Genomic DNA, 111,728 nt, shown 5'->3' with positions numbered 1-111,728 from the left:
CTCATATGACTTCTTGAGATTTTTACGTCAAGAAGCTTTTACGATCGTTGCAGTCAAACGAACCTCCATCTGTGATCATAAATTTTTGATTGGCGCGATCGTAAGGGAGCGCGGATTCGGATGATGTGACGACATTTGTGTTGTTCGCATACATACGTATTTCATTTTTTATCGATGATATTCATTTTACCAAAAGAAGTGGTCCCTGGTAAAAGAAGCGATTTTTATTTTTGACGTTGATCAATATTAGAAGTGAAAACTAAGTATACAAAGTTTTAAGATATGTACAGATAAATGAAAACAAAAACAAGTTGTTGGGTAAAAAAGTGCAATAGGATAAGGGAAAACGTAAGTTAGTACTACCAAAGATGCAGGACGGAATAACGACTAAAGAAGACTTAACTGATTGATGAGAAAGGAAATTTAAAGTTGTGCTTGCAGTAGCGCTTATATGTATTTAAAAGAGTTATTTTAGCAAAGTAATTTCTTCATAATAAAATACATGCACAGGGTTATTTTTCAAAAGTTTTGGAAAAAGTAGACTTCTTTTGCGCGAAAGCAAAAATGTTGATAAACGTTCAAAGAGTCTTCGTCATAAAGCTCCAAATATAAGGGTATGATTTTATATCTGCATTACTGAAGCTCATAATTAAACTAATGTTTCGAACAATATAGTTCAAAAACTTTTTTAATCTAAACTTGAGTTTCCGATGTAAGTTTAATAATGTTTGTGGAAAACTTTATAACATATTTTTTCGACGATGCATGCACACACAATTGCAGCTACCAGTCATGGTCAATCGCGTATAGCATCAAGTATTTGACAACTACATCTCGAGAATGTGATTCACAGTCTTTCGTTAGAAACTAATTATTTGTCATTTGGAAAAACCAAGGTACACACACAGTGAGAGAGCAGTAGAGCAGCAACAGCTGTCTGAGCGTGGGACACGTCCGGACCGTGAGAGAGGCGCAACAGTTTGGAGACGTATATAGGTATAGATGCAGGCGGGTGTACACGTAGATGGTTGGGAGCGGAGGGAGGGAGAACGGGAAAGAGACAGAGAGAGAGAGAGAGAGAGAGAGAGAGAGAGAGAGACAGACAGAGAGAGAGAGAGAGAGAGAGAGAGAGAGAGAGAGAGAGAGAGAGAGAGAGAGCGCAGCCGTGGCATGCGTCGCCCTACAGGTTGAGGGGGTGTCACTCTCGGTGCCGAAGGTAGAGCTTGTGGGTGGCAGTAAGCAGGAGAGACTATATAAAGCTTTTGCGGTTCACGGGACCCCACAGTCTCTCTTCTACGCGGAGCGAGTCCGCGGTGTTGTTAGCGTGCTGCAGCCGGTTTGCCCTCCCTTCATTCACTCGTGAAACGCGCGCTCTGCCATCGAGTATCGAGAGCTTGCACTTCTCTCCTGAGTATACTGGCTAGTTTGTGCTTTTTCGTCCTTCGTTCTTTCGATTCTGTGGACTCTAGTGCAATCGCATCTGTTCAAAAGCTCGGAAGTTTGCTTGGAAGGAGAAAGGATTTCACTGCTGACTTGTATTTTGGTTAGTAACGTAGTATTTTTTGCTTTATTTATTTATTTATTTATTTTTAACGAGACTAAATTACGTTTGAATCGGTGTTCGTATCTTGTATTTTCAAATTATATTGAAAAAGCCACTCGGTTGTGCGTTGGAAACTTTTGGCTCACATCAATGCCTATCGTCTGTCGGATCTTCAAATTATAATATGGAGTTTCAAAAATAATTGACACGAATGATTATGTGAAATAAGAAAATAGTCGCAACGGTTCCCTTTTGGGTGTTTGCTGAAGTAAAGTTCAATGTTATCACGATTAGACGTAACGGCGATATGTAAATCGATTTTAGGAGCTTTTGTTTACGCTCTTCTTCATGTCTCCCCTAAGGCTATCACGAAAATCTCAGGGAGCCGATAACGATCGTTTAATATTGTCTTTTAATTCTCGTATATCTTTGGCAAATAAAATCTTATTTTCACGGTAAACAGTAGCAAAACACCCTCGCTTACCGATCTCTTTTGTTTTCACGTAGACTTGCATTGCTAATTGCTTAAGTCAACGGCGATGGGACAAGTAAGGCTGTGAATAAAAGTAGATATTACATATTTGAAATCAGGTGATCCGACTACTCGGAACCTACCTATTAATCGTGCGTTTTAAGATTATAAAATAAGGTGAGTGGTAATCAGTGGAAAATAATTTCATGCATCTAATTTTAATTCTATAAAGGATTTCAAGCTGTTAATATTTTTTGAGTGTTCGCGTAATCGATATAATTTTAGATGCAATAACTACTAAAGCTCTAGAGGTATCAATTTAAGTAGCAAAGCTTTCATTTATACAATATAAGGATGGTTCAACATTCATCACAGTATTATGACGTATAAGTTGAAAGCATTGTTTAACGTCACGTTTCGCTTTTAAGCCGATACCGTATACTACAACGTGCTAATAATTTTCTGTTTCATAAATAATTTTTTCGAGGATCAAAACATCTACTTACGTTGACAGATATAGTGAATCACCAAATAAAATTATGAAGCATTTGACTACATTGTTTTAGAGATATAAGAAATCAAAAAATTTTCAAAAAAAATTGAAACCTTGATATCGTACGAACCATAGGGGTTTGAAAGCTGTGCAATAAACTTAGCCAAAACACATAAAATATCTACTTTTTCCCGAAATCTCAAGTGCAATAAGGCCTTTTTGCGTCCGTAATCGAGGCACAAAAAAAAAATCATTTTTTTCAGTTTTCGATTTATTACTGAAAAAATAAGTAGTCAAATCACTTGTAATTTTAATGGGGTATAGTTTGATACGTGATCCATTGACATAATTTTTCGCGAGGTTATGACGTTTAGTTTCAGAGATATGAATTTTTTAAAAAAAATCGCATTTTTCATTTTATCTGCCGAACAAAGCGGTCAATCCCAAGCACCAAACGAGGAAAAGTAGGTAATTTTATTCTCTTTCAAATGCATTATAGCTGAATTGTTTGTAACAATGGGATGATTGAAAAAAAAAAATGCAAAATAGTGTTTTTTAAAAATCAAAAAATGGTCATAAAAAAATATAGTTAAGAAATTAAAAAATAACTGTTTATCCCGAATTCAGAATACAAAAATATATATGCATGTCAAATTTTATTGGTATTGACAAAGTAGTTCCAGAAATATTACGGTATACATACACAAACACACACACATCCATACGGACATTTTCCAAAAACACTTGATTTGAACACACTAAAAAGTATTTTCTAAAAGTTTTGAAGAAACTCAAAATTTTACTATCACAAAGCTTCCTCTAGGAGGAAGCAATATCTTCATATACTTTTCAAATTAAAGTATGCCAACGTATCGGTTATTGATTGGCGAAAAATATTTACCGGGGTGTATCAATGTAATAGGTGTTGAACCGCGTTGAATAAAACTAGCGAGTCAATAATACTATATCCATTAAATGAATCATGCAGCTTTGTAGGCACATTTTAATTTTATTATTGCAGGCTATGGCTGCAAATTTTTTTTCTTTGTAACCGAAATAAGATCAGATTCGAAGTTTAAAGGCTGCGCTTCACTATTCTATAAAAAGCCTTTTAGAAACTTAGTCTAACAAATGCAGACATTATATCTCTGAATTGAACTATTTTTTTGAAGCAAAATGTATTCATCGATTAATTAGTTGCACAACGAAAGGGAACGAACTAATTTTAACTCGCAATAGCATCCGAGTTGAAAAGTAATTTTGCTCTAAACTGACCGTTGGAGACTTTACCCAAGGGTGCTATATTTTCATTATGATAGCAGTTACGCTTTCATTGACGCAAAACTTACATGAATTAGCTGATGAAAAAAATATGATCCTGAGTAGTTTCAGAGTGAATGCACAAACATGTATTGTATTTTTGTTCCTTTTTTAATTTTTTATACTCTGAAGGTTCAAAATGTAACAGATAAAAAAAAAAAAAATAAATAAAAAAGTTTTGAATTAGAAACTAGTTGCAGAATAATCAATAATTACCATATCAACTGGTACAGTGTAAACAAGAATTTTTACTGGTTTGATTTTAGCACGAACTATGATTTCCAGCAGTAGAAAAATCCGACGTGTGTCGGACTATTTGAAACTCGACAAACTCATCGTCTGGCTGTGGATAAGTGGCATATTCTTGACTTTGGTATCATCACAAGACAACTTTTACGCAAGTGGGCGTTTTGGCAAACGAAAATATGCTCTTTCAAGTGAGTACAAGTATCTGAAAACTGATGCATTCGAAGAATTTCATTTTACTTTTACAGCAGTGTGTGTAGGTTGATTTTCATTTGAATAATAGTTGAAAATTAAATATGTTTGTTACTTATTCTTCTGTAAATCTGTTATAGAATTCTGACAAGTTTTGCTATTTTGCAATTAAATTTTTAATATATGTACGCACGTCACTTCATCAATCTTACGTGTATTCGCAATGCATGAATGAGAGTTCCTATTTAAGTTAATTGAAAATTAAATATTTCTATGAGTTTTTATGAATTTCTATGAATTCTTTATTAAATTCTGTCAGATCGTAACTATCTATAATTAAATTTTTAACAGAGTTCGCTTAATTGAATCTTAATTATAAACTGTAAATTTTACGTTAACGTCATTGAACTGAAAAAAGCTCCAAGACATACGATATCGCATCCTTCCAAACACGAAGGTAAATCCAGTGCAAGTAAAGTTCGAATTTCTCAATCGGACGACGTATTAACTCTTCATTAGACACATCTCTTTCTCAGCTCTATACTGGCGCAAATCCGCACACAGTTCCATTCCTCGTCGTGCATCTTTCTCTCGCACCGGTCAGTAATCTAAGCAGCTATTTTTTCCCCGTTCACGAGTCCCGTTACCATAATGACAGGGCGCTCTCTCGGGCAAAGCCTCCCTTTTCACGCGCGCAATCGCGACGCTGCGGCCGCAATTAAAATGTCTGCGAGCGCGCATGGCATATCGTAGCGTAAAACGCGGACTTCGTTCGACGAATCAGCTGTAGCTGTGACCCAGCGGAAACCGAATCTAGCTGAGTGGGTATTGTATAATTTGTAGTGAGTGCCTACCAGCGGTAATTAACGGAGCTCGGGTGCACCTACGTGTACACGCTTGGACCCGTCGCCTGTTTTTTTGCGCTTCTTCCCTTTAAGGTACTTTTTCCTTCTTTTATTCCAATGGCTATTTTTAGCAGCCAGTACAGTAGTAGTTGCTGTAAAACAAAACAGTTTTGGTCTGGCTTCACCCCTCCCCCTGATCCGATTGAACTTTTCGGATAGTCTCTGGCTAGCGCAGATAGGCGGCGCATGGACACTTTTTCTGTAGGAAATATATTTTCCTCATCACTTATCTGAGCGCACTGCATAATATAACGTCGCGGCTTGCAAACTTTGCAAAAACTTTCTTCTTGGACCTTCTGCTTGGGCCGCTCAGACTATAACTGCCATATTAGGACTACTCCCTGGTATAGTATTCGATCATAGAGTTATTGGTTGATGATTTTGAATTTGTCATTTCATCTACATTTCTGCAGATAGTAAATTATGCAGCTAGGAAATTGCAATTTGATATGCACAGCAGAATCGCATGATAGACTGCTTTTTTTGTAAACCATAAATTTTTTTACCATCGATTCTGACGCAATCCTGCTGCACGTTTAAAATTACTATTTATAGAGTTCGTAATTTTTGAGTGCAATTCTGCTGGAAACTAAATTGCACTTTCAACTTATTATATCCATGCTTGATTACTCAATAGATAATTATTATACTAACAAAAGAAATGACCTTCAATACTGCTACAATTCTGCTGCATGTGTCTGTGCACTTGTCTGACTGTGAAAATAGCACTGCAAGTGCGAAGTAGACCACGTATACCCTGCGCAATCGAAATAACTACAAGCATGGTTACCAGGATATTCAAAATGTCCAGTCTAACCGTTTTTTAATTGTGTCATACTCTACCCTATAGAGTACTGCGTGATATGCCTAGATGATATTTGATTGTCAACAGTTGTGCACCTTAGAGAATAATAAATATTGAAACACTTGAAATGGAAAGGTAGATTTGCCAAAGAGACATAAACCGCGAATGAGCTTGTATTATAATCGTAATTATAGTCGGACAGTGATTTTCTATCATTTAATTAATTTTTCACTTGAAAATGGTTTTCAAATGGGGGATTTGCCAATGAAGTAAAGCTACTTTTTGTGACAATTCATTCAATACAACCATTAAGAATTCACGCGTAGGCAAACCTCTCGAATCATTGTGCATTTATTTTGATATTTCTTAAATAATACACAATACGCTCTTAAAACTACAAATGTATAATCTACTCGGAATTGTTTAAAACAAGTCACATAATAATATAATATACGGTGGGAGTTACGCTCGCAATTTCTGCATTTTCTGGAGGGTCCAGCAAAGTGCTTTGTCTCCCTTATGCATTAAAATGTAACGACTCGTATATTTAACACATTTACAATGTTTACGAACCTTTCCTTCGTAATATAATCGAGAAAAAAATTATTAAAATCATTATCTCTCCTCAACAGTGTCGCAGATCCCTTTGTGCAGCAAATTCGACCGCAGCGAGGATCGCAGTGCTGGCAACAGTCTGAAGGATTCGTCGCTTTTCTCGTCGGCCAGATTTGGCCGCAGCGAGGATCGCAATACTGGCAACAGCCTCAGAGATTCCTCATCCTTTTTCCCAGCCAGATATGGCCGCAGCGAGGATCGCAGTACTGGCAACAGCCTCAGGGATTCCTCATCCTTTTTCCCAGCCAGATTCGGCCGCAGCGAGGATCGCAGTACCGGCAACAGCCTCAAGGATTCCTCATCCTTCTCCCCAGCCAGATACGGCCGCAGCGAGGATCGAAGTTCCGGCAACAGTCTGAAGGAATCGTCGTTCTTCTCACCGGGTAGATACGGACGCAGCGAAGGCCATAAGAACCCGAAGGAGTTGCCAAAGTTCTTCGAGATCAAGCCGCGAGTCGATCAATTTTTCATAGGCAGCCGATACGGCAAACGATCCTTGTCAATGCTGGAACCGCAACCACCTCTGGAAGCGCTGCACAACCAACGCTTCGAGGCCGCGATCGATTATCTTGATCGGATCAAGCAGAATCTCGCGGAGGCCGAGGAGATCGAGGACGAGACGAGGGACGCTTCTCGGGATGACGAGCTCGTCGAGGCGATCTATCCTAATGACTACACCGGACTTAGTAAGATTTAAATTTCGGCAATTGAGCGATGTCTTCTTATTCCCTTTTGTTCGACGCGATCGAGCGACGGATTTTGTTTTAGCTTCTACTCGTAGGTATATAAGCAGGCTGTACCCAAAATGGATATGTGGTGTTAAGGCTGGGCTATTACCTCGGTTATGATTTTGTGTGGCATCGTTAGATTTTGTTTCTCGCTTTAGTTCCGTGTGTTGCAGCCCAGCGAATTTTTCTCTAATGTATACTTCTAGTCTCGGTATCGTTCCGTAAAGTTATGCGTGGTTTTGACTGTGTTACACAGTTACATAACAATATATTAAAATATTGATTTACAAACTTCGGTCAATTGAGTCTATTATTACCCGTGTCACACCGCGTTGTTACGATCAGACTGAAGTTTTATACGTCGTAAATACAATCATTTTATTTGACGAAACTTATTTCTTGTGTAAGTTATATATTTTAAATAAATAAACATTAATTGCATAGTTTTATAAATTAATACGCTTTATCTTCACACACTACACACAGGAATCCTTGCTGTTTTTTTTCCTTCAATTACTTACGGCTTAGCTTTAGCTAATTTTATGATAACAGTGATAATGAATAGCTGAACGAATGTATCACACAATATATTATAACTAAAGTAAAGAAGTTGCACGTGTAAAAAATCTATAGTTTTAGTTTCAATTTTTTGCTCGCTGCACTGCGCAAACGTATAATCCTCTTACGCGCACGTCTCTCTATTTTAAAATGCGTATTGAGTTTCCCAAAAAGAGAATATTCGGTGGTCCTAAAGGCTACACCGGATTTTATGGGATAACAACAAATCTACTCATGGAAAGTGTTATTCGGAGTATACTATAGTACAGAGCGTTATTGCTCCAATCCTCAATTATTTTACTCTCTTTGTTTTATCACCGATCGTTTCAAAGCACCTGGACTATTGATTTTTATTGCAACTATCGCTTCCTTTATAAAAATGAACGAATACTTCCATAGATTGCGCATTTTACATGTAGGCATTACAGACGCGTGCATTTATACGTATAGAAAGCGAGTGTATCTACGGGCGTAAAGAGAACAATGGGAGATGCTGACCGATTTTCTAAGCACGAGTCGTTGCCTACTTGCAGGCGCTGAGATTTGTGAAATTGATTTTTTTTCGGACCGAGTCAAGTCGAATCGTTGAATTGGCTTTAAAACTAATAACGGATAGTTTAAAAACTATCTAAAAAGCATCTAGTAAAACAATAATCTCTAGTTTTATTGGCTTTGATTGCCTTTCTCGGTCTTGAAATGTCGTTCACGCATCGGTTCAACACGCACGTATACGACAAGTTTTCGTCAGTTGCACAATATTTTATTTCCTTGTAATTTAACGGTGCGCGAAATTACTTCCGCCGTGTTTGTATTATAACTGACGCATTATTCGTCGCAGCAGTAAAAAGTTGTGGACGCCGTGGTCATGGTTTAAATAAGTTAAGGACGAGGTTGATGAGCATATCTTTTATATAACTGCATAGACAGTTAAACAATTAGGAGAAAGTTTGTTTTGCTTGACTTTGCTTCGGAGAAACGTTCGAGTAGTTATTTGTATTGATCTGTCTAAACTTTTTTTTTTCATTTTAAAAATATTTTTGTGAATACACTGAGGCTCGTTGATGTATAATCTTAAAATTTTATCTGGCATAAATTGTTTTTATTAAAAAATTTTGCTCAATATATAAAACTGACGCGATGTAGGCCGAAATGAATGATCATTGTGCGAATGTTTTTTCAAAATATCTTCGATCTCAATCTAGGAACTGCATTGGTACCAATACAGCATCATAATCCAATTAGTCTTTCTTTTCCTGCTGTATAGTAACAGCAGGCAGTTATGGAAGTTAATCGTTGTTCATACATTCTTTGTGCAGTTTCTGATAAGGGAAATTTGAAAGGAACCATGCGATACCTATCTTTGTTAGCCGGAAACTAGAGCTGGCTAGAGAAGTGGAAAGTCAAAGCAGTGGTGGGAATGGCTAATCCAATTCCATTGTTGGTACTAATTTTAATGCACAGAATATTAGGTACAGGCAGAAAGTAACAAACCTTTGAATTACGTGGTCAGCCCTATGCGTTTTGGCAGCATTGGCATATATGGTGAAATTTTTAAAACTGTTTTCAAAAAGCTGTTATTTAGATTCCTTGAAAATTTACTTGTTAAAATTTATTCTGTCTTAATAATATTTATAATTGCTTCACAAAAATATTCGACTGTTATATAATTTAAAATAAACTAATAAATAATTTTCATTGTATAACTTTCTACACTTAAACAAACGTATTGCGATCACCGACCGTGAAGTTCCAGTGCACTGTGTGCTAGTTTCCATTTACTTCAACAATAAGTGTAGATGTCTATTTTTCTTTCTTTAACTTATTGATACTCTCAATATCTACAATATCAGATACATTTCAACTTTACGACCAATTAAAAAGACTTGATATAGAAGCGAAAGTAAACATAACGCAATAAAATATAATCGATAATTCAGCTTCCATGTTTAACTTGTAATTCCGATGTGTCGCGACGTATATCTCATACCACATTCCAACTGCAATGCGATAAACAAAAGTACAAGTCTAGCATCGACTTCGACACAGAGCGATTCTAGATTTCGTTTTGTACGTCGCGCAGAATCGATAAATTAGAATCCCGCTCATGAATGTCTCGGTTTCTTTCGCCATACACAGAGAAGAAACTTATTCGCGCGACTCGCTTACCGACTTTTGCCGTGATCGTCGCTCGCGAACTTGGCTCGCTCACGAGCACGCAGGGACGTTATATTGGAAATTTCACTTAGATTTTGTGCTAATGTTCGGCATTTCAACCTTTCGAAATCGAAAGTTCCCAGTTGGGCAATTTTACTTTTAAAATACTCGTGCTCAGATGTAAGGTGGGCGCGAGCGTGCATCGGCCGAGGAACAATAGGAGAATGAATATGATAACGCACGTCGAACGTGACGGAAAGAGAAAACAATTTTCGAACTTTTTTCATCACTATAACGGTCGCTAACTTGCACGCTGCAGTTTCAGATACTTCAATCGAAAAGTTACGAATATGCTGGGACTTATTTTTCCTTAACGAATCGCGCTCCATTAAAATACTTTTACTCCCGCTTTTTTCATCAAAAAGTTCACCGATTCGAAATAGATTTTAACGAGCATAATACCACAGCTGCTGCTGCGACACGCGCCTTTTTTTTCTACCCAACGAGAATCAATTAAATTTTTTAATTTGTCCTTTCATCACCCGCCAGGGGGAAGTAATAAACGTTTAATTGGCAAATTACTCATTGAACGGAGGTGGAAAAGGAAGCGACCGAACTTTCCTCGGCTAACTCGTCGATTATAAAAACTGCGTAACACCTGTACCGCACACCAGTTGTTTGAGTTGAAAAAAATCACGCTCTTCTAATAATCCTCTCGCAGTTCCGTGACAATAATTCATCAGCCTCTCGTACACATACGCGCGCGATCAAGGAGCATAAATCCATCGTTGAAAAGCCTTCTCCGGCTCTACAATGCATCCAGTGACATTCCAAGCGGGTCATCAATGCTCACCTTTTCTTACGTTATATACTGCATCTAGCTGCCAAGCAAGGTATACATGCACAAGTAATTGCAGCCCGTGGCCAATTAGAAACTCCCGTCACGTATCATTCACTTTCGCTAATGAAAACGAGGAGAAGCCGCGGCGCGATCGTAAAATCAAAAGGCGGTCGGAGCGCGCGCATCTGCGCGTATTGCTAACATTGTAATATCGACTGATGTTTTCGTCCGTCGCAGCTATATTCCCGATCAAAAATCGAGCTGTTACGTGATCGTCGCGGATGTCGTGTAGTAGATGTTTAGCGGAGCCGCGCAACGTATGAAAATTTCTGGAAGAAAGCTATCGGGTGCCGATGAGAAAGCGAGAGTGAAGCGACCGCGCGGCTTGTCCATGTGTGGCGGAATCACGGCGCGTAACGCGTGACTTCTTTCTCTCTTTTCCCTCGCGCACTGATTTATGGACGAGGTGAGGAGCGATTCCTATTTCGAGGTGAAGGTCAATTTGTCTGGGCTGCGCTGAAATTTTCGTGTGTATTTATATGGAACTGGATTAGAGCGCGGGACGTAAATCAAAATAGAAATTTCAAACTGTTTTTCGGCTGATTAATTTGAATAACGTTTTGTTTTTCTATGTATAATGCTTGTAATAATTGTAAGCTGAATTTCGGACAGTGATTTAAAAGTAGGTTTATGCCGGGCTGCGAAGCTTCGGCTTTACCTTTACGTAACACTCATTTGAATTTTTCGAAGAAAGTTTCACGCTATTTTGCCATGCCTGATTGTATCGAATCTTATCAATAAGCCGTTAAATTATAAATTTACTAGTAAAACTTCGGCTCATTCAACGGAAAGCCTTACGATCTCTTCTCGCTCCTGATAAACTTTAAACGCAGAAACGTACAAGCATTTGTAACGCGTCGCACTCGTCCTAAAATTTATTATGCCGTCAGCGCATGGGGGGAACATCAAGTGGAGAAAAGAATAATCTCCTCATTGAATTTTCAAAACCGGCGAATCAGCTTTTCCTTTTCGTGCGTGTATAGAGCATTACTCCCGATAGTAAATCAGAAATCATTTGAAAGCCTGTATACCGCAGTCAAAGTCAATCTAATATTTACGCACTTTGAATAAAAATCAATATTTTATACCGCGCGAGATATTCATATTCACGCGAGCCGCACTCAGTTATGACGACGTACATGATCCCCCAGCACATGAAACTCGCTGCTCGTAAATAAAATTCCGATGAACGTTCGGAGATAAAACACCACCGCGTATCAAATGAAACTCTCGGAGCTGATTTTTTTGGTAAAGAAACAATTATTTTTTCATCGTCACAAAGCTTTCTCTTTGAGAAAGCAATACACGCGCCGGCACATAACGCGTATCATATACGTATACGAAGCTGCCGGTTTACGCATATACACACAATATATTACATTCGCATCGCAAAACTTCTTCTTCGTTCCTCACGCGTTTGACGGATAAATTATATCGAAGGAGGAAATCGAAAGTCCGAGTTGCTCTGCGGCGAGTTCGTCAACTTTCCTCTGAAATTTTTTCCACAGCCTCGACGAGACGCGGAGAAAAAACTGTACACAGCGTCAACAACAAAACCGCACGTACAAACTCGACCTGCGGCGACGACGACCCGAAGCCAAAGCTCCTTTCTTCCTCGTTCTTGGAAAATCTTCGGTTAAACGCTCCGCGTTATCCAATCGATGCTCAGAGATGAGCGAGCATCTTGAGGTAATTCACACGCTGCTTTTTCGGAATCAGATTTAGCGCGAGCCGAGTCCCGGGAAAAATTTTAGACGAGTGCAGAGATCACGATCGCATTGCCAAGGTCTCTCTCTTTCTTCTCTCGCGCTCCGGAGCCGGGGGCTCAGATCCATTTGGGACCTACTTTTGAGCCGAGCAGCAGCAGCGGAGAAAGTAACGCGCGGAGACGCTCGGCGACCGCTCGAGAAAGTAAAGTCGCCTTCACACGTATGGCAATACTATATAGGGCGACGTAAGAGCAAGACGGAGAGAGAAGTCCAATTGCGAGACGCATGTACGCGATATACGAGTAACGAGGTGTCGCTGGGAATGTAGTCTGCTCTTTTTTTTCAATTCTCATTTTCGGGGCGACGAGTAGCCGAAGTTCTAGGAGTTCAGAGGAACAAAGAGCTCGTTAGAGATGCGATGTGCGCAGCGGTCGCTTTTACTTTTCTGCGGATGCTGCTGCTGCAGCTTCTCCTTTGTTCTTGTAGACGTATACACTTAGCAGAAGTGCGTTTGGATGTTGCCGATCGCTCGATTTTCGATATACTGGAGGCGGCTGGGATCGCTAATGACGCGGTGGCTTCGGTTTTTCTCCGGATTCCTCGGCGCCACTTTCATTTCTATAGAGCATTTTTTTTCTCGAGTTCATTGCGTTCGGTATACTTGCACTTGATTTACAACACTGCGAGGTATACGTATAGAGAGCTGGTCTTGCGTGTATTCTTCTCTTTTATATTATCAGTCGAGTCGGAGTGAAGATCCTAGATTCTTTTTTCCGCTCGAAAGACATTATTATATAGGATAATGGATTCTGCTCAATTGGCCGTTGTTTTGCTCGAGAGCGCGCGCGCGGGGGGATATATAGACGCGATGTGAAAGTGTATGATACAATCTTCGAAACGTGAACAGTGGAAGCGAACAAATGAATAATTTATCGCGCGCGCGGCGCCGCGCTCAAAATACAGAGGAGAGCGCGGCGCGGTTATGAAAAATTAGTTCTCGAAATCGGTTTCAATAATATTTACTATTTTCGCCGATCGCTTATGTCCCGCCGCGCACGTATTTCACTTTTGATCGATTTCCCTCTTCATTATAGTGCAAAGTCGCGTACCGCTGCACATAGAGGATCACAGCCCCCAACGCGTGATGCATATTTTAGAGCGAAACATATTTCATCCCTCCCATAATCCTATGCGGTCGTCAATGTTTAATCGTGGCTCAGGGTAAGTTTCACGGCAGGTATACACAGGAAAGATAAAGGAAGCGCTGCCGTGGCAGGGGGAAAAGTTAAAACGAAAAGCGAAACGCATAGCTACTCCCCTCGAAGAATCGGTAATCCCTCGCGCGCGAGCGACTAACGAAGTTACGACAGCGGAAGCTTTCGCGCGGCGCGACCAGCCCATTAGCTATGCGCGACACGGGAGCCAATCGACGCTTATGCATTTTCTTATCCGCGACTCTCTCGTGTACACGCTTATTATATACCTTCGAGCTTTGGACGATGAACTTTCGCGTGTGTAACGATGTAATTGTAGCCGCTGCTGATGTACAATGATGGGAAACCAGGTGAGGAATTTCTCGCGCGAAGGCCCGTAGGTTTCAATGTCATTGTTAGGTATGATTGCTTTATATACATCGCTGGCGCGTGCGCGAGGATTTTGCTGTTCGTAGGCGTAAAAGCGTGAAAGAGTTGTTGATTTTACGCTGTTCTGCGGGAATTGGCTTCTTTTTTTTCATTGGCGGATGCGGTTTTTAGTTTTCGGACGGTGCGGTTGGCGCGAGACGATAGTCGGCTGTTACTACTTAGAGTTAGACATTGTGATGGTGCGGGCGCACTTGTTGGCTTGTTTATGATCAGTTTATTGCAAATAACGCAGGCGACTCTGCTTCATAAAGAAATCATAAACCTGGCTTTTCGTATGGATTTAGGTCGAAAAGTATAAATTTTTGATAAAAGTGTTTCGAACACTGATATAAATGTGTCAATATGCTCATCTTTGACCGGAGCCATTTGAACACCAACATAATGAGTATCAGGTATATAAAATCACTAATTAAAATTCGTGAAAAGCCAGATTTATAATTTATTTAAGGGATTAGCGCGTTTTAGGGATTTTCGGCGAATTTTACGATATTATCGCAATATTCCTTTTGATGCCTAGCTTTCGATAGCAGCGCTTGCGTTTCGCTTGACTCATTTTCAAATAATAGAACCCCAAAATAGATTTTATTTTCTGATAAAAACGTACATGATTCTTGACGTTTGATTTCTATACTAGAATAATTAATTTAAAAATAGCTTTTTCATGTCTTGATGAAAAAGCACAGTTCAATAATCAATCCATTTATGAGATCGAAGAAAAACCTTTACTTTTCCCGAAACGACGAAAAAAAAGCCTTGAGGAATACGATTATCATCCAGCAAACAAAAAAAATCACTCTCTCCAGCAGCAAATATTCAGGTTAATCATCGAAAAGTACCTACACATCCAGTACAGATTCCAAATCCCTACTCGCGTAAAAAGCAACCGTGAACTAATCAAGCGCAAAAATAGCCGCGCGCTCGCGCGTTACGTCAGAGGAGACACCAGGGAAGGTAGCAATTAACAACGCACACACAGCTAGCATCAGATGCAAAAATATCGATCGCGCTTTAAAACTTTCTCCGCGGCGAGCGAGCATTTGTAAAATTCTCGTCACACACGTACATACACATCAGTTCGCGCGGCGTTCCCTCTCCGCTAATTACACCGCATGCAAATTATTGTACGCTCGTCGCATCCCAATAACGGCTACATCGATCTTACCATATCTCGCGCGCTCATCGCGAATTTATGCGCGACCATTCGGAAGAGGAAGTGTACGTATACGTTTAGGAACTGGCACTTGCGTTTTCGAATACAAGCTTTGACGCAACTCGGATGCGCGAATCAGCTGCGCACGAAGAGCCGGCGAGCATTTAGCGGCCCGATCGAGTCCTGGCACTTTCGAGTAGGCGGAGAAAGTCTCGTGCGGGTATGTGTGTGTGTGTGTAGACTGTAAGAGACGTTGTACACATCGGAGTGAATATAGACTTAAATGCTATAGGAACATTAGCTGCGCGATCGCGATTCCTCTCGTCGGCGCGACTGACCTCGATTTTTGTATACACCAACGAGAGAGAGGGACATGCTACGCGTATTAGTGGGAGCCGCTCGTTATAATCGCGTTAAATCGGCCATTATTTTAATAGCTGTACACAACGCCGCTCTGAACGAGATGAGATGAGCAGTAGTTGGGTATTTGCTTTTAAGGGACGGTAAGTGCTTCGATTTCTCAGGCAGATTGAGCCAGGCGTTTTTTTCGAAATAATTGTGCGCTCGTTAATTAGACTCGCGGAGTGTTGTTTCGATTCTCGGTTTGAATTTTTTTGTTGAAAGTATATTTAAAATTCGTATTCAGCTTATCTGCAGTGATTTAATTCAGGACTTCACAGGCTCCTCCGACTAATAGGACAAATATTGGAAAATCCGGGGAAAATTCGATTGCACAACATTTTTATCCATGTGCAAATGGATTACAAACGGTTACGGGTAGGATGAAGGTCTACGTGTGATTATCTGTGCAAACTTGATTATCTCAATTTCACGTTGACTTATCTTGCCGCCTACTCGCTGTTTGAAAATGCGGGCGGAATGTTTCAACTGTTTATATTGAACTTTGCTGCATCCATATAAAGAGTTTATACTTCGTAGTAGCGTAAAAAAATATTGTATCATTTTCAAATAAATTTTACGAATCACGGCACTGCAGCGAACGAAGCAAAACTGGAACCATAAGACTCGAGAAAAGGAGCAAGCGGCGCGGACGTCATAGCAGGCCACTATGGGACAATCGACGTGAGATAATCGACGTCCTGTTGCCGTTCCAGGAATCGCGTTGGTTATAGCGCCACCGGCCATCTGCGCTTCTTTCACTTTCGTTGTTTATATTGCAGCCGGCTTTGCGTTTGCACGCTTGCTTGGGCTTTTCCTGCACTTTGCCACTTGGATTCGGATAACCCATGTAACTGCGCGGATTACAGAACGTGCGGTAAAACCCATAAATAGCATACGAGCAGTCCCGAGATCTTTGGGTGTAACGGAAAAAGGTGTGTGTGACGCACGTCACTGTATGTTGTGAATCACGGGGCGATCATAGCGGATATCTGAGAAAAGTTGGTTTTGTAACGAAATTTCATAACGATGATTCAGGGAGCACTATGAGGACACGACGATTAAAAATAATTATTACTATTTTTGGGGAGAACAGTTGTTCTCGTGTTGCTTCGATTACAAAATGAGTTCGTTGTTGCTTTTAATACATCCTAACTTTTCGTGTTGATTCGTACTGCTGTTAAGAGAAATGTGCTCGTAAAATGCATCTCCTTTTTTTACAATTTATAAAAACATGTAGCATTATCTCTATAGCTACAAGTAGGTCTTGCTGTTATGCAGGCATGAAAGATAATGTCAGTATATAAGTAATTTTTAACCTGCATGGTAGCAAAAAGTGAAGCAATCGAAACGAATATAATCAAATACCTTGGTTTGAGAATCATTTTTGCCAGATACGTTCATTGCTGAACATCCTTAAGAATAAGAGAATACGACAAAGTAGCTCAGGGCTTCGTTACAATATGTTTTCGTAGAACTAACTATCTGGATGACAGTCTGCACTGATAATACTGAGCTTGAAGAAATCCACTTGAAACAATCTCGCTTCACACCTTTTGTAGACTACAATATAACTTGTATAAATATCCTGCTAAAGTATGTGAAGGTCAAAGCAAGACAAAATATGATGACAGGGCGAAGCATGACACTGCTGATAACAATCTTGGTTTTTCATTTAGACCTTTATTCTTACATTCTGTTAATGCACAGACCGGGCATTCTTTTGATTTTCCAATAATACCTCATAATACATACAAGCAATGCGTGTCAAAAGCTCTGTGTGAAGAAATACAACGATTTATGTTGAAAACTATTGAGACTATTGCGAATCTGACCAAAACTCAAATTTGATTTATAGGTACGTTTAAATTCCGCTAGGGGCGCATAAGCACTTTCTTCCATTTCTATTCCCATCATCGTTATTCGCGTAGCTAGTGCATATATAGGGGCATTTTACCTGTGTCAATCCATCTCAATTATTAGACCTGCTTGGGCTTCTCTTACTATAACTACCGAAGTTTAAATTGATTACTACGTATTTTCTATTTTCTCCATCTTTATTTATAATTGTGCGTCTAGATGTTGGGCTTGGCAAATCTTCTGCAACCTCGCGGACAGACCCGTAATACTTTCAATACATAAAAACCCGTAATACGTAATACGTAAAGATCCTCTGTTACTTCGTTGCAAACTTGATTTTCAATTTGTTTTTATGAATGCGGAAAAGAGCCCTTATCGAGCCTCTGCGCATGTTAAACAAATTTGTTACTCATCGTCATCGTTAAAGCGTTAGACTTGCTGATATATTTGAAAAAATATCGTTTACTGGCCAGCCGATTCGTCGGAGCAAGTATTTCAGCTCCGTACGTCTATCGTGAATAAGTATGATGAGAAAGTTCTGGTGAAGCTTCAAACAGCCATATAATAAGGTGACGAAATCAATGAATGCGCGTGTTGCTGCTCGCAGAAAGTGTTTCCGAGATAATAATTGTTTATTAGCCAAAGTCTATGTTATTTCACTTTCTTGATAATTCAGCACTCCGCAGAAAAGCACGATCTATCATTAAAAGCGCTTTTCAATGATAATGCGATTCGAGGCATAATTCAAGAAAACATCGCTTTCCGAGCGATGCTCTGCTCAAAAACGAAACTCGACCACATCCTACGATTAACGAGTCAGCGTAATTACATTCGGTCTTATCCGTACGAATCTCCCATTGTATAGCCTTGCCCACAGAGCAAAAAGTTAGAAACACGCGCCAAAGGAAGAAGAATATTATCCGAGAGCGCTGAGATGTACACCTACATATCGAACAAAGAAATCGGAGGAAGAAAGGATACGCACACATCCAGAGACGGCAAAATTCGAGGGGCCAGCACTTTCGCCGGTCCCGGGCAGTGAGCTGCCGAAAACGTTCGACTTCCTTTTCGGAGAAACTTTTACTTTCTTCGCGGGCTCGCCGCGCAACGATCGGCCGCAGCTCATCCCACTAAATTACGGAAGCGTGTAATAGACTCGCGCGCGGGCTTGCGCCCGGCTATCGGATTTACATTTTTAATGGGATGTTACGCTGTCTCCCACTTGCCCGGCCGCGCGCCGACTTTTCGTTTTGACGCCAATTTTACTTTTTCTTTCTTTCTACCTTTCCTCTTCGCTCAGCGCGATTTTACGGTTTCGTAACAGGCCGGACTACGTTTGCATAAATTTACGCCTGATGATGATTTTACCTAACGTTTTACGAATTTTCATGCGGGACGTACTAGCTTATATTTTTGGAAACAATGTGTTATTATCGCTTTCTAAGCTCTACACCACTTTTACTACTGCCCGGCGAGTCACGAGGTGGAACGATCGTTGTAATTGATTCAACAGTGATTCGAAATTGAGGTACAGTATAATATATAGAGTAAGTATCGCTAATCAATTCGCTCGATATAATCTACTCTTAGAACAAGAGTTTAAAAATTTAACTGCCAGAACGACTGGTCCCCCCTGACGTACAATTTTAAAACGATCTCAGTGGCACACTATTCTCTCGAACCTCGACGAGGCGAGCGCAGATGCATCGCAGCAGGCATCACTTAGGTATTTAGTAGAAAATAAAACCCGATAGCAAAGCGCTTTTAGGTGTACGAGATGCACCAGCACAAAGGAAAATAAAAAACATGCAGCGATTATTGGTTACGGCCCGCATCTCAACGCAAACAACTGCTCGTTTAATTACAGCAGACGAAGTAAAAGTTTCCCGGTGGTAGTCAGTCCGTTAAATAATTTCGAGGCGAACAAAAGACGCGGCTGAAAATCTCAGAGTCGCGCAAAAGCGTCCAAAGAGCTTCGTATCCAAATCGTCTGATGCCGATTAGAATAATTCCGTGCGTAGGCGGGCGTACGAAAAAAAAACTATATAAATTTCGGGCGGTTGGTTCGTTTCCCAAGTGTGCCGTTGACTTTCTCCGCTGTTTAAACAATATTTCACGGTATCGCGACTTTCCGGCGGCGGTGGGGCCTCAATGTCGTAAAGTCCCTCGCTGTATAGAGGCGCGCGTTTAACTGCCTCAAATATCCTGGCACGACAATACACCTTTCCGTCGCAATTTTATTGCGAGATTACTGCGCGCTCTGCCTCTCACGAGTCACAATTATTATTTGGTAATAGGGTCTGGACGCTGCCGGGTGAGATTATGTTCTTCCGAGCATTTTTTGCCGGCAGGTTTTTTTCTAAGCAAAGCGTAGGTATACTATACAGGTAATCGAAAAAAATGTTTACTGCGATCGCGTTGTCGTTATGCGGATGGATTTTATCGACCGCTGCAATTAGGTTCGGCGATAAAAAATTTTCGGCTGTACATAGCGCTTGTGTACAGTTTTCGTATCAACTGTCGTCTTTTTAGTATACAGAATACCTAGGAGGCTGGCGTTATAAACTTTCGAAATTGTATACGCGTACAGCTATAGCCTTTAACAGTAAGTGATCGAACGAGCACCTAAAAATAGCCGTAAGTTTAAGTTCGCGCCATGGTTCAACGATTGGAAATGCAGATGCACCTCGTAGAAATCGCAAAAAGCATCAATTAACCACACTGGATTCCCGCGCAAAAAGAGCCGCGAAATTACGCTCGATTGTTAATTAGCCCGGCGCTCGTGTGTGACTCTCCTGAGGCCCATACGAAAATGGAGATATCGAACAGATGGACAGCTGCTGCAGTGAAAACGATAGCGAAAGCCTGCCCCGTTGGTCAACTTACGCTCTCGAGAGAGGTGACGACGAGAAACCCGCGAGACGAAATGCCGAGAGCGCCTCATTCCGAGAGTATAAACTGGATTTCGCACGCGATTCCCATAGTCTCCGTAACGAGACGCGAATTCCTAGGGCACTTCCTCGGTCATTGAGTTTTTCTCCGCAAGAATCTCTGGTATTTCTGGACTGTGTGTATAATTATAAACCTATGCCGAAAGCCGCTTTTGGACATTGTCATTATCAGCGTCAAGTGGAGTTTGCAGTTGAGGGTTTTTTTTTTCTTTCTTGGATTGAAGGAGAAAAATGGTTAATTTACTGGGATATAGAGTTACGGCTCTGGTAAAGAGTTTCTCTCACTTTTGTTCCTCCTCTCGGCGACTGCTCGAGACAATGGACACCTACATACGCCTCGCTGTCAAGGATCATCTTTGCTGATGTAGAGATGGGGGATATTGTTCGTGGCGACGAACGAGACGTGAAATTATCCGGAAGGGCCAGAGTCAAGGAGAAAACGATTGTTTTAATCGGTTTTCTCGTGTAAGTACGGAGTATCGATTATCTGTATCGTCGAAATCAGTAATACCTATATCATAAATAAAGAGAACAAGTTTGATAACCTCGACCCTAAACGTCGATCCCCATTAGCCGAATAACGTCTTTAAACCGTATATAGTAACGACTCGAACTGCGCTGGATAATTATAGGGACAATGGAAAACGGCAAAAAACCCACGCGTTTTTACCGCAGTTAATCATCGAGCGCACTTAGAAACTGCGCTCAACGGCTTATTCGCGTATGCAGATTCTCCATAAGGTAAGTGCATAAATCAGGTATCAGTCTCCGACCGCATTAGAAAGTCCCGGTTGAAAAAAAATCATTCAACAATTAAGACTAATTTCAAGGTAAAACTGCAATCCTTACAGGGCTCTAAGAGTTGAATGAGCTCGCTGCTATAATAGCGCGAATGTTTAAGAAAGGAGCTTAGGTTTTTTGTCGTCGTCGTCTCTTTTTTTCATCGACTATAATTTAACGGCTCTTTTACGGCATTACAAAAATAGCCATTCATAAGGTTCTTACAACATCGTGAACTTTTTGATGATGATGCGATGACTAAACTAGCGACTTTTACAATTTCACCGAATCGGCGAATAAAGAAACTTTCTACGAAACGCGTTCGATATGTCGTACTTGCAATAGTTCATCATAATTATTGTAAGGAAGGAAGAACAAACGCGCTTTGAATATGCATTAGAAGCCACATCGCGAGTCGATGTATCGAAAGGATTCGGCTTGTAATTTGTTCAGCGAATAGCAAAAGTAAATATAAATCCCAAAGCATTTTTACTTCATTCGGACTTTCGCGTGTCTCCGATTTCAGGTATGAATCATAATGTCCACGCGCGCGCGCAATGACGATGTATTTTCGAAATTACAGATTTTGAAATACGGAAACTCGATTAAGTTATGAGAGTTTTACATCAAAGATTATCGTTTCTAGAGTTGGAAAAAAAATTCACGAGGAAGGTGAAGCTTGGAACAGCTTCGTATAATTTCTCTTACGTATAAAATTTATCCTCTCCGAGTTTCCAAAACGTCCGCATGAAAAGCGGCTCACGGTCGAAATTTCACGGGCAGCGGTTTCGTCGCTTTCCAGCTCCGAAATCAACAAGGATCTACTCTCGATCTGCCGGTACTCATGCATATCGTATCGCGCGTACGAAAAAGAAGAAACGACGCACGAGTATCGGTAAGTACATCAAGAGGCTTACGGCTAGCAATCGATGGTATTATTTTCCCGTCGCAAAAAATAAACATTATTCGAGCATAGTACAGTGTATAGGTAAGTATTACACTATAGGAGAGCCTTATCTTCTTTTTTGTTTTTCAATTCCAAAGAAATGCGTCTTCTCACACACACGGCTTGCGCGAGAAAGTTGAGCGTTAACAAGGGTATCATTAAAGTCATGTCAATAATGCTCGTTAAGTCATATTTGCATAAAACGGCGATACGTACTATAAGAGGCTCTCTCGGCTTCGAGCCATAACCGGTAGCTTTTTCTCGAAGCTCTTGGTTCACCGATCTTCCTCGGAACATTATAATACATTAGAATAATTTCGCGGAGTTAAAAATAAAACCTCATCGGAATCCGCAGCTTCGAGGTGCACCACCTGTGCTCGAGACGAGAAAAAAAATTCAAGTCAATCGGCGATATCTCGTCGTGTGCCGCAGAAGGCCGCTCGCACGTACACGAGCTCTCCGTTCCGGTCTGTCCGGTGAAGCAAGTTGTCACTTTCGGTGATCCCACACGCGCATACACACACACACGCATCAGGAGACAAAGATCCTCCAGGCGGAAAAGCTCGCGCAAGGAAGACAGAAATAAAGGGAACGAGGAAGGAGAAGCGCCTCAACAAGTTATAAGACTCTCTATACCCGAGAAAGAGAGAGAGAGAGAGAGAGAGAGAGAGAGAGAGAGAGAGAGAGAGAGAGAGAGAGAGAGAGCGTAGTGGGAGTAGTCGGCGTCGAGAAGGAGGTAGTACACTCGCTCTCTCGAGAGTTTCGTGCATGTAGAAAGAGAGAGAGAGAGAGAGAGAGAGAGAGAGAGAGAGAGACAGCGAGTCGGCAGCGAAAAGCATATCCGAGCGCGGAGAAAGTGAGAGCTTCTCGAGCCGCCGTAGCAGCAGCAGCAGCAGAGAGCCGCCTCGTTGAAGAGCAGCAGCAGCACATTATAGTAGACAGACGCTGGGCGCCGCGCGGTACCGATCACAGCACGCAGAGCTGCCGGCAGCTGCACTCCGACGAGGAGAGCCGAGTGTGTGCAAGTGACGAGAGAAAGAGAGAGACCGATGCTGCTTCCCCGAGGAAAGTGACGCGTCGGGGGTGTTATGGCCGCAGATAGCTGGACCGCCAGACCGCTGCACTGTTGACGGAAGAGAGGGCATGAGTCGCGAGGGAAGTCGGCCTGTGATGCGCGAGTGCAACGAAGACACGTGATTTCTCTCCGTTATTCTCATCGATCGTCGTTCCGTAGATCGGTAACGAATCGGCAGTAAAGGCAGCGCGTAACGATCGTCACGATTCGCGCGAAAGGGGTTGGATCGGTATCGGCATAGAGAGGGGAAATCGGCTGAGGGAGAAGAGAAAATTTTCATGGTTCGTTGTGTTATGGTGCAAGAGGATCGGCGAGATCTCGATCGCGAGTGAAGAAGAAGAAGAAGAAGATCGCAGTCCCCATCCTTATCCTCCAGGAGTAGTCGGCCGGGATTTTGGCTCGAGTCGGTGAGTACGCGTCTTTCTTTTTTGCCATCCTCGCACTGTCTCCCCGAAGCGACTCGCGAGAGCGAGTTAATTAAAGAATATATAACGGCGGCTGCTCTCGCTGCGAGTAGCGAGCCATTATACCCGCGTGTAAATCCCCGACGAGCGTGAAAGCGCTGAAAAATTTCCACGCGCGCGAGAGAGCATATAGACTCGAGAGGAAAATGCACTCGGCGCACGTTCCGCGTTAACGAATCTATAAATCAGGTGCGAGAGCAGCGAGCGAGCGAGCGCTTTTACAAAATTTCTTCCCGTCGATTTCCACGCTTATGTGCCAGTATGATTTAAGAGCCGCTAACCGCGCACACTCGCGTCTCTTCCTTTCCGCTATACTCGCTTTATCGGAGACGAACCAACAATCCCGCTTATACGTATGAGTAATTGTCCTCGTGACGGCTCATGAGAGACGGAGATAATGCACATACGTGCGCGTGTTTTTCTTTTATCTGATGGCAACGTGAATCTGTCGCGCAAGCGCGGCCATACCCAGTTTCTCTTTTTCTGACCTTACGATCTTTGTCACGCGCAAATAAGAGAGCGCGCACCCGTTTTTTCTTTTATTATTATTGTATGCATGAATGAGGTCTTTCTTAGAACTCGTTAACGGCAAGCTACTTTTTTATTGGATCAAAGCTGTGCCGGCTTATTATTCCGGTGCAGTTCTAGATTCAGCGGGACTCTTTGAATTAATTTCATTTCTACAAATATTTACCTAAAACCCACAAAGTGCATCTCGCCAACGGAAAAAAATGTAAGAAGCGCCCGCGTCGCGCAGGTGACGTAATTAAAAGGCTTCGAGTTGAATTTCAAGTAAACGGATGCGATTGCTCCTCCGCATTAGCGATGTCCCGCGCGCGCTCGCGCAGTGAAAGTGCCAGCTCGCGACGGTGTATACCCACTTCCTCTCTTTCAAAATAAAATATTTGACTTTTCGTGAGGACGACTCTATGGCGCCTTACGTGACCGATTCAGTGTCACCGCGGTGACGGCGTTACCTAATCTTCCTCTCTTGTATATTTCTTCATTTCGAAGATACGTCGTTCCTGATAACGATGCGCCGTTCGTTGCAACAATCTTTTCTTCTCGCAAACATATTCTTCCCGAGTTTGGACGCTACGGTGTAATGGACATATCGTAATGAACGTGAATTAAACCGATCGAAGCACCGATGGCTGCGATTCTTGTATTATAAACCGGCGGAAAAATAACAACGATGCCCGCAGTTTCTCGTAGTAATTGCGGCAAGAAACAAACAAGGCAAAAAATTCTTTAATGAAACCGAAAAGAAACCACGGACTCGTCGGGCGATCGAGAAAGTCGGCGTCTCTCGCGCCAAGAAATCGAAGCGCGAACGCACTCGCGAGTCTCGATCGCATCCTCGCGTACCGATCCCGGCCCACACACTTGTGCTCGGACGCATTAAATCACGCGTCGGAAAAATTCAAAGGAATCGTAAGCCTCATCCAAATAATAATTGCTACATCAAATCAGCTGTAGCACAGCTTTGGAGCTCGCTCACGCGTTGGTTATAGCAATAAAGAGATAGGCAGCTCGATCGCGGCGTTTTCTCTCGCACGCGCGCTCGCCGATCGAATAAGAAAGGCGACCGAAAGACGGAAAAGCGGCGAGTATTTAAAGCGTGTATAAGTGGTGCGAAAAAATCCGTTACACAATGGAAAGTGTTCGTCATGAAAGGGTATCGGTGGAATCAGACCGCGAAGAGCGCGGCTACTCGCGCTCTGTGTTTTCAAGGCCACACGAATGAAGAATCTTGTGTACGTGTGTTTGGCTGGTGTGTATTATAGCTATATGCTAGAAAATTTCTTCGAGAGAGTCTATATACGTATATCACCTTCTCTTTCGGTGATCGGCTCTCGGTGGAAATGAGACGCGCACGCGCGCGTGTGTGTATACTTTCGATCTATAACAATGCCGGCGTCGATTAATTAATTTCACGATTGTTATATCCCCGTACTTTTATCGGATCGCCTACTTATCCGCACTGGTTCAACGTTTATTATTCTTCAATAAAGTTTCGCCTTGAGTATAGGCCGCGAAGAGTGATATTATATTCTTCGAATTTAAAATAACATGCCCAGTCGTGAGCGAATGCGATTTCGTTGTTTTCATTCCAAATACGCCCGGGATATGGCGAAGTTCTGCAAATATAACTTCACGCCGATCTGAAATTCACACCTGTACCGATCTTATCGCACTTCCCCATACATCGCCTATTAAAAACAATGATATTCGCATTCGTTCTCTGTATGAGAATCTGTGTCAAAATCACACTAAATCGGCCATACAAAACATCTTTTCCTTCAGCACCAATTTTCACCTGACTCGCATTTCCTCAACGTATCTCCATCTCTCTCTTCTGCGACTTGTTTTTCGATCGAGGCTCGAGGGCACTCAGTTTAGTTTTATAGACGCTGCGGGCTCTAACGAAAAAGGATCGTCGTGAATAGACCCATTAAAAAGGCTCTCCGTAAGGCGTAGGAGATTATAAGCCGCGCTGAGCGTTGTCGCGTGAAACTCGAAAGTGATAGATGACTATGCGCCCTATCGTCAAGGTCGATCTCGATGAGTTTCTTTTTCCTCTCAAACGCGCCCGACTGCATAGCCCGGTTTGTGATTACAAGCCTTTTTCACTTGACGGACGTAACAGTCCTCGTACACGTGTATTATTTGTCTATCATCTCGTTTCGAATCAAACACCCTTCGGCTTTCTTCAATTCAGCGTCGGTGTAATCTGTTGACCAAAGAAACGTTAAGGAAAATTACGTCATTAAGGATATTAAAATTTTTTTTTCAAAGGCGTAATGCGCGCGCGCGCTTGCAAGGCTTATTATGGGGCAGTTTTATCTGTTCTGCAGCAGCTCACTGTCAACGTCTATTGTCGCTACAAAGATACGACTCGGTGCCCGGTGTTCATAAAGTTTACGACTTCGCCGGGTCAATGATATCAAACTTTTACTAGTAGTAAAATGCAAATCGCAGAGAGAGAGAGAGAGAGAGAGAGAGAGAGAGATTCGTAAAAAATCACACTGCATAATAATGACCCAACGGCGGCGCTTGCGTGCGAATTGTAATGCATCGTAAATCGTCGTTGCGACAAATTCGAGAGCGATGTCATTGACTTTATTCCGCGACGGAAGCTGACTGAACCCGAAGAGTTTTGTTTCCACACGTTCTTGTTGTAATTGTATCCACACGAAATCAAGTTAATCATCGTATAACGCACACAAGATCAAGATTCAGGTAAACACTTAGTACGTGTCCGGAGAGTAAATGTAACGGACGGAGCCGGTAATTTTATAATTACATTTTTTCCGACAGAAAATTAGACACCAAGTTCATTAGTGCGCGCTTACGGTCTCATTACATCGATGTCGAGATAAAACCACTACAATTCTCTACTTCTTTGGCCGTCATGAAAGAGACCGTAATTAGCCCTGGCAAAAGCCCAGAAAAGAGTCTATGCTAGCGAGCATCTCATCTTTATATACCTACAACCTACTGTTTATAAATAAAAACCGTCCGACGCTCGACGAGCCTTTCTCCTCCTAATTAGCCGTTATGTCGCAGCTTTACGCAAATTTTACCATTTCTCCTAATTGAAAGTAAAAAAATAATCCAAGAGCAAAAAGAGCATTTTGTACGCACAAATCAAGCGGCGGACGGAAAAATTACACGGCGCGTCGACACCCGTCCGTATAATAATAATCACGGCAACTTCTCCGTATTTTTCTCCTCGCGGCTAATTCAGCGCGTGCTCGAAGCATTAAGCCTAAATGCGAGCGCTGTGTACACGCGGCAATTAATGTCGCGCCTCGGAAACAACTTTGCCGCCGCCGCGTGTGGAACGAAAGGGTATTATACGGTTTATCGAGTGCGCGATATGCCTTGCCGCGTTTTCTCCTCTAACAGGCTTACCGAGGCGTTTTCTAATAGTTTCATCTTTGATGGGGCTAACTTTTAGTCGATAGATCGAGCGAGCGAAGGAGTTAGAAAAAAGGATTAACACACAGTTTTATTACCAGCTGACAAGTCTGCAAAAATGGTTTTCAATATCACCAGAGACTTCGTATCGATCGTGTAGGTGCGCCGGAATGCTTTAATTGAATTGAAACTCCCGCGTGCAGATCGATACGATCGTAAATATGCCTTTTAAACTCTTTTCCTATCGCGCGCATCGTTGATGAAATGCGGCGAGGTTTCAATGGCGAAAACAACAATGTGTACTGCAAGCTGTAAAATAATCAAGCGAGAATGCAACGACACTTTTTTTTAACGGAAAAAGGAAAGTAGAAAGTTTGATTCGTCACTTATTAAATGACTGAAAATTTAATTTGTGTACCTGCATACTTGCGCGCGACGATTAATGCATGCTTAAGTGAAAAATTACGTAAAAAAAACGTGAGAACGATCGTTGTTTAATTCAGATGCGTTTCGACGCCTGTAATTTCTATTATTTTTTCAATCGTATGTAAATTTGAAGTGGATTGAGCTTTTAAAGTCTTACGGGCGTCAAATTAAAGATTAAACTTTCTACTTTCATTTTCGTTAGCTCGCTTTGAAGTCCTTTGTAGCCGTTCTTCTCCGTGTAATGCATCCACGCTTTTCACATAATTTGTTGACGTTGCAGTATAGAGCAAGATTTTCCCTTTTGGACCTCCAAAGTAGCTTTGAAAAAATGATCATGGAACTTTCAATGAAAAACCGCGCACCAACATCAAGAAACTCAATCACAACCTATAAACATGTACAATTTAAACTTTAATTTTTCATGCTCGGTCATTAGAGCTTTGCTTCAAAATACGGCTATAATCAGCTCCAATCAATTTAAAATAATAAGAAGTTGCAGACGACCCTGTTAGGAGATGCTATAGTAGAATGGCCGCTGAAATATAAAAAAAAAATTGTGGAAATGCCGGATAAGTCGCAGTTGCAATATACATCCTGTCAATGATATACGATGGAAAAAAGTCCTCGTGCGATAGGATAACCTTAGGCGTGTGTATTGCACTTTTAAACTGTAATGCCAGTGTTTAGTTTATGCCTATTCATTTTTTGCTATAATACTACTGTATTCTGGTAATGAAAACTTAATTTCTATCGGCACAAGAAGCTTCTATGTAACGCCAATTACACGTGTAATATATTACACATAAGCACGAAGCTCTTCTTCTGGATTATTTCTGCAAAAAGTAACTTATGTAAACTTTAGTACTTCCCATCAGATCATTTTTCTTCGCCATAACAATTATCCAAATGAAATACATCAAAGAAAAGCTCAGACTCTCGATACCATCATCAACCTTCGAACTATCTTTTCTTTCCCGTGAAAATTCACTCTAGCCCGTAAAAGCACAAATCGTTCGCGGAGAACACCTAAGGTGCATTTACCTCTGCATGCACCACGTGCTACAGCAACGACACGAGTTCGCGAAGCAGAAAAAAAGCAGCGACGCAGTCTCCTTACAGCCGCGCATCGCAGAGTACACACACACACACACACACACACGTACGTACTATACATATATCCGCTGCTTTCACGAGCAGCTGGAAAACGAATGCTCGCGCAACTTTCGACTCGCGCTCGTCTCTTTATAGAAACTGCTCCGCGAGAGGATAGACAACGCAGGAAGGTGAAAGTTCGCCCGAGCAGTTCCCGCTGAAAAATTCCTGCTTTGCTTCTGTATAAACCCACGATCGCTTTACTCGTCGCGTGTCTGTGTGAATGCAATGTGTACACAAGCCCGCGTCAATACATCGGGGAAGCTGCGCCGCGTATGAGTCGATCCATCGTCGGAATAATGCGCGCATCGCGCTCGCGCAAAAGAGAAAGAGGATGCGATCAAGGATTCTAATCTCGGAGAGCTGATGCGCTCGCTCGCGTACACAAGAAAGTGAATTATTTCAGCGAGCGTTTCAGCGCGATATTGCGGATGCTGCTTATTTACAAACGAATATGGCTCGCGGCTTTTTTTCGATTTGCTTCGCGCTTCCGACTTTTTCCAGGATGATTATTCGCTTTAGGTGTTGATGCGAGTGAAAGAAGCTTATATACATTTGGTTTGCACAAGAGATATTTTACAGTTTTATTAGCGAGGCCTTCCGAGCGAAGATGGAAATAAAGTAATGTATAGAGGAATAACGATTTTCCGGTGAAAATAAATGCTAATCTTAATCATGCAAATATAATAACTATGTCGGTTTCACCGTCTTAATAATATCGAGATAAATTACAATCGCTCTTTATTCAGCGGTAAAAATAAAAGAGTTTCCTATCGATGCATATCTATTACACTAAGCGTGAATACCCTTGGTTATATAAGAGAAGCCGAATAGTTTGCTTGGCAATCAACATAAGAAAAAGTTAATGAAGCGATTCGCGATTTTTTCCCTGCGAAATTCGTAATTCAGCGCACGGCGCGAACAATGACCCGTTGATTATACATCGAAGGAGAAATCTCTTGCGGCATCGTGAAACCGTGATGGAGTTCAAAGCCATCGTTTAACCTCCCACCTCGTCTCTGGCGCAGCGTCTTTCCCGTAAACGTCAATTTGCCCACGATTAAGTGTACAGAGAATGAAAGTCACATACCCACACACACACAAGCGCGCTTACAGGAAATTTGAATACAAGTGCATCCGAGTACAGCTACTATGTAGGTAATATCCCGAGCGCGATCAGTTTTTAACGAGCGAATATTAAGGCTGTTTTTATTAACGACTATCAATCATTTATGTGTATCCAAGGATTTCTCTTTCTTTTTCATTTTAGGAAGAAAGTCGATGGTGCACTGTACGTTATAAACTTTCGACGTATTTTTCAGTTTCAATTCCACGTTTTCGTACGATAATGCATGCACCGTTGTGTAATAAAACATATTCAGCGTGAAGATTCGATAATACAGAACAAACATCAAACGATTAACCCAGTCTAGTAAGCTCCGAACCACCTGCATTTCAAAACAGCCCGTGAAAATTCACGCAGACCTGGTCTTTCATCAAAATTACATGGCGCCCCTCTCTAATTGGGTAGCAGTTTTCACAAGCGCTAACGAGCGATCGCCTTATCGCGTTGAAATTTCTGGATGCATACTTGTCACAATTCATTTCGCAAGCTCTCTCGTCTTGCCGAGAAACCGGCCCAGCATATACCTGTATATGCTCGCTGATAGCTCGTCATTATAAAAAGAAACGAGATATTCGCCGTTCATCAGAGCCCCGGCTCCGCGCGGAGACGAACCCGGTAGTGAAAGGTACGACTCGAGCTAGACGACGACTAATCACACACGTCGTCGCGATCGGTCACTCCTCCCCTTATGCGTGTATGTATATAAATCAAAGCGCCGCGAGAGTGAGAGAACAAAAAAGAGGAGAAAATTTCACTCGCGATTTCCCCTACCGTCCCGTCCTCGTCATCGCGGCTAGTCTGACGTCACGATCGCGAGTGAGAGTACACGTATAATCTCTCGATGTGTGTACAATGTGGCGGGAAAAAAAGAAGCGAACGCGAACTTCACACACATGATCGGCTGTCGCGTGTATGTGTTTTTCGATAAAAAAATTCACGCGCGCTGGCGTGTTGCACTTTCACTTTAGGCTTCAGCGGCGTACAGGTATCTTTATATATACGCGTGTGAGTATATATATATATATATATATATATATATATATATATATATATATATATATATATATATATATATATATATATATATATATATATATAAAAGCGGTGGCGAATCGGCGCGACGACAGAGCCAATGACCTACTAACACATAGAGCTCCGCACAGCTGTGCACGACAAGGACGTTCGATTCGAGCGTTCGCGCCGGCGCCGTGTTTTATACATATATACCTACACACACGGGCAGCGCTGTGTGTCCGAGGCTGATTAATCGATTCCTCGGGCCAGATTCACGCCGATTGCGTAACTAGCTCGATCATTGATTTCGCGGATGAGATCGATTGGCTACCGTGGCTTTATGCTGAATTTATAACGACGCACGCCGTTCGAGGTTCCGATGTGTATATAGCGATTCATCGGCTTCGTTTTTTAGTGTTTAATTAAACAGCGGCGGACTTGCTGATGGGTATATAGGCCGACGGTCTATAACCCTTGACATTGACATTGCTGCCGTGCACCGGTATCTAGAACGTGTCAGGGTTAATTTATGCGACTTTAACAGAAATCGTTACTCCACGTGTGCGTGACCTTGCCACCATGGAATTTGAATGATTTAGTGATTGTAACTGATTCCCGCTGTATATTTCTATACTCATATCAATGCGGCGTTGGTTTCTCTAATAAGCCTACACAAGTTTTGAATTCTTTCATCGTTTATAACAAAAAATTCAAAATTTATGCGGGCCTCCTTTATTATTTCGTCTATAAACACTAGTACAGTCGTAATTATTTTGGTTTACCAATCGTTCATGCAATCTTATGTACAGCGACTTTGCTCGCAAGCATAATGTAATGAAAAAGCAGCATTTAAACTTCCCTTATATTTATATTCCAATTAAATGGCGAGGAGACGTACTTCTAGATACCGCTGAATGACTTTTCTAAAAGCTCGATCACGCGGATGAAAATCCAACTTACATGCGACTTTGTTTCCATCGTTCTTTTTTCTAATCGACAACTTGTATCGTATGTAGCAGATGCCAGCGGAGATATAAAATCAGAGACCTTTGAGAGAAAGCCGAAGATGCACTCGTGACATTCGACAACGAAAGTTCGATCTCTTGCGGCGAACGTAAAAACGATCGTGCGATAACGTCATGATGGAGAGTCGCCTTTCAAAATTCGAATCGCATTCAAAAAGAGAATATTAAAAGTATGAACAAAACATCAACCACGGAGAAAATTAGTAATGTTCGAACTCATGTCTGCTTATCCGGACACAAAGCCAGTCAGAGAAGCTCTTAGTGTTACAGCATGTCCCAGTTATAGCATGAGCGACCTAATCAAAAGACTAAGCAATGCTACACTGCTGTGGCACACTGCTATATCTAGACTCGGGACGCAGATTCAGACGAGGGGAATAGAAAAGTACCTACGCTGGACAGAAACTAGAGGGTAGGAAAGTGCGCACGAGGACCAGTCCAAAATTGATAACTGCTCCGAATGATTCCGGGTGTGCCGATGGCTTAGTAAATTGCGCAAATAGCATTAATCCGATACCTAGAGAAAGGTGCAGAAGCTATATCTAGCATAAAAACAATACACTCGATCGTCAAGATCCAGAAAAGTAGAAACAGATCGCTGACTGCGCACGCGTGTCCCGATCAAATCAGCAGCCTTGATCGTTCTGCATTATTAACTCTCTAAGCGCAATCTAAATCGCACACATCGAAGGATGAACCACTCGCGGATACTCTAATACGATCTCGGTGCATTTGAAAATCGCACGGCTGCTTGACGATCTTCGTAATTGTTCTCGCGCCTAAAGAAGCAATTAGAGCCGATGATAGCACGCTCGTTCGCGCGATAATAGAAAAGAAAGAAATACCCTTCGGCGTGTTTCGGACGAAGAAAACGACGTTCGCTTTCTCCCGCTCTGAGCGAATCGCGCAACTCGTTTCCTTCCGAGAGCTGGCGGCGATCTTCGAGAGCGGAGGAGATGGGACTCTCGCGATCGGTCGTTGCGCGAGCCGAGAGGCATCTAGCCGCATCCGCGTAATTTACGTTTTAGATGATGCTTCATGCGTGCTGCTATTATAAAAGCGCACTGAGCATTCAATCTCAGAATAAACACACCAAGTTTCAAAATATACACTGAAAAGCATTAGTCCCCGTAGAAGAAATTCAATTTCCGCTTTAATTCGACGATTAAAGAGCAGCGGCGCTGTAATTTGAAAAGTCCCGCGCCTCGGTCAATGAGAGAGCGCGTCGCCGAGGGAAAGAGCGAAAAACCTCGACGAGGAAACAAAAGTTCCGTCAATTAATCCCTGCAGCATCCCGTGCGCGTATATTCAATTAAGAACCTAACAAATTAGCACGGCGGCGTCCAATCGGGGGTGTAAGCATATCGGAGTCGTGCAGTGTTTGCGTTTCAGTTCCGGGAGAGAGAGAGCGTCTCTCTTCTCTTCTTTACTTTCACTTATTATGTAGTAAATATGACGCAAACTGGATTTCGACTGCCGGTCTTTTTTCCCCTCCCCCCGGCGTCGTCGTATTTTTCGAAGTCGTCACGGGGGCGGGGCCGGAATAAAGGATTCGCCGCACGCACGTGATTTCCGCTGCGCGCACGCGCTTTGGAGGGCGCACCTCTCCCTTTTTTCCTCTCTTCTCGCGAGCGTCCTGCAGCGCGATGCAGCCGCGCAACAAAGAAAGAAAGCGAGAATTAATGGGAGTAGCGACACAGGCTATTAATTCCGAAGCGCGCGCGTAACGGTACAGGAGCAGCAGTTTGCTCTCTCGAGCAGTTCGACGACCTCGAACTTAGAGAGAGAGAGAGAGAGAGAGAGAGAGAGAGAGAGAGAGAGAGAGAGAGAGAGAATGACGAGGTGCAGCATTGGAGAAAGAACTGACTAGCGACGCGTCTTCGCTCGATTATGCCCTCGTAGCGGCACATCTTTACGGACGGTTGCGTTACGTAAGAACGATCACCTCTCGGGCAACGAGATGTCGTGCGCGGTCTCGAGTGCGCGATGAGAAAGAGAAGATTGCTTTTTTTTGTTTGTGAGGAAATGAGGCTCGAGAGAGGAGATCCGTTTCTGTATACACTCGATGTATGCGCGCACCTTCGAGCTCGCGATGGCTTCCGCTCCGATGTTCAATTGACTATACTGTTTGGAAGGGTAACGACTTGGAAAATCTATAGGCCGAGAGTGTCTCTTCTTCTTCTTCTTCTTCTTGTGAGAGTCAATGGAGAAAGTTGAGTGTGTTTTTATGGGCCTGGATGTGTGTTTATTATTGAATGGATGCAAAGCCTTGTAGCATGTGTCCGCGCTACGAGATAGAGATTTATAGGTATTATTAAAATACAGAGGAAGACTCTGGGAGAAACATTATTGGTTACATGATTATTACACAAGTCTTACATAAAGTTTGTTTTTTGTGAAAACACTTGTGGGGACTTTTCTTAGATTAGTAATTACTTTCATCCGGGTTAGAGTAATTTCACCTACTCTTACATCCAAGCCTCTGAGATGAGGGGTATAGCTCTGACCAAATGGAAGTACGTAATCAAATTATTTTATACCGCATCATGATGACACACTGGAATTTCACTTAACGGATTCAGTGATCATCATCAAAACATTATAAAAGATTTCGTAACAACTCCGCGTGACTAATCTTCTTTCGATACATGATGAATATTCGTCATTTGATAGAAATTTTTTGATTTCTATGAGTCGAAAAACATGACAATGTCTCTAGCTTTTGCACGTGCCGGGCGTTAGTTATGATGTTTCCGACCTGAATTTTAAAGTAGTCAAATGTCAGTTTCACAATGAAACCGGAGATTCCCATAAAAAAGGATTGAATACTCTTTAACACATTTGAAATTAGCGACGCTTCAAATGGCACATAAGTTAGGTGGAAATCGTTTCATTGCATTCAAACCCTTTCATTGCACGATAAGCCGTTTTTAACAACATTAGTAATTTCTAACATTCAGATGCAAACTGTACACATGCAATGATGAATTTAACGTAATCATTTCCTTTGCAGTAATAAGATGCTGATAACGAAGCCATGCAGCTGTCTACTACTCGCTCTCGTTCTGGGCCTTCGCTCGAGCACGTGTCGCGCCGCCGCCAGCAGCAGCAGCAGCAGTACTTCCCTCGTCAGTCTCCCGACCAGCAGCAGCAGCAGCAGCAGTCCAACCTCGCCGCTCCAGCGTTTCGCGACCTCGAGCAACACCACAGCTTCAGGTCGTTCTCGTAGACGACGCTTCGTGCGCTTCCCCGCACTGCCTCCAAGCTATGTACTCGAGGGTGCGGGTCCACCTCCGCCGATCCAGCAGTCCAGGAGTCTGGGCTTCGCCAGCGTTAGGTTCGGCGGTCCCAGCGCCGGTCAGTATCCAACCTGGAGGCAGCACAAGTCCTACTGGAGACAACACTCCGGGCCACCGACCATCGGTGCTGACTACCCCGCGAGACCCTCCGCACCGGTTATGGGACACAGGACTCCCAGGCTCATCTTCAGGGATAACGACTTTCCCGTAGTTTCCGGAAGCGCCAACAATTTCTTCCAGTCCAACCAGTTGCCCGACGTCGAGGAGGACTTCAGAGGTGAGAACCGAGCAATTTAGACAGAGTGGGAAAGGGATTTTCGTTGTGCATTGTGCGATCCACTAATACCTCTGGGAAGTCGGTGCGCAAGAGTGATGAAACTGCTATAGTGTATAGCTTTAGAAGAAAGTGGAAAGCGAACGCGTGGTATTTGGAAGTGAGACACGCATTTTGACAAGCGGTAGATTTTCTCGTAGATCCAGCCGATTTTGCCTCAAGCGGTTCGCGGCTATTGATCATACAGTCAGCCGTGAATATTAACATTCGTATCTGGAAAAAAACCCAGCTTGCATCTGTTTGTGCAGAGCGCGGATAGTAATCTGAGCTATACCACTTTCGAACTGTACAATGTATACTTTGCAATTTGATTCGCTTATTTCGAGAACATTTTCCGTTGCTTTCTCTCAAACTGCAAAAGGGGTCACGCGCAGCAGAATTTGTTTCTTATTTAATAAAGGATCATTATATGTTAATAAAGAATTAGCTTGGAGCCTGCCTGCGTCATGTGAAGCTACTTGCTAATCGTCTAATAAGTGTCAATTTGAAGGCAAAATATAGGACGTGGGTAGAAAACATATCTCTTATTCTTCTGAAAGTCTATGCTTTAGAGAGATGCAATCGAATGCGAGAATCCTCAATTATGTAAATGCATTGAATCCCAGGCAATAGCAGGAGCTCGGAGAAAGCGATAGTCTTATAAAACTGCACAGCAGCGTATGCAGATTAACGATCTTTTTTAGGCTACTAACTCCCGCGCAAGTAGAAACTCATCTTTAATTGCACGTGTAAGATGAATGACGAAAAAAAGGTGATGGCTCTAAAAAGCATGTTTTCGAAACGATAGCAAGTCCTCCTATAGATAGCGTAACAATGCTACTGTTCTACTTAATCTTACGCTGTCGTTTATCATTTCAGATCATCGGAAGCAAATTTTTAATGAATATCCCAGACTGGAAACAGGTACGTAATGTCACTCTGCAATTGTACTTTTATCTTAATAAAGCCATGTTTCAGTTAGTTAGAGTCGGCGAAAGTTTCGAGTCATAGAAAACATTACGACTATACAAATATAAAACGGTCAAGTAGTTTCACGATCAGTACGGACAGTCGAATGCATTTGTTTGAGTTCCGAGACTGTATAACGTAACGCAATGTCTTGGTAACGATCTTGTCATGCTGCAACTATACTACCGTCAACTTTGCGGCGCTTCGTAATCCGTTATAATTTTATGCCCCGGTGCATCGATAAATTAATCTTTTACGCTATTTGGATGCAAATTCTGATGGCAAAATTATTGTCGCGCAGAGAAGCAAGGCGACCGATGCCCTCGAATTTCAACTGTGTAACTCTCACTTCCTCGTAGAATTTGTTCGTTTAGTGATTCCGATGATAACACTTGAGATGTGCACAGGTGCGCCTACGCCGAGTAAACGGAAGTTATTATTTAATTCGGAGAAACAGGGTAATTTAGCAGGGGCTGTTAGCTTATCAGTCGGTTCTGTTATCGATACAGCAATGATAAACTCGAAAGATACAACGCGAAAAAAGAATCGTTCACCAGACCACCTTTTGAAAACCTTCTGTGCAGAGCCGCGGAAAGAAAAAAGACCGGCGTGGAAGGGTGACGATTCGTTGTGCGCTGACGGACGGAGCTGCGAATTTTTTCTAATGTGCTGGATGTCCGCGGGTTTGCTGGACGGCAGCTGCGGCGGCATTATGTACGCCTGCTGTCACCGGACTAAAGACGCGGCTAAGGCAAGCAATGATTATAATCTCGTCGACGAGCCACGAGATCAGATACAGTCGCTAGCCACGGACTCTTACGTTGCTGAGGCCACCAGCGAGGATCGTAAGTTACACACACACACACGCATACACACACAAATGCACACCTTTGACATGACTCGACGATGAGGCCAGTTCTGTACAATCTATACTCGTATACGCATTGTAAAGCATGTACATTATTTATACACTCACGGAACGGGATGGAGGGACTGAGACTACGATAAAACCTATATTTCGACCCCACGATTATTGCCATTGTCGTCCGGGAAACCGCGAATTGTATTTTTTTATAAGAGTTCTGAATTATTCTTTGAGTAATATCACGTGAATTCTTGAATTAAATATGAATATTGATGCATACATATTACATATTTCTCAGCATAGCAATACGCGCGCGTCCTTGATTCACAGCTCCTTCATATTTTTGTTACTTTCATTCGCGTGATTCAAACCACTAAAATAGAGCAATCTTTCTCTCAAACTAGTTGATTACCCTCGAAAGTATGCGGAAAATGATTATTCGTCAATTGAAACATGATTGTTTGGCTTGGTGCTAGCATCGACTCTCTCGTGATTGTTTTCATAAAGTATAATATGGCATGAGCATGATGTGTATGGTGGTCCAATACTGTTTGGTTCCGTGACTCAACGCACGTTAACGCACGCACGCAACATAACGCACGTTTTGTTCCGCAAGGATGCACTAACAAGACCTCTTACCAACTTGTACCTGTAAAGTTATTTATGTTTCATGGGATGTTTGCGGTGATTTCCACCTTATGGGTGTTGACTGATAATGTACCGTTTAATGAACTGCAGTGTTGAAATGTGAATGAATTATTACTTGCAATGTTGAAGAGAAACAATTTATGTGTATAGTCTCTATTGTTTCGTTCATTAGATTTTTAAATGCAGGCCTTTTGTTAATTTAACGCTCTCTAGTTTCTTATGCTTGCATCTTTCCTTTGCTTAATTATATCGGTTTGAATAATTTATAAAAGGAAATATTGTTCAATTGTAAAATCGATTATTCCGAGTCAATAAAGATGTAAAAAGTTGCAAGTTATGCTTTCTAAAATTCTGAGAGTTAGTTCCTCTAGCCGAGCCGTAAACGGTTTGCTCTGTCCCCAGATTTTCTAAACAGTTAGGATCTTATCAGAAAATTAAAACGGTAAATGTGTGTTTTAGAACGTGAGATCAGATCTGTTACAATAAAGTCAACGTGTGAGTTTAACGAGCTCACTTCTCACACTTCTCTTGAGAAAAAAGAATACATTTATTTTCTCCGTTTCCTGTATACATTGCATTACGTTGCTCAATGAGGCAAGAGACTTTTTCATACTTTGAACTATAAAGAATGATGGATAGCCTTATTGCAATGAAAGTAATAATTGTATTCATATTTTTGCACGACTAGTCCGGGCTTGAAAAATTTGCATTGGATCGACTGACGGGGTGACAATTGTTCTTACATAACAACATAACGGCAGCAGGGAGTGCATTCGAGGCATGTGTTTGCCATTTCGTACTGGAAGATCGTTGATGGTTCGCACTGTATATACTTCTTGCAACAAAGCAGACATTGAACAGAGGACTGTTGTTGAATATCATCGTAATTTATTTATACTTACTACTCTATCAACTTTTCCATTTTACTCTAGATGGTCGAGGCACGTCAGTCGAGCGCACAATGTATTGTCACCTATACTGTATTATTGTAAAAATTTGACTCCTACTATATTTACGTCGCCATTTCTAATTATGTTATATAATTTTGCGAGCCTCGCGCAGTATTTTTAAGGCGGTAACCTACTTATAAGTTTATGGCGATCAGTAGAACATTAATATTTTCTTATACATCTCGTATTGTTTAATATTTTCCTTTGAAAGTCTTTGCTATATCCGTAATTATTTTCATGATATAAATGTTGAATGCTCGTTTCAGAATGCGGTATTTCGGCCTCGAAACAAACTGCGCAGAGGCGAATCGTTGGTGGAGACGAGGCAGGCTTTGGAAGTTTTCCTTGGCAGGTAATGCAATACCAAACTAATACCAATAATAATTTCGTTGAAACAAATTGATTTTTTTTTTAATTTTAAATATAATACACATATAAATCAACTTTCTTCGAAAAGTACCACCTCAATCATTAATGACTAATGCAATCCGTAATTTCTTGTTTTTCAGGCTTACATTAGAATAGGCTCGAGCAGATGCGGCGGAACGCTTGTAAATCGCTTTCACGTCGTTACGGCTGGCCACTGCGTAGCTAAGTTAGCATTACGGATCTTTCTTTACCTTTGTTTTTTTCCTCTCTCTCGAGAAACTCTTTGAATGCGTTCGCTCGCGCTTTTTGCACCCGCACTAATTCTCTCTTCTGTGTTTACTCAGGGCATCCGCTCGTCAGGTGCAGGTCACGCTCGGCGATTATGTCGTAAATTCGGCGACGGAGTCGTTGCCGGCCTACACCTTCGGCGTAAGAGAAATCCGGGTACATCCGTACTTCAAGTTTACACCGCAGGCCGACAGGTAATACGCACCTCTCATTCTTTGATTCATATCTTGCGGCCTTTGGAAAACGCTCGAGTGACGGGTTCTTACCGTAAATTGCTAATTTCTAAATAAGCGTTAACGCCTCAGACCGAGTCGAAAGATAAAGGATTGAATATACTGATACTTTGTTGGAGAAGTGACGTTGAAAGTGATCTAACAACAAAACTTGCTGGGCACACGGAATGATGCCGCATTTAGCTTGAAGAGAAATTCTTGGTAAAAGTTGTAGGGTTGCTGGAGAAATGTAGGAAATATTTTTGATCTACTGCAGAGTATTTGTTGCTATTCGTTACCAAAAATTCGGAAACTTTTGTATCCTTAATGGGCAGAATAGGTGTTGCGTTTAATTAAGGTAATTTCTAGATAATTAATCAATTATAAATCATACCATGGTAATAGCTACAAAGACAAAGGTTTTTAATCTACTTAAAAATATTAACTTCCTTAGATATTATCTTTCCTAATTTAGTGTAATTATCTCTGTAATTTTGGTGAAACCAGTGTGGTGAAACTAGACGCAAACTTTGACACAATACTGGTGTTGGAAACATCAAAATTTTTGAGTTCCTATTTCGTCAAAATTGCTGTCCAACGATTACGCTCAATGAACTTCCTTTCATTCTTTCTGAATTCTACTTAAATAACACAAGAGTTCTAAGCACACAATTGTATAGCGCAACTTATTGCATTTATTATGTTATACTAACAATTGATAAATTTAAATAAATTCATTATAATTAAAAGAGACTATAAATATAGAGGAAAATTGCTTCGATGTTGTTATTTATGTCATTCCGACAAACAGTTTTAAATATAAAGAAGGATCATAGGATAAAATCAACATCATAAATTCGAAATTTCATCGTGTATTTTATAGTTAGGCACCTATACAAAAATATAAATAAATAAATAAAAATAATGTAAATTATTAATTTCATTTTTATGAATTTAGATTTGATGTTGCTGTTCTACGGCTGGATAGACCAGTTCATTACATGCCTCACATTGCTCCAATTTGTTTGCCAGAGAAAAATGAAGACTTTTTAGGGCAATACGGTTGGGCAGCAGGTTGGGGTGCCCTTCAAGCAGGTAAATGATTATTCAATACTTTTGCAATTTTTGTATGTTATAAATTTATGATACATTTTTTTCTCTCATTAATGCTCACAATAATTAATTATACATTTCTTCAGGTTCAAGGCTTCGACCAAAAACGTTACAGGCTGTGGATGTACCCGTGATCGACAACCGAGTTTGTGAAAGGTGGCATCGTACGAATGGTATCAATGTAGTCATCTACGATGAAATGATGTGTGCTGGCTATCGGGGTGGTGGCAAAGACTCGTGTCAGGTATGGATTTTCGTTTGAGACAACTAAGAATGTTAAATAAACAGTTTGCTCTCTTTTCTTCTGAGTGGAGATAAATTTTTAAAAAATTATGAATGCGTCATAATCAACATATTATACTGATAGACAAGACTTATTAGAATTACTTTCAACTTACCTAATATTTTTCATATAATAGGGTGACAGTGGCGGTCCTTTGATGCTTGAGAAAACTGGAAAATGGTACCTTATTGGTATCGTGTCTGCTGGATATTCGTGTGCTCAACCCGGACAGCCAGGAATTTACCATCGTGTTGCGAAGACGGTGGATTGGATTACGTATGTCATTAATTCGTAGCATACGAAATATGACTAAATGATCAAAGAAAAATGACCATTTAACTGTTATAAAATTCGAGCGTTGGTATAGACAATTTGATAAACAAATGATGTAAAAAGATGTATTCATGTTCTATGCCAAAGTCAGATACATTAGTACTTGGGATGCTTCATTAACGGAAACACCAGTTCTTGAATCGATTGTAATGCGATACCAAAAATTAATGTCTCTGATTTTCATTGAGTTATGACTATTATAATTATTATTAATATTATTCAATCTATTTAATTTTTCATTGATAAAATAAGAATATTTAAAATCGCGATGAATCTAAGATTGAAAATCTGTAAGTAAAAGATAATACTGTTGAACTGTTATAATATTATAAGATTGTTATAAATTTCTTTTTTAATTACAGATTTCAATACATTATCAAAATTTAATTATTGGAAAGATTTAAGCACGCGATAAAGTATTTTAGGAATTCTCTTATATAACTGTCGAATATTTATTTTCATTTAGCATAAAATGATTGTCATTCGAAAAATAAAAATATAAAAAGTACGAATTAAAAGATGGGGAAAAAAGACACTGATGTGCATAAAACATAGGCGCGTTATTATAATTATCGTACTGTATAGTAATGTAAATGTTTAATGAACTGTCGTTTGACAACAATTTTGTGGATTTCTCGGATCCTCAATTTTTTATATAAATAGCGAAGAAAAGAAAGTATGAATGATTTTGAATGTTGCTTAAAACTGTGAATTGTATCAGATTTTCTACTGAAATGGTTATAAAATTAATTATTTTTTGTGCTACATAATGTAGAATTTTCAGTAGGGTTTTCTGTTTTCCACACAAGTGATTGTTATTTTCATGAAATAAGAGTTTGTGCTTTTTAAATTATCAAACATTTCGTTCTCTAAAATCTTTCGTCAAAAATAACAAGACATTTGTGAACTGACAAATCACCATTACGTAAAATAAGCATTATTTACATTATGTAAATGTTGATAAGAAATAAAAATGTAAATATTTTTCATATTTTTAAATAAAATTGTATAAATTGATTACAGTTTGTAATGTTTTTTTTTCAGCGATGTTGAATGAATCATTTTATCTGTACTGCCTTTCAAAGTAGATCTATAAAGAACTATTTTAAAACGCATTCAATTTACTAAGCTATTTCAAATCAGTCAATAGAAACATCGTTCATGTTCGTATAGCTAAAATGTTTAATTTCTAAGTCAAACGTGAATTTCAATAAATTGACTTGATCCTTATAATTACGCTGTAGCTTCTCAAACAGTAATAATCATTTTCAGCATAAAATCTAAAGATTCTAGTAATTATATTTTTACGACTAAAAAATTATAAATTACATCGACTATAAAATAAATATTGTTGTGTTCGCTGTAAATTGTTTTGGCACTATCACAAAAATATTTTAAATGTAATTTAAATAGCTGGAAAAATTTTATTTCTAAAACTACTATATAGTATACTTAAGATGTTAAAAACTACTTACGAAATCTGAAAAATAAATTAAAATGATGTTTTTATAAAGATAGTTGAAGAAAAGAATAAATGCAAGACCGTTTACTCGAATGTATAATGAAATGACTTTTATTCTTGTTTATTCTTGTCGTTTCTCAAAGCAGACCCTTGGTTCAAAAACAAAAGCTTAAGATATTAAGAAGAGAGGACTATTAAATAGGTATCGTACAGTATAAATTGCTTCTTGCTAATAACTTTCTACTTCCTTTGACAGTGCTGCTTCTTAGATATAAACTTATAAAATAAATTAATCCTATATTGATTCGATACAAATAAAAGATAGATTGGCAAACAACCTACTTTTCATTTTATCCAAAGTGAAACATTGTCAATCTAAGATTTGTCATTTGTGAACCTAGTCTTTGAAACTTGAAACTCTTAATAGCGAGTTCAATCTAAATATCAGGTTTGTCGATTGCAAAAGTATTTCGATCTCTTAATCTTTTCTTAAATTATTATTATCGATATGGAAAAATATATAGTGGTTAAGTTACAATTACTGAATTTAAACATTTTTTATATTTCTCATCCAGTGTGGTCAAGAGAGACTACGTAACTCTATAGAAAATGAATTTGTACATATGGAAGATCAATAAATTAGAGACAGAAAGTGCTATGTCAAGTGCTAAATAATCTGCTAACGCTTAACAATGCATAATACACTGGTTAATTATAACCAGAATCGTGACACACTTTTCTCTCGTCTTTGATGAGAGATAGGTCAATTATTGATATGGTTCTAATGCTATAAGTGTGAATAATAGTTCATACAATCGGGGGTTAGTAAATTGCAGGGCCGGATTTCGTGCAAGATATGGCTTTTATGGAGAAAGACGAGAAGCAAGAATTCTCTTTATTTTAAAAAGAAGATATTTTCACTTATTATTGTCGTTATATAATTATGTATATATATATATATATATATATATATATATATAAAATATATATGTATATATATATATATATATATATAATAATTAATATAAAAATCGAAGCTAAGTTTCGGTGTCGTAGGTTGTTCGCTAGTAAAAATTACACGATAGAAGGTAAATATAATAATTTTTTAACCGTTTATAATTACAAAGTGTTAAATACTTTCTCAATGCGTGTATCTTTGTTACTGCGAAAAACATGTTTTTTTTAGACGCGCGTTAACCCTGGCCTGTGAAATTTTCATTATTTTCAAACGTTTCTGCGAATTTCTCTAATTTCTTTCTTCTTTTAATTTATTAAACTTGCGGCCTGCTTGCAGGTAATGAGAAAAGCGAATAAATAACGGGTAACAACGCTTCATATTTTTCATTTTTACTCAGGGTGTTTTATTATATATATTTTTCATTTGCGATTCGCATTATTCAAAAAAGCCCACGCAAACGATGAACCCGCTTGACTAATGGCTCAAGGGGGCCTCGAGTCGCAGGCAATGTTTTTAATTTATTTTATTCGTTTAATTAGACAAGTTTTCAAAAAAGAACGCAAAACGACGAGGGTTTTTTCTCAATACGCACGACATGGACATTTTACCGAGACGTACTTTTAAGCCGCTCGGCCGATCGTCGGACGATCATCTCTTGATAATAAATCCAAGTCGACAGATTGTTAAAAAAGGAAACCCCTTACAAGAAACGTGTTTTGTTTAATTGGCAGAAAAATCGATATCGACTTGTTCTCGAGGACATGAAAAAACACACATTCGCTCCACTCTACGCACGTCTCTATTGCGAAGGAACATGGTTTTATGTACCTGCTTTCAGGCACTCGTGTCACAGTCACTCGCATCGAGCTTTCACCCTCCGGTTCTTACTTTTATTTCCGTATTATTTTCACTCTTCCGCACGCGATCTAGTTTCTCACTTACTTTTGTTTACGTTATTCCATATGCTTCTCTAAGAGAGGAGAAAACACAGTTGATTGAAAAAATGGCTCTGGTCTTTTTTTTTAAAGAAACAACGCATTTAGTATTAGTATTACCATTACAGGAGTCTACATTATTATTTTTATCGTGAATTTTTTTTTCATCTTATTGCTCGTTCAAAATTAGAGATTTATTTTCAATGTAAAAAATAAATTAATAGAAGAAGTCGATTCTGCATCGAGTATAAATTCTTAGACACACGTCAACGTGTGATTTTACTCTTTCTTTTATTATATTTTTCATTATTATTTTACATTTATCATTAAATTCATTCTAAGTAGAATTTCGTGCCTCGACTAAATATCCTCTGCATATTGCTTATCATCACGTTTCTGACAGCGTAAGTGTATTGCTAGTTTTTATATATTTTTTAGAAAATCCAAGTAAAAAGATATGTCAATCGTCTTTTTACCGCAAGTTTGAAAGAAGAGAATGAGCCATCTAGATATAGAGATTTCATTTTACAAAGCTTCGTTATTGCGACACCTATATTCACGACCACGTGTGGCATTTTTTCAACCAACCCTTTTTGTCCTATAACTTTTTTTTATCCTCTTTCGTCCTTTATCTAGCTGTTTCTATTTCAATGTCCTCACTTCTCGCTAAATTTGATACTTGACACTCTCTATAACTCGTGCACACCCTTTCATACGCTCTAAAGAGTTTTTTCGTTGGGGGTTAAATATTCGACGCACGCGAGAATCCTCGAGAACTTATCTCTATAAATGTGTGGCTTACGGTTACGCGCGTTTTTTTTTATCATATTCAATGCGTGACTTCGGAGAAAAACCTTAAACACGGGAACCCCTGTACATATTTATACACGTTACAATATAACTCGGCATACTCTCTCAAGTCTTTTGAGTCGTAATTGCACCTGTTTTGGAAACAATTGAGTGGCGCGAACCGAGAGGAGAATCGAACTTCGAACACGCGTGTACAGTCGCTAGAAAGACGCGTTCAAAGGGTGAAGCTTATGATTTCTATTGTTTGATCGTGATGCGTATTCGTGATACCTCGACACCTGCTCGATTACCACCACTCGATCCTTCCCCGACTAATTTCCTCTGTCCCCTGACATCACAATCCTGCATCGTCCTCTCTTCTTCTTTATTTTCCTCTTTATATACTTCCCTTAATTCGCCTAGCTTTAATTCCAATACAAGTTTGATTTTCATTGTTTTAACGAGAGACGGTATAGTACAAAAACAGCTGGACCAAAACAATACTTTTGCTCGCTTTTACTTTCGTTTCGCACAAGAACTCCGAGTTCCTCATACTATCACTTTCGTTTATGCTGCTCTTTAAGAATATAATGTAAATAATGAAATAACCCTTACATCGCTGCCCTCGCCCTTACAATTTTTTAAATTCACGTAACACTTCTCCCGGTGGAGATTCGCGCTGGCGAAACGTTGACCCTTACACTTGTAGAAAATTCGCGATAGCGAATCCGTATATTATTGTGTTCGCTGCTGCGCATCTCCGCCGGAGCTGGCTTCATGTATATATATATATATATATATATATATATATATTTTTTTCCTTTATTCGAAAGAAGCCGTGGAAGTAGTCGAAAGCCGCGAGTACTTTATTTCAGTAATTAATAGTAGATTCAAGTAGATTTCTCCTTTCAATATCTCTTAATACTTTTCTGGCATCGCTTTTTATACAGAGAATAGTAGTTTAGATAGGCCTACATCGGATGATTCTCTTTCAAACACAATCCATGAGCTGTGATAAAGGCGTCGGTACTTTTATTCGAATATCTCGTTTCTCCGGAAAAAATCAACGCTCTTGCAGCGATTCGTACAAATTTTAACTATCATCGCTTGTCAATCCCGCATTCCGGCTCTCTTTTCTATTTGTTCCATTCCGCACAGTGACGTCCGTTTTTCGAAGAAACGAAAAAAAAGAAAGATTCTTAACAGTATAATTACGCGGTTACGCTAGAGTTACGCAAGTCTTTTCATTCTTTACTTGGACGCAATAGTTTTCTTGTTTTATTTATTTTGGCTAGTAGCTGAAAAATGGCAAAACTTTTGTTGAATCCTATGGCTTTCTGTCTCGCCTTTTCGAGCTTAACATTGAGCTTTTCACCTCTTTGTCCCTCGTAATTCTCACACGTTGACCGTCCGTCTTTCAAATTACGTTTACACGAAACTGTCTTCAGAAAAAATGTTTGACCGATGGCTACAACGCCTTTCATCGTCAGTAGTTTTACTTTATTATTATTATTTTTTTCATTAAGTTTACCTGCATGGGGGATATTGGAAATAGCGTAAATATCGTTATTCTTTTTTTTTATTTTATAGTAATTTAGTAGTAATGCGATAATATCTTAATAAGGCCCAGTAAGGCTGCGTGGGGTCAACGGACTATCCCACAAAATTTAATATACCTTTAAAAACGCTTTTATTTTCCTCTGCTCGTCGTCTATTCTCTGCTTCCGACTCTAGTCTCCGTGTTCTCGTGTGAATTTTCCCGCTCGCGATCTTAATACTCGCCCCTTTGTGTACACGTGTGTTTCGAGTCTGCGTATCTGTATTGGAGGTGTCAGTTTTGAATGTATATGTTGTGTGCGGGTATGTGTTTTCCTTTTCAGTCATCTATGATGCGTCAACACTAAACAATGTCTATACCACTAAATTTTTAAAGCTTCAAGCTCTTGTGTGTGATCATCAATCGTAATCCTAATAATATTCCGTACAGCTTTCCTGCTCTCGTTTACTGACTTCTTTTATTTCTGTTTTCCTTTGGTACGAGTGTGTATGTTTTATAAAGTTAAAAAATGAAATTGTAATTTCGCAAAACGATTACAATGGCGTATTCCGATCCCGAAAAACGAGAAAATCAAAATCAGTCAGCCCTATCGTGTAACTCTCGGCAAACGAGCATTGTCTTATTACATTTTCATTATTGTCATTAACTTTTTGTTTCGCTTTTTTTATTGTTAACGTCACCATCCCGTCCATCGTGCTTTGTTCAATAATCCATATAGGATCGTTCTGACCGCGTAAATTTTAAGTTTGCCTATTTTTGAAATTCTCATTCCTCGTCTTCGCCGCCCGTCTCCCCTTTTTAATTATTTTTTATTGTTATTTTTTTTCATTATTAAATTTAATATATTATTAGCTTTCTTGCCTTTGTATGTATAAGTTTAACTAACTTACGGAATGCCCTAAGATCATTTAAAGTGTACAGACTCGGTCTTTGAGATATCGGGTAATTCAACATGCTTTGTAAAATTTTCAAAACTTACATATTACACCTCTTACCCCTTAGGTTCCTCATTTGTTTTCTTTTTATTTTTTTTTTATTCATCATCAATAATATAATTAATAGTATTTTTCTCTTAGCTTTTGAACTCTTAATTATCTTCCGCCCAACCCTTATCGCGCTCGGATTTCTTTTTGTCGCCATCGCGCGCGCGCGCATATATATAATATATATAAGATTTATATATATATAGACTTTTTTTTAATAGTGCTCCGACTTTGTTTTAAATCGTTACTCGATACTTTCATAGGTTTTGCATAAAAAACAAGGCAATTAGATTGAGTTTCATTGTTTACACTTAAACCTTAATCGCTTTTTTTCTTTCATATATATATTTATATATAATATATAATATTCGGATAAACCACCTCGTATATACATATACTCGTAAAGTACATTCGCAACTAATAAAAAAGGACTAAGCTCTCGGTAAGAATGTTCGCAGACCAACATTTTCCTAGCGTCTCTTAAATTCTCTCTCTCTCTCTCTCTCTCTCTCTCTCTCTCTCTCTCGCTCTCGCTTGCTCACTCGCTATCCTAACTCGACTGATTATTCGCCTACTTCCCTCTCATTCCTCGCTCGCAAGCAACTTTACAGTTGTCGTTTCTCTCAAAATTCTAGCTTTGCTCGAGACTTTTCCTGGCTCTATCTCTCTGTCTTTCGTCGTCTCTCCTCGTCATTCGAGTGCTCTTTCTCTCTCTCTCTCTCTCTCTCTCTCTCTCTCTCTCTCTCTCTCTCTCTCAGAGATTCACCGTGACCGAAGTGCACGCGCTCGTCCGCGCCATAGAAATCGGTACAATATCTATGTATAGTGCGCTCGCTTGGACCTTCGATTCCGTGGTCGTAGATACGCGCGCATCGTCATCGTGGGAAGGAGTGATCGGCGGTGCGATGAGCCCGACCGTCTCGGTCTAGGGGCAGCCGCACTCGTCGACGACCATCTTCGGCAGGTCCCGCTTGATTATGTTGGAGTCCGGGCCGTAGTAGATGAGCGACATGGAGGAGAATTTTAGCGGCGCACAGCATGGCTGCATACCCGCCAGTCGGTCCATCTTGCGGTACTCCTCGATCACGTGCGTGTAGTAATTCGGAAAGGTGTCGGGCGTTCTGTGGCCCGCCGCGCAGTCCCCTCTGCAGTAGTTCGCGTAGTAACTGAAATTCAGGAATTGCATTTTAATTACCTTGTCGTTTTCGCCGGATCCCAGAAATGAAATGTGTTTTCAATTTTATAACGATATTTCAAGATGAGCTTAATATTGTGGGAATTGTATCGATGGTATTGTTTGAATTTTTGATGGAGTATGTGTTGTGGAATTATTTAGGTGATTTCAAAAGTTACCCTACTCAAAGTACGATTGTTACTTGAAAAAAAAAACTATTCTATTCCTAACAATATAAAGTATGCACCATCCCTCGCTAAATTCAAACAGGCGATCCGTATAGGCATTTGTTGGGTAAGTCGAGCGATATAGACAATGTATGTGCAAAAATATGTAAAATTATAAAAATGTTCAACTAACATTGTCCCTAATAGATTTACTATTTGTAATATAATTTTTGATAATATTTTCAATACTGTGCAGTTATGAATGTGTATATATTTATGAAATTTTATAACATTGATAAGCCTACAGCTGTCGAAATATGCAGTTAAATTATCTGCGACCTTAGACGCGCGCAGTTATAGCATGAGCGGTTGAATAGGCCAAGCCAAACAAGGCAGTTTTAGAATTGGTGGCACAACGCCATATATGTAGACTCCGGCACGCATATTGTTTTGAAGGTAATGGAAAAGTGATTATGCGCCACCTATTTTCACACGCCACAGACATGGAGAGTTTAAGCGGTTATGATAGGCATTCTAAAGATCCAGTCCAAATGCTTTGTTTTTCTATCTGATATCGCTCTGGCTATGCACTCGAATGCATTTTAAACGGATAATTTTAAACCCCTTGTTACCATATTTTCTCAATTTTCACTTTTTGAAGACCTCAAATTGAGTTTAGGAATTCAAAGAGTATAACAAATTACCGCGACCTTAACAAGTAGAATAAGCCAGGTGTGATCGGACGAGCGAGTTGTTTGAAAGTTCTATTTTTAAACGAAGTTGTTGCATAAGATAAGATGAATTACGAGGAGCGTGTATTTATAAAAACAAATAATTTTTTTCGAATCGCAACGTTTTGTACACAACAGCCAAAGCTTTTATTTTTAATTCTACTCTGCACTGAAAGTGCTTCACTTCCATGTCTTATCAATAATTTTCAAATAATCCGTAAGCCGCCCCGTGCAGAGTCGTTGTGCATGGCCTGTTGGTTTTCCGATACCCTACGAATGTCTGTTACGTGTATTGAAGATTACATGAAAAAGTATCGCCATTGTTTCACACCGAGAGCAGCCTATCGTCGTCGATACTTAAGTCTTTGTCGCGTGCATACGAACGGAAAAAAATCCAACGACATTCTTTACAGCACATCCGTCAGGCCGGTACATCGTTGAAATTTGTCATCCCGCGTCAGCTCTGCATCACTCTGACCTGCTTTATTCGCGCGAGGAATAGGTTTAATATTTTACAGCCCGCGCGCTCGCGCATGGATTCTCATTGACCTTTATGCAAATCAAGTTTTTTCGATCCTCCGCATACGTGTGTGCGAAAATACTTGAAAGACCACTGCCAAAACCTTGACATAGCCTTTCTCCTCTCTCTCTCTCTCTCTCTCTCTCTCTCTCTCTCTCTCTCTCTCTCTATCTCCCGGGCGCTCCTACGCGCGTCTCGGCTGTGCGCGCGGCAAAATGGGCCGAGCATATATCGAGCGGTTATTCGGATTATATCGTTTGCGCGAAAAAGCAAAGTTCGCATAAGCGCTTACCCTTGCGGAGCGATAATCCAGTCGTCCCAGCCGAGCTGGGAGAAGCTGACGTAAAACCTCTGCTTGCAGCACTGTCCCTTGACCGCGCCCGTGCACTCGATGGCCCGTCTCCTGACTCTCTTCACAGCCGTGGGGTCGGTCCTCACGACGAGAAACGGCCGGTCCGGGTCCTGCGTGCCTAGAAAAAAGATTTTCGCCCCTTTTTTTAAAGCGCGGAGCTGCCGACTGTGCCCAACCTGTCTACTCTCGGGCCGCGGGCTGTAATCATCGAAGATAGCCCCGCACACGTATGCGCGCTATATAACAGCGCAGTAGTCGCTTCCATTATATGCGAGCGAGCCCCTATAGACTATGTATATTTATGAAAGCTTTTTTCCTTCTTTGTGTGCATACTTCTTCAACGACTCAGCCGCTATGTACATTGATTTTCCCGGCGCGCTTGTACACGTATCCGCGTGCCGCCGCCGCCGCCGCCACGCGGGTATATATTTCTCATGCGGACACACGCGCGGCGCGGCGTGGATATTAAAAGAGGAAAACAAGTTAAACGGCGAAATGTGCGTGCGAGGAAGTGCTTTTGTCGTGCAGTCGTCGTCGTCGTCGTGGCCTATAGATTGCCCCGTCGTCGTCGCAGCTCTTTATATCATTTCCGCGCTCGCGCAAGTATAAGTAACGATGCGGTCGACGCGCGGCGCAACGATTGCATTATGGAATCGCTTACTTTTGCTATTTAAAGACGGCTCTACAACGTGGGGCGAATGACCGCCGAAGGTGGATACGTGCACGTGGGAGCCGCATCCTGTGCAGTCGACGAGCAGCGTGAGCTTGTCCTTGTTGTTGAACGTCTGGTACCAGCTGCCGACGACCCTCGTCACGTCGAACTTTTGCCAGCCTAGCTGGCTGATGTTCACCACCAGCGACGTCACCAGGTCTAGATGCTGACCGAGTTCCTGCAATAAGCCGAGCGTATAGTTATACGACGTACGTGTGCTAATAATCGGGCTGAGCTTGCGCTGCGGCGCGTCGTCGTCGTTCTCCGTGTGTATTATAATAACACGCCGCGTATTGTGTGCACCCTCGCGTATAACGAGCGATTGTCATCAAAGGGGAAATGATCGAATGCGGCGCTGTGTCGTTCTCGAGCGCGTATCATTCACAGCTATAGAATCGGCGGAGGTGTGCGCGCGGACTGTCCCCCACTATAAACTCATGCACATACACATCGCAGTTGTACTACTGGGGAAGCCTCGCAACTGTCTCGCGCGGCAGTGAGGCAGAGAGTGCCGGCGGGAGGAGAAACAAACCGGAGGGCTGTGGAGAGATGTTATATCAAACGAATATAGACCGCGAGAGATTGGCAAAGGTTTTAACAGGATTAAATGGTAATAAATCAAATGGGATTGCTGAGCCCCCGCTTTACTCCCCCCCCCCCCTTCTCATGCATCACCGCGTCGGCAGTTTCTTTTTTCTTCTTCTTCTCTATATTACACGTTCCCGTGTTTCCGATACCGATACACGTATACTCGGCGCATACCTTTCCGCGCAAGTGCGTCACGTTGCCGCATCGCACCCTAAACACCCAGAGCGTGATGTTCCTCTGGTTGTTGGGGTTCTGTCGGTGGTGCTGGTAGTGGTGAGCGTGCCTCAGCTCGACCCTCGCCCAGAGCGTCGCTTTCTTGATACTCAGCGGTTCCAGGGCCTGCTCGCTGCTGGACAGCGGGAACTCGAGCAGCGGCTGGCCGTTCAGCGTTCGGCCTGGAATGACGAAAATTGGCTCGTTAGATTCGGCTATTTTTAAAACGGTAGCAGTAGGCTTATCGCGTATTCAGCGCAGGTTACGATTACTTGAATATTGTACGCGGCTGCACGAAACTTTCAGGTCTACACTCGCGGAAAGTTTTTCAATAAATGTCGGTATATAGAGTATATACTGTGCGCGTGGGCGGATCGCGAAAACTATCATTGAACTAATTTTCCCTCGAGTGTATATCGTCGCTCCCTACGAAGAGTAGCACTGTTCAAATTTTCCGTCATAAGTAGCACAGCTCAAAATTTCCCGCGAAGGCTAGCACAACTCAAACTTTAAACAACGAATTTCTATAAAAATGTCCCGATTTTTGCGAAACTGTCCCTAATGAACATTTTTAAATATATTCACAATTTACAACTTTTTACCGAATTTAAAATTGTTTTCACAATTTTCGTTTGAAAATTTGAACTGTGCTAGTCTTCGTACGGAGCGACGATATATTCTAGTCTCAGTCTGAATAGAGTTATCGCTTAACAGTTATGGGGTCGTTGGCGTGTATAAGTGTACGCAGCCTCGTTTCTTCCGCTTCCCTTTTTTTTTTGTCGTTCCGTCAGAGTGCGCCGCAGTACACTATACGATGCGAAAGTACATTTTTCCGCGTAACGTATGAAATTCGCGCAGACAAATAAGCGTATAAACAATCCGACGGTGGATAAGAATTTGGGCGATGCGCGCAGCTCGGAAATCGCATAAACTGGGTATTTCGAAAGAGTCGTGGCGCGCGGGGGAAAGGGTATCATTATTCAGTTGGATTTTCCGAAAGAGGCGATCGTTAATTTAATAGTCGAGCGGACGCTCGAGACAGAGAGAGAGAGAGAGAGAGAGAGAGAGAGAGAGAGAGAGAGAGAGAGAGAGATTCGCGAAGGAGTATTTTATCCGCAGGCGTGTGTGAAGTCAGCCTAATGCGTTGTCGGACATTGCTTATCGACTGGCAGACTGCACCGCTATAAATCGCGGACCCTCCCGTAATGCGAGTTTATCCGTCGAGCAGCGTGTAACTTCGTCCAACTATATTGTCGCGATATTTTCCCAACTATATCGTCTCTCTCGCGCAGATACATTCTCTCTCTCACTCTCTCTTGAGAGAGAGAGAGAGAGAGAGAGAGAAACGCGGTCCAAGGTTCGGCTCCTGCCGGGGGGTAGTAGTAGGGATAAAGAGAGGATCGATTTTCTCTCTCTCTCTCTCTCTCACTCTCTCTCTTTCGCTCCTTCTCCAGCGGTTCCATCCTACAAACTCCTTTCCCTCCGCGACATTTCTGCTTTATACTCCTGATTGAACTGTCTCGCGCGGTGTAACTGCTGCGCGATTTAAATATTTACAAGTCCCGAACGTTCGCCCGCGCTCGTTCTTTCTTCGAAATCCAGCCGTATTAACGCGCCGCATGACATCTACCCGCGTTTAATATCCAATGCCGCACGTTATGCTATACCGATGAAAAAGAAACGGAAGAAAAATATTAGCCGCAGTAGCGACGGAGAGACGCTACGAGGAAGACCGATAGCCGTGTGTTAGTCTCGTGTCGGGTCGAGGGTTTAGCTATATGTAAACACTAAGTATATTAAGTAAGGCTTGTACGGCATATCGACATCGCATGCTCTCTTTTTGCTCTCGGTGCATTATGAAATAGCTCATGCAACATGATGGAGATTCGCGGTCTTCGTTTTTTGTCGGCGCGCATGATATACACGTACGTTACGTAACTGACCGTTCGCCGGGGGTAGAGTACGGGGCAGCGAGTACGAGGGATGAAAGAAAAAAAAATCTGGAGCGAAGTTGGGCGAAGGACGGTCGGCAGAGGCTAGCTGCTCTGTGAGCGCCGAAAGCTTGATTAGCCGAGGAGTTATGATATCGCGCGTTATTACACCGGTTTAACGAGGAAAGGGGTAAACTCTTCTTCTTCGTGCGGTTGGTCGGACAAAGAGCGACGCGCGTTGTACGTTTGCATACATGACAAGTGGATTGTCTATTTATATTAAGTGGAAGCGGTGAAACTAGCGGACACGTAGATGCAGACATACTTTTACTCGTTACTTTGTAAACTTTAGCCGGGTTTTATTACAACTTTCTTGGAACACGACGAGCGTTTTCGCTTGTATTTATTAATATAATGTTTATAGCCGCGCAAGTACACGTAATCTGCGTTTATAACTTATTTTCGGAGCAGCGCTTACAAAGACTCGTTCGACGCTTGTGTTGTACGTGTTCGTAGCTCCCTTTGAATAAACCACACCCACCCGTCGACAATTATAGTCGCTATCCTTTTTTTTCGCCGTTAATGTTTAAACGCGCAATTTTTCAATCAAGCTTCAACGGCGTCGAGAAGGCTATATTGTATTTCAGTGCGAGATTAAAGTTTTTTCGCGCCACACGTAATCGATAAAATAGTAGCTCCCACACGTTCTACGCGATACGCGTTGTACTTCAATGGCTCTTTTTATAAAATAATAACTTTGCTCTCAGCTGTATGGAGCTGTATTTTTACATTGAATTTTCTAAGCGACGGCTTTAATTAGTTTACGAGTGACGCGACAAATGCGCCATTGATGATAAGCATCGCCGTAGTTCCATGCAGTTTAAATCTCGCACGTCGTATATAATTAAATTACCGATCGTTGGTGTGAGGAAAGAGAGAAAGAGAGATGATCTCGTCATCCGCTCATTAAAAATAACGCGGTAATTTTAAAATTCGCTGTGGCATAACACTCCTGGTCTCAATAGCTTTTTTCCATCACGGAGTTACAGAGGAAAAAGCCGCTCGAGGTCCCCTTGAGCGTTCGCTGTACCAAGCGATTTTCATGTTCTCCCACTCGAACATCTGAATAGTCTCGAGCCTACATAGAGCAGATAAAGCTCAAAGCCAGCGACGATTATATCGGGCGCGTGTGCGGCGGAGAAAGCGTCGACGAGCGACATCATCGGAGCTTTTCAAATCAGCGGCGGCAAATTTGAAAATCCGCAGACTGCAGGACGTGGGGGAGGCTAGTGCGAGCGTCGCGTCGTCGTGTACACAGGGGAGTATAACGCGTCGTCGCCGTCGTGTGTGTACATGCGAGAGGCTTTGCGCGAGCGGGTTATTTCATAGACGGCGAGCGAGCGCGCACGCACACACGTGCGGCCCTAGGTGTGTGTCTGAGCGTACGAGGGGGAGAGAGGCGACGGCGGCGGCTTCATCCCTTAACGGTTTGGTGAGTCACGGATTGTGGAGGCGAGAGCGAGAGAGAAGCTGGAGGGGATAAGCATGGGGCGTCTGCCGCCCGTCTGCCTTCCGCCTTTTCTAACCTGCCTGACTGCCTCACTACGCCTGACTACCCCTAACTACTTCACTCTCTACTGCCGTCTATCCCGCTTTCCTCTCTCTTTCTCGGTTTTCGCTCTCCTCTCCTCTTTCTCTCTTTGTCTCCCGTTTTCGCACGCGCGAAAGCGCTGTTAGCTCTAGGAGAGAATTTCTCCTTTTCGAGAATGTTTTTTCGTTTCTCTCTCTCTCTCTCTCTCTCTCTCTCTCTCTCTCTCTCTGGTAAGGAGATATCCGACTCGCTATCACTCTTTCGACTGTGACACTGCGTCCGGACGATCGTTTTTATTTTCAATTATTTCGCCTTGCCCTTTAGCGAGCTAACATGCTCTGCCCCCTTACGTATAGTGCTGTTTCTCTTTTACGCTCTTTCATGCCTCCTCTCGGACGCCTATTTTTTCAGACTTTTTCGAGGTGTATTAGCGGAAAGCCGTTTATCTTCCGAGTGGTTTATTCAGAAAATCCACTGCAGTAACACAAACAGTCATCTTGAAAAAACATTCCCGAGCAATCGATCAACCGTTACGTTTCTAATCGATGTGCTAAGCGAGGCAGAAAACTCCGGCTAACCGACACTGACCAATCAGGTTATATTAGACAAAGTTAATTAATCAGTGTTTAGATCCCCGGCCGAATAGCAGCCGACAAATAAGCCCTTCGTCCCGTGGCATGCGTGTGTCTATACGCGCCCGTCTGACCATACCAGACAGTACTCCACTTGGCCACTTTTTTTCTCGCCATCGCCCTATAGCCAAAGTCTCGAAGACTGTGATATATATATATGTATATATATATATATATATATAGAGAGAGAGAGAGAGAGAGAGAGAGGCGAAATCGCGAGTCATTCCATCCCTCCGCACCCTTGCCTCCTACCCCTTGCTCTCCCGCACTTTGTCAGTTTTCTCAGCATCAGAGACTACATGCCTCTCACTTTTCCTCTCTCTTTCTTCGCTCTCGCCGAGTATCCGAGAAATTTCATCTACACACAACTACAACGGCATAACGAGAGGGAGGGAAAGGAGTGGATGGAAAGAGTGAGAGAATACTCCCCGTAGATTTGTATCGGCACAGATTTACGCGTGTCCGCGCGGTCGTTGATTTATTTTGGCTCTTGCGAAAAACCGTCTGGATTTTCCGAGAGCTTTTTTTCATCCAGCGCTCTCTTTCTCTCTGACACAACTGTGTCGAATTTCGGGAATGAAAGGGGGAAGAGAGGAATAGAGAGGGAGGGAGGAATGATGGTTCGCTGCGTGCCCTTCTCTATTAGGGCAATTTGGTCTTACTTTTATTGATTGGATTTATCTTCGATTATTCAATCAAAAGGGGTTATATTGCGTGCACGCGTGGGCGCGTTCTGTACTGCGAAAGATGAAGATAATTCTTACGCTATCGAAGTAGGTATAATACTCGTAATTTCAGAATCAGCGACTCGATCGACTTTGAAAATTCAAATGCTTCATGCTATTTTCAAGTTCGATAAACTTTATGAAGTCGAAGTCGTATTTGCATAAAGCACGAGTGTATACTGCCGCATCGATCCCTGTATTTTTTTTCGAAATGGCCGAATATTTCCCAACCTTGATTATTATTACTTTTTCCATAGCGACAGTTTTATTTCTTTACAAAGTACGATGACTTATCAAACAGTTCCTCAACTTAATTAAATTTTCTGCGACGAATTGGGTCATGGAAATACTGCAAATTCTCTGCTATATACCAAAGCTTACATAACGTCGTTTAAAAATGTATCGCGCTTGCGAAATACAATAGTTCGTTTGACCTAAAGAAAAGGAAAACTTCTTCGCGACGATAAGGACTGTCGTACGAATGGTAAACTCGCGTTTCTGAAGGATTTGGAAAACGGGATTTTCCAAAAAACGAATAAGAAGAATCGTAAAACAGAAGCACATCGTGCGATTCCGATGATTCCCCCACTGTCTTACTGACCCAGCTGGAGCAATTTAATGAGCAAAGTTTCACCATGATATCGCTAACCCTCGTCGCTTATACTCGTGTACTTTTACGAACTGCAGGCACAAGCGTATTGGTACTGAATAAACTACTGCGCACATGTTTACTGACTGCATTGTACTATTTTGAATAGAAAGTAAAAGTACTTGTAACGTATAGGAATAGGTACCTAGGCACCGAAATCATAAAATTCATAGATCAATGTTATTGTAAAGCGCTGACAATAAAAAAGGGTGATGTAAAAAGTTCTCAAATCCGAATAAAACTTTGACTATGATAGTAAAATTTTTAAATGCTCTCTGCGTGTTTTTCTATTTTATCGGGAAAAACATACAGATGCGGCTTTCATTTCAGTAGATCAATCCGAGCACAGCGAGACGTCCGACCAAATTACGCTTTTTCGACGCATTCAAACACCCGATAAAACCCGCGGATCGATTCAACCGATCAAATCCCTTCTCAGCGCGCAAATTAAATACCACCAAAATCACCCGGCTCTCTCCGAAATCGCGATAAAAATCCACACACAGCCATCATCGGAACGCGTGAAACTCGCGAATTTTCGCACTCGATTAATTCCCGACCCACTTCCCCCCGCCTGCCCCCTTCGACACGTCCATTTGGCTCCTTAAAGACGATAATGATTTCCAAAGTACACTCATGCACATCACCCTCTGTCCTGCAGTTCCCCGTTAAAATTCAACGACCCACCAGCCACCCCACCCCGCTCCGCAGTTCGCGGGAGCATTAAAGCTCGCAGATTCGCCAGCGGCATATTGCGAATTCGCGCTGGCTAGCGAACACCGCACCGTCGCCGCGTATGTGCATACTCGGGGGTGTCCCCCCGCCCTCCCGCCCCCTCTCGAGCTACGTTCTGCGCGCTCTACGAGGTCAGTCAGGTCGATGACGCTACTGTAACGTCGCGGCGGAGGAGGAACGGGGTTCTCTCTCTCTCTCTCTCTCTCTCTCTCTCTCTCTCTCTCTCTCTCTCTCTCTCTGTCTTACTCTAGATATCTCTAGCTATCTCTCTCTTGCTCGCTCGCTCGCGCTCTCGCAAAAACGCTGAATCAATACGTGATATGGTATATTAATGCTTTGATATAGAGTTACTCTTGCGCGAGTGCGAGCTATTCGGAACTCGCCGCGCCTCGTCGTTTTAAGCGGTGCTTTCGGTTTTGTTGTTTCGATTCGTGCTTTTTTTCCGCCGCGATCCTCTTTTTTCAGAAATACAACCCCCGGCGCTGTTGTGTGTGCTTTTATACGGACTCGTCGATGCGATTTGCCGAGAGGGGGATTCTATAGCGGAAATTCATTTTTTATAAGACCGACTGTAAATATAACGCGCGGTGAGAGCCTCTCGGGCGGAGGGGTGACGATCGTGCGGTTGGCCTAAGAATCGAAGCGATCACTACTCGCTTGATTATATCGATAGGGTATAGCCGATGCGAAGACGAGAGAGCTTTCAGCGAATTCTTCGATTAAGTATTTACCGCTGCAGTCTCATTGACGATAACAAGATTATAAGCTACCACTACGTATCGCGCGGTAATTTCTTCTTTTTCTTCTTCTTCTTCGTCTTGCCCGCGCGAGGGGCTGACTACGAGGAGTATACGGAGATAGAACGCGATTACGATTGCATACATTTTTTCTTCGATACTTTCACCGGTCGCTATACACGTGCAGGTAAACTTATTACACCGGTGGTTTGGTTAATCACACTAATCGATTACTAAATGAATGTTTCATGCGAAAATTATAATGTTGCGCTATGAAAGTTTGATGGGACGATTTTGTGTATTATACTTTATGAATTTTTCGTCCTTTTCTCGTTAAACATTCTTGTATAAGTATATAGCTCGGAGTTTTGAACGACTTGTCCAGCCAATTTCGTGTACAAAAACAGTGGGAAAAGTGCCAGAGGTGTACTTAATAAAATTAACATCAGCGTAGCTACAGTTTCAATTTGAAAAGTGCAGTTAATTACAAAATCGCTTAATAAATATATTTTGCAACCTACAAAGCATTCTTGTCCGATACATTATATTTGTTAGCCCAGAACAGACAAATTGCGCTATACGAGCATTCGAAAGCTCGCGTTCGAAAGTTGACCAAAGTTAGCTGGAGAGGGTGTGTATTTTTTTTGTCAGCCGCCGTCGCCGCCGCTCGCCGTAAATCACGGAATTTTCACTCCATTAAAAATTTCGTCGCATTTTTTCATACGTGTGTGTAGGTACACGCGAAGAGAGAAGAGGAAGCCGTAGATCCTGGCGATTCTTGGCATGCTCCTTTTTCAAAGTGTACGAGAGAGAACGAGAAAGAAAGAGAGAGAGAGAGAGAGAGAGAGAGAGAGAGAGAGAGAGAGAGGAGTACAGCGCATTCGACGCGGAGAGTGAAGCTAGCTGGTGCCTTTGAAAATACACATTTTCTACGGGGCGCACGCACGCACACATACGTATAGACTTTTTCCCCGGCAAACATATAAACGCGCTACTGGCGCATTTTCGGAGCAGGGGACTGCTCTCGCTCGCGCGCGGAGAGAAATGTATAGCGAAGAAAAATCCGAGACGTAGCTTGGCGTTTCTTTGCGCTCGCGGCGCGATAATCCTCCGGTCGGTATACGTACAACGCTCGCAGTTTTCAGGTCATTTCTGCAATTTTTCGAGGTCAATATTGGGTCCTATTGGCGGTTGCCGCCGCAATGCGACACACGCCGCTGCGCGGTTCTCTCTCTCTCTCTCTCTCTCTCTCCCGGTTCGCGCGCACGCTCTGACTCCTTGCACAGCTATATCGCGCCCCCGACGAAAGTTCTTGGACTACGCCGCAGGCACGTGCATCTGCCCGAGCGATTCGCAGTTGTTGCGCCCGTTCTCTTTTTGGAGGCCCCGGATGGCGAGATTTTTCAGTGAAGATTTTCAAATCAGCGATGACTAGAGCTGAGAAAATCGAGAGATTTACTGGAACTACTTGCCTCTGTTATTGCTGTCTAGGTCGGTTTCGAGATGCGAGACGTTTCGAGTGCTTGCGGTGTTGGGGATTTTTTGGGAAATTCGAAAAGCTGCTGCAGGGCAATTTGCCAATAAACGCTGAGAGCGAGAACGTCCCGCATGATTGCTGAAAAAATAGTCAGCCAAAAGAGAAGGACGACTGTAAGTGTGTTTTAGCGAGTATCAAAGAGAATGAAGCAGTGCTTTTTAGGAATTATGTTCGAAAGAGTTGACAGCCGTAATTGTACTATCATAGAGGTTGTTAAAATTATGTGTAAATTAATGATGGATTTGTGGGTTATTAAGAAACTGAGACTAAGTGTATCATTCTTTAAAGATACAAGTTGGCTGCAGGGGAATAAATGTTCCTGATCGTTGGTAGTTCATAAAACATTGGTCAGTCTGACGTACGATAGCGTAATAAATGTTTAACTCAAACTACTTGCATGCATGAATGCGATTGCGACTGCATTGAACTGCAATCAATAGATTTTTTTCAATCGGTCAGTTCAATGATACGTCGTAAATAACTTACCTAATCCAAAGAGCAAAGAGATCGCAAAACAACGTAGTATATTTATCTCATTTATACATTTAAATAGAAACAGTTATCTGTATATTACCATCGTCCGTAATACAGTATTTTTCCTTCTCAATATCTAAAAAAAATTATTATTCTTCAAAAAACCAACTCAAACTAATCAGATTCGAATGATGGGGTGAAGGAGCGATCGTTCTCGTCTCGGTAATACCGCAATATGCCAGATTTTCCGGACAGCGAAAAATCCACATGCCCGAAATATAATTTACGCAAGTAAAGAAATGCACGACGATTAGCCGAGGCAAACACTCGGTCAACAAAGCGATAATTTTCACGATGACTGGCGAAAAAAGCACGGCAATCCGGACAAGGTGGGCACCAACGCTGCCGGCGACGGCTCTTGAGTCTATCGAACGAATCAATGTATTAGCACACGGCCAAGGTTCCAGTGTATAGCAAGCGCAGTGTTACATGCCCACGCGCCTCGCGGCGAGCATCACGTGCCGACGCCGCCGACGCCGCCGCCGCCGCAGCCGTCTCGCATACCCGCGAGCGGCGAATCATTATATAGAAGCGCAAGCAGTCAGCCGCAGCGCGAAGCGTCGCGGTACACACGCCTCGGTCGGCGTTGAAATTTCCTCGGAGGCCGCCGCCAGTCAGCTAAGCGACCCTTTCCTCGACCTGCTGCGAAAGTCGGAGAGACAGAGAGAGGGAGACGAGAAAATATATGTATATACCCACGTACCTCGCGCGGTACTCTCGGCTTTGAGCGATGGAGTCTTTGATTCATGTGTGATTTTCTTTTTTATTCGCGGATTCATCATATTTTTTGTAGATAAATATTACACTAATAACGCTGATATTGGTTAACTCATTTACTCTACTCAATAAATGACAAGTTATATTATTCTTGTTCCTAGAGAAAAATATACTCTAGGGTGCTTTCACGATTTCTAAATTTAGGGTTACAGAATAGTCTATTGTTTTCTAGTTTTTTGACGGGCCAGTCGTACTAGTAAAATAATTTTTTTTCGAGATTCCCTACAAGACCCCGTCGACGAATGTTGAAATTATTGAAGCTGTGGCGCAAAGGCGCAGTGCAGTGGCAAGAACTATGATCTGTAAATTTTTAAGTCAAAGCATCGATTTTCTGGACATTGGGATTAAAGAGCCGGTAAATTAACCCCTGTTTATATTATCTTCCATATAAAAAATTGTCAAAGAAAAAAAAACAATCTAAATTATTGCACGAGAATACAGCTTATTCGTATATATCATAATGCAAAATTGAAAATCACACGAGCAGCGAATAATCCGATCAGCCCACATCTTAACGCGCGTGCACGCGTGTTATCCCCGCTGCGATCGCTCACGCAATCGGCGCAAGTGACTCGAAGAATCGCAACAACGGATTCGCACCGATAATCCTCGGGCTTTTTCTCCAGTTCGTGGAAGCTCAGCGTCGAGACGCACCGAGTGAGTATAGCGGTAGATTCCAGGCGGTTTCACTAAGCCGTTCTAACGAAGCGACGCGCAGGGCGCTAAGCGTTTTAATTAGCCGCTCTCTCGCGCGCGGAGCGAGTCGTTAGTGGAAACGGCAGTAAAGTTAACAGGCTTGACTCTCATCTATGTGTATACGCGCTTGCGCGCGCGCACACACACGCATTCCTCTCACGCCAGCACCTATTCCGAGAAGCGGCTCGTGAGGACTTTGCCAGGCCAGTTGATTTAGCGGCCAATTGCTTTTCCCATTAAAGGGGGCTGATCATCCTTGCAGCCGCGCTTTGTTTCTTATATGTCTCTCTCTCTCTCTCTCTCTCTCTCTCTCTCTCTCTCTCTCTCTCTCTCTCTCTCTCTCGTGTCGTTAAAACCCGTGCGAGAGACCGTTAACGCGTATCCCTTTTCGATGCTCCTTTTGCCGAAAAGAAGCTCTCGATCCCGGGAGTAATGTGCGCTTGATTTAATTATACGATTTTTGCCTTCTCTCTTTTTCCCCGCAGTTGCGTAATGCGAATTGACGTTGAGTGGTGCGCGCGTGCGAGTATATGAGAATTCATTGAACCTGCGCGACTGATCACGGTAATTCACATTTGACATTGCCGCGCGCTTGCTTACAGTCTAAACATTGATCGGTTGGTATGATATAGCGGCCAGTGCAGCTTTTATACAGTATAGTAGGATGACATAAAGTGTTTTATGCTCATAACTGGCGCGTTTAATAATTGACGGCGGCTAGCGAGAGAAGAAAAAGTTGAAATATACATAATTGACGAAGGCAGAAATTATTACCGCGAATCGAGTCGTGTGTCGGGCATATACCAAACGCACACACGAAGCATGTACCCGCTTGACGAAACGATCTTTTCCCCGAAGCTAGACAGAAGAGAAGTAGTAAGTAGGGACTATCGATCAGAGTTCGCGAAACCTGCTTGTATGAATCGTACGATTTCCATGAGGAAATCCATATCGCGGCTTAACAGAGATAGAGAAAGAGACGATAGAAAAAAGAGCCAACCAAATTGCGGCAATGGTATTTGGCGACGTCGCGTGTGCGCAAAGACAATCGCGTGTAATACATATTATAGGGGCTCGCATTAGAGGCTGCGCTTACTTGCATGTTACACACGGCGACAATACGAGAGAGTTCGCGAAAGACTATTGCGGAAAAAGTCGAAGGGGGAAACTTTGTTGGCCGCGGCGCACCGATGGGTTCATGGACAAAAATGGTTAGTTGCGATAACCAAGTACTTGGTTGGGATAACTAAATTGCTTGGGAAAATATGTACCAACTATTTTGTTGGTATCATTAACCAAGTGGACTTAGTTAAGAAAAATTGGTAACTATAACCAACAGTATGGTTGTATATTGTGTTGTCACGAGGCGACAAACACTATTTAATATTCATTATCTTAATCAATATATTGGTTTGTAATACAAACAAAATATATCGACAATGATAATTAATCTGTCAGTACAACCAAGATAATTGTTGGCTCAGGAAATAATTTAGTTCTGCTTACTAAAAAAATAGTCAAGTTTGTTTTCAGAACCAAGCAGAAAAAAATATTTTTCTCATTTTTTCACTTTTTTTATTTATTATATATTGTTTATTTATTTATTATTAATTGTTATTATTTATTCATGCAGATTTATTTTATAGACCCGTTTACAAGTGTGCTATTATTATTATTTACATTTAATTTACATGTTTACAATTTTATAATAGAATTAATATATTTAAAAAAAATTTCTCCCCCACTGGGGATCGAACACGGGTTCTTCAACTCCAAAAGCGGAGACTCTGTCGTCGCGCTAGCGATGCAGTTGGCGAATAAAAAAATTTTTGAAAATATAAGCTGCAACTCGGATTTCAACTAATATCTTGGTAATTACAACAAAAATGTTGGTTGACCCACTATGAAAACAGTGATGAACCAGAAAAATTGTTGTCCTTACCAAGTAAATTGGTTAGTAACCTATAAAGTCGACTTTTTCATTGTAAAAAAGTCGGCTTAGTCAAATTAACCAAGCACTTAGTTCTCATAACCAATTTTTGATTAACCAATTATCACTCGGTTACCACAACTAACCATTTTTTTCCGTGTTCGCATCCTGATGCGTTTTCGAAGCTTATATTCTTAAAATATTCATGAGCCGCGGGGATATGGTAATTTTTGGCCAGAGTTGGCTTTTTTCCACGAGCCAGCAGCACGTTACAGATCGTGAGAAATTAGCGGAGAGTTATCATAGCTACACGGAAAAAATGGTTGGTAATGGTAACAAACCGCTTGGCAAAATACGCACCAACTATTTTTTTCGTTGACCTAACCAATAACTTGATAAATGTTACCAAAAAAGCAGGTAACTTACCAATTATTCTATTATACTTACCAAGTACTTGGTAAGGTTAACAAAAAAAAATAGTTGGTGCGTATTTTTCCAAGCGATTTGTTACTGTTACTAATCATTTTTTTTCCGTGTATACATATGCAGTTGATTGATTTCGGAATTGTAGTAGAATAATTACTCGAAATTGCAAAATAAAAAAGTGGCGATATCAACAAACACTCATGCGGATCGAGCGTAAATATTTTCATTCCCCACACCCACGTCGCGCTTTATCTAAAAACACGTCCTAAGGCAGGCGCGCAAGAAGAACAGCTCCTATTCTCTGCTGCTCTCTCGCCTGGCGAATCGTAAAAATGCGAGGAAGAAAGGAAAACTTGCGCTTCGTTTTTCCCCTCAGCGCGGCGCGCTGTACTGCGATATTGCGGCAAACACCGTTGATGTTTTATGTAGCCGCCTTCCAGTTTCAGTAATGGCGCTTTTATGGAAGCGAAAACTTACCACGCGCGCGATGTTTTCACGGATGATATTTAGATGCGCAGCAGCAGCAGCAGCGGGACAATGATAATCCGCGCGACGACGATGTTCGCAGTTTAATACGCGGCGAATGCAAGACAAGACTGCGCAGTGCTTCTTTACAAGCCGTGACAGGCCGATTGCTCGTTCTCATTTTTCGCCTATACTCGTGCGTCCTGCGAGCGAACGTCGACAGCTTTTCGATTGCACTTGAATATTTAAAAAAGACGACGCTCTCGACATAGTTGGGAAGCGTAATAAACGAAAGTAGGTTTGTGGGCTGAAAAATGCCAAGCATTCGCGTGTCCGTACGAGCTTTTTACTACTGTGTCTCTTTCCTCTCTGTCTTTTTTATAAGAATATGCGCCACGTATAGTCGAAATTTACAATTAGCATTCTTCGCGTTCTGCGACAATAAGCGCCGGCGCGGTATTCGCTCGATCTTGCAATTCAGCATCACACTAAAACGGCGAAGAACCGCAGCGCGGCTCGCTCCTTTTTCCGAAACAAAAGTACTACAATGCAGCGAACGCAGAGAGAGAGAGAGAGAGAGAGAGAGAGAGAGAGAGAGAGAGAGAGAGAGAGAGCATTGCAGAATCGGAAACTTTTTAATTCAGCTGCAGGTTCGCTCGTTCGTTTGTTTTCTCCTGAAACTAATCCGATAAAAGCCCGTGAATCACGAAACTTTTCATAATGTACCCCCTTGCCTGCTGAACCGCGGCGCGCTGCGGGTGTAATTTAAAAATATCTCCTCGGATTTCCGCGCGCGCACGAAGGTCAGAATCGGCGCCGATCGTTTCTGCTGCAGCGGTAGAGGAGATCGACGTATGCTCTTCGGCATCGATGCAGTCGGGAATAGCGCCGGATCATCATCGGGAGAGAGAAATTGAAATCCATCTTTCTCCGGTTTCCGAAAGCCGATCCCGCAACACACGCTCCGTTTCAGCGCGCGGAGCGGGGGAGAAGGGAATATGTAATATATCGCCGGAAATACATACCCCCTTTCGACATCCGAGGCTGTGCCGTGCGTGTGCAGTCTCCTCTCTTATACATATCCACACTCTCGTTTTCTGCATAATATTCCGCGCTGATCACCGCCGGCCGACGCTCAAAATGCTCGATCTAAAGTTTTTCTTCTTCGCTTGCTTTCCGATCTGTGTATATAGCTGCGCTAACTCTTTCTCTCTCTCTCTCAAACTGCTTCCGAAGTTTAAGGCCAATTTCGGAGAAAAGTTTGCGCTCTCTCTTCTCCTCTCGTATACTTATTGCCGGGTTTTTTCATCTTCGCGAGCGAGTCGAAGGAATAACGAGGAGTTGCCGATATTTGCGTTGATTTTTTTCACGTTTTAATGGGTTCGTCGTGCTAAAAACAAGTTTGCAAGAGGAAGTTGAAGCAACGCTTTATGGGATTGCATTATAAAAATTGTCATTCCGCTCTTTGGATTTAGCCCAAAAGGGGATTCGCGAAGTAAAGAAAAAAAAAGAAAACATTCCCCCGCAAGCTCTTACATCGATCCGCTCACCCTCTCACGCTATATATAAATTGGATTTTCCTCTTGGCGAATCTCGCTGAATTGAATTATTTGCAATGCGATTGTACGTACACGCTGCTGCACCTGTTGTGTCACGTCACGCGGAAAAGTACGACGCGTCGTGACAAAAGGCCCCGAGAGTTAGTCGTAATTCACGCTTTGATAGCGTTATGCGTATACGGAATTATAGGCGAACGTTCTTGTATTATTTGCGCGCGGAGAGCACTCTTCCTTAATTAAATGTCGTCGTGGCGGCCGTATACCGATCTCCTCACTCGAGTATTTTCCAATTTCAGTATTACGTATCGAAGTTGACGTACGCAAAGTGCAAAAGCTTTGTGGATAGCCAGATAGAGAGAGGGGTGCGACTTCCCTATACACACACACATGCACGTATATCTATAAACTAACTCCTCGTAATCGACGTAACACGATCGTGCGCGTATCGTAAATTTTGCTACGGGGCACATCAAGGGTCTCTCTCTCTCTCTCTCTCTCTCTCTCTCTCTCTCTCGCTCTTTCTCTACCCTCCGCATCTCGCTCACTTCTTTCCCCGTTAGTTCGTTCGTTCGTTCGCTCGCTCACTCGCTTGCGAGAAGGGGCTCGCGGCCAAGTCGTCCATTTGAGGCTCTCCGTAGAAATGGCGAGCTCCTGTCGAGATAAAGATTCGACTTGGCCCCGGGCGCGCCGCAAAAAGAAACCGGTATTACCGACCGAGTCCGCGCTTCCTCTGCGTTAGATATACCGAGCGAGTCGCCGAGCGCAGCCCTCCCCGGACAAACTACTTGTTTAATTCGTAATCAAAGGGAAATTGGGCAAGGAGCGCGTAAATTCCAGCGGAGAATCTTCATCCGATTTTAATCGCATGATTTGTACGCCGAGCGGCGCTCCATTAAGGTTGTTCTTTCGCTCTCTCTTTCTCTTTGCGAGCTGCTACCTATATATTTTTGGGATCATTAAGAAAGCCGCGCGCACCGACGCCGGTTCATTCGAGACCGGCTCTACTGCTTCGCAGCAGCAGCCGGGAGAGAAAATTAATCGCTTTGGAATGAAAATCCCGCTGCAAAACACGGTAGCGCGCGTGATGTAGAGTCGAGCGAGTTTGATTTTTAGCGCAAACTTTCGGGGGATGTGTTTTCGCGGCATTAATAACCCGTGAGCGCATCGGGGTTAATAATAATCGTCCCTCGCGGCATGGGATGAAGGATCGCGTTGGCAGAGTCCGGAGGTACGACGGTTTTCAAGACGCTATAACGCGCGAGCGATGCATCAGCGAGCGTTTGATCAGCCGATCATCTACAGAGTCGAGGGAAAGAGAGAGGCGGCGTTGAAATTGCTCCAAAAAGTTGTCGCGAGAGAGAGAGAGAGAGAGAGAGAGAGAGAGAGAGAGAGAGAGAGAGAGAGAGAGAGAGAAAGGGAGAAGCCAGAGCTCATTTCCGCTTCGGAAGTCGATTGAATATTCTGGCAATCGCCAGTGTGGGAAATTCCAAAAGAGGTCTGGGACGCTGACTTTTTCGCAGCTGTTCCAGCTGTGTATAACTCGACGTGGGCATAGATATAGGCGAGATGAAATACAGACGAATGCGGAGATTCTTCCCTTGAGGCTGCGTCACGGAACCTTGACCTGTCAGTTGTTTTCCTCTTCTGCCCAGTGTGGCGGGCCTCCCCCACCCGCTCTCCCTCGCGTTATACATCCCCTTGGAGTGTCCCCGCGCGCGCATTTACACGCGCCTCTCTCTCTCTCTCTCTCTCTCTCTCTCTCTCTCTCTCTCTCTCCGTCGTTATCTAACCTGTTCGCGGGAGGGCTCTTTATGTACGCAACGCGCCATATTCAAATGCGCGCTGAGTGCCTCCGTTACGAATTCCTTACTCGCTGCGTTCGCAGCATCAATTCCGTAATTCTGGCCGGCGCGGTATCCAACGGCAACCCCGTGACCGATATCTCTATATGCGCGGGGAGAAGGAAAAAAGTCCTCCGCTGTTTCTAGCGTGTGCATATTATACGCGGCCGCACAGGAATAAGCTCCGATCCGCGCTATGAATAAACTCCTGTATTTTAAGTCTCGAGCACGGAAGGCCGCGCGCACAAGCGTGCTGCTATATGGATGACTTCCGGATGGGCTAAAGAGGGGAAGGAGGTGCACTGCGGCGGTACACACACACACACACATACACATCATAATCCTCGCTGTGATCCAGTTTAATCCGCGCTATGAGCGCGCGTGAGAGAAAGAGCTTTGCGCAGAGCCGCTGTATGGACCGAAAGGAAGCTGAATTTCGGCACGCTATCGCGATTTAATTCTCCAATCAATGCACGTTTGTATAGATCGAGCGAGCATCGGGGGTTGCCGTCAATTCATACTCGATTAACGTGCAATCGGTGCTATTATCGGTTCGGTCAATCGCGACAGGTCGTGTAAAATTCATGCGCGTATGGATATTCCATAAGCCGTATAATAATACACCGCAGGCCAAGAGAGCCGATAGAGTGGTTAACCCTAGCCTCGCCAATAACCGATGGTGGTGTCGGAATAAGCAATCGGCTATCGCGGATAGTCATCATATATAGCAGGCGGTAGCGCATCGATTATACACCACGTATACGGCAGCGCGTGTCATTGACGCGTCGCGGCGCTTCAAAAATAGTTAGCCGAACGAATAATCGCGCCGCGCGCGGCGGGGGAGGCGATTGACCGTAATACCCTCAGTCAAATAAGAGGGTCAGATATAGACGAGCGAGAGAGGAGAGAGAGAGAGAGAGAGAGAGAGAGAGAGAGAGAGAGAGAGAGAGATATATATATATATACAGCGAGGGTAGGGGTACTCGCCGCTGGAGTAACCCTGATCCAGATCTATCGCCACGTGCTCCGGATAGTGTACGCGCTCTATCGGTCTACGTGTAAGCGATAGAGAGAGATAGAGCGTGTGTATAGCGAGGCTGCGCGCGCGCAAGAGTGAGAGAGCACGTGTAGTGATCGTGTGATCGATGACTGCGCCAGCCGGCTGCAGCTGCTACTGCGGCGGTGTGCAGCCACGGCTACCAATCGGCTAATCTCTTCCGCGTGTATATATATACGCGCGGCGCGCAGCCTAGCATATAAAGCTCCCGATCGCTGCCGCGGCTCTCTCTCTCTCTCTCTCTCTCTCTCTCTCTCTCTGTATATATATACGTTAATTGCACGACGCTGCATCGATTCGCGCGAGGATTGGGACGCGCGCATGTATATAGGAAGCCGCCATCTCGCTAGCGATGTCCGCAGCCTGCGTGCGGATCGAGCGTTTTTTGCGCATGCGGTATCCTTTGTTACGCATGCGTCGCGCGGGGATTTCCGTGTAGTTTTACTTTGGACACTCGGGGATCTTTGATTTTCCGCGATACGGTCGGACGACAGCTTGATCTTTTCACCGACATCCCAGCTTTCATTGGAATCTTCGCGAGCAAGTAGATAAGCCCGAGTGTGGTCGGACGTGGTCGTCCACTATTGTACATCCCCAATATGTCGCTGATACACGAAAATTTCTCCTTTCGACCCCCGCGAATCCCGCTGAAACGTACACTCTCGCGGCCGTGTCGACTTTACAGCGCCGCGGCGAGAGAGCATTACGGATTTTACAGCTACGCGCTCGTAAAGCGGGCTTGCCCCGTGTCACTTTTCCGTTACTCCGATTCTCGCATAAAGCGCGTAGTTCGGCTCTTTTTTGGAAACACTCGATAATACCAAGCTCGAGAGGAAGAAAGAGGGTGCGCAACAACGAGAAATCGGGGGGAATCAACGAGCAATATTCATGTGTTTAGAGAGCGGGAGAAAGCGTACGTCGCCGACGCGCTGGAGAAAAGGCTCCCATTGTGCAGCAGCTCTCCAGCGCGGGTAGTCGCACTGAAAGAGGTGTCATAGTAGGCTGCCGAGTCAAAATACAGCGAGCGAGCGAGAGAGAGAGAGAGAGAGAGAGAGAGAGAGAGAGAGAGAGAGAGAGAGAGAGTCGGGCTTGTGTCACTTCATTAGTATTCGTTTAGCCCGGGGGGCTGTGCTCTCTTCGCGATTTTCACACCTCGTCTGGTGCATAATTTAACAAGCCCGTAGCGACGAAGCTCATCCACACACGCAGACACACACACACAGGGCCTGGCGGCCGTTACCATTAGGGCGTACAGCGGCTCGAGTGCCCGCGGTGCTTAACACCTCAAAGCAATCATTTCGGCGGCGGCTCACACTCTCTCGTTACGAAAAATTCAGGCGCACGCTGCTACACGTACGCGAGAGAAGGGTAAGCGCGACGGGAAGAATTGCTATAGACCCGCTCGCGTCGTTCAAGTGTGAGAGCCGCGCTATATAGCGCATATGCGACGCCCGCCACCCCCACCCATATGTGGGGTTGAATTAAGCCGCAGGTAGTTGAGACACTTCAGACAGGGCGACGAGACAGGCTCTAGTGTAGGCGCTCGCTCGCTCGCGCCGTATACACACGTAAGGGGGGGGGGGGGGTGTGCGCACTTCTCGCCCAGCCACCGTTACACGTACGTACATCTCGGCTCGGCACACGCCTGTCTCTCTCTCTCTCTCTCTCTCTCTCTCTCTCTCTCTCTCTCTCTCTCTCAGTAGCCTGTGTACGTATGCAGAGCGGCTTTGCATACAGGAGCCGGCTCGTCTAAGAGTTACTACTTAAGAGAGTGCGAAGAACTCCACCTCCCCCACAATTTCCACCCCCACTTTTCATTCATACGAGCCAGGCTGAACGTGTTTGTAAAGCGCTTTTTTCCTTCCGCGCGCGAGCGGCACTTGTGCTTCGCGCCTCTTTTTTGTTCACCTACGACGCTTTCTCGATTTTTCGTCGAGCGCGCCTCGACGATGTCGATGAAATTTTACAAAAGCTGCAGCGCGGCGCTAGGAGCGAGAGAGGGAGCGCGAGTGCTCTCCCCGGAGCTTTTATTGGCGCTTTAAAGCTAGGATAATATTTTCCGTGTGGAGAGAGACGAGTGAAATCGCGCGAGAGCTTTGAGAATCATGCGGCTCTCGAATGAATAATCTCGGAATTTTATACCGCTAGCTCTCTCGCTGCGTGGGAGGACATGATCGTTATTTTCTAATTCGAGCTTTCGTCGCGCGTATGAAACAGGCATCTATTTGCAGTACAATAGAAGTCCGGCGGTATAGAAAATCTCATTATTCCCGCGAGCAACGCGTCGCATCACTCCGGAGCTAGTCAACTCGGCCAAGCCATCGCAATCACGGCCGCGCGCCGGAGCGAGGATCGAGTGAAAAAAGAAGGAAGCATCAGCGCGGCACCCGACTACTCGCTCATCAATCTCCCCGGTCTAAAAAATCGCAGCAGCGGCTGCCGCATAGTCTCGCGGCGTGAAATTCTCAGGCTGACGCGACGAGTCTGCTGTGCTACATATACACGCGCGTGCAAACATGTGTGCACAGACAGAGCTGCGCGTAGTAGACCATATCCGGCTCGGATCCGTTCGCATGACGACGACATCGGCGATGGGGTCGGCCAGACAGACCACTCCAAGTCAAAGACGAGAAGAAGGAGCTGAGCAGAGAGAGAGAGAGAGAGAGAGAGAGAGAGAGAGAGAGAGAGAGAGAGACGGCGAGGGCGCGTCGATGCGGTGCACTCGCGGCGATCGCTGATAGCGCGAGTGTGTGTGCTCCGCACGCAGTTTGGCTACGGGAGCTGTACGGAGTACAATACGTGTGTATAGCTATACGCGGGGGAGAGGAAAGCGTAGTAAGTTAGCAAAGCGCGCTCCAGCTCTCTCCCTCTCCGTGTCTGCGCTGCTGGCTTGCTCTATGCCGCTATACTGCGGCTGCGGGGCTATCTGCAAAGTGGACATGTATGTAGCGTGTAACGTTTCGGGAGGAGCGCTAGCGCTCCTAAAAAGTACGCAGCCGGAGCCAACACACGCACCGAGGTGCTGAGAGGATGGGATAGCGGCGAAACGCTCCCGCACACACAGCGCCGGCACTACAATACGCGCGTGCCTGCAGCGGGAGGGAGAGGAGCTCGCGCGAGCAAATCCTGAGCCAGAGAGCGAGAGCGAGAGAGCAAAGGAGCCGCCGCCGGAGGAGAATCCTTACACCCCTTTCTCCTCGCGCGAGCGGCGCTCTTTCTCTTTCGACGCGCGCGGAGATCCTGCCGGAACGGAGCAGCGGCAAAACGCGACGACTCGAGCGCGGGCTGGAAGAGGGAGAGAGAGAGAGAGGAGGAAGAATAAAACGGGTGTGGGACTGCGCAAAGCGAGAGAGAGATGTACGAAGAGCGGCGCCCAGCTGGAGCCATGTGCATCGATCTGAGTACAGGCGCCAGCCGTCCTATCCGTCGGCTCGTTCGTCCATGAGTTCGACCCTGCCCCACTACACACGCCGCCGCTACTCGCTTATACTCGTTCGCCAGAGAGAGAGAGAGAGAGAGAGAGAGAGAGAGAGAGAGAGAGAGAGAGAGAGAGAGAGAGTGAGTGAGCGAGAGCAGCCCATCTCGAGCCATTCCATCGCCAGTATACGTGTCCTGCGAAGCCGCTCCTTCCCTCTCTCTCTGTTACATGCACGCGGAGACGACACTTTGATGTGTCTCTCTCTCTCTCTCTCTCTCTCTCTCTCGCGCGCTTCCCATCCCCGGCGTTATCTTCACTCCGCGGGGGAGAGGGAGCTTGGCTGGCGGCACTTTTCTTTTTTCTCGCTCTGCCCTTCCTCGCGGTTTCCGCCGCCGCTTACGCGTACACCGGACGAGGCTCTCTCCCGAGAGAGATCGAAGCTCGACACTCGCATAATCGTCCGCGAGAATTTTTTCCCGCATCACCAGAGCATCGCGCTGCTCGTACGAAGCTGCAGCGTAAAGAGGGCATGGAGCGCGCACGAGAGATAGCGAATTTTCGAATAGCGATCTCTCTCTCTCTCTCTCTCTCTCTGTCTCTCTCTCTCTCGCTGCTTCTACTGCTGCAGGTTCAACGAACCCGCGCGAGCGCGCTGCTATCGCCGCACAGCTTCGCTGCTCCAAAAGACACCCCCGCGACGGAGGTCCTCTCGCTCGAGATAGCGAGGAGAGATTCTCATTATCGCCGAGGTGTCGAGAGAAAACAGGAATGTCAAATCGATCGGCGAACTGCATACGTATAGGAGAGCGGTTCGACCCTGCCCCCTTCGGCGAACTATCCTCCAACTAGTTCATCTCTCGAGTCCTGCGGACCGCCGCCGTCAGCTCTCTATCCCCGCGCGCTCGCGCGCGATGTCGTGACCTTCCCGCAGACTTTCAAGTGCCCCCGCCTCCCGATGCGGTAGATGCCGCACGCGAGCAATCGCTAGTCGATTCCGATATTGATCTCTCCTATGTGTATACCGCCGTGGCCTTTTTTTCGCCTCGCGCGTGTACTTTTCGGGAATCGCATTTTTTTTTGTCTACGCGTGTGTCGTATAACGTTGAGGAGAATTGGAAGCCGTGCAGAACGTCCCGAGAGTACGTAACAAAAGGCTCATTTGCATAGTTGAGAAAAGGGCTTCTTAGCTACTCTAGTTTGCGAGGGATTTTTGGATGGGTTTCAATTCGGCTATAGTACGCGCAGTGTATTTTTCATTTTTCTTTGTATATCAGCCATACACACAGTATAGTCGATTGATTTTTCTTCTCGCGCAGCGCGTTCGCATCCCTCACATTTTTGCGCTGGATACGAGCACACCGCAAAGTTTCGAGTGCAGTGCGCAGCGAGCGATACACTGTCTGTGTATGTGAGAGTATGTGCTGCGCGAGAGCGACACTAAAACGAACGACTCGGCTTGCGGGAGATAAACTGCTAATCCTCACTTCACATGCTTCGCGAAAATCGCTTTTCCGGAAGTTCGACGACACCATTAACCCACTTGGGTAACAAAGAAGCCGACGCGCAGCAGTGAAAAATTGACGAATAACTCTCATTATGGGGCTCGGATGATACTAGATTGTGATTAATGTTATTGAAACTCGCGTATACGTCGCCGCATCATCCTCGCAAGAGATGTAAGCCAGCTGCTGCGCTGCGCTCGGGCTAATTCACAGATTTTCGCATTACATGATTCTTCAGAAATTCTTTTCAGAACATGCGGACGAGATATCAATACTCATATCCGCGACTGCTTCTCACGATGCGGTACTTTCTCTGATGCGTTTTGCGATTAATAATTTCCCTCTACGTGTACTATATCGACGATCAGTCATGCCCCGTCGACGCGCGAGGGTTATACAAATGATCAGATGATCCAAGTACGTGCTCGAGTCGTACACGTCGTCGCGAAAGTATTCGTCGGCGACTTTAGTTCTTCGAAGAATTTCGCATGAAGAATCGCTGAAAAGATTCGTCGCCAAGACCTGTTAAAAGAGAACATCGAGCGTAATGGCTGATCCGTCCGACACTGTTTTCTGTCTTGGGTATGTATAACTGCTCTGTAAACTGTAAGAAGCATTTATGGCGATGATTTACACAAACGACATTTTGCGCGGACTTATTGTTATACTTTTGGCCGTTTTAATTGTGAACGTTGATAATGTGTGCGATGCGAACTGAAAAGTTAGTAATTTTACGCGTCGAGCAGACACGTACCAATTAATCATGAATCGCCGCTGAAAAGTTTCTTATGATTTTTGTTATGAACTTGTAGAAGAATAACTGGCACGTGAGGCACACGACAGCTTATTTTCCAACGAAAATAACATATTCGTTCGCTTTTATTCCGAGTAATTAATGAGTGAAAACTAAAAGCTGACAAGCCTTGCATGCAAAAATTCGGTATTTTCAAATGACTTGTCTTATGAAGACTCTGTCAAGCCATCTCGAATATCAGATGAGAAATCACATGTCTCAAAAATTAAATGCAAAATCACATACATTTTTTATATTATTGAATGACTGATACATGGCTTAACTTAAATGTGACTTTATGTCATCTCCTTGTGATTCAAAACAATTCTAAGCTTTGCATGCGAGCGTTTCAAAATCGTCATTACATTTTTATAGCTATCGATCGAATTCATCCGTAAATCGGCAGTGCGGTGTGTGATACACGAGGCGAGCCAAACATACAACTAATTTCGAGCATTTCGAGCATTTCCCCCGTGTTCCACTTGGTTGAACAAAGAAACGCGCTTCAATTTTGACTTTTGTATACTTCGTAACTAAAACCTGTACCTATACATAACATCCGCATCGCAAAAAATTTCGAATCATGAACGCTCTTCTTCTTTTTCTGCCAGCCGCTATAGATATTTCAAAGTTCGAAACATGCTGCAATTTCGCTTATAGGAACGAGCGATGCTAAGCATACGCGACACACACACACACGCACACACACACACGACACGAAAGTTTCCTCGAGAAAAAGCCTTAACGACTCGGAGCATCGTAAAGTTTATACAGCGGCGGCGCCTCTCGAAATAATCGTTTTCGAATTTTTTTCGCGTCCTCGAAACGCGCTCTCGCGCGGGCAAAAAGACAACGCCAAAAATTTCAGCTCGCCCTTCTCCCCCCCCCCTCTCACGCAAGCGCGGAATAAGCAATTTTGAAATTTCACCCGTTCTTTTTTCCGAAATGGCTTAGACGAGTTTACGTAAAGGAAAAAAAAGTTGCGAACGCTTCTAGCGAGCACACGGATCGATGAAAATATTATATGATGATAATAAAGCCGCACGATAGCCGCAGCTTCGACCGTATAATTTTTTGTCAGAGGAGAATTTGCCTCGACGCGATATAGAGCTGTGTATTTCATCCGTTTTTCAAGTTTTTAAAATAAACAAAATTTTAATCTCGTCGCGTGTGCTGCAGGTTTTTGCGCGCTATTAAAAGTTTCCGAGTGATTGCGCATTTATAAATACACGCGCTGCACAAGCGGCGAAAGCGAGCGAAAAGTATAAATATATACGCTCATAAATATATGCCGTGCGCGCAGAAATTGATTGTATTAAAGGCTGTTAACTATTGATGCGCCCACGTAAACGATCATAAATACGTTATGAGTCCGGATATGATTTATATATGATTTTTTACACGGAAGTTAAAAAGTTTCTTTCGTTCCTTCGGTACGCGAGCGTCGGCTGTTTACCGATTGCGACGAAACCTTGAGCGAACGTGTGAACAACGGCAAACAGTGCGTGAAGCCTCTGGCAAAGTCGATATCAGCCAGTTTACGCATAGAAAGCTACGGGGACGGAGATAGCGCTTTTTTACGGTAGGAAGAGAGAGAGAGAGAGAGAGAGACAGAGAGAGAGAGAGAGAGAGAGAGAGAGAGAGAGAGTCGATGACTTTCTATAGAGAAAAGCTGTTCCTTCGAGCGCAATTGACTTTCACGGCAGCGAACTTGCGAACTCGTCGCTGCAGCATCCGACGCACACATCGAAGTCCATCATTTTCTATGCACGACGTCGCTGCGATTCGATCTTGATATCGGGAAGATAGCGCGACTTTTGCGATCTGAACATAGCGCGGGAAGCCCTGGATCATACGGCGATCTCTCGCGCGTCTCTCAGCGCTGTCATCCTTTGGCGGAATCGAGAACGCATGGAATGATCGGATGAGTTTTAAGTAGTATCGCCCTCGGCTAGTCAGGCGGCAGTTTCCTTTCCACGCGTAGGACGAAAGAACTCACAAACGCAGTGAGTTCTAACCACCCGCATAATCGAGCAAAAAAGGACGCCTCTAACGGATTATTTTTTAGCCTCGGCGACGAGTTCGCGGGCTCCCTGTATTCCCCCTCAACTTGACTTACTCGTCAAAAAGTTTTGCGGGCCCTTTCTCAAAGTTGAAGGTTTACGTCTCTCTCGGTAAGATTACAGTCTCCTTCTCGGCGGCACAAGCCGCTCTCCCGGGCTGGAGAGTGAAATAATAAAGATGGGAGTAACGGGAGAGAGAATCGCGCGGCGGCGTCGAGCGCGTTAATAAATTTTTGCGCTCTCTGCGTATCGTGGAGGCAGAAAGAGAGAGAGAGAGAGAGAGAGAGAGAGAGAGAGAGGAAGAGCGTGAACGCGTTTCGAATGTTTTGAAAACGATATTCGTGCGCTTCGCGAGTAGGTATAAACATTGTTTTTCCACACGCAGAGAGAGAGAGAGAGAGAGAGAGAGAGAGAGAGAGAGAGAGAGAGAGAGAGAGAGAGCCGAGAGAGTCCTCGTGCGCGCACTTGTACCTGAGAGGCTGTTGCGAGGCCACCAGAGCCCCTCGTCGTGTGTTGCGTCGCGTAATACCCTTCCCTCCTCTCTATAGTCTTTTATGGCTTTGTACTCTCCTCTTTTTTTCGGGGCTCTCTTTCGATCGTTTTCGCGCAGCCCTCGATTAAGAGATGATATACGAGTGCGGACTTCGATTCGGCGGATCGATTTCAGCGCTGCAGTGCAGTACAGTGTACAGCGTCGCGGTGGCGGCGGACGTGTAAGCCTGACAAACGTTAGCCCGTCAGACTGGTTCGCGCGGCAGTTTCAAGTTACTGAAGGGGTTGCGCCGCTGCTGCTCTGCTGCTGCTCATCGGTTCGCTGACTCGAGGCGAACTTGAGTCTTGAAATTCAATTTCCAGGCTGTACTCAGCCCCGCCGACGATCCTCTCTCTCTCTTTCTCTACCCTCGTCGCTCATTGTGTACAAGTAGTTTCACGCACTAAACCAATTAACGGGACTTTGGCGTTTCGTGCCGTTTAATTAACAACTGCCGCGTATAAGTGGCTTTGACGCTACGCGTTTTTTTCCCTCCTCACACGGCTCTTCGGACTCTCGCGCGCGCACACGCGGCTGTGTGAAATAGTATAAGGTCATCGACTTTTCGCAGTTATTAATATATAGGTTTGCGATTCGCACTGTAAAGCTATTGTAAGAAAAATGACCTTACTTTCGATCAGTATTATAGCATAGCAGTCGCCTGCGCGCATGTGTGTGTGTGTGTGTGCGGCTGTCTAGGCTGCAAGAGAGCCTCGCCGCGAAAGCTTTTCGAAATGCGCTACTTGCAATGTGTGCGAGCGCTAAATTTAGCGAGCAACTTTGCCGATCAACGATTCATGTACTCCGCAATTTACGGTATAGTTAAGGCGTAGAGTATACAACGCCGAGATTATATCATCCCCGTGTCATTAATTGTTTTGAACTTGCGCACAACGCCGCACGACGACGTCTAATTGATTCTCATTACTAAGTGAAGACAGTGCGCGCACGTGGACTGATTATTTCGAATAGTCTTGAGAATCTGTAATTCTTTTCAAGAACGTATCTATAAACGACGAAACCTTGATGCTCGGGTTTATTTTTAAAGCGTTTCGGCTATAAATAAAAAAATTTCGATTTTCCGGAGAAAATATACATACAAGTATATTCAAAGATGAGGGATGCTCCGCTTATTATCTCTGTATATGTATGCGCGCTTGGATATCAAAAAGGGCGTGCGTCTTTGACCTCTGTTTTTTGCCCTCACTGTCCTTTACCCTCTCTCTTTCTCTCTCTCTCTCCATTAGTTATTTCTTGCCCTCGGTCTACCGTGTTTTAAGACAGACTTTCGTTGCGTTGCGCGATTCGAACAGCGATAGCGAGAGGCAAGAGGTTGAAAGGAAATGGCAAGAAAGGAAGCTGCAGAGACGAAGGAAGGAAACTAAGGGGATTCCTGTACGCGCTCGGAAAGACCAGGCTTCTCTCTCTCTCTCTCTCTCTCTCTCTCTCTCTCTCTCTCTCACGACTGAAGAAACGAATTTACGAGATTTCTTATTCTTATACCTCTGTGTGTGCGGGCGCGCGCACTTATGAAAGCTTTACGTTGTGTGTCGGCGGACTGCGCTGCATGTGGACTTTGCCTATACGCGACTGGCTGCGTAGAAGGACGAGAGCTGATCGCCGCAGCTGTTAACTTTTACGGCGATTGATCCAATACTGCTGATTTACCGAGCTTCGTTATGTGCTTTGAGCTTTTTGGTTTTTCCCTGCGCGGCGGTTCGTGACGGCGTGATCTCTGTTTAGTCAGGATACTCGCGATTCTGGCCCAAACAAATTTCGTCTAATAGCGAGTGTTTCGACGTTCGGGAAAATGTAAACGTTATGTATATAATAAAGAAAAGTTAAAGTACCGAGCAAAGTTACAGGCAATTATCTCGGCGATAACCGCGAGCGTTTAAAACTTATCGAAGCTTCTTTATTACGCGTATACAATATATCGCTCCGAGTTTTGTGGTTTGAAAGTCGACTACCTATTCGCTGAGCTGTAAAAGTACTTTCGAAAGCTTTCACGTTGGGCTAGGAATGTTTGATCTCGCGTATATAGTTGTAATAACCGTCCTCGTACTGCCAACACCGCAGCAAAGAAATATGATTAATTAATCAAAAGTTCTTCGAGTTTTTCATTAAGAGAACTTCGCAATTCAAAAAAATTCACGACGAACGCGGCAGCTGCGTTTTCGAAACTTCGAAGAGTTATCGTGGACGAAAAGCGCATCTCCGCGTCCTCCCGCAAAATTTCAGAATTCTTCCATTCGTAAACTTGGAAAATTGCTCCGCGATAAATAAATACGCGAACGCATGGTTTACCAAGTACGTGATCGATATCCCAGCGGCAGTCCCGTTTACTCTTGTTCTTTCCTTACTTTCTTCGAAAAGCATGACGTGTTCCTCGTCTATGCATAGTGACAGAATGAGATCAGCAAAAGTACGTTGCACCTCTGTTATAACAGTTTGTTCGGCCCCGCTCTGGCTTCGCTGTTCGGAAGAAAGTTCAGCTCTTGTCTTTTGTTCAGCTTAGCGGGAATTAGCGTCGCGAAAATTATGCCTGCGCTGCGGCGCAACCTCCATTCTGGCCTGGATTTTCGAAAATTTGCGCAAACTCGTCGCGGCGGGAAAACTTGTTGCGAACTATGCTGACCCGTATACGCGTTTGTGTGACCAGCTCCTCGTATCGGATGTAGTTACTCCGTTGATCCAAGAGAGAAACTTCTCGATTTTTCCCAGTAACGATCTTCGACGGAAAGACCTTCATAAAACAGAATTACATCGAACTCGTTCTGCCAATCCCAACCGATCTCTGAAAAATCTTTCCCTCTCGTCGACGATTTTTCAGTTTAATGTTTACTCCCAGGGCAAGCGCGCGATTGAATCAGACAAAAATCTGCGCACTGACGTCATTCGAGCGCGGCAAACTGGTCGGTGTGGACCGGTAGGCGTAGCGTGCGATCGTGTATGAAAAACCAGGAGACTCGCGTCGCAGAAGGAATGGGGGAATAACCTTTCTCATTAATTTTACCGCGTGGCGAATGGCGGTAAGAGCCGCAGCTAGGCGGCGTATAGCACGACATAAAGTTTCTACCTTGGGTTCTATTACCCTTGTTGTTAAACTTAGTTACTGGACTATAGACCGTCGGCACGACACCCACGAGTACAGGCCACGTGGCTGCAAACGTGTGGCCACGCATGCATGTGTTCGCTGCTGCTGCTGCTGTTGCTGCTGCCGCGCGTCGGACCCTCGATTTCGAATTTATTGCCCGCGTTATCGCGACGCGGTACTTTATCACAATTGATACTATCGCCGCGACGGCTCATAATTTATGCATCGTTAATCGGAGATTTGCCGTTTCTAATTTGACCTCTAATGACGATTATAAACGGGATGTCGTTTTGCTGTTGTTGAACTTTCAGCTAACTGAGGAGGAATTCGAGTGAGATGTTACAACGAAGAATCGCAAAATTATAGGATCGGATCGCATTATTGCGGTCGTAATGATGTCGAAACATTCGCTGGTTAATTATTCAGCAACAAAACTATAGTAACAAACCGCTTGCGGTTAAAACATTATACACAGTGTGTGACATTATTTTGAAAAAGTAAATTATGTTATAAGTTCACGAAGTGCAGCAACTTGGAACTATCTTTTGCAAGTTTTACGCGCTCATTCCGAGTAATAAATTTTTATTTTCTCCTTACGTTTTTCCCTCGCGCAATATAATGACTTTTAAAATACTAATACTACCTGAGCTCTAGAACGTCTTACATGATTTTTACTTTGTCGCCTCAGGAACAACAACCAAGAAGAATTCATCTAATTGTAGATGCAACCTAACGCCGATATTTTTCGATAATATCCTCCACCGCATATAAAAGCTCGCAAGCTCGGAAGAAAGGAGAATAGAAAGAAAACGGGGCGGCGGCAAACAACGCCATCGGTTCGCGTAGTCGAACGCCTCGTAAAAGCTGCTTTGGCTGTGTGTAAAGCTGGATCGCACTCGAATATATATGTACATATCTCTTGCCATCTCATTTCGCTAAGGAAACGTAACGCGCTTCTGTCGGTCGAAGCGCGCAGGAATTCGGGCCGAAGCCCGCCGCGCCGCGGTGTGCTTTATTTGTCATGGTCGTGATTTCGAAAAGCCATAACATATTGATTTTAAGCTCCGAAGAATTGTCCAGCACATTTTCGCTGATCAGATAGCGCGTTCACCTCTATATTTCGATGACTTCCACACGCTATCTCATCTCTTGCGCTTCTTAGGAAGATTCGCGTTGATGTATCATAAATCGAGGACGAAGCGACGGTCCTATACGAAAATTTGAGGATGTAACGCACGTTTCGGGCATCGTCTCGAAAAGGAGAACAAAATCGAGCGAAGAAGCGCCGGGCGAGCAATGAATAACGCCGCGCGCGCGCTCGACGCCAGCGCAGCTCGCTATGCCATTGTCCTGATAACTGCCGCAGTCGCCAAGAAAGGAGTATACCGCTAATTGTTGTACAATGGAGTAGAGTAAATTCTTATAATACACCAGAGTGCATCGAGTGCGCCCTGATGAAATATACGCATCGCAGCGAGAATGTTTGAAAGCAGCATCAATTTTTCTGTCAGCGCGCAGGTGCACGTTTCGCTGAGTTTTGCTGTTCAACATCGTTATTGCGCGGCTGATGATTTTACTTTTGAATTATTTCAAACTCCGCGCGTGCAGGAGAGTGCTGCATTGTTTCGTCAAATTTGAGACAAAAAGGATAATTAATAATTCGCGTAAGACCGATTTTGGATCGCGTCTAACATGTATCTATTATATGTAAATGTGTGTGCTACAATTTTTCGGTAATGCATCGGTATCGAAATTTTTGGTACACAGCGATCCGCTAACTGCGCGTTGATAATTTATCGGGAAAAGTTAAGAGCGTTGAAACAGTAACGCAATCGACGGAAGGATTAGGTCGCCAGAATTGGTATTTTTATGATGCCTACTTTCAGTTTCAAATTCATTCTCCCTGAATTTAAAAACGTTCGAACGAAAATAAAAGTGTACCTGCATAGAAAAAAAATCATCCTAAATCAGTCAGCCAACTGCACGCACGCTCTGCAATCTCAGCGCCCTTTTTCTCGCGAAGAATCTTACCTCGCAGCCGATAACAAATTGCAAGGAGAGTCACATACGCAGCTGCAGAAATAATAAATCGTATTAGCGCGCGAGAGCGGCGGCGCCCGTACAAGGTGCAAAAAGAGCTTGCAGGCTTTTTGCGGCCCGCCGCCGCCGCCGCGAGGCGTCGTGGCACACACGCAACGCGGGCCGCCACGCGGGAGCTGAGTCCTGCGCGTATACACTTGTAGGTACGCGAGAGAGAAGTGCTAGTCCGTGCGAGAGCGGATGGTTTATATATTATTTTCAAAGCCGCGCGCTTTTTATCCGCATCCGCCGCGCGAGAGAAGCTTTCAGAGCGACGCTATTCGCAAATTGGATTAGTGCTCGGCTTCCGGTTAATTATATGAATGCTTTCTTTATATACTTACCTTGCGGGCACCGACAATTACCGCGAGGCTAATCTCTGATGGGACTTTTTTTACCGCATTGCGACGACATTCGAGAGAAATGCGAGCCGTATAGGTATAGCGGGACTAGTGGTCTTACCGTGCCCGGTGCGCATCTACTTGTCTTGTAACGCGTTGGCTAATAATCCGTACGTATAGGTGCGCGCGTCTATGCTTAACTTTGCTCTATTCTTCTATGTACTATATTCCTCGAAGTTTGCCGGCAATTTGCAAGTAGGTTAACGAATAACACAATTTAAACTTGAATGTCACTTTTATACTCAACCCTTCGATGGATCATTGAATTTAACGACTCGGCGGAAAGGAAAAAAAGAAACTTTCCAGAAGACGCTCAATAGCTGAGCTGGCTCGTGTAATTGAACTCGTATAAGAAGAATCAATGCCATTAATTATTAGCGAGATTCGTGCTTCATTAATCTGTCGCGCGGGTCGCGGCATATTTCTTGGCTTATTCCCTCCTACTTATATAATAATACAACGGACTTTTTCCAGCATATATATAATCGAGCAAACGAGTAGTACAACTTTCCGAGGCAGTTCATTCATGCGAACGGTTTGCAAACAAACGATACTGCAATAGGTTACGCCGCGGCTACGTTACTGGCGTGACGCGCAGTAGGCGGTGCCACGAGTCCGCGTCACGATAGACATATATAGGCTACACTCACCCGGCTCGGCGAAGGTGATGATCTCGGAGGTCCTCGCGTAGAAGTCGTCCATGACCTCGGGCTCGTGCTGCGAGCCGTACATGTCGTCGTAGTCCTGATAGGGCGGCACGTTCTGGTTGAGCTCGCCCCCTCCCGGCACGTTCTGCTCGAGGTTCCTGTAGGAGTACTCGTCGCCGTAGCCGAAGGGCTTGTTGTATCCCGAGCTGGGCTCGCGGTTCTGGGCCGTCCTGCTCTCGCCCTGGGAGGTGGCAGGTGGAGGGGCCGGAGGCCTGACGGGCTGCTGGGCCTCGGCGCGGTAGATCGTCTCGAGGGCGAGCCGCTTGGGCACCGAGGCCAGGGTCCTGTTCACGTCGGGCCGGCTTCTCAAGCCGAGCTTCGACAGGATCTGGTGCTTGATCGCCTCGAGGCGCAGATCGTCCGGGTTGGGCCCGCCGGCCTCGCGGTTGCGGTGCAGGTGCGCGTGCTGCTGGTGCGGGCAGCCCGGGCAGGTCTGGTGGAGGCTCTGGCGCGCGACCGCCGCCGCCGCCGGCCAGAGGCTCAGCGACCAGACGAGCAGCGCCAGCAGGAGCAGCAGTCTGCCGATGCTCGAGGGCACCGCCGCAGCCGCCGCCGCAGCCGCTGCCGAGGACGAGGACGAGGAGGACGTGGACGGCTCGCGAGGCGTATGGAGAGTGACCGGTCCAGAGCTACTCGGCGCCTGGAGCATCTCGACGGCGAGTCACCTCTTCCTCCTGCCCCCAGCGCGGAGCGCCTCGGTGAATCGCGACGCCTCTCTGGTGTACCAGCCGCTGTCGGCTCTCCTCTGCGCCTCCGATGCCGGGCTTTCGCTGCCGCTGGGATCCTCGCGACTAGGAGGGCTGCTGCTTGCACCGAGGCCGGGATCAGCGGCCGATGGGCTCTCCGCTGTCGCGGGGAAACTTCCTTGCCTGGGGAGGAGGACGGCGCTAGCGCAGGAGACTGCTGCAGAAGCTGATGACTGCGACGACGGGGAGAAGGCATCCTCGCCCAAACCCCCCATTACCAATGTACCTGAGCTGAGCTCGCTGAATCCTGCTGCTGTCGCTGGAGCCTCGCGCTGCTACTGCTACTGCTGGTAGCTCCTTCACTGCGGGCCATGAGCGCGCGACCGCCGACGATGCTCGTTTCCTCCGCTGCAGCCTGTGCCTCGGACCGCTGATTCTTCGACAGTTCTCTTTCTCTTTCTCTCGCTCCACTGACGGACTCTCCGCGTCTAGGGGCGTCTAGACTTTCTCGGACACTTTCGATGTATACCTAAAGTTTCACTACGGGTAAGGCTCGCGCGGTGGTGATGCACCATTTAAAAAGTCTAGAGCCGCTCGTTCGACCGAAAAGTCTTATCTGCCATCCGCAAGCTCCGAGCGCGAGCTTGCAGTGGTACCGCGGCGCTGCAGCTTCTCTTCCCCTGTCCGTCTGTTTTCCTGTTCGGCCCGGCACACACCTCGCGCTACCCTCCTCCGCGAACTCGGACCGGATCGGTTTATAAAACAACAGTCTTGAGACTCGAGCTGGAAGCAATGTTCGTTAGAGAGTGTAATGTCCGCGTGGATAACAATCAGAAAAACTGCTGACCGGTTCTCCCCTCGCGAGCGAGCACATGTCCTACGGTCCGCAGCTCCTCTTGGATCGCGCGCGGTCTATAATGCACTGGACTTGCGGATCCAGGGATCGCACAACAAATCGACGATTCGAACCTTTTTGGAGTTTGCACTGAAAATCCTCGCTATCCTCTTGTCCTCGTGAGGCCGTGGCCGTGTCCGTGTACGTGTACGTGTCGGTGTGTGAGTGTGTGTGCGCGGGTGTGTCTGTGTGTGCGTGTGGTGTGTGTGTGGACCGCGGTGAATCGTCGCGCTGATACGACAGCGCAGGAGGGCGAGAGCATGTATTGTTTCTACATACGACACCGGCGAAGCACGCTTGTCGGAGGCGCGCCGGACACTGAGGTTCATCCACCACCACCGCCGCCACCACCAGCCGCGGCGCCGCCGCCGCCGCCGCCGTCGCCGCCACCACCACTATAATCTACCCACCCACGACGCCGCGAGCGCGAAAAGGAGGGACGCAGACTACTCGCACTCTGGCTCTCCGCACGTCTCTCTCTCTCTCTCTCTCTCTCTCTCTCTCTCTCTCTCTCTCTCTCTCTCTCTCTGCACATCTGAACGGCTCCGCCGGTAACCGGCCCTGCGACTTCTCCCCCTCTTCCTCCTCTTCTTTTTCGAATCGCGTGTAGCGGTGCGCACCAAGTCTAGGGCCCCCCACGTGACTATCGCGTGTGTGCGCTGGGACTCATTAATCGATGGATTAACGAGCCGCTGACGTTAATCAGAGCGCGCGCGAATCATTCGGCTGATTTATTCACGAGACGAGAGACTAGAGACAGCGAGACTTAGAGCTGCGCTGTTTTGGGGGACTCTTTTCGGTGAATTTTTAACGGGGAATGCGCTCGCTTAATCATTGATGGATTTTCGAGCCGAGCACGTAGCGCTGATTCTTCGGAGAGGTCTTCGCTAATTGGGTTACGGCACGTGTCTTTTTGTTGGTTTCAAGTATTTATGGGTCCTTCTTTCCGAATCGTCGCCTTTTTTCGAAGCTGACACGCGCAGACTTTCGCCCATTTCTCATTCGGGTGTAAATGGAGCTTTAATTCGACTAGCGATCGGTAAAAACCTTGAAATCGCAGAGTCCCCTTATCGGAGCACGACTGCACGCGAAGAAATCTCTACGTTGTAGCAGAATATAATATTCGCGGCATCGTCTGAGCTCGCTGATGTTGCCGCCGGTCTCTCTTTAGTTCGTGCATAGTGGAGAGAGCTAGTTCTGCGAGTCAGGACTAGGCGAGGAGAGATTCTCTCGCTGTAAGCATATTGATCAGGAGACGGTAGTTGGCCGCATGCCACGTGGTGATGCTGCGAGCGAGCGAGAGAGAGAGAGAGAGAGAGAGAGAGAGAGAGAGAGAGAGAGAGAGAGAGAGAGGGAGAGAAACAGAGAAAGAGAGGCGCCGGTCTCTCTTCGTATTATGAGCCAAGGCTTCCATCTTCCTGCTATTCCTTAGCTCCCTCCCTCCTTCTCTCTCGGATCCTCAAATGCGACGTTTCCGAAAAACCCTCCTCTCTCTTTCTCTCTCAATCCATGCAACTCTCTCGCATGCGTCTGCCGCGCTTTATGTTTTTTCCACCCGCGCGAGTAATGGCTTTTCGTCTCATCGCGCACAGGCGTCTCTCCCTCTAATACGGAGTAAAAAGCAGCTCGCTTTCGAAACGATGAAACGGGCATCGAAAAGCAAGCGCGCGCAGACGGCGCGTTCAAATTGAGACGTTAACAAGCCGCATCTCGCGATCTCATGCCAGAGGGTGCGGTTCTCCGTCTCTCTCTCTCTCTCTCTCTCTCTGCGCGCGCGCCCCTCCTCCTCTTTCTAGGTATGCCGTACGTTTTTATACGTCCGATGTTTCACTGCTCCTATCCTGGTATATGTATATCCCATGCCCGAGAATTAATCCCCGTTTGTGCGTGCTGTCCTGCACGTGGCAGCCTTGGGGAGAAAAGAATCGAGAGAGAGAGAGAGAGAGAGAGAGAGAGAGAGAGAGAGAGAGAGAGAGAGAGAGAGAGAGAGAGAGAGAGAGGAAGGAACAAGAAAGAAAGAGTGCGAGAGGGAGAGAGATGAAGAGGGAAGGAATCAAGAGAAAGGGAACCGCCTTCTTGGGTGGCTACCGGTTTCGCGATCACACCCCCTACCGTTTCGCGAAGTTTCTCGGAGGGCCGCTTTCTTCGCGCGCTCGCTCTCGCAGCCGAAAGCAGCACTTGTCGATCTCGCGGTGTCGGTGCCTACGCGCTCTGCGGTGGGAAGTTGGATTTCTGAAGCGCTGGTTATCGTTGGAAGGTAAGTCTGTACAGTCGGCTCTTACGGAAAGTACTAAAGCTATAGGTTGGTCGATCGCTAGATCGTATATCATTTTACACCTGATTCTTCAATCGAAGAGTATTTCACAAAATTTGACGAAACAAGTTTACGCGAGATCCGCCTTATCGTCGGATGAGTACCAGCGGATCACGAGCCGATGGTCGATAAGGCAGAGAACGTGCGTAAGGTTTTCCCCCGATCATAATAAAAGCTGAATTCAAATCCTCGACAGACAATTGCACCGGGTGTGCACTTCTCCTCCAATAAAATCGGAGTAGCCTTCGATATCAACCGTTAATGAAAGAACCAAAACACAGCAGACGAGCGACGTAACGTAACCGAATAACTGGCCGAACGATGAAACAAGCCTCCTCCGAATCGAAATCGCGTGCGTCCGCTATAAGTACACACACTGACATAAAGCGTATGTGCCGCGAGGCGCGTCTCCGAGTATAGACGAATGAATTAGATTGATCTGCCATTATCTTGTCTGGCGGCCGTCTCGACCGTTGATTAGCGCTATGCCTTCCTGGAATTCGAGGCTACGCGTTGTCTTTTCTCCTTTCTTTTTTCTCCTCGCAATCGGGGATTTCGACGGTCGCGATTTTTCGCAACGCTCTTTCCGTATCGGCTCTTTCTCCTTTCTGTTTTTATTTATTCATCTTCGCACTGACGATCAAAGAGTCGCTCGGCGACGTAATCACGCTGATATGGGGAAAAGACGCACTCCGCACACGGAGGCCGATCGAAACAAGCACCCCGTTCTTGCTGACCGCGGAGAGTGAGAGAGAGAGAAAGAGAGAGAGAGAGAGAGAGAGAGAGAGAGAGAGAGAGAGAGAGAGAAAAACAGATCGTTTGTGTATGCATATACTCTGTGGCCGAGTTGACGCGTATTTTTAGTATACGCGTGATCGCAAGGAGCTTAATGAACTTCATTAATTACAAAGATTGTAAAGCGAGTTATTGCGAGCTTTTTATAGACTGACACTAATTTCCGCGATGTTTTTCTATTACGCTTATTTTCGTCGTAATAATTGAAAGATTTCGAGCGCGATGTGCATAAAATAGGGGGACTTTCCGTATACGCGTATACGCCTCGATTGATAAAGACTGTCGCTGATTTATGCGCTGCTGCATAATTGCGATCGTTGATTAATTAATTGGGCTTGAATTTGTACACGAATCCTCCTACATAGTTTCTTTATCGACTGTTCTCGGGGACACGAAATCATGTCGTCGTGAATTTTATAATTAGAACTTGGAAGGGTATATCGCTTACAAATTTTCGCAATCAGCTTATATCGAAGATCGAAGTGTGAGAAAAAAAAATTCATAATCCGGCGCCAATTCTTGAGTGTCAAGTTTTTCTCGCCGCAAAGTGTACACATCCAATCAATGCAGGATGATGAAAACCGGCTAAAACAGACACACTTTTTAACGAAGCAGAGACATGTTTATCAGGCAGTCGCAGCTATATAGAAAAGATAGCGCAAACTTTATTGTACAAAACATACTTTTCTATCGTCTACGGTCGAATCCAGTAATAACTCACAGTAGTAGTAGCTGTCAGCGTATTAGCGATGAAAAAATGAATTACGAAGTCCGGCTCTCTCTCTCTCTCTCTCTCTCTCTCTCTCTCTCTCTCTCTCTCTCTCTCGTTCAAAAATATATTCGCGCTCTCATCGCGTCCATAAATAAATATTGTTTACCGAACGTTGAGTAAGAGCGAATGAACGCGAGCAAAGTGCACATCTGTCCCTGCGCGAGTATATACAACAATTGTAAGTGTACCTGCGCTCGCGCATACAAGTGCTCTTGGCCGGTTGATTCCTCTTTCTTTTTATTCGGGCTCTGATGTGCTGCCGGTCGGCACTACTTTCGTGCGCCGGCCGGGCTAGAGAGCGTTTATAATATATACGTGCGATTATTCGCAATTTTAAAGAGCCGGGAGGCGCGATTGACCTCGACTTCGCTCTCGTTTGTCAGAGACCTCTTTGAGCGGTATGGGTGAATGGCTGCTGCTCATCAACTCTGATTGTTTGAGCCGCGCGCACTGGATCAAGTGCACTGCGCACAGAGACAGTGAGACGTATACATGGGTGAGAGATACTTGCTGTATGGTCGCATTCGTTCGTGTTTAATAACCTTAATATTTCTCTCTTTCGTTTTCCCTCTTACGTGTACGTGTAGGATATGTTTAGCCACTTCGTAGTTTCATTCTTCTTTTTCACAGCTCCTTGTTTCCTTCTCTCCTTCTCGCGTACTCACACTTATAGTCGGCTGCGTAATTGCGACTTGTTTTCCTGATACACGCATATATCGCGCGAGCCGAGAGAGTATGCTTGTACACATATTACACGCAATTTTTCGAGGCTTGTGAGTATGTTGTATACAGTGTGTGACGCCACTATCATGAACGCATACTTTTTTCAATTAGCCGACTTTCAATTAGCAAGCGTAATGAGGAATTTATAATTAAGCTGAAAAAATTGCGATTACGGCTCTCTTTTTCCCATCTCTTTCTCTCTTTTTCTTATGATAAACGTGGTTTTGCACTTTTTTCTCTTATCCGCGAAAGACTGTTACAAGACGCGAAGCGCGTACGTCGGCCATTCGAGCTGATAACCTACTCAACTCGCGCATCAATCGGAATTTTTATCGCGCTTTTAATATAAAATCATTACTTCTGTGTAAATATAACGATTTTATGTATTCTCAGAAATTATGGAAGAAAGAAATATTAGCTCGAGGCGTTCGCATCGGATACTTTGTAAATCATTTATTATTTTAAGTATAGGAAAGGTGCCTAGCGTGGAATGCCATCCTTCGAAGCCGCTTTGCTCGAGCGAAAGGGAAAAAGAATTGATTAGAGTATTGTTTTTTGCATGTTCGAATAAGCTGTCAAGAGATGATCTCCGCTTTTTGGCAGATCAATATCAGGAAAGTTGAATGTCTTTTACCACGATAGAAGTTTAGTTTGAACTTTGTGAACTCTTAAAAAGAGTCCGGATATCAGTTAGCGCGATATCTTGCTTCTTTCTGCCGTACAACCAACTCAATGGCGTTTTTTCCCCAATATGTGGGAGAGTCACGGTGATTATTTAATTTTTAAATGTAAGATATTGCCAAACGATTACAATAGCTAACAAGAAGCATTGTTTGAAACTGTGATCGATTTCGATAAATTTTGAAAATATTTATAACAATATAAAATTGACGGCTAACAAGGGTGAACCGGATCAAACGAAATTTCTTTACCAAAAGCAAACAACCTTAATAGTTTTTAGACGCGGTTTACAATCTATACGCAATGTAATTACTGTACAAATTAATAACTGCACAGAACATAAAAAGTCCAAATTCACTAAATACTTTCAGACGGGGTGCATCTCCCCTACACCATGAGGTGTGGATATGTATTAGAAGTTTCTAAGCGCTAAAGTTGGATTTCTTTAGATTTTTTGATTTATGACTTTTTATATTCAATAATTATTATTATAAAATCAAATGCTCGACTAATATAGCAATACGCGCTTCCTCGGCAAACGCGTTCGAAACTCACTCAAACGACTGTTTGACGAAAGATTTCAATTTTTGATAGCTCGCCTGCGAGCGAAAGCACTATAACACCCGCCCGCCGCAAAAGTATAAAAGCTGCTGCACGAATGAGGCATAAAAAGAGAAGTAATTATAACCGCACGCCGAGAGCTCTCGAAAGCGATCGTCATGGCGTTATTTTCCTCTGGTTATACGGGGCTATACTGCAACGACTCCCGACGCACAGTAATACGTTATTTTAGCGCGCGCGCGCGCGAGAGAGAGAGAGAGAGAGAGAGAGAGAGAGAGAGAGAGAGAGAGAGAGAGAGAGAGAGAGAGACGGGAGAGGCCACTTTAGGGCCGGGCCGATAAGAATCCGCAAGACAAAAGAGGCAGCTCGCAATTTGGCTGCTCGTGCGCGCCGCGCGCGAGTGATTGAATGCGGATGTGCGTGTGCAGTCCTGCAGTCTAGCCCGCTATAATACAGAATTCGAAGTATATCCGTCAGGTAGAGACAGCGCGCACGACGTGGACGCGGTGTGCAGTGTACAGGGCTGACGCCGCACACAGGTCGCTTCTCTTCCCCTTTTGCTCAAGGGGGGAATCGAGCGAAATTAGAGAAAGCCCCCGCGTATTTCGAGCGGGGTGGCCTCGCAGCTCTCGAGCACACGATACCATCGGCCCTTTCCGGGAATTTCGCATAAAATAGGACGCATTATTACGCGTCGCGTTACACGAGCCGCGCCTCTATATTGCCATTCGTCGGCTCTTGCAATTTGAGGTGCAAATTTTACCTCGGCCCTGTCAGTCCGCGGCTATTAGACGCGTATTATGGTTTCTTCTTTCTTCTTATTTTTTGCTGCCCGCGATGATTTATGCGTGAGTGTAAATTGCATCGACTTCTTCGCTTTTATATGAGCATTTTTGTGAGAAAAAAAAATAATATTTTAGAAGGCACGCCTACCGGATCACGTTTTCTTGATGCTTCTTTAGAACATTCGGCCGAGTAGGAGAATTAAACTAAAAAATCATTTCTTATTTTGTTCAATTAAGTTTTAGAGCATTTTGAAAATTACACAAAATATACTGAAAAATAAAAATTGCACAACGAATAATGTGTCCCCATTCCACCGAAACCGAGGCAAAGGGGTGGAAAGGTAAAATAAATTCTCATTCGACAGGCAGGCTATGCGTGTTCGCGTCCTTCCGAGCACATGTGTGTAGAAGCAGCGGGCATTATATACCTATACACTCAGCTGCGTGGCCCGAACAATTCGGCAACTCCGAGATTTATGCACCCCACTGCTGTTGGTCGATCGTTGCTCGCGTGTGTGGCCAGTCGCGAATATACATCAGTCTTCGTGCGGCGAGGCGCGTTGCAGAAGAAAAAAATGAATTTATTCGCACACCGAGGGTGGGTCCGAGGAGCGCGCGATTTTCAAATTTCGGCATTAGATCGGCGCCGATCTCAGCTGACGTTAATTAAGATTGACCGCGAGACACGCTTCGAATGGATATTCATAAGGAAGTGATGGGCTATAGAGCTGGGTGCGTTGATGACGCATGATTGATTAATAAATATACGTACCTTTTGTTTTAAAAAATGAAAAAATAATTGAATTGAATATTTTTATAAATATAATTTATAAAATACACAAACAATTTGTATTGAGACAAGTATACCTTGTTCTGTTAGAAAACGCCCGCATCGTTACGAGTTATTAATTCATGGTAGAAAACAAATATCCTAAAGTTATTTTTGCAATGTTTTTAAGTGCGTCGCGAAAAAGAGCGTAAATTTATGCCGCATCTCTCTCTCTCTCTCTCTCTCTCGAGTGTCTATGCGCATATTTCAGCTTCGAAGGCGATGTTAAATCGATAACGAGCAGAAGTTTCGGGGCGGTAGCCAAAAGACGTAGTTCAAATAACTTCGTGTATAGCGTTGCGTGCGCGTTGCTCAGCTGCGCGGCCACCCACAGACTTCTTTGCCCACTCTATATACTGCCATTTCTACTCCCCTTGTTCTTAAAACGAGTTCTCAAAGATCCTCGTCATCATTAATACGCGACGATCGAGGCTCTTCAACTCACTCTTTTTCATCAATTTTGACCGATCGGTTAACATAATACACGAAATTTTGCGACTCTTCAAGGCTCGTCGTATATTATTAGCATGTACGTCATATGCGTCCGACTTGAGTCGAAGAGTTGTTCTGATGTCGATAATTTTTGCGAAATCACAAGCTCGGCAATTTTGAAGTTACCACGAATTCTGTACTTTAGTGTTTTATAAGGGGGCTATATGCGCGCGCATATAGCCCCCTTAATCTCTCGGGGAAGTGAAGGAGATACATATGTATAGGCTACTTTATACTTAGCCTATACTCTCTCGAAGAAGGGAGGTATTACGGGGTTACTAAAGTATTGTATGGCCTCCCTAAGCCCCATAAGGATAGCCCTCAGGCACGCATCCCCCCTCCCCGCGACTCGTTATCGTCCGGGTGCGTATGCAGTTTTTTCGCTAGTGCGTGAGCGTGCCTCTGTGCGCCACTGCAGCCCTATGCAGTGAAGGTGAAGGGGGCATCGGGTAACACGGGCAGAGCTGGCCAGCCTACCGACACCAGACAGCGCAGTAAACCATCTCGCTCTACCCTCAAGCCCCTCTGACACACGCCGCGTTATTCATTTACCTCGAGCGCGGTCGCATCAGAATCCATTAATTAAATAAAACACATCAGCGTGATCATAGCCGCTCTCCGTTATAAAATTTGCATCCTCCCTTTTCTCCCAACTTTTCTCTCTGCTTATGAAAACGTTCGCGTGGGTGTGTAAAAATAGATAGTATATGGGAGTGAAAAATTCAAAAATAGTACACAGTTATATATTGTAATCGATTATTTTCCAAGACTATATGTGAATTCCAGGCTTTAGCTGTAAGTTTCGAACTGAGCTGTACGATAAGTTTTTATACATACGAATAATTAGCGCGATCGCTATTGGCGACTGCGGAGAGCGCGCGAAAACATCATGTCGCCTCCGAAAGTCGCTCTGTATAGCATTCGGTGCGGCATGCATACCACAAGTGCTTCAGAGCTAAACCGAGACTGCTCGAAATACACCATGATGTTAATTCAAGTACATCGCCTTCGCTGTAGCTGCGCTGCTTTGCCTTGTCGTTTGCTCTTCTCAGTGTCCTATACTTTGCTAACTATATGCTCACGCTAACGACCGATTGCAGACGTGTCGCTGGAAAGTGGCCTATCGGACAGTGGACATTTGTTAACTTGACCTTTTTTCAAGCAAATTTATTACAAAAGTATCATTTAAAAAACAATCGATTGATTAAACATTTAATATTTTATTAACGATAATTGCAATTTTTTATTACGCTTGAGCGCGGCTGGGCTTGCTTTTTCTACTTTCAACATTATGCGTCTCTCGCGCAGCGTTGCAAGCTTCAAGTCATTATCCCCTCGTTCGCTTTAAACGGGCTCTTCAAGCCAATAGTCTTCTTGTTCCAACAACGCTCGCTCTGTTAAGAGTCATCATTTTTCCACACTCATTCCTTCTTTTTTCTCCCCCTGTATCGACACAAGTATCAGAAGTCCTACAAGTGTGACAAAATCATTGTGAAGCTTTGTTCCCGTAAGTGTATAGTAGCTTTAACGCTTTATATTGAATTATTTGTAATAATTTATCAAAATAAATTATCTAATGCACTTTAAGAAGGAGATACTTTTAAGCATTCTATTTGTTTTTTTTTTTTTTTTTTTACAAAAAAAGCTGCCTTTTTATCGACATACTCATCAGCTTCCTCCAAACCGATCCGGCCTCTTCCCGCAAGTATGTTGCGCATAGCTATAGAAATCTTATCATTAAATTATGAAATCGAGTTATTTACGCTAAAATGTTTAAAATATGGACAAATCGAAGTTGCACATTTGAAAACAAATAAATTTAATCACGCTATATTTTAATGTCTTATCCTCAGCCAAATAAACAGTGTTTTTGAGAAATGTCTGTATGAATTATGTGCATGCGTGAATATTTTTTATTTTGATATTTTATTTAAAAGTGTTAATATGCAGTAAGTGAAATTTCTAAAAGGATTTAGAAATTTTATAGTTTAAAGATATAATTCGATACATCTTGTATCAACATGCATTGTTCCAAATCCTTTTACTATCCAGTTTTAGTGCCATAATTTATGAAAATCAAATTAAGTAACGGGAGATTGCAGTTAATTAAAATATTTTTCTTTAAAAATAATCAACCAGGTGCATTTTTAGCTAGTGTTTATTCCATTTAAATAAGTAAAATTATATGATTTTATTGTTTCTAAAAAACTGACAATTTGAGTACATTAGTTATACATACATTATTAAAATTATTTGTAGCTATGCTATGCCGCATCATAACATAGATTTTAGGAAGAAAGCAGCGGTAGGTTTTGCCTAGAACTCCAAAAAGATTTCTTATATCAGTAATAGTGCCGATGATAGCACCGTAAATGGGAACTCTACAAAATTTTAATCCTTTGGTAATTTTATCGAAATAAAAAATGTCAAAATTCAAATTTTACACCCATTCGTGCATATGGTACAGTCATACTCTCCCTTTTTTTACTGCTCTCACTCTCCGCGAATTTCTTTTTCTTTCTGTCTGTCCTCGCTTCGTCCTGCCTCGTCCTGTCCCCTATATATGCGTCCACACTGGCGCGGCCGGCGCTCACTCGTAAAATGCAAATTCGGGTAATGGCCGTGCTCTTGGTGCTTACGAGGATCGTTGAATCGATCGTAAAACGAGGCTTAAAGTCACCGACTGCTAACACCACACGGATAGCCCGAAAGGACTACGAGAACCTGCGGATGATGATGATTATGTCAAGACACTATGTGCGGGACTGGCGATTATATTCGAAAACTCGAGCAGGACGACGAGCTCACTCCCTCATCAGCTCTTTCTCTTTCCTCGTGTGCTGCTGCTCCGTCCTTCTCGCGCCTTCTAGTTAAAAATAATAGCTCGAAGCAAAAGGCAGGAGCCGATAATTGCAATGCACGCGCGCGCGCGCGCACGAGAAGCCGAAAAATTTGCTTTCTATCTCACGGGGGCGAAGCCCTGCCGAAATTCATAAAGATGTACGCCGATTTTCTCATTATACGCTCGAGAAAGAGAAAGAAGAAGAAAAAGAAGAAGAAGAATAGGGTAGGCCGGATACTCAGCAAGAGTGGGAGAGAGAGAGAACGGCCTTCCTCGAATCCTTTGAGGTCGCCTCCGCTAGATTGGACAAAGCCTTTTCTTAAATCACCTGTCGCCAATAAAGTTTGGAATATGTTATACACGCATAAACGTTCCGCGTTAACCCTGTAGATTGTATATAGTTATAGTTCCTTGAAAATGCGGCGTTTTCGAGCTGCAGCGCGCAAATTGAAATATTGAATGACTGAAGTAGGTGACAAATCAAAATCAAGGCTAACGCCGTGTGTGTGTACCGCGCATCGTATGATGTATATTTTTGACGTCATGGGGTTAACGTATTCAAAGTGTCGCTGCAGAGAGGAATGCCAGTTTCATCATTAGCCAAGATAGCAAGAGAGAGAGAGAGAGAGAGAGAGAGAGAGAGAGAGAGAGAGAAAGAGAGAGAGAGAGAGTGCGGTCAATTGCGAATCCGGTCAGTAGTGCAGATACATACAAGCGGCGCAGTGTGAGCTGCCTCGTCCGGTGCGTATCGTACAGGGCCCGCAAAGATTTGCGTGTCCCGTTGAGTGGCAATATGTATAATCTGCCGGGAGGCAGTGTACCCCAAAGCTCCAATGGTCATTGCCACGAACGAGATGAAGAAGAAGGCAATTGTGCCTGCACGTGCAGTTTAACTGCTTGTGATATGCTCCTGCATGTGAATGAACCATTCTTACGCCGCCGACATTGAGGCCTTTTGCGCCGAGCTCGGGAGGGAACGAAAAGAGCAGGAAGGACCGCAACAGCGAGCGTCAATAAACTACTTGAAACATTTTACACGGGCGAATTGAGTAATGCAATAATTTTGCTGCGCCACGCATGCAAACAAGATTTCATATTTTCCTCTTTTTTTCAGAATTTTTAATCAGCTTCGCGTGACGATACATTTATCATGTCGGAAGCATAAATATTTTGCAAAAAATACGCCGTCTTTTTTCTATATTGCGCGAAAATGTTTCAGATTACATTGTATGTTTCGCGGCTGCGACTTCGAATTACATAAGGAAAATCCAATTGATCTTATCGCTTGGGATAGACGGCGCTTTTCATATATACGGCGTCCGCGTGCTTTTTCATTTATATCACTCGCGTTTAAATGGATAATATCACTTTGCACTCTGTGCTTTCTAAGTCTGATAAACGTGCGAATCGTTCAGGGCAAGCAGTTATAGCATGAATGGTCGAAGTAGCAGGCCAAACAAGGCAGTTTGAGCATTGGTGTTTGGCAGCACACCGGTACATCTAGACTCAGCTCTGATATTGTCATAAGAGAAATGAAAAAGTGTCTGTATGCGACACATATTTTCACCTGCCGCAGAGACACGGAGAGTTTCCACAACTCAGTGCTTTCACAAAACATTCATATGACAAGTTAATTTTTGCCCCGAAGGGTTTGTCTCTTTTGTCACTAATACTTAGCGACAAACTAAGTATAATGAAGTTTGAAATTCAAGTCGAAGGCTAGTTAGAATTTCAAATTCTAATTCAAAATTAAAAAAAAAAATAAAATTTTAGAATTAGAGAAAAAAATTATTCACAGACAAAAGCTTCGTAATACTCTTTTAAAAATATACTTTTCGTCAATCTGATATTAAGCGGTAGTATGTAATGATTAAAGAGATTAAGATAGTGAATGTAATCTTCTTGCCTTATTGATGTTGTAAAAAATGATGTTTCATCCTTCTTCGAAAAAGTTTTCATAGTTTGTAATATCAAAGTTGTCATACGTAGGTGTGACCGAGATTGAAACTAACATTCGTATACAGCAAAAAACAATGTCTAACTAATGCATTGTTTTTATTGCACTGCTACACTTACGTCCGAGTTTATATGTATACCTGTGTCGGTAAAATATATTTTTGCACATTCGCATATACAAAAAGAGAAAAAATGACATAACACATTTGTAAGAAACTTTAGTCGCAAATCGACGTTGTCTAGCTCGTATAAGACTGTAATTGAAATCCGGAAAAACAAGCGTTAAAAAAAACAAAGTCGTAGGAAATTTTTATTAGCTCTGGCAAAAAGCAACGTTTACACACGACATCGCGAACTCGTAAATGCAAAATAACGTCATCTCTCGAGAAAAATTGAAGAAAAAAAACGAAGAAATAAGTTACAAAGTCGCGCGTGTGCAACATTGTGTGTCATGGTGCAATGTAAACGCATATAGTATTCGCGCTTTATATTATGTTGGTGGGAGAAAAATACTGCATAGGATTATGTGTCGAAAAACCATTTATTAATTTGAATAAATATTCTATCTATTGCCTCTATTCAAGAGAAGTACACATTATACATATAAGTAGATTTGTTGTTTCGTTTTGATACTGAAATACACAATTCGATTAATCTTAGCCATTATTTTATACACTGACAAAGGTAAAAATTCAAGATGCGCCTCGTCGAGGATTAGCGATACTCTCAATGAAAATAAAAAGTCTACGTCTAGCGAGGCCTTAATGAGCGATAGTAGCGCGAAAAAGTAGATTGGTGACGAGTCGCATATCTCTGGAGCAAATAAAAAAGGTTCAAAGAGGAAAAGACGGGTAGGATAGACAGAGGAGGGGGGAGAGAATGACTGGGACAGAATGGGATTCGCTTCTTCTTAAAGATCTATCGTTCGTACAACGTATAAGTGCGCGTGTGTTCGCGTGTAAGTGCACGTGTGTGAGTGTGTATGTGTAGTGTGAAGCATAAATTAATCATCGTCTCGCCGTCTCGCGCTTAATCATATCGACAAATCGCTTACTTACTATATATCGCTTAAGTTACTGCCACGAGGAGCCCTGAGTCGATGATAGAGGGTATATATATATATATATATATATATATATATATATATAATGTATAAATGCATCTAGAAGATGAAGGAGTAAGGTATAAAATATGCTCGCGCGATTGGGTGCATATGGCATCAGCGTGTTTGTATCCTATCCACCTTCCTTTCGCGTTTGCTTGCATACACACTGGCTGTTTTTTGTGCATATTTACGCGCAATTTCGACGCTAAGCGAATTATAATTTTCAAAGTGATACTACAGGTTCGTGCAGTGTGTGTGAGTTAGCATGTGAGTTGAGGTGGGTATAAGTATAGTTGTGCGCGTGATGGTGGAGGTGTTATGGTGACGATTGAAAGAGGCGACCGAACGCCTAGCTCCGTATCTATACAGCTTACATGCAACGTACCTAGAAATTAACTTATTACGAGAATCCGTGCCAAAGAGTGGATGTGTGTGTGTATGTGTGTGTGTGTGTGGGTGATCCTCGAGAATTACGCGATCTCGGGATCCGTCGTTTTAACAATTTTTATTTTGTCTTCGCTCTCCTGTTACACACTATACTGCACCCCGTTTCGTATCATTTCATTTATATTTTAGATCCGTATAGTAAAACAATAATTATCAATATTAATATTAAAATTACGCTTGTATTATTATTATTTTTTTTCATTTCATTTATGTACACATCACAAATATGTGAAATTTCCTTATATAAACTCGTGTTCGCACTCGCTTCTACGCGCATTCGTACATCGCACACATTCCATTACTACTTATATAGAAAAAAAACATAGAAAAAAAAAGAAAGGAAAACGAAATAACGAATTAACTGTACACCGAGATCCTTAGACCATCGCGTTTCCATCGACGGCAGCAGCAATTTTTCTAAAAACGGAGCGATATCAATGAAGGGAGTAAAATACTTGACAATATAAGCAGCGAGAAATTAAGAATAAAATTAACCGACCGATGAAGGTGTACCGCGTGTGAATAAGCTATGATAATTCCGCACGAACGTGACAAACATTACAGCTCTCGTGTGAATCGTATAAAATGGTGCTGTCGGTGCAAAAGTTCGCTAAAAAAGTTTGCTCGTATTCAATGAGTACGTGTTTAGTAAGTTCATGGTTCTATTCCCGGCTATATCGGCAAACGCGATGGTACCTTAAAATAATACCGTGACACTAGGAACTATCCGCCTTGCAATGGATCACCGCCGTCTTTTTTCTCATCCTTTTGCTCGAAATCACGCGCGCTCTCTTCCTTGTAATGTGTGCCTCGTCTCTCGAATTCATTCCGAGACAACGTGGATCGCGCGGCAACGCGACGCTTAATTGCATCCACCAAGGCACTTCAGTCTATCGATGAAGAAAACGAATGTTCGGCAGAAGAAACGACATCGGTAGCGGGCGGCGCCGAGAGGCTTCTTACCAGTCGGCCAAATTCACGCGTACTCGTCTTATCAATCTGACCCCCGCACTCGCGCGCTCTCCACACGAGCCGGCACAGGATCTCGAGAAAGGAGAAGAGGAGTTTTTTCGCGGTTCTCCGCCAGTCTGCTCGTCGACGTCGTCGGCTGCTGCATCTTCGTCATCCTCGCTATGGGACTATGAGCAGCCGCAGCGCTCGACGACCATGCCGGGCAGCCGCGAGAAGACGATCTGGTACTCGTTGTCGAAGTACAGCATCGTGATCTCCGAGAGCTTCCGCGGGGCACAACAGGGCCCCGTGTTGTTCGGCGGCTCCGCCAAGCTCACTATGTGTGTGTTTGGGTAGGCTGGAAGAAACGCCATTGGACAGTCTCCTGAGCAGTAATTCGCGTCGTACCTATGAACATCGAGCGAGAAATTGACTCTTTAGAATTTTTGCAAAATCTACGTATCCTTCTTCGGGTACAAACAAAAAAAGTGCATTATTTTATCATTTGTATATTATTTTAACGCGAACTCACTTATTACAGATTGACTTTTATACGTTCTTAGAAACTGACTGTACAGGAATTTTTAAAAAACTGTACATTTCTAATCATTACTCAGTATATTGTGCCTTTGTTAATTATGAATTTTGTTTGACAAATAAGTGGCCCTGAAGAGGGAGGATAAGGCCTCCGAAACGTTGACCTTTGAATAATCAATTGCTCGTGGAGATTGTTATAACTACCTCCTTAAAGTTTTATTTTATTCAATATAGTAAAAAAAAGTACATAATTAAATTAATCAAATGTCTATAACGGCTGCTTTTTATGCTCTTTAACGACGATGAACTCAAGTAAAAGCAGTACTCACTTTTTCGGCGCGATGATCCAGTCCCATCCGAACTTCTCAAAGTCGACGGTGAGTTTGTAGCGACAGCACCTGGTCTCCTGACTAGCCTCGTCGCAGTTGAGGCCGACGTTCCTCTTGACCCTGCCGCCCCTCCTGGAGTCGAGCTCCTGCGTCTGGACCTCGAGATACGGCGCGTCTTCGGCGTCGGGACTGGTCTCCACAGGTCTGAAGTTTCTGCCCGGCCTGCGGCCGTTCGGCAGCGTGATCTTGACCGCGACGCCGAGATTGTCGCGCGGGTGCTTGAACCACTCGGCCACCATGCGCCTCAGCTCTATGGTCACCCACGTGCCGCGTCTGCCGACCGGTCGCCGATGTTTCGTCGTCAGAGGCGGCCCCAACTGTGGACCGCCCGCATCTGTCGAGCCACGCATTATCCGCTGTAGCGTTATCGTGATAGTGCCGCCGCCGGAGTCGTTACTTGGGCCGAGTAGCGAGTCCGAATCGCTGTCGTCACTGCCGCTATCGCTCGACTGCTGCTCTTGCGTCCCGTAGATCCAAAGCGAGAGCTCGGCCCGCGTTACCCTGTGCTGGACTATTTTGTCCGAGAACTTGAAGTACAGCACGTCCAAGTTGCCCTTCGAATGCCTTAGCCGCTGATCTGAGAATCAGAAATGAAACGATGGCAATGATTAGTTTGTTGTCTACAAAAAATAGTTGTTTTTCTGCGTGAATACAATTCTATTGTTTTATTCTTGACAGTGTGTTTGCATCTTTTAATACAGAACATCGGTTTAGTGCTGGGTGAACAAAAAATTCAAATGCTGGGTATTTTTCCAACTCGCTTATGTTACTGGTAATAAGCAGATTTTTCGAGTAAGATTGAACAAAATGCTCGATATGGAATGCTTTGAGATGACCAAAAACTCTAATTAGGAATTGACGTATTTTTTGATTTGAAAGTCTACTTAAGGGAGCACACCACCTTTGAAATTAAAATCAAAATTTTTCATTAAAAATTTATAAATACTTATATAAATGAACCAAATTTTTATTACTATTCTTAGACATAATTACCTTTATTTTGAATGTTTTAGACCTTTTATATACCTCTATAATACCTACGTATAGTAGGGAGTCCATAATTCAGTTACCGTAAGATTCCAAAGGAACGAATGGCCCAAATGAGCTCAAACTCTAGGATATTGTTTAAAAGTACATTAGTTATGGTATGAATGAGGGGATTTGGTTTAAATTTCATAGAAAAAAAGTTACATGATAGTTATGTTAAAATTAATCAAAAATTGATAAAAAAATCAGTAATATGCTTATAAAACGTTTTCTATGAAATTTAAACCAAATAGAGTATTATAGAGGTATATAGAAGGTCTAAAACCATCAAAATAAAGGTAATTATGTCTATGAATAGTAATAAAAATTTGGTTCATTTATATAAGTATTTATAAATTTTTAATTAAAAATTTTGATTTTAATTTCAAAGGTGGTGTGCCCCCTTAATGTGGATGGGTTCGTTAAATAAAAACTATACTCAACATTACCAAGCTTTAAAATAAAGTTCGTTGCTAACTAACTTTGACAAGCACAAAGCAATCCATAAATTTATCAACGAGTTTTGAAATCGGTTAAAAATAAAAGCAGCATTTCTAATAAAACGTGTACACAGTTTGATATATGAACGAACGAAGACTGCGCGTGTAATGCAAGAAGCCAGTATAGCTTGCTCAATTCTATTTTAGTTTTGAAAAAACTGCAGAAAATTCTCTGTTCGCGTGTATAGTTCTGATCGTTGAGTAACAGTCCTCTAGATTTACGTGTAAATTGATGATAAATCAAGGAATTAAAGCGCAAATCATCGCTATAGCACTACAAGTAGATATACGCTCGGGTGGCGCGCACATGTGTAATCAAATGCTTCTGTTGGTCGATGCGACACGCTATTCCGCGGCGTACGTGCACCTAAATCATCGCGAGCAGTTGGCCAGAAAAAGAGACATAAAACGGGAGCAAGACAAGAAGAGAATGAGAGAGAAGCCTTATCTATAAACTGTGAAGCAACGTATTTAGATGAGCAGCGCGTGGAACGGTCCACGACGATCTGCACGTGTGATGGCAATAAGTTTCCTTGTATATTTATGAAGAAACTGCGAAGTCTCGTTTGTATCTTAACTTACGAGTCTTAAATTTCAATCGCAACTGTTTATGCCAAATGTCGAAAGTATCTGCAGTTTATTTAAAACGTTCTTCAACTAGCTTTTCTTATGCGGAAAGCAGTCGCACAATTCCCAGGATTTGTATGCAATAACGAGAAGTGAGACAAAGAGGCAGAGTATGCTCAGTTTAAGAAAAAAAAGAAAGAAAGCTGGGTAAGAGATCAAGTAAACGTTAAAATATATCCGCATCATAATAAGATGCTGTGCGCGCGCTGTAGATTGAATTGCCGCAGGTGTATTATATTATTGCGATCGTGATCAGCGCGGCATTGGCGCTAGGAACTATATTTAGCTGGAATCTAATTTGCACGCCCGAGTATCTATGACCATTTCTTATTTGCAAATCAGCTGGAGCCGACGGGGCGCCACCGCACACACGGCTACTGGATTGAGCAAATGAACGATGCAAATAATATCCGATGACCGCGTTGCCCCGTTCACGCGAGAAAACAATGTCGCGACTAGCTCTCATGCATTTTAATCAAGCCTATACAATGTCTACACGGTGATATGAAGTTACACTATATGTATACGGATCGGCTCACCGACGCGCCGATCATCATAGAGTTCAACGCCGAGATGCTCGCTCTGTGTGTGCCAAGCAATTAGTCTGCGTCGTTATGTCATCGCGCAGAAACTCGCTCTCTGATTCTACATCGTCGCGAATAGCTCGAGGATTCTATTTTTACAGCGCCTTTTACACTCACTTTTATCAATTTTCGTTTGCACTTTTCCTTCGCCTTTTATTGGGAGTTTAAACTTGGTTCGCGCGCTCGGTTCGCGCGCTTGAAGGTTAACAAAGATGGCGGCCAGAGCTTCATTAAAAAATATAGAAATATAAAATTTTAAGGATAAAAAATCTTGTCAGTGTCCTTACACACTCCGCGTGAATAGAGTGAGGCTACACCGTATCAAAAAACATGATAGAAGGCCAGAACGTTATAAATTCTGGCATGATTAACATGTGTGGTACTCCGTGAAAGCTCCAGAAAAAATTTAGCTGTATTCATTAGTTTTACAAACAAGTTCTTCGAAATCTAAGCCTTATCTGGTCACAGGGATATTGTTACTAAAATGAAAACGATATAAAATAACGTATAGAAGTAGCAGTTGAAAAAAGGACTGTTCGTACTCTTGCTCAGATACACAAAATAAATTTTTTAAAGTCAATTTTTATTAAATATCGTTCCTTTGCTGAGTACTGAGTAAAAACTCAATGACAGAGTTTCTGCATTTTGGAATTACAGTCCTTGAGGAACGAATGAGTGCAGCAGACTCTTTGTTTAGTAAATTTTCTGTATTCAGTACAAAAATACGTTTCGCCCTAGATAATAGTCAACTCTAGAAGTTGATTCAATGAGTTCACGTACAATTTACAATAATTGTTATTCAAAAATTGACTGAAAATACTGCACTCCCATATACCACCAATGTAAACAGAGACTTTGTTGACGCCATGTTTCTTAATTCCCGAAGCTGTCGCTAGTATTGCATTGCAACTTTAAACTCCCAATAGGGATATCTAAATAGATCATCTATGATAAAACGACCACGTGCGGGTGTAACTGGAACACTGAGCGGCTGCGCTTACTGAACGGTCAGTGTCAGCGAGTGGTGTGTTCAAATTCTCAATATCCGTTTCAGTTCAACGATGCTTACGAAAGCTAAACGTTCATTACGCGTCTGCGCAATTATAAGCGCAGAATCTTCCGATTATCAATTACTAATTTGTAACGATTATATCCTAAACTTAATCGTGCTTGAAATATACTTGTTAGTATGCAGTGAAGCAAGAGGAAGCTACGCTAGTTCATCGCGTAAGTTGATAATACGCTCGATCATAATGCGCTCGGGTTGGTTATTTTTCAAATATTTTGATCCAGTTTTACTGAAAAGCTACTTCAGTGCAATTTCTCAAGAGTGATAAGCTTTTTTCGGTTCCTGATTGTATGGAGAACAATAGCATTAAGCTGTACCATATATGCGTTTTTACATGATGTATATAATTGATAACTGCAATAATATTTATTGAGAAACGTGATGATTACTGCCGATGAATTTATCATTTTTAAGCAGCTAGCCACGACAGCTCGATTATTACGTATAATTTTTAACGAGTTCGACATAACATATTTATATGACGCTGATGACCACATGAGGCTCGTGACGGAAACAATTATATGCATTATTAATATAGGAAAATATATGGGTAAAGGTAGCGACGTCTTCCCTCACGCTTTCTTTTTTTCTTGTGCAAAATTTAGTAAGTTATATAGTCGAATACATTTTGAAATATCCATCCAACACTGTACATAAAGTTTTTATCAGCATCATTCATACAAATATGCCATCGTTCGATCATAATATTGAACGATAGAAAAAATAGAAGAAAAAAAACTTTAGTAACTGCTGCAGTAACTGTGGCTAGAATCGAAATAGTTTTAAGATTCTACAGAAATTTTTCTATATGTGATAAAAACGTGATATCATGGAATCTGATGTCACTCAGATCACTAGTGCTTTTCTGTTGTAACTATATAGTATTGAGGCACATAATTTTCTATGCAGATGTGAAGTTGATGACGGATTTAGTTCAACAAAATGATTCGGTGAGGATCGAGGTACGTTCGGTATGGAGAAAAAAACTCAAGTATCGGGTTGGCGTCTTAGTTAACGCATCGCGTCTTTTGCATCAACTGCACAAGAAAGCGGTTAAGTTTGCATCAGCTCGGCCGATACTGCAACAAGCTTTTAGCCAGGAAGTCGCGCACGGTGATTAAAAGGTCGTGGCGCGCATAGTATGATAGCGATCGATAAGCGAGTATAGTTTTCCACGCTCCGGAGCCTGGAGTCTGGCGAGATCCAACTTGTGTGTTCCTGTGCGCTATTATAGGTCCACCGCAAAGGGGATAGGCCGAAAAAATAGGAGAAGAAGAAATTGATACGACACGCGGTAGTCTATTCAGGCCATTGGTCAGAACCGCTTCCATCCAGGGTAAGACACGCTCAAATCCGTACCGTTACGCGACGCGTAGCGACTTTTTCTCCCGATCAATCAGCGAGAGAAGAGTCTCCCGCGGATCGATCACGATCGATTGGCTTCGCGTTGCACGTCTCGCACGCTCTCTGCATCTCTATGTCTCCGCTGCTGCTATTCCCGAGAATGATCCTTGTGAAACCAGCCGAGGATACCGATCAATTCCGAGATCGGATTTTTCTATATCACCCTCCTTGCCTCCCCCCTATCTCTCTCTTGAAGCTCGCTTCTCGTTCCTTCTCAACCTCCATTTCCTTTTTACCTGCATTACCGTACACTTAGCTAATGAATCAGCGCCATTTAGATTTTTGTCGCAAAGCGACGATCGCTGATCTTGCCGGTTTAACTTTTGTCTCCTCTTCGTGTGCAGCGTATAAATCGCGCGTCGATTGAATTTTATTATTTCTGAGCCATTGCGTGTAATAAATAACTTTGCTTTAATTTGTAGCCTATCTTTTATAAACTGCTGCTATATAGAGTGATAACAAAAGGGGGTTTCTAAATGGTATTATTGATGAGTTATACGTGCGGCCTCGTTGAAAAATTTAAAAATGTCAAGGCAATAGTGAGAGGTCAAGAGCGTGAACGTCGAAATCGAAAAAATCGTAGCTTTGACACTACTATATAAAATAACCTCAGTATAAAGCAGTATCGACTGTTACAATCTACATAAGTATTCCTTTTACATAATTCTTTATTACTATTTCGAGCAAAAAAGCGTCGCGAAAGTGTATCATGTAAGGTATCAAAAGTGAAATTATGATTTAACAAGTTCTAAACTACTGTGAAAATTCGTTTACGAGGGTGCGGTGTGAGCGTTGCGTTAAATTAGGTTTTCGCGATGATGGGAAAGACGGCTAACGTCAAAACGTCATGTCAAGCATCGACTTATCCTAGACCTTACTCATCCCGTGGACGGATCCGACTGGCTTTATCGAGGAAGGGCTTATTACGCTCGATCATAATATTATCTAATTATAACGCGAGCCTTGATACCTGCAGATCTATTTTTGCGCTTCACTTCCGAGAGACATGCAGATGTAACGTAAGAGTGATGTATAAGTAACGAGACAGACATTAGTGCTTCACCACACAGCGAGGAGTCTTTCTGCTCAAAAGTATCCCTCGTACACATCGTAACTTTGCAATTATATCTTCAGGAGAGTCAAAGCCGAGATTACTCCGGCGAAAAAGGCGAGTATAGCGAATTTCGCGCCAGACGAAGACTAGACGTAAAAAGGCAAAAAGAGCGCGCAGACGAAGGGCGACTGAAAAATGGTTATTTATTTCGAGCGTGTGCAAGTGCGCACGCGCGACATCGAAGTATGCGAATGTAACGAGCGGAAGAGGCAGTATATGCGTCGCGGAGACGCACACGTCTGCGACGCGAGTAGCGAGAGGAGTCAGCGATAAGAGTCCGCCGAGCCGTACTACGATGTATATAGCGACCGCGAATGCATCCTAGAAGTTAGCGCAGTGATTAGAGCTCCCGCCTGTTAATCTCGGGCTCCCCGCGGTTCAAGCCCGCGTCGACACTTTTTCGCTATCCAACTCGTCTCCTCTCCGTCCATTACACATCGTAAACTTTTTACACCTCGCGCGACGACTGCAGAAAAGGGAAACAAATTTTTGCGAATTTTGAACTTGGAAATAGTTCACGTGGAAAGAAGTAGCAGCGGGATACAATCGGGCTATAGTTGCACGCCGCGCTTAGCACGTGGAGCTTTAAAGCTCGGGGATAAATATAGTCGTAGGGAACGGAGGTCAGTCGCACTGCTCGTTTGTTCGCGACGCTCGAGTACAAGTGTTTTCTTCTTTTCGACTCTGTGTTTATCTGCTGCGGATGGTACGATTCGAACGTTTATGTTATATCACGTCTCGAAATCGAACGACGATTATACGATGGAGTTTTGAAACGCTCAAATCGGTAGGCGCATCTAGCGCGAATGAGGGAAACAATCACGCGGCAGAGGATACAGCTTGAGTGGCGCAATCAGAGCATTCTCTCGAGTATCGCTTGGTCGCTTTATCGGCGCGTAACAGTCTATACAGCGTAATTAGCCGTGAATCGCAATGAGGGAACGAGAATAGTGCTGAGAATTTAACGCACGCGTTATAATAATTCGTGCAACTTCAACCACGGAGGTATATACGGGAAACGGCCTTGCTCTCGCGAAAAGGTTGCGACTTATTCCCTTATTTTCCTCGCGGCATCAACGTATCAATCAGTCGCAATTAGTCTCGTTTCGAAATAAGCACTTTTGAGCAACGACCTTATAACGTTCGTATATCGGAGCACAACGACGCGATACGAGATATGTGCGATAGCACAACACCAGAGAGAAAGTCACGAGCGAAGAAGGAAGAAATAAAGAGCGCGAGCGACGTACCGCGGGGGTTAATAATAGACGCGGAGAGAGAGAGAGAGAGAGAGAGAGAGAGAGAGAGAGAGAGAGAGAGAGAGAGAGAGAGAGAGAGAGATAGAGGCGGGATATAATTGGAAAAATTTGCGCAGCGGATAGTGTATGGTGTAAATTTGATTAATGAGCGCCGAGCGACGAGCTCATTATTTACCTCGGCTGTATGCAATATGCGAATTGATTAAAAGTCGTGCAAACAGGCCAATAAAGTAAGATAAAAGTGCGCTACAACACGGCCGGGAACTATATCAGCGGTGACAATAATACGCGATTGCATCGAGAGAACGAGGAAAAAAACCAGTCGCGAAGTACGTCTTCACAAGCCGGACTGCATAACAGTCCGATTGGTAAATTCCGAGACTCAAAATAGTTCGAAATATACAGCCCAAAATATAGATAGACACGCGCGAACGCACAGCGCGACGATAATATATACAGGCACGTGCAGCTCTCGCCTCGGGTTATCTCGCCACGCGCGGCATAATTGTAATGTGTGTACTGATAGTAAACGAGCTGTCCGGAGAAAAGCTTGCACTTTTCCCCGCCAGTGAGAGCTTGCGCACACGCCGCAAGCTCGTGTCGTTTAAAAA

At 43.5% G+C, this 111,728-nt stretch overlaps 4 protein-coding genes across 7 annotated transcripts in view; 2 read left to right on the top strand and 2 right to left on the bottom strand.

Annotated features, from left to right (window-relative positions):
• The first annotated feature begins 1,265 nt into the window (after positions 1–1,265).
• On the top strand, positions 1,266–7,945 carry LOC107980750. Of its 2 annotated transcripts, XM_016983166.3 has the most exons (4): positions 1,266–1,543; positions 2,051–2,192; positions 4,095–4,265; positions 6,609–7,945. In XM_016983166.3, exons 3-4 carry the CDS (start codon positions 4,103–4,105, stop codon positions 7,286–7,288), a joined length of 843 nt encoding a protein of 280 aa, XP_016838655.1. In that variant the 5' UTR covers positions 1,266–1,543; positions 2,051–2,192; positions 4,095–4,102; the 3' UTR covers positions 7,289–7,945. The 2 variants fall into 2 exon arrangements, with proteins under 2 accessions (XP_016838655.1, XP_016838654.1); XM_016983165.3 differs by lacking the exon at positions 2,051–2,192 and having other exon boundaries at positions 1,268–1,543.
• A 15,226-nt stretch (positions 7,946–23,171) lies between these two features.
• Positions 23,172–43,235, top strand: LOC100118310 (serine proteinase stubble). Of its 2 annotated transcripts, XM_008211456.3 has the most exons (9): positions 23,172–23,852; positions 35,590–36,152; positions 37,068–37,112; positions 39,887–39,972; positions 40,130–40,215; positions 40,334–40,471; positions 41,448–41,584; positions 41,689–41,846; positions 42,022–43,235. In XM_008211456.3, the coding sequence occupies exons 2-9, from the start codon at positions 35,597–35,599 to the stop codon at positions 42,178–42,180; spliced, it is 1,365 nt and encodes a 454-aa protein (XP_008209678.1). In that variant the 5' UTR covers positions 23,172–23,852; positions 35,590–35,596; the 3' UTR covers positions 42,181–43,235. The 2 variants fall into 2 exon arrangements, with proteins under 2 accessions (XP_008209678.1, XP_031780735.1); XM_031924875.1 differs by lacking the exons at positions 23,172–23,852; positions 35,590–36,152; positions 37,068–37,112 and adding an exon at positions 37,644–38,002.
• Positions 43,236–45,017: 1,782 nt separating this feature from the next.
• Positions 45,018–87,695, bottom strand: LOC100118270 (inhibin beta chain). Of its 2 annotated transcripts, XM_031924873.2 has the most exons (6): positions 87,308–87,695; positions 85,718–87,243; positions 53,322–53,542; positions 52,509–52,737; positions 51,788–51,986; positions 45,018–50,069 (listed from the first exon to the last, which is right to left on the bottom strand). In XM_031924873.2, exons 2-6 carry the CDS (start codon positions 86,421–86,423, stop codon positions 49,829–49,831), a joined length of 1,596 nt encoding a protein of 531 aa, XP_031780733.1. In that variant the 5' UTR covers positions 86,424–87,243; positions 87,308–87,695; the 3' UTR covers positions 45,018–49,828. The 2 variants fall into 2 exon arrangements, with proteins under 2 accessions (XP_031780733.1, XP_016838322.1); XM_016982833.3 differs by having other exon boundaries at positions 51,788–51,965; positions 85,718–87,694.
• A 12,932-nt stretch (positions 87,696–100,627) lies between these two features.
• Positions 100,628–111,728, bottom strand: part of LOC107980724 (growth/differentiation factor 8) — a 21,674-nt gene continuing 10,573 nt past the window's right edge. Inside the window, exons 2-3 of the mRNA XM_031924876.1 lie at positions 103,475–104,111; positions 100,628–103,016 (exon numbers count right to left, since the gene is read on the bottom strand). Of these exons, the coding sequence (XP_031780736.1) occupies positions 102,797–103,016; positions 103,475–104,111 (857 nt within the window). The 3' untranslated portion in view covers positions 100,628–102,796. The remainder of the gene's footprint in view (positions 103,017–103,474; positions 104,112–111,728) is intronic.

The sequence above is a fragment of the Nasonia vitripennis genome, chromosome 2 (genome assembly GCF_009193385.2).
Source record: "Nasonia vitripennis strain AsymCx chromosome 2, Nvit_psr_1.1, whole genome shotgun sequence".
NCBI classification, from domain to species: domain Eukaryota; kingdom Metazoa; phylum Arthropoda; class Insecta; order Hymenoptera; family Pteromalidae; genus Nasonia; species Nasonia vitripennis.
This window is presented reverse-complemented; position numbering and strand designations above follow the sequence as displayed.

What these genes read in the sequence shown, in the direction of transcription:
- LOC107980750 (XM_016983166.3), top strand. Translation starts at nt 4,103, where the DNA reads ATGATTTCCAGCAGTAGAAAAATCCGACGTGTGTCGGACTATTTGAAA. An exon ending in ACGAAAATATGCTCTTTCAA is followed by an intron (nt 4,266 to 6,608) that starts GTGAGTACAAGT and finishes TCTCCTCAACAG; the next exon opens with TGTCGCAGATCCCTTTGTGC.
- LOC100118270 (XM_031924873.2), bottom strand. Translation starts at nt 86,423, where the DNA reads ATGCTCCAGGCGCCGAGTAGCTCTGGACCGGTCACTCTCCATACGCCT. An exon ending in CATCACCTTCGCCGAGCCGG is followed by an intron (nt 53,543 to 85,717) that starts GTGAGTGTAGCC and finishes TCGTCATTCCAG; the next exon opens with GCCGAACGCTGAACGGCCAG. An exon ending in TGGATTATCGCTCCGCAAGG is followed by an intron (nt 50,070 to 51,787) that starts GTAAGCGCTTAT and finishes CCTGAATTTCAG; the next exon opens with TTACTACGCGAACTACTGCA.
- LOC100118310 (XM_008211456.3), top strand. Translation starts at nt 35,597, where the DNA reads ATGCTGATAACGAAGCCATGCAGCTGTCTACTACTCGCTCTCGTTCTG. An exon ending in CGTCGAGGAGGACTTCAGAG is followed by an intron (nt 36,153 to 37,067) that starts GTGAGAACCGAG and finishes TTATCATTTCAG; the next exon opens with ATCATCGGAAGCAAATTTTT. An exon ending in TTTACACCGCAGGCCGACAG is followed by an intron (nt 40,472 to 41,447) that starts GTAATACGCACC and finishes TTATGAATTTAG; the next exon opens with ATTTGATGTTGCTGTTCTAC.